Below are 126,087 nucleotides of genomic sequence, written 5' to 3'. Positions count from 1 at the left end.
CAACACGCCAAACGTTGAAGTGGATGGATTACAGCGGCAGGAAACCATGAACGTAGACTCAGTGGCCATTTTATTAGGTACAGTACCTCCTGCACCTAATAAAGCAGCCACTGGCTGTGCATTTCCTGTATTAGAAAGTTGCTGTGGAGTGTTAGTCGGAGTGCCACATGCAACAAAAACCAACATTCAACAATTATGAAAAATTATATAAAATAAAGTTAAAAGTATGAAAATGGAATAAATATGCATAAATACATCTATACCAACGTGTATTTACAAGGTTAACAGCATTGTAAACAGTGGTTTAAAGTGTTTATGGTGAAGTGGTGGGGGTAATAGATGGAGAGGGTGGGTGGGGGCTAACTAGTTTGATCAGATTAATTGCCTAGGGGAACAAACTTTTAAAATGATATGAAATTTTTGTTATAATATCCCCATAGCACTTTGCAGAAGGGAGCTTTTGGAAAAGGCAGTTTGTAGGGTGGGAAGTATCCGCAATAATTTTTTCCTGCCCACTTCTTTGTCCCAGACACGTAGAGTGATGGTAGTCCGCAGCCATTGATCTTTTCTGCTGCCCTGACAGATCACTGTAGTTTGTGTACATTGTGAGAGGATGCTGCGTCAAACCAGACAGTAATGGCTGATGTGAGGATGCTCTCCATGGTGACAGTGTAGAATTACACTGGGATGTTCCAGGGAAGATGGAATTTGACCAACTGCAGCAAGCAGGACATCCTTGGCCCAGCCTTTTGTTAATGAAGGAGATACAGTTCTCCCACATGAGGTCCTGTGAAATAATGATACCCAGGAACCTGTTAGTGTTCATATTAATATGAACTAAAGTCATGTGGCATACTAGAGTACCCTAACAACAATGATCAGGGATGCCAGGCAGGATAGTGGAAAGCTGCTCTTGCGGGATGTGGGAAGGCCGGGAGACCTCCCGTGTCCCTGACGACTACAACTGTGAGAAATGCATCCAGCTGCAGCTTCTAATAAACTGCGTTAAAGAGTTGGAGCTGGAACTGGATGAACTCTAGATAATTCAGGAGGCTGAAGGGGTAATAGTTAGGACATATAGAGAGGTAGTTACACCCAAGGTGCAGAACACAGGAAACTGGGTGACAGGAAGGAGAAAGGAGTTAAGGAGCCAGGGCAAGCTGTGGTGATAGGGGATTCATTAGTTAGGGGAATGAACAGGAGGATCTGTAGCTGAGAACAAGATTCCAGGATGGTATGTTGCCTCCTGGGTGCCAGAGTCTAGAGCAGCGGTCCCCAATCACCGGGCCGCAAAGCATGTGCTACCAGGCCGCGAGGAAACAATATGAGTCAACTGCACCTTTCCTCATTCCCTATCACGCCCACTGTTGAACTTGAACGCACACGAGGTAATTACCCATGTGAGGACATCAGTCGGTCGTTAACCTACAGCTACTCGATGAGCAGAAACAAACGTCACTTGAGAGTTTCTTTGTAAGAGGTGGTAGGGGACATAAAAAGCCTAACGATGATGATAATGCAGCGACAGCTGAGATCGAGACTGCAAAAAAAAAGGAAAGCTTCCTTCAACAGAAAATACGACGAGTCGTACATAAAATATGGCTTTATTGCGACCGGTGACTCACACGCTTCAAGGCCCCTGTGTGTGCTATGTGGAGACAAGCTGTCTAATGAGGCAATGAAGCCCTCAAAACAGTTTCGGCACCTTGAGTCCAAGCACCCTGCACTTAAAGACAAACCCGGCGAGTTGTTTGAGCGGAAAAAACGTGAGCAAGCGGGACAGAAGCAAGTGCTGAGAGTCACCGCCTCCACAAACGCTGCTGCTCTGAGAGCGTCGTACTTAGTGGCTAGCCGTATTGCTAAGGCTAAGAAGCCTTTCACTGTTGGTAAAGAATTGACTCTGCCTGCTGCCAAGGACATGTGCCGTGAACTGTTGGGAGAAGCTGCAGCTAACAAGATGGCACAGGTTTCTCTTTCAGCTACCACAGTTTCACGGAGAATCGATGACATAGCGGAGGACATGGAAGCACCGCTGTTGGAACGGCTGAACGAGTCTGGTTTCGCTACCCCAGTCAAAGAGGTTGCTCCCGAGTGCCAGTCTACACACTGTCACACACAGGGAAATGCTGGCTAGCCGAGTGACGTTGTTGAAGTTATCAATCACATCAAAGCAAAAGCCCTTAACTCACGTCTGTTTGAGCAGCTTTGCGAGGAAACGGATGCAGAGCACAAACGCCTTCTCTTACACACTGAAGTCAGGTGGCTATCAAGGGGGAGAGCCCTGGCCAGGGTTTTTGAGTTAAGAGAGCAGCTACAGAGATTTCTTTCAGGAAAAAGGTCACCACTGGCAGCAAACTTCAGTGACGAGGAGTGGACAGCAAAACTCACTTATCTGTGTGACATCTTCAACCTGCTCAATGAACTCAATTTGTCACTTCAGGGGAGAATGACAACTGTCTTCAAGTTGGCAGATGAAGTGTCTGCTTTCACAGCCAAACTGGAACTGTGGGGACGGCGAGTGGACAGGGGCATATCTGACATGTTCCCAACATTAGCTGGGAATTTGGGAGAGACTGAGGCTCACAGCTGGTGCACGAAAACCCATCTTTGCTGTCGACAGAATTCGAGCGTTACTTCCCAACCGCAAATGACCCAAGACGTGCAAAGGAATGGGTCCGTGACCCATTTGTGAATGTCCCCGGTGAATTCTCCATGTCAGCGCGGGAGGAAGATCAGCTCCTCGAGCTTGCACATGACGGTGGGCTGAAAAGTATGTTTGGATCAAAGTCAAGGCTGAATATCCTGAGATAGCCACGAAAGCACAGAAAACGTTGCTTCCATTTCCAACATCATATCTCTGCAAAGCGGAGTTTTCTGCAATGAATGCAACGAAAGCTAAACTGCGGAATAGACTGGACATAAGGAACCCCCTTATGACTTATAATTGACTTATCACTATATTCATGTGAGGAAAATATGCGCTGTGTGCTTAATATTAAATTTGTTAGATAAACCCTTAGGAGCAAAATTGAGTGTATTAGCCACTGATAAGTGACTTATAGTTGACTTATCACCTATATTCCGGTCGTGATTAACACACCACCCTGGTCGGCCAGTCCGCAAGAATATTGTCAATATTAAACCGGTCCACGTTGCAAAAAAGGTTGGGGACCCCTGCTCTAGAACTTCAGGAAGGGTAAGACGAAGGAACACACACCAATCCTCATAGAGGGATCAGAAGTGGAGAGAATGAGCAGTTTCAAGTTCCTGGGTGTCCAGATCACTGAAGATCTAATCTGGTCCCAACATATCGATGCAGCTATAAAGAAGGCAAGACAGCAACTGTACTTCATTAGGAGTTTGAAGAGACTTGGAATGTCAACAAATACACTCAAAAAAACTGGGCTGAGAAGTGGCAGATGGAGTTCAACCCCGATAAGTGTGAGGTGGTTCATTTTGGTAGGTCAAATATGATGGCAGAATACATATTAATAGTAAGACTCTTGGCAGTGTGGAGGATCAGAGGGATCTTGGGGTCCGAGTCCATAGGACACTCAAAGCTGCTACGCAGGTTGACTCTGTGGTTAAGAAGGCATACAGTGCATTGGATTTCATCAATCGTGCGATTGAGTTTAGGAGCCAAGAGGTAATGTTGCAGCTATATGGGACCCTGGTCAGACCTCACTTGGAGTACTGTGCTCAGTTCTGGTTGCCTCACTACAGGAAGGATGTGGAAACCATAGAAAGGGTGCAGAGGAGATTTACAAGGATGTTGCCTGGATTGGGGAGCATGCCTTATGAGAAAAGGTTGAGTGAACTCGGCCTTTTCTCTTCGGAGCGACAGAGGATGAGAGGTGACCTGATAGAGGTGTATAAGATGATGAGAGGCATTGATTGTGTGGATAGTCAGAGGCTTTTTCCCAGGGCTGAAATGGCTAGTACGAGAGGGCACAGTTTTAAGATGCTTGGAAGTAGGTACAGAGGAGATGTCAGGGGTAAGTTTTTTACGCAGAGAGTGGTGAATGTGTGGAATGGGCTGCTGGCGATGGTGGTGGAGGCGGATACGATAGGGTCTTTTAGGAGACTGCTGGATGGGTACGTGGAGATTAAAAAATAGAGGGCTATGGGTAACTCTAGGTAATTTCTAAAGTAGGTACATGTTCAGCACAACATTGTGGGCCGAAGGGCCTGTATTGTGCTGTAGGTTTTCTATGTTTCCATGTTTCTAAAAACTTCTATAGCTGTACCGTGGAGAGCATTCTGAGAGGCTGCATCACTGTCTGGTATGGAGGGGCTACTGCACAGGACCGAAAGAAGCTGCAGAGGGTTGTGAATTTAGTCGGCTCCATCTTGGGTACTGGCCTACAAAGTACCCAGGACATCTTCAAGGAGCAGTGTCTCAGAAAGGCAGCGTCCATTATTAAGGGCCTCCAGCACCCAGGACATGCCCTTTTCTCACTGTTACCATCAGGTAGGAGGTACAGAAGCCTGAAGGCACACACTTAGTGATTCAGGAACAGCTTCTTCCCCTCTGCCATCCGATTCCTAAATGGACATTGAACCCTTGGACACTACCTCACTTTTTTAATATTTACAATTATTTCTGTTTTTTGCATGATTTTAAAATCTATTCAATATACATATACTGTAAATTGATTTACTTATTCATTTATTTTTTCTTCTTCTATATTACATATTGCATTGAACTGCTGCTGCTAAATTAACAAATTTCACAACAGATGCCGGTGATAATAAACCTGATTCTGATTCTGATATCTCGAATTGAGTCCTCAGCATTCTTTATTACCGGAAGGGTAAACAGCCAGAAGTAACGGTCCATTGTAGGTACCAATTATGGGGTAGGATGAGTGACGAGGTTCTGCATAGGGAGTTCAAGGAGTTTGGTGCTAAGTTAAAGGGCAAGACCTCCAGGGTTGTGATCTGAGGATTGCTCACCATGCCATGTGCTACTGAGACTAGAACTAGGAAGATTAAACAGTTTAATATGTGGCTAAGGAGTTGGTGTAGGAGGGAGGACATTAGATTTTTGGATCATTGGGCTCTCTTCCAGGGAAGTTGAGACCCGTATAGAAGGGACGGTTTGTACCTGAACTGGAGGGGGACTAATATCTTAGTGGGAAGGTTTGTTAATGCTGCACAGTGGGGTTTAAACTGGAGCTGCAGGGGGAATGGGAACCAGAGTGCCGGAAGACGAGATAGCTGGTTTACGAACAGAGGCAATGTGTAGTGAAGAGAGGCTGTTGACAGGGCAAAATTGCAGTCAACAGGATGAGTTTCAATGTAAAATGTGGATAAAATCAAAAAGGGTGAATACAGGACTGAAGGTGTTACATTTGAATATGTGCAGTATATGAAATAAGGTAGATGAACTTGCTGCACAGTTACAGATTGGCAGGTATGAAAACGCATGCCAAAAGGGCAATGTTACAACAGACATGGGGGATTTCAATATGCAAGTTGACTGGGAAAATCAGGTAGGTGCTGGATTCCAGGAGGGGGAGTTTCTAGATTGCCTGCGAGATGTTTTTTTTAGAGCAGCTCATGGTTGAGCCCACTAGAGGATCAGCAATTCCAGACTGGGTGTCGTGCAATGAACCAGAATTGATTAGAGAGCTTAAGGTAAAGGAACCGTTAGGGGAAGTGATCATAATATGATCGAATTCACCCCAAAATTTGAGAAGATGCATCAGTATTACAGTGGAGTAAAGGAGATTACAGAGCCTTGATAGAGGAGTTGGCCAGAATTGATTGGAAAAGAACACTGGCAGGGATGACGGCAGAGCAGCAATGGCTGGAATTTCTGGTAGAATTCAGAAGGCACAGGATATATATATCCCTAAGAGGAAGAAGTATTCTAAAGAAAACATTACACAACTATGTCTAACCAGAGAAGTCAAAGCCAACAAAAAAGCTCAAAGAGAAGACATATAATAGAGCAAAAATTAGTGGGAAGTTAGATGATTGGGAAGCTTTTAAAAACCAACAAAGGGCAAATAAAAAGACCATTATAACGGTAAGAGTGGAAGACAAAAGTAAGCTAGCCAATAATATTAAGAAATATATCAAAAGTTTTTCAGATACATAAAGTGTAAAAGAGAGATGTGAGTGGATATCGGACTACTGGAAAATGATGCTGGAGAGGTAGTAATAGGGGACCATGAAATTGCAATGAACTGAAGAAGTATTTTGCATCAGTCTTCACAGTGGAAGATTTAGCAGGATGGAGGAAGTTCCAGGTGTCAGGGGACATGAAGTGTGTGAAGTTACCATTACTAAGAAGGTAGTTCTTGGGAAACTGAAAGGTCTGAAGGTAGATACCTCACCTGGATCAGATGGTGTACACCCCAGAGTTCTGAAAGAGATGGCTGAGGATATTGTAGAGGCATTAGTAATGATCTTTCAAGAATCACTAGATTCTGGAATGGTTCTAGAGGACTGGAATATTGCAAATGTCACTCCACTCTTCAAGAAGGGAGAGAGACAAAAGAAAGGAAACTATAGGCTGGTTAATCAATCTCAGTGGTTGGGAAGATGTTGCAGTCAATTATTAATGATGTAGTCTCAGGGTACTTGGAGACACAAAAACTTGTGGTTTTTGCATTGCTATATTTATGCTCTATTCTTGGTTGGTGCGGCTGTAATGAAACCCAATTTCCCTCGAGATCAATGAAGTATATCTATCTATCTATCTATCTATCTATCTATCTGACACATGATGAAATAGGCCATGGTCAGCATGGTTTCCTCAAGGGAAAATCTTGCCTGACAAGTCTGTTGGAATTCATTGAAGAAGTAACAAGCAGGATAGACAAAGAAGAATCGATTGATGTTGTGTACTTGGGTTTTCAAAAGGCTTTTGACAAGGTGCCACACATGAGGCTGCTTAACAAGCTAACAGCCCATGGTATTACAGGAAAGATTCTGGCATGGATAAAGCAGTGGCTGATTGGCAGGAGGCAAAGAGTGGGAATAAAGGGAGCCTTTTCTGGCTGTCTGCCAGTGACTAGTGGTGTTCCACAGGGGTCTGTGTTGGGACCAATTCTTTTTATGTTATATGTCAATGATTTGGATGATGGAATTGATGGTTTTGTTGCAGAGTTTGTAGATGATGTGAAGATAGGTGGAGGGGCAGGTAGATTTGAGGAAGTAGAAGGACTCAGACATATTAGGAAATTGGGCAAAGAAACAGCTGATGGAATACAGTGTCCAGAAGTGTATGGTCATGCACTTTGGTAGAAGAAATGAAAAAGTTGACTATTTTCTAAATGGTGAGAAAATACAAAAAACTGAGGTGTAAGGGGTCTTGGGAGTCCATGTTCAAGATTCCCTGAGTGTTAATTTGCAGGTGAGGAAGGCAAATGCAATGCTAGCGTTCATTTCAAGAGGATTGGAAAAGAAAAGCAAGAATGTAATTTTGAAACTTTATGAAGCACCGGTGAGGCCTCACTTGAAGAATTGAGAGCAGGTTTGGGCCCTTATCTTAGAAAGGATGTGCTGAAACTGGAGGGGGTTTAAAGGAGGTTCATGAAAATGATTCCAGGATTGAATGGTTTGTCATATGAAGAGTGTTTGATGGCTCTGGGCCTGTATTCACTAGAATTCAGAAGAATGAGGGGTGACCTCATTGAAACCTATCGAATAGTGAAAGGCTTTGACAGAGTGGATGTGGAGAGGATGTTTCCTCTGGTGAGCGAGTCTAAGACCAGAGAACACAGCCTCAGAATAGAGGGGTGTCTTTTTAGAACAGAGATGAGGAGGAATTTCTTTAGCCAGAGGGTGGTGAATCTGTGGAATTCAGACAACTGTGGAGGCTCGGTCTTTATGTACATTTGAGGCAGAGGTTGATAGATTCTTGATTGGTCAGAGCATGAGGAGATATGGGGAGAAGGCAGGAGATTGGGGCTGAGAGGAAAGTTGGATCAGCCATGATGAAATGGCAGAGCAGACTTGATGGGCCAAATGGCCTAATTCTGCTCCTATATCTTATGGTCTTTTGATCAGGTTCAGTTCCCACTGCCGTCTATCGGAAGTTTGTACAATTTCCCTGTGATGGTGTGGGTTTCCTCTGGGTGATCCAGTTTCCTCCCACATTCCAAAGACATATGGGTTAGAGTTAGTAAGTTGTGGGCATGTTAGTGCCAGAAGCCTGGTGACACTGAAAGACATGCTGTCTATTCAGACAGCGTCCTGGTAAATCTCCTCTGCACCCTCTCTACAAGTTCCACATCCTTACAAAAATGAGGCGATGAGAACTGAGCACGATATTCTAAGCACAAATAATAGAAAATCTGCAGAAGCTGGAAATCCGAGCAACACACACACAAAATGCTGGAGGAACTCAGCAGGTCAGGCAGCATCGATGGAAAAGAGTGAAAAACGGTTGATGTTTCTGGCTGAGACCCTTTAGCGGGACTGGAGAAAAAGCAGATGAGGAGTAGAGTTAAAAGGTGGCGGGGAGGAGGGGACAGAGAAACACAAGGTGATAGATGAAACTGGGAGGGGGAAGAATGAAGTAAATAGCTGGGAAGTTGGTGAAAGAGATACAGGGCTGGAGAAGGGGAATCTAATAGGTGAGGATAGAAGGCCTGGAAGAAAGAAAATGGGAGAGGTGCACCAGAGGGAGGCGAGGCGATGGGCAGAGAGTGGAAAGGGGGTGGGGAATGGTGGCGGGGGGGGGGCATTACTGAGAGCCTGAGAAATCAATATTCATGCCATCAGGCTGGAGGCTACCCAGACAGAATATAAGGTGTTGTTCCTCCAACCCGAGTGTGGCCTCATCACGACAGTGGAGGGAGTCATGGATTGACATGTCGAATGGAAATGGGAAGTGGAATTAAAATGGGTGGCCACTGGGAGATCCTGCTTTTTCGTAGGTGTTAGGCGAAGCGATCTACGTGGTGTCTCACTGATACACAGGAGGCCAGGCCGGGAGCACCGAACACAGTTTCTGACCCCAGTAGACCCACATTTGAAGTGTCGCCTCACCTAGAAGGACTGTTTGGGGCTCTGAGTGGTAGTGAGGGTGGAGGTGGGTGGAGGTGTAGCTCTTGTTCCGCTTGCAAGGATGAGCCCCAGGAGGGAGATCAATATTCTAAGTGTGGTCCAAACTGAGTTTTATAGAGCCGCAACATTACTTTGTAGATCTTGAACTGAGTTCATCAGAGGTTTTGAATACGTCCTTTCATCTTTACCTGTATCTGCCTGGTATGCTCTCTCCGCTGGCAGCGGATAGAACCGAATACGATCTAATCTCGAGTCCATTTCACCGAAATAAACCCAGAAGTTTTAAAAGAGGCTCTACTGCGACGCCCAGTGGCCACTGAGTGAAACTTCAAGACAATTATTTAATTGTCTCGTATCAAACTAAACTAGGCAAGAGTGTTAAAAAAATACACGTGGACTAAGATGTTAACTGTCCTGTGCTATCACCAGTGGGATCATCAGTTGATCTGCCATCTGCCTTCAGGAGTTTCGGCCCGCTTATGATCAAGACTCCCTCGAGGTGGTGGGCCAGCAGTGCTAAAGGACCACCTCCCACTGGTGAGCTTAAAAACTTGGCATCTGCCTCTATCAGAGTTGTTGGTCACTTCCAACCAACAGATAGTCTACTCTTCAGGTGTCTATGCAACTACTGAAGGGTTTGCAAAAGATGTATACACTGTCCGACTATCTGCCCCTCTGGACGTACTTGGTCCACACCCATGCTGATCCTTTCTCTGCTGTCTCAGCTACAGCCCTGCTGGTTGACTTGATCTCTCTTCTAGTGAAGCCAAGGTCACACAGCCACTTCTGGAAAGTGAACGCAATAAACCGACGGCAGCCTACTTCGAATGGATAGCATGAGACCTTCCACCATTCTAATTATGATAGAACAAAATCCGACAGTAACAAAAAAAATAAAAAATAATAATCGCACCAGTTTGCATGATGTTATTAAAGCTTGGGGTGGCAGAGTTCAGAGTTCAATTCCAACATCATCTGTAAGGAGGTTGAACACCCTCCCCATGCAAGGTCTGGGTTTTCCTCTTGCCTGATATCCTCCCACAGTCCAAAGATGTATCAGTAGGATCATTGGTCATTATAAATTGTCCCGTGATCAGGTTAGGGTTAAATTGACGGCCAGGAGGTGTTGCTGGGTAGCATGGCTCAAAGGGTCTTTAGAAGGGCCTATTCTGCACTGTATCTCTAAATAAATAGAATCTAGCCCAAATCCCTGAGGGTCACGTCCTGCAGATCGATGATGCATGGAATATTGTCCTGGAGCCTCGTTTCTGCAAGAACAAGCCCACAGCACACCAGACTGATTTTGTCACTAGCACGTTAAACATGATCACATGCATATTTAGTCAATCTGTAGTAGAGATATTTGTGTACTTGGAGTCAGCCCTCACAATGGTAACTTTGGGTGTCTGTGCTCTCTGTCCCCAGAAGCTCTTAGACCATCTGCGTAAATTACTTAGTCGCAGCAAATGTTTTTCAACATGCAGAGCTGTCTCCCATTGTAACTCAAAGGAAGCATTGTCAGGCTCGGTGTATTACATAGAAGAGTACAGGCCCTTCGGCCCACAACGTTATGCTGACCACTCAACCTACTCACTTGAGTTAAACTATTTTATTGAAGCTATTGAATCACCTTTGACTCTAAGAAGAAGTTCTTTAGCCAGAAGGTGATGAATCTGTGAGGTTCATCACCACAGCTGGCCGTGGGGGCCGAGTCACTGAGCATCTTTAAAGCTGAGGTAGATAAGTTCAGGGCAGCAAATGTAACGGGGGAGAAGGCAGGAGAATGGGGCTGAGAGAGATAATAAGTCAGCCATGAAGAAACGTTGGAGCAGAGTCAGTAGGGTGAATGGCCTAATTCTGCTCCTATGTCTGATGGGCTGAAGAGAATAAAAATCGGTTGTACTTTGAGGTTGGGAGACTCTCCCAACAGGATTTCCAGGAGAATGTCTGCTTGTGGTGAATAAGGACTTCTAGATCACCAGCTTCAGCGTTTCTCTGTCTCAGATCATAGTCGTAATATTAAGAAGTATTTGCTAAAATTCAGGTGAGGCAAAGTGCCATGGGCATATCATCTGATCTCATCCACTGCATTCAGTGCCACCCCTACATCAGTGAGACCAGGCGCACACTGGGCGACCATGGGCGACATTTGCTCCCCTGACTCATCAAGAGCACCCACGCTCTGTCTGCCCTAATCATCCGAAGCTCCCGGTGGCTGTCCATTTCATCTCCCCTCCCCATTCCCACACTGACACTGATCATTGAATCTATTGTATTTCTCCATTCTGCTGTGGATGCCTTCAGGTTGCTAGAGCCTGGGGAGGTGGTGGGGATAAAGACCCACTAACTATTAAATGCTCCCAATGGCGTACATCTCAGACAGCCTCTCACAACAAGTCCAGCTCCTGGCCTTCACGTGTGGTTTAGCTACTAATCCTGGCAGAATTGTTTCTACTAACAGCAGAAGGGGCAAAGGCAGGTTACTGACACCCTAAGACCAGTCACTTTGGGCAGATGAGGTTCATCAGCCGTGGCTGGCAGCTCATCTAGGAGAAGGAAAACTCTGATCTCAAACCTCCGCTGCCTTGTGACTATACCCACTCATGGGGGAGCCTTTGGGAGAGAACCGTGAAGAAAAATCCAGAACACTGTCTGGCAGATCCTGTGGTGCTGCTGGTGCCAAACTGTGTCAGTCTCTGCTGTTCCTTCAGTTGCATGGAGAGAGGGAGCCTGCTGCATGGGCAACAGTTTGCTCTCCACATTGTACTGCCCAGGCTTACATATCACCCACATAACCACTACACAACATCTACGATCAACCCCTGCCAACAGAGCGCTTCACTATGAACGCCTGCAAGAAAATGAATCTCAAGGCAATGTATGGTGACATATACATATCAAGATAATAAATTTAATTAGAACTTTGACTTTCCCATCCTTGCCCTTCGCTCCTTCCAGAATGAAAGATGGGAGTGGTGAGTGGGCTGGGGTTGGGAACAGGCGAATGATAGATGCAGACAGCCAGCGGCTGTTATCTGCAATCCCAAATCTCTTGACTAATGACTGGGGCACATGTCAGAACCCCACATTAGTAGCAAAGGGAATTTAAAGTCAATTAATTAAACACACCAAGAACTAAAATGTATTTTTGCAAGACTGACCATAAAGCAGCTGAATTGCTAAATAAAACACCAAGATGTTTTGTAAAGGAAACCCTCCATTCATATACAAGGTACATGTTAACTCTTAACTGCCCTCCAAAGATACCATTTAACAGGTGTGGGCTGAACTTTGACAATCTCAGCTCCTCCTCTGTGTCAGTTCTCCACAACCCCCAATTCCCTGATTGGTCAAAATCTATTTACTTCTACCTTAAATACTTCTAATGACCTAACTTCTTTATCTCTCTGGGGGAAATCACAAATGACCATAGCTTCTGAATTAAAAACAATGAATCCTTATTGAGTTGAAACTCTGCCGTGGATGGTCCCAAGCCCGGCTGTGAAAGGAGAAGGGTTTGGCACAGGGCTAGTAACCCCATCCCGTAAAAACCCAGAGCTACAGAAGCACCAAGAGAAGCTCCACAGATCTCATGGCTGGGAGAGGAAGGATCTTTTATGGGCTACACCTTGAAAGACTGGCCCAGGACCAAAGTCTCTGGCAAGCTGTTGTCAGTGGCTTGATGCCCCAGTAGGGTTGATGTGCTTAAGAAAGTGAGGTATTGAGTCAAAATTATAGTCTGCATACTGCAGTCAGTGTTCCTGAATGTTATCCTTTCCTATTGGAATCTAGTTTTCTGATTACATTAACGTCGTGTGGTATCTTCACCAGCTGAACGAACTGTGCGGTGGGCAACACAATAACGTAGCGCTCAGTGTAACGCTTTATGGTGCCAGCGATCACCATGCTGGGTTCAATTCCCATCCCTGTCTGGAAGGAATTTGTACGTTCGCCCTGTGACCACGTGGGTTTCCTCCAGGTGCTCTGGTTTCCTCCCACAGTCCAAAAACGTATGGATTAGGTTAGTAGGTTGTAGGCAGGCACGCTATATCGGCGCCAGAAGTGTGGCGACACTTTGGGGGGGGCCCCCAGCACAATCATCACACTGTGTTGATCATTGATACAAACGTTGAATTTCACTGTGTGTTTCGATGTACGTGTGACAAATAAAGCTGATCTTTAAATCACCCGTGTTTCAGAGTGCCACTGATCTGAGCAGTGACAGACTTGGCATCCCTGAGTACCTGGAAATTCTCAGAACCTAAACCACCAAGTGGTTCAACGCTCACTTTCACAAATTAATGAGTTACATCACCGCCCACTATATCTACAGTAGGCACTGACTCAACAAGGCACCATCCATCATCAAAGGTCCTCACCATCCTGGCCACGCCATCGTCTCATAGCTAGCATCGGGCAGGAGGTACAGAAGACTGAATTCCTACATCACTAGGTCCAAGAGCCATTACTTCCCTTCAACAATTTGGTTCTTGAGCCGAGCGGCGAAACCCCAATCACCACAGTATAACAACGCAGTACCGTGTACTGCGGAGAGCATTCTAACTGGTGCATCACTGTCTGGTGTGGAGGGGCCACTGCACAGGATCGGAGAAAGCTGCAGAAAGTTGTAAATTCAGCCAGATCCATCATGGGCACCGGCCTCCCCAGCATCGAGGACATCTTCAAAAGGTGCTGCCTCCAAAAGGTGGCATCCAGCATCGAGGACCCCCATCAACCAGGACGTGCTCTTTTCTCAATGCTACCACCAAGAGGAGGTACAGGAGCCTGAAGATAGACACTCAATGTTTTCAGAACAGCTTCTTTCCCTCCACCATCAGATTTCTGAATGGACAGTGAACTCAGGAACACAACTCACTATCTTTTTTATTTTTTTACTTCCATTTTAGACTGCTCAGTTAATTTCTTTATATATATTTCTTACTGGAATTTATAGTTTTTTAAATTATGCATTGCACTATACTGCTACCACAAAACAACATATTTCATAGCATATGCCAGTGATATTAAACCTGATTCTGCCACTTTGTACTAACATGCACATTTTGTTCAAATTGTGTAAAAGTCATGTCTGTTTTTCTTGGGAATGTTGTTAAAATGATGCTGTGTGCCTATGAATGTTGTATTTTTTTTCATTGCATCTGCACATACATGTACTTGTGCATATGACAACAAACTCTACTCGGAAAGGAGACCCGCAGCAGGGCATGGGAATCAGGGACTGAACATTCACTGATCCTCGATAACAGCTATGAGGTTATTTTCCTTTATGGGAAGATCTTCTAGAACTATACACAAAACCAGTCAGAACACAACTAGGGCACTGCTAGATGTGATGTAATGGGGTGATTGCAGAGATACACAACGGTGTTAAAACCAGAAAGTGGTAGCTACGGAGGGAAGATTGGGTAGGGCGGGATATTCTTTTAAGGTGGAAGCAGAGAGAAGAACAATTTAGTTGTATGAAATATCGAGAGTCCTAGTTTTAAAAAAATATCCATTTCCCTTTAGCAGAGTGCTCAAGTGGGTAATTCCCTGAGCAGAGGGCTCACAGGCTAGAGAGTGGGTAAATAAAGAAATTGGAAGGATTAAAGTGGAGATCGGGAAAAAACAGATTTCACCCAGAAGGTGAAAGGGTTGGGAACTCATTTTTTGAATGGGCTGGTAGACCGTAAACCTCAGTATGAAAAGCATTTGATGGTTTTGAACCTGTACTCACTGGAGTTTAGAAGAATGAAGTATGGGGAGGGAGAATCTCATTGAAACAACTGAAAGGAGCAGATAGAGTGGATGTGGAGAAGATGTTTCCTATAGTGGGGGAGTCTAGGAGAGAGGGTACAGCCTCAGAATACAAGGATGTCCCTTTATAACAGAGATGAAGAAGTTCTTTAGTCAGAGGGCCCTGTGGAATTCATTGTCACAGACAGCTATGGAGGGCATCCACTTCCACCGCACCACCGCCCCCCACATCTTGACTGCATTTTACAGGAGCACCATTGACAGCATCCTGCCAAGATGCATCTCCATCTGGTATGGGAGCAATCCACCTGAAGTCCCCACAAAGGACACTGAGAACAGCTGAGAGGATCATGGGGGTCTCCCTACCATCCGTCGGGGGGCATTTATCAGGAGCGCTGCATACGCAGGGCCCCTAGTATTATCAAGGATCCCCCTATCCATCCAGCATCCTCTTTGACTTTCTACCATCAGGCAGGAAACGATACATTAAAAACAAGGATGGTCAGGATGAGAAACAGTTTCTTCCCCCAGGCCATTAGGCTTCTGAACTCTCAGCCGCATCATATTCCGAGTGTCACTGCTTAATCTGTTCAGTACCTCACAATATTTAATAGTAATGCACTTTAGTTTGTTATTTATTTATGATTCATCTGTAGATTTTATCCTTACCTTCATAAGTTATCTGGTGTTGTGTATTATGTGTTTTACATGCTGGTTCAAAGAAACATTGCCTCATTTCTATCTACATTATATACACTATGTACATATATGTAGTTAAATGGCAATAAAACTCACTTGTCACTTGTTGTCACAGTCACTGGGTATATTTAAAGCAGAGATTGATAGGTTCTTGATTAGTAAGAGTGTCAAAGATTAAAAGAAGACAGGAGAATGGGGTTGAAAGAGAAAACCAATCAGCCATGACAGAATGGTGGAACAGACTCGATGGGCCGAGTGGCCTAATTCTCCTAGGTAGAGGAGATGTACCCAAGAGGTACAAGATCAAGTGCTGATATGTGGCATTAGGCTGGGCAGCTCCATTTTTGACCACCACAGGCACAGCAGCTGAATGCCCTCCCTCCTCTACCATAAATGTTCCACAATTGCAACTCCAACCTCGGTTTAATTCATCAAACCACTAATCCTATCAAAACTAAAACATTCCTCAGTACTTGACCAGCTGTTATTTTGATAATGTCATCAAAACATGAAGTGCAAATTTATTCTAAGAACTTTAATAGAATTAAGTAATCTTTCTTAGTACAGGCTTGAAACAACCACAGATCTGCATTGGTCGGGTGATTAATAAGCCCTTGCTTCTAAAGGAAGAGAAATACTTATTTTGTTTTAGAGATACGGAACAGCTCAGCCGCACCACCCAGCTACTTAACCCTAACCTAATCACAGGACAATTTACAATGACCAGTTAACCTTCTAACCAATTCATCTTTGGACTGTGGGACAAAACTGAAGGAAACACACACAGTCACAGGGTGAACGTACAAGCTCCTTACAGATGCAGTCGGAACTGATCTCTGGTGCCCTGAGCTATAACACCACCACACTCACTCTGCAGTACCGTGGCACCCTAATTCCTGTTCTCAAAGGCTCATGGCGCATGCATCCAGACAGGGGATATGGGATCCTGAAGACACAGACTCAGCATTTTAGGAACAGCTTCTTCCCTTCACCACCAGAGTTCTGAATGGACAATGAACATTACTTTGCTATATTTGCTCTCTTGTTGCACTGCTTAGTTTTTTTATTGTATACACTTAGAGGCCACTTTTGTCAGGTACACCTGCTCCTTGATCCAAATACCTAATCAGCCACTCATGTGGCAGAAACTCAATGCATAAGAGCATGCAGGCATGGTCAAAGCGTTCGGTTCAAACATCAGAATGGGAAAGAAATGTGATCCAAGTGACTATGACCATGGAATGATTGTCGGTGCCATATGGGGTGGCTTGAGCACCTCAGAAACTGGTGATCTCCTGGAATTTTCACACACAACGGTCTCTACAGTTTACAGAGAATGGTACAAAAAGCATAAAACTTCCAGTGAGCGGCAGTTCTGTGGGTGAAACCGCCTTGTTGATGAGAGAGATCAGAAGAAAAAAGCCAGACTAATTCAAGCTGACAGGAAAGAAGTAGCAACTCAGATAACCACACATTACAAAACTGGTGTGCAGAAGACCATCTCTGAATGCACAACACACTGAACCTTGAAGCAGCAGAAGACCACACTGGGTTCCATTCTTGTACCAAAATTGGTCACTGAGTATAAATTTCTTACTGTAATCTATAGTATATTTTATGCATTGCACTGTAATGCTACCACAAAACAAATTTCAAGACACATATCAGTGATAATAAACCTGATTCTTACCCACTTTACAGTAAGAAAACCCAGGGCAATACAAGCCAAATCAAATGAACACCAAAACACTTAAACAGTATTAAAGTAAAATTAGATTAAAACAATGTCATAGGACCAGAATTAGGCCATTCGGCCCATTGAGTCTGCTCCATCATTCCCTCATGGCTGATTTACTATCGCTCTCAAACCCATTCTCCTGCCTTCTCCCCGTAACCTTTGACACCCTGACAATCAAGAACTTATCAACGTCTGCTTTAAATACACCCACTGACTCGGCCTCCACAGCCGTCTGTGGCAACGAATTCCACGATTCACCATACTCTGGCTGAAGAAATTCCTCCTCATCTCTGTTCTAAATGAATGTCCAATTACTCTGAGGCTGTTCCCTCTGATCCTGGATTTACCAATGTCTTCTCCACATCTACCCTAGCCAGACCTTTCAGTATTTCATAGGTTTCAATGCGATCCCTTTCATCCTTCTAAACTCCAGCGAGTACAGGCCAAGATCCGTCAAACATGCCTCATATGTTAACCCTTTCATTCTCAGAATAATTTTCATGATCCTCCCGTGACTGTCCAATGCCAGCACATCCTTTCTTAGATAAGGAGCCAAAAACTGCTCACATTACTCCAAGTGCAGCCTGACCCATGCCTTATAAAGCCTCAACATTATATCCTTGCTTTTATACTCTAGTCCTCTCGAAATGAATGCTAACATTGCATTTGTTTTCCTTACCACTGACTCAACCTGCACATTAAACTTTAGGGATAATGTATAAATCAGCATAATTCAGTTGAAACAAAAAAATTCACAACATATGTCAGTGATATTAAACCTGATTTTTAAAAAAACATTCCCGTTCTGGGGGAGGCTAATTATTTTTATTGAGTTTTATATAGAACCAGACGTGTCTACATTCTGATAAATATATCTGCAGTGGTAGTTTGATAAAGGCTTCTCCCTCACTTTGTCTATAGCTAACTTCATTTAAGATGAACAGGAGGGGCACAATGCAAAACTGGAGCAGAGTAGAAAGGGCTTTGATTGCATCCACACACACCCTCTCCCTCCAGTACACATAAAAGGATTCAGAGTTTCCTTTCCCTTTAATCGACTACACAAATCATTTATTTTGCTCTATATCCATAACACATTTACAAGTAGACACTTTTCAAATGCATCTATTGCAAAAAAACACACTATTGCATCTGAATATAACATTACTCTCTTCTTAATGAATGACTAAACTTGTTATTTAAAAAAAAACTGTTATACAGATCAATCCTCCAAAGGCCATCAGATGTAGTTATAATTTTGATACTAATCTCATTTTTAACTTATATCCTATTTCAAATTGGATCCCAACAAAGCTTCACAGAAAGGAAAATACCTCGCAAACTCATCCTGTTAGATTTAATAGAAACGTCAAATCTGTTTAATCAGCTGACCTAATAATTCAAAAAGATATGCTGCCATAATGTGAGAAAAATAAGCAATCCTTCAAACAATAAACTATGTTGGATGGAGATTCAAAAATACTACAGCACTTGTCACACTGGGAAAAGTCCAAGTTGGCAGCATGAGTCCTGTTGCACTGCCACTAGCTGAAAGCATTCAGAGCTGATGGTATACAGTCCCTCACAGACGTTGGCAAGTAGTTAACAGTTTGCTGAAGGTGCTTTCAGGTCTTTATGTAAAGTAATGAGGTTTCTTCACATTTATCCCGTATTCAGAGAGAGCAGGAATTAAATCCTCCATGGTGAGGGTGTATTTTTTATCCTGAAAAACACAAAAAAAACTTAAGCATCTTACAAGATACAATTTCCTTCAAATCACCAATTTAGGTTTTTTTTCCTACATCTCTTCCATGAAGGCAAAACAAAATGGAACAGGAAATAACAGCAAATGATTTAGGACGCTACGGTAGTGTGGTGATTACCCCAATGCTATTGCATCTCGGAGCATCAGAGCTCAGAGTTCAATTCCAACACCGTCTGTAAGGAAATTGTGCGTTCTCCCCATAAACCTCGTGGGTTTTCTCCCACAGTCCAAAGACATATTGATTGGTAGGTTAATTGGTCATTGTAAATTCTCCTGTGATTAGGCTAGCACTGCAAGTAGAGTGCTGATTTCCAAAGAGCTTATTTAAAGCAGACTAGGAGAGGTTTTAAGTATTAAGGGTTGTACTCCTGAGCTGTAGTTATTATGATACACAAAATTTATGAGAAGGCAGGAGAATGGGATTGAGAGGGATAATAAATCAGACATGATGGAATGATGGAGCAGACTCGATGAGCCAAGTGGCCAAATTCTGTTCCTATGTTTTGTGGTCATAGTAAGAGTTCTTATAATTACATGAGAAAAGATTAAGGGATTATCTGATAGATGTTAGGATTACAAAAATGAAGCAATGTGTATGCATTGACGAATGGATCTAATACCATTGAGATAAACATTTATTTTTTATTTATTTAGTGATACAGTAACAGTACAGCCCAGGGTGTGGCAGAGTTCAATTCCAGCACCGTCCAAAGGGAATCTCTTGTATGTCCTCACTGTGGAATGCATGGGGTGTCCCCAGGTGCTCTGGTTTCCTCCCAAATCCAAAGACATACTGGGCAGGTTAATTGGTCATTGTAAATTGTCCCGTGATTAGGTTAGGGCAGGGGTTCCCAACCTTTTTTATGCCATGGACCAATACCATTAAGCAAGGGATTCATGCATCCCAGGTTGGGAACCCCTGGCTTTGGGTAAAATCAAGGTTGTGGGGTCGCTGGGCGACATGATTTAAAGGTCTGGAAGGGTCTATTCTGCACTGTATCGCTAAATAAATAAATAAAACCTGTGTTCTAAGACAATGAAGCAGCAATTAACTGAGTGGAGTGCTGACTTCCTGATAGAACCTCTCATATGCCAGGTGCTGAGGGTTGTACTCCTGAGCTGCATTCAAGCTATGACAATGAAAATGTAACACAGCTGGATACTGAGCCTACATTTCCATCACAAACCTGCTGGAGTTCACTTTAAAAGTGTCTTTTGTCTCTGCAAGTTGTTGTAGCAAATAACATCAGGTGCGTGAGCAAGGGAAAAGCTGACGATCAGAAATATGAGGTTGTTCTGTTTAAAAGCATTTTGAGACAGTGGAATGAATAGCAGAGTTCACCACTGAACCAAAGACCATGTGTAACAATTAAGTTAGAAAGGTTAAAGCAGCTTTATCTGAGAAAAGATGTGCTGGCATTGGAAAGGGTCCAGAAGAGGTTCATGGGAATGAAAGGGTTAACTTATGAGGGGTGTTCGATGGCACTGGGCCTGAACTTACTGGAGTGCTCCTCTCCACTGAGAGGGGAAATCTCATGAAACCTATCGAATATTGGAAGTCCCCGATAGAGTGGAAATGGAGAGGATATTTCCTATAGTACGAGAGCCTATGACCAGAATAGAGGGACATCCCTTTAGAACAGAGATGAGAAGGAATTTCTTTAGCCAGAGGGTGGTGAATTTGTGGAATTCATTGACACAGATGGCAGTGAAGGCCAAGTTATTGGATATATTTAAACTATTGGTTGATAAGTTCTTGATTAGTAAAAGCGTTGAGGGGGGAAATAAATCAGCCATTATGGAATGGCAGAGCAGACACACTGATCCAAATGGCCTAATTTTACTCCTATAGCTCACGGTTTTATTGAGGAATTAAGGGATTGAAGAACATGGCAGGGCTATTGCTCGTGAGGAAGGTACCAAAATAATCATGTAAAATAGTGGAAATCTTCATCTGGTTGAGTACAAACAGAAAGTATTCCAATTGGATTCTGCATGGAGACTTGATGTGAAGGGCAGTCACTTAAGTCTTAACCAATAAATGTCTGAGGTACTTTGTTTTTTGTTTCAGATTTATCAAATCTGCAGGGTTTTGATCTTCTACCAAAATGCTGTGGATGAGCCAGAAGGTCTGTCTTCATCTTGCAGCCATGCGATGCTGAGGTACTGGCGAGGCCCCCCTTGTGCACTGTGAACAGTTTTGGGTTCATCATCCAAGAAAAGGTGTGCTGGCATTGGAGAGGGTCCAGGGGAGGTTCACAAGGATGATTCCAAGAAGGTAAGGGTTATCATATGAGGAACGTTTGACAGCTCTGGGTCTGTACTCACTGGATTTGGGGGAGGGCGGAGGGTCTCATTGAAACCTTTCAAATGGTGAAAGGCCTAGACAGAGTAGATGTGAAACAGATGTTTCCCCATGGTGGGAGAGTCCAAGAGACCACAGCCTAGGATAGGACATCCATTTAAAACAGAGATGCAGAGAAATTTCTTTAGCCAGACGATGGTGAATTTGTGGAATTTATTACCACAGGCAGTTGTTGGGTGTTTTTAAAGCAGAGCTTGATCGGTTCTTGATTGGACACAGCGTCAAAGGTTATGGGGAGAAAGCTGGGGAGTGGGGCTGAGGAGGAGAAAAGAAAAAGAATCAGCTATGACTGAATGGTGGAGCAGACTCAGTGGCCCAAATGGCCCCATTCTGCTCCCATGTCTCATGGTCCTTATGTTTAATCTTCTGTAAGACAAGGCCACGCAATCCAATTCCAGCACGATTCAACCAAAATCATTTTAATTTGGAGGTTAATATCAGAATCAAGTTTAATATCACTGATGAAATTTGTTTTACAGCAGCAGTACATTATAATGCATAATAAAAACTATAAATTACAATAAAATTCTGTACTGTGTCAAAGTCTTAAGCACATAGATATATAGCTAGGGGGCCCAAGACGTTTGCACAGTACTGTAATTGTCAACGTGGCGCAGACAGCAAGTTTGTAAATCTGGCTGGAGCAAAGGATGTTGGGAATGGTGAGGGTGCAGAGCCACAGGAGGGGTGTGGGACAGGTGGCAGAGAAGGGGTGCCAGGGAGGGGGAGATGGATGCAGACACACCCAGCCCCGAGACACCAGGCAAGGTAATTTGATTCCAAACAATTGGTTTATTGATCATTACAGAATGATTCTCTGGTGCTTCCCACTCTCTCCCTTCTCCCAACCATGATTCCCCTCTCCCTGACCCCTTCCCACTCATAGTCCACAACAGAGACCCATATCAGAATCAGGTTTATCATTACTTACATGTCATGAATTTGTTTTTTGCAGCAGTACAGTGCAATACATAAAATTACATATTTATAATTAAATTAGAAAAAATCTAAAAAGAAAAAATAAGGAAATACCTTTTTGAGAATGCTTTTTCCAATGGAAAAGTTGTCTGGCATGAATTCAGTTAACATGATGAAAATTTAACATTTGGCAATTCCCCTGGCCTCTATCTATGAAGACATGTTATGGCTAAGTGTGGTAACTAATAAAGAACAACAGATTAGAGACTGAATAACTCCAAATTACAGGACTAATACACAACACGCTGGAAGAACTCAACACGTTAAGCAGTATCTATGGAGGTGAATAAACAGTTGATGTTTCGGGCTGAAATTCTTCAAGTGACCTGACCTAATGAAGGGCCTCAGCCTGAAGCATCGATGCTGCCTGACGTGCTGAGTTCCTCAGGATGTCTGTGTTGCCTTGAACTTCAGGATCTGCAGGATCTCCTGTATTATAAATTACAAGACTCCAGCCGTATAAAGTATATGTTTTCAAAAGCTGAAACCTGTATATCCTATTCCTAGAATATTCAGATGGACAGAGACATCCTACAGATGTTCACGATTGTTTGAAACATCACCCCAAGTATGAACAAACCTTGCTTTTGTTTCTGGAGCTTCCCGATGCAGTTCCTTTCATTTTGCAATGCTGCAAGGCATCATTTGCAATGTCTGAGATGAACTTTTGTGCAGCCAGTGATATTAAACGAATTCTGTTAAGAAAATAATGTGATCAAAAGCCTGTGCAGACAACCAATTTCATAGTAAATCAATGTAAAGTGTTCATGAATATGTGGTTGTGTGCAAAAATCTTGGGCACTCATATATAGCGAGGGTGTCCAAGACCTTTGCACAGTATTGTATTTGGGGTGTATGGGATATCCAGGGAAGGCTGTTGAAGATGCTTGTCGTGTCCATTCCAGGACAGCTCACTAACATTTGTTCCCTTCTGGACATTCAACTCTCACCTGTTTGCATGTGACAGCAACCACCCCCTGTACACCACTTCCATAGCCAAGCTATGCCAGGTAAGGGCAGCTGGCAGCCTCACACCCCAGTGAGCCAGGCTATGCCAGGTAAGGGCAGCTGGCAGCCTCACACCCCAGTGAGCCAGGCTATGCCAGGTAAGGGCAGCTGGCAGCCTCACACCCCAGTGAGCCAGGCTATGCCAGTTAAGGGCAGCTGGCAGCCTCACAGGCTATGCCAGCAAGGGCAGCTGGCAGCCTCACACCCCGGTGAGCCAGGCTATGCCAGGTAAGGGCAACTGGCAGCCTCACACCCCAGTGAGCCAGGCTATGCCAGTTAAGGGCAGCTGGCAGCCTCACAGGCTATGCCAGCAAGGGCAGCTGGCAACCTCACACCCCAGTGAGCCAGGCTATGCCAGCTAAGGGCAGCTGGCAGCTTCGCAGCCTGGTGAGATAGGGTCATGTCTGTCCTAGCATGTGAAGTCAGCTCCGGCAGACTGGGTGGATGAGATCTACAGTGAGATCCAACCGCCAAGAAGGTGGTATTGCAATACTCCGTGGAGAGCGAAGGGCATGACAAGCATAGAAGATGTCATGGTCATCGTCTACAATAAAGATCCCGGTTTGTGACACTTGTTCGTACCACTGGACCCGAACTCCTGAGGTTGGAAGAATGGAAACTGCCCCAGTGTAATGGCTTTCCTACTTTAAAAACTCTCCCACACAGATTTCCTGTCACTGTCGGACACAATTAACAACCACCACTGTATTTGTCAACATAGAGCAAAGAGCAAGTTTGTAAATGGATTTTGGGAATGGGGAGGGTGTGGGAAAGGTGGCAGAGGAGTCCGGGGGGCGGGGGGCGGGGGTTGGCACAGGTGCAGACAGACACCAGGCAAGGTCATTTGATTCCAAACAATTGGTTTATTGAGTATTACAGAATGTCTCTTTGGTGGTTCCCGTTCCGTCACCTCTCCCTTCCCCCTTTTCCCCAATCATGATTCCCCTCTCCCTGCCCCCTTCCCACTCTCAGTCCACAATAGAGACCCATATCAGAATCAGGTTCATCATCACTCACTTATGTCATGAAGTTTGTTTTTTTTTGTGGCAGCAGCACAGTGTAATACATAAAATTACTACAGTCCTGTGCAAATGTCTCAGGCCCCCTGGCTAAACGTGTGCCTGAGACTTTGCAGTCCTCTATTTAAAATTAATTCAACAGCTTTCTGAATCAATATTCTTTCATATTACTAAGCAAAAGGTGTAGCTTAAACCCCCTAGTAATGTTCCATGAGGGAACATTTCTATTACAGCTCGGGGCCTTGAAGTTCAGAGTTCAATTCTGGTGTCACCTATAAGGAGATTGTATGTTTCCCCATGACCACATGGGTTTCCTGCCACAGTTCAAAGACACACTAGTTAGTAGGTTAACTGGTCTTTGTAAATCGTGCTGTGATTACGCTAGTGTTAAATAGGTGGTTTGCTGGGCAGTGCTGGGCCTGTTCCACACTGCATCTCTCAGACATCCCACTCAGCAAAAACTCATTTCAGGGAGGTAGAATCATCAATTTGCGGGAGACTCCCGGGAGAGGTGGGATGTCTGCAATAGAGTAGCTCCTTAGCAGCTGGCCAGCTAGTTTAAATAACGTTAGCTATGCTAATGAACGAATGACACCTGTTAAACTCACCTCAACATGTCTTTTACAGTCTTAACCCACCATGGGCAATAGAAAAGTCACTGTTGTAAACAGTGCAGCCAGCAACACTGTCATTATTTTGACCCCTATTAGGCAGGGATACACTTTAGTGTAGTCTGGGGTGATGTACGTTTTATATTTTATTTTGAACACTCTGCCATGGCGCGCTCTCGCTCGCTCTCAAAAAAATTGATTTCCGTGATATTGTATATAATTTGCGGGCAGCAGGGAGCCACTATTAATATGCAGGAGACTCCCAGAAGTTCCGGGAGAGGTGGGATGTCTGATCTCTAAACCAGGCGCTCCCAGCCTGGAGCCCACAGACCCCTCTTAATATTATATCAAAAAAAAATGGGAACTCCTGCTCTAAATAAATAACATCAATTAAATGCCAACAATTATGACCAACAACCTTTGGATATCTATTCATAAAGAGACATTGGGGGGGGGGAAGGGGGCAGAGATTTCTTGAATTTCTTTATCCATTGAGGAAAATTTTGTTGCAAAGATAGGCACAACATGGTGGGATGAAGGGCCACTGTATTGTTCTGTGTGGGCCTAAAATTAAAATAACTGTGAAACTGAAGCTTACAACAACTTTGAAGCATTTTAAAGCAAGGGCTCTCACTGTAGAAACATTACCAATATTACTACTAGAATGTGAAAAGGCAAACTTACATGCGAGGATCAGAAGCCTCAAACCCTGCTCGATTCAAATAGTATCCTGTCACAGCATCTGGTATCTAGAGTGTTCGAGAAATAAACAGCGTGTTCAAGTTCATTGTCACCTATCTGTACAAATATACATCCAAACAAAACAACATTCCTCCGATCACAGTGCACCCACAAAACACACAGCACATAACAGAACATATTACCACAAGTTAATAACCTATAATTTTATAGGTATGTAAAAAGTGAATTAACTATATGGTAGAAAATGTTTGCCATTTGAGAAATGTTTTACTGCCAACTGTCAATTTCCTAGGCAATGACAACTCAATAGAGAGATTTAACAAAGTCAACACAATACCAAGTGATCTATACATTCTGAAACTGCTACAACGTCACTTCCCCAGTTAGTACTGTGTAGGCTCAGACATAAAGCATGCTTTCCAAAATGTCTGTATTTATACTAACAAGAACTCCAACACCAAATTTTAAAAAGATTTATTTCCAAAATAAAGAGTGTGGAACAAGTTGGCAGTGGAACTGGTGGAGAATTTGAGATAAGAACATGGATGGGACGTCTACAATCCAAGTATAGGTTGATGGGTCAAGGCAGGGTAACAGTTTAACACAGACTAGATGGGTCAAAGGGCCTGTTTCTGTGCTGTAGTGTTCTATGACTTTATAATACCATGTTTAACCTGTGTGTGGTAGAACAAGGGATGCTATGGCCACACCCAAGGTGCTGTATTGGGTGTTTAATTTAGCATTGGCAGAGGATACAGTCATAGCAGTAGTAAGGTTTAACCCAAAAATCACTGAAATTGACAGGAGTCAGCTTTGTCAAAGGTTCTGCTGATTTGAGAATGAGCAGACGCAACTTTTTTTCATGTAAACGTTCTACACTTTACTAGTTCACCTGGTGTTTGTTTACTGCACAGGAAGATTATGCCTTAAACCAAGCAAAAAGATCCACACTTCCCTCAATCTTCTGCATTTTCAATCCTTCACGTGCATGCACCTGTAGCCCAGTGTTTTAATTTCACTGACTGGCACCTGGTTTTTGACTTATTGTCGAACAAGAATTAGAAGCTTGGCCTGACACTCACAGTAGAGTGGAAAAACTTGCCAAACCTTTCAGTAAGTGGTTTATTTACTTAAGTGACATCATGAGGAGAAAATGGAGTGCAAGCCACAATCTGCATGACTGAAATGAAGATAAACTTACTGTTGGTGTATAATCTTCTAATTGCATTAGGAAATCTGCCAGTGGTGTTGTTGATATAACAGGTTTGACATCCCCGTTTGCAATCCCTTGAGGAACGTAGACACCATTTGAAACCGATGTATCTGTGGCAGAGGCAGCAGCATTTGGAACTGAAGAGACAGGGAGGAAAGAAGCACTGATCAGCACATAGCAAGAGAAATCTAAACAGAAACAAATGCACTTTCCTTATACTCTCTGAAGCTAAATGTTAACTGTCTTATGTCATTAGGATCAACTTTATTTGCCAAATCCATTTACACGCATTAGAAATTTGAGAGTGTGTTGGTCAGGGCGCTACATGCAAAATTATATTTTTAGAATTTTAGAGGTGGGTAGCGGGGTGGAGATACATCTCTACCAAAGGAGGTGTAAGGCGCTCCTTCCCTCCGCTAGCCTGCTGGTCACCCTTGGCCAAGGTGTAGCACCTGTTTTGCACCCCCCCACCCAATAAGGATCACATGAAGCTATGGAAGTAGGTGATGGTGGATGGTCATAAGAGCAGCGGGTGCACATCACCAGTCCTGGTTCTGCAACCACTGATACCAGGCAGACAATCTCTGAAGAGTATTGATAATGTCTGGGGGTCACCCATCTTGTAACGACACTGCCCAGAAGGCAGCAATGGCAAACCACTTCTGTAGAAAAAAATTTTGCGACAACAGTCATGGTCACAGAAGGACCATGATCCCCCTTGTCATACAACATATAACAAATAAACAAATGAAAATTAGAGGTTAAAGTACAGACATGGAGTAAAATATGTACACATACATAAATACCAGCATGTATTTACAATGTAAACAGCATTATAAAAAGTAGTTTAAAGTGTTTACAGAGCAGTGATGGGGTAATCGATAGAGAGGGGCAGGTGGGGCTAGCTAGAATGGTTGATTGGATTAATGGCCAGGGGAAGAAACTTTTGAGATAATGTGAAGTTTATGTTTTGCTAGCCCCATTTCCAGAAGGGAACTTTTGGAAAAAGACTTTTATTGGATGGGTAGTGTCCACATGACTTAGCCTGCCTGCTTCTTTGTCCTGCACGTGTGCAAGTCCACCCCCTCCCTGCACCCCATGAGGACTGGCTTGGGGACCTCTGGTTTCCTCCTCCTGAAGTCAATAATCAGCTCTTGTTCTGCTGCCATTGTAAGGGGTTGTGGCACCAGTCAGCCAGATTTTCAATCTCCCTACTATATGCCAATTTGTCACCTTTCATTCAGCCTTCAACAGCGGCGTCAGCAGCAAACCAGAATATGGCATTAGAGCTGTGCTTAGCCACACAGAATCAGAATCAGCTTTATTATCACCGGCATATGTTGTGAAATTTGTTAACTTAGCAGCAACAGCTCAATGCAATAAATACTGTAGAAGAAAAATAAATTAGTTATAGTATATGTATATTGAATAGATGTTAAAAAATCATGCAAAAACAGAAATAATATATTTTAAAAAGTGAGGTAGTGTTCACAGGTTCAATGTCCATTTAGAAATCGGATGGCAGAGGAGAAGGAGCTGTATCTGAATCGCTGAGGTGTACCTTCAGGCTTCTGTACCTCCTACCTGATGGTAGCAGTGAGGAAAGGGCATGCCCTGTGTGCTGGGGGTCCTTAATAAAGGATGCTGCCTTTCTGCGATACCACTGCTTGAAGATGTCCTGGGTACTTTGTAGGGTAGCACCCAAGATGGAGCCGACTAAATTTACAACCCTCTGCAGCCTCTTTCAGTCATAATTGTAAGACAAGTAGAACGGGGGGCTGGGCACACAGTCTTGTGGTACACCTGTGCTGATGGAGTTTGTAGAGGAGATGTTGCCAATCCAAACTGGGTCTGTGTGAGGAAATCGAGGATCCAATTACACACGGAGGTATTGAGACCAAGGACTTGAAGCTTATTAAATAGTTTTGACAGGGTCATAGTATTGAATGCCAAGCTGTATTTGATAAAAGGGATCCTGATGTATGCATCTTTGCTGTCCAGATGTCCCAGGATTCCACGCACAGACTAGATGGGCTGAAGAGCCTGATTCTGTGCTGTACTTTTCTGTGACTCTGGCACTTCACTCAATCAGTGAGCTGGCATCTGCTGTGGTCCTGTTGCTCCAGTCAGCAATTTGGAGCAGATCCAAGTCATTTCTCAGGCAGGAATTGATAGGCTTCATTACCAACCTCGCAAAGCACTTCATCACAGTGGATGTAAGTGCTGCTGGACAACACTGTATTTATTGAGGCAGGTTACCACGTTCTTAGGCACCAGTATAATTAAAGTCTGCTCGAAGTGGCTGGGTACCTCAGCCTGCCAAAGCAAGAGGTTAAAAATCTCAGTGACCACTCCATCAGTTGATGACCAACAGTCAGGTACACTATCTGTGACACAGTGCTGCTCTTTGACAAGGACCACAGTGGCTGGATAAACGTACGGCTGGGTAGTGCAGCAAATAATTCAGATAGACTATAGACAAGAGTATAGCCTGGAAGAGGAACTCGAGCTATATAGCAAATCAAAATAACAGGACCGCGGAAAACTTCTAAAGGAAGGAAAACAGCACAATCCCCTTAAAGGTTGTCCCCGACCTCCGACCCCTGCCCCCTACACGCCCCTTAAACACCAGCCATCCGCCATCCACTCTGCCGCTCCGGGCTGAGCTCTGAGCCAGTGACCCAGGCCCGACCCACACACCGACTCCTCTTCCCTTACTTCCCTCGGGATATAGGCCGCAAGCGCGCCGCCCATCCATCTATAGCCCCGTCCCTCCGTGCACACTCACCGTTGCCAGCCGCGGTACTAACAGCCGCGCCGCCAGGCGGCCCTCCCTCCGCGTTCATGGCGCTCCCGCTCACTAAGGTGCCACCATCCTCAGGCCGCCCCACATCCGGTCCGTCCCGCAAACCCCACCGGCTCCTCCCGACCACTTTAGGTGCGAGAACAACAATGGCGTCCCGGCTCTTCCTTTAAACCCCTCCGGGCGCTCACGCAGACCGAGGTGCCAACACTTCGTTCCACCTGTGAGGTTACTGTCGGTGGGAAGTTGTTATGTATTAAGTAATTACACCATATAATATAAATTTAAAATACCGTCCACATTCTGACGGTAATTAGAGACTAAATTATTAAACAAACCAGTTGAAAGAGTGAACCCCATCAGGAGAGACTCTGCATTGAAGTGGTGGATGTGGGTTCAGTTGTAACTTTTAAGAGAAGTTTGAGAAGGTACTGTACATAGATGGGAGAGGTGTGGAGGCCTATGGTCCCAGTGCAGGTAGACTAGTTGGGACTACGTAGAAAACCAGGCCAGCATGGAGTAGATGGACCAAAGTGCCTGACTCAATGTTGTAGTGCTTTTTGATTCCAAAACATTCAGCAATGTCACAAATTAATGGTTAACAACAGAAATGGCCAAATCTGATACAGATAGGAAAATGGAGATTTTAATTCTCCTTCTTCCCTCCCTCACGTGCCTATTATTCACCTGTCATTCACTTATCACCCACTAGACATTGTTCCACTCATTTCAAAACCCCAAACCACACTTGCATACCTTGTTAAGCTAGCTCTCTCCCCTTTTCCAGTTCAGATGAAGGGTCTCGACCTGAAATATCTACTGCCTATTTCCTGCAGAAGAGGCTTTAAAATGTAGAGAACATGGGTCATGGTGGCTAGGACAAATATTTATATATTTATTTTATCGAGATACAGCGCAGAACAGGCCCTTCCCGTCCCAGCAAGCTGCATCACCCAGCAAACCACCTATTTAACCGCAGCCTCATCACAGGACAGTTTGCAACGACCGATTAAACTACCAAGTGGTATGTCTTTGGAATGTGGGGAGGGGGGGAACTGGACAAACACCAGGCCCTCGTGGGAAGGACTTTCTTACAAAAAGCATTGGATTTGAACTCCAAAGTCCAATGCCCTGAGGTGTTACAGCATCACACTAACAGTATTGCAGCTGGACAAGGTATTGATGAGGCCGTGCCTGGAGTTTCATGTACACTTTTGTCACCCAGTTATAGGAAAAAACTGGAAAGAGTGCGGAGATTTTCAAGGATGTTGCCAGGGCAAGAGGGCCTGAGTTTTAGGGAGAAGTTGACCAAGCTTGGTCTTTATTCCTTCGAATGAATAAGAATAAGAAACAACTTTACAGAAGTGGTTAAAATGATGAGAGGCAAGGTGGACAGTAACAGTCTTTTCCCCAGGGTAGGGTTCTCCAAAGCTATCAAGCGTAGGTTTACAGTGAGAGTGGATAGAGTTAAAAGGACCTGACGGGCAAATTATTTATGCAAAAGGTGGTGAATATATGGAACGAACTGCCAGAGGAAGTGATTGAGGCCGATGCAGTTGGGAACAATTAAGAAGCATTTGGGTAGCTACATGGAGTTCAAAGTACATTTATTATAAAAGTATGCATACACTATACAACCTTGAGATTCATCTCCTTACAGGCAGCCGCAAAACAATTACCTCAAAAGAATCCATAAAAACTGAAAAACGCCCACTGTGCAGAGAGAAAGAGAGAGAAATAAAACAAATCAAACAATAAATAAGTCAAGTCAAGTCACTTTTTATTATCATTTCAACCATAACTGCTGGTACAGTACACAGTAAAAACGAGACAAAGTTTTTCAGGACCATGGCGCTACATGAAACAATACAAATATAAAGTGAATAGTATTTAGAACAAAAGTGAGTCTTCAGACATGAAGCCAGGGGAAGGCCTATCACCTCAGCCCATAGCAGAGTAAACATTGCGGAGCCCATTGACTCAGAGTCTGGAGCAGGCTCGTGGCTCCAGCTTCAGTGCGGAGTTAATGTCATGGAGGGGAGCAGCTTGAGGGAACACGGGAATTTTTTTTTGTTTTTCACACCATTCTCTGTAAACTCCAGAAACAGTTTAACATGAAAATTTCAGTAGGTCAGCAGTTTCTAAAGTACTGAAGTCACCCCGTCTGGCACCAACAATCATTCCATGATCAAAGTCACTTAGATCACATTTATTCCCAGCTCAGATGTTTGGTCTGAACAACAACTGAACCTCTTGACCATGTCGGCATGCTTTTATGCATCGAGTTGCTGCCACATGATTGACTGATTAGATATTTACATTAATGAGCAGGTGTATCTAATAATATGGCCACTGACTGAATGACTCTTTTCCCTTGCCTCTTGAGAAAGACACACAGCTCTCTGACAAACTTATAAAACATTGTTTTCCATTATTGCTTTTCTATTTGACTACCTCAATATGGGTGGACGGGTGGCGGGGTGGAGATGTGTCTCTATCAAAGGAGGTGTAAGACACTCCTTCCCACCGCTAGCGCAGGTCACCTTAGGGCAAGGTGTAGCCCCTGCATAACACCGCCCCCCCCCGATCAGGGTCGCATGAAGCCATGGGGGCAGGCAGTGGATGGTCGTATGAGCAGCTGGTGCATATCACAAGTCCTGGCTATGTGACCACCGACACCAGGTAGACAATCTCTGAAGAGTATTGATATTGACTGGGGTCACCTGTCTTGTAAAGACACTGCCCAGAAGGCAATGGCAAACCACTTCTGTAGAAATGTTTGCCAAAAGTAATCATGGTCATGGAAACACCACAATCGTCCATATTGGATGACACGGCATGTCAATCGAAGGAACCCCAGTGTAATCCTGTTTGGAATGATCTGTTTGGAGAGTATGGAAAACCAAGCAATTCACTGAAGCTCAGTATGTCACAATAAAAAACTAACGGGCCAATTCCTTCCAATGGGAGCAGGAAGTCTCTCAAAGCTATTCTATTATTTAGTAAGGTCATGCCTGATATGCCAGGAACTTATAATTTGCGTTATTGCCAGCTCATAATAATCACTCACACAGTGTTTGTGAATTGCTTCTATATTCTGGTTTTGTAAATGATCTAGACGATGGCCCATGGTTCAGAGTGAGACCCTCCACCTCATGATGCTGGAGACCTGCTTTCGACCTCAATGTTGATAGGGATGGTGATGGCATGTTTGGGAGGAGCAACGGAGTTGGAATGAGGAAGCATTTAGATCAGCCTGTGAGAGAGTTCCAGGACCAGCACAGTGGGTGTGGCATGAGGGAGCTCCAGGACCAGCACAGTGGGTGTTGGCATGAGAGAGTTCCAGGACCAGCACAGTGGGTGTTGGCATGAGGGAGCTCCAGGACCAGCACAGTGGGTGTTGGCATGAGGGAGCTCCAGGACCAGCACAGTGGGTGTGGCATGAGGGAGCTCCAGGACCAGCACAGTGGGTGTGGCATGAGGGAGCTCCAGGACCAGCACAGTGGGTGTTGGCATGAGGGAGCTCCAGGACCAGCACAGTGGGTGTTGGCATGAGGGAGCTCCAGGACCAGCACAGTGGGTGTTGGCATGAGGGAGCTCCAGGACCAGCACAGTGGGTGTTGGTGTGAGAGAGCGTCCAGATCAGCCCCTGGGTAGGAATGAGGGATTTTCGGGACCGGCACAGTGAGGGAGCGTCTAGATTAGCCTGTGGTGGGTGGGAGTGAGAGAGTACCATCAGCTCAGTGGGGACCGGCGTGAGGGAGCGCCGGGATCAGGTTGGGCGGGGTAAGTGAGGTATTACTGATCCTGGAGGGGTGTAGGAAGTGAGGGAGTCGGGATCAGCCCGGTATGGCGTCGGGGTGAGGGAGAGCCCGGCCCGATATAGGGTCAGACTGAGGGAGCGCCCGAACCAGCCCGCGGGGGCGGGGTCTTCCGCTGTCAATCAGGTGAATGGAGCGGAAGCCGAGTGAGGTCACCGGCCGCCCAGTCCCGCCCCTTTTCCTCGTGTGGCGGCGATGGCGGCGCCTCCGAGCAACCCTAGCAACCCGGTGGTTTTCTTTGATATCACCATCGGCGGCCAGGTGAGGGGGCCTGGGGCCGAGGAGCGGGGCGACGGGGCACTAAGGGACCCGGTGCGGCATTAAAATCAGGAGCAGTCTGGTCCCGGGGCTGGGGTAAGGGGATGAGGGCGGAACAGGCCGGGGCTGGGGTCAGGCATATTGGGGTTTTGGGAATGAAACCTGGAGCCGGGGATGGGACCATGTCCGTGGCTCCTGGGAGTGGGTTAAGATTAGATATTTTGCTGCCGCAAAACGACAGATTTCTTGACAGTGTTCAGTCGGTGGAAGATCAAGCTGGACCAGGCCAACTTGCCATCAATCTACAGTTATGCCACCCAGGGACTTGGGATATATATTATATTTTTCATGACTTTTTTTTCTGTAATCAAAACTATTTGTGCAGTGTGCTGTTGGTTATGTGTTTTCACCTTGGTCCTGGAGGAACGCTGTTACGTTCCTCTATTTTCTTGTATTGTTGGATGATATTTCAACTTGAACTTGACAGTGATATTAAATCTGACTCTGATTCATCACTAAGCCCTAAGCTGTTGGCAACGTTAGGTGGGTCTCACAATATTTGGTAATATTTTGCTTTATGTGGTCTGCGTCATATACGTTTTGTGGGTGCACCGTGGTCCCAAGGAACATTGTTTCATTTGGTTGTATATAAATATGATCAAATGATAAACTTGTATAGTCAAGGACTAGGTATTATAACCTTTATCCATTTTATAAAAGTCATAAATTGGGAGTATGATGTTGTGGGGTGGATGAAATCACTGGAGAGACAGAGTCACTGGTAGATACAAAGCAGCTTCTTTATTCCACACAACAAGGTACAGCAGGCATCATACGGACGGAGACGCTTTCCGCAGAAAGGTTTGCTAGCCCAATGTGGGCTTAATATTTTTATGCTAAACACAAAGGGCAATTCCTATTTACAAAGTTATAGACAATGCTTTCTTTTGAAGCTACATACAAAACATCACACCTTCTGACTTCATCCTCTCCTCCAGACGCCCGCATGTCTGGGTTGGTACTCACAGCCTTTCGGAGTGCAAGTTAAATCCACAATGCACTTACTTAGTATTTTACATGCTGACACAGAGGACAATTCATATTTATAAAGTATAGATAATACTGTCTTCAAAACTACCTGTAAACTTCACACTTCCATCCGCAGCATCTGGCTAGTATTCCGATTTTCACAGCTTTTAGGAAGTGCATTGTTATGAACTCGATCCACAGTACTTTGTCAAACAGAAGACTGGTGGCCAAGTGTAAATGAATCATAACATCATTCCTATACTAACCTTCCACTGCTGGTGAACTGTGGCTGTTGGATAAACCACCTGCAAAGTGCACTGTGGTTACTCACTGAGGCTTATACTATATGACATTAGGCCATTCGGCCCATTATGCCATTCCATCCACAGTCTCCTGCCTTCTCCTGTGACAGTTGATGCTCTGACTAATCAAGAATCTATCAACCTCTGCTTTAAATATATCCAAAGACTTGGTCTCAGCAGCCATCCGTGGCAATGAATTTCACAGATTCGCCGGCCTCTGGCTAAAGAAATTTCTCCTTAGCTCTGTTCTAAATGGACATCCCTCTATTCTGAGGCTGTGCCCTCTGGTCCTAGATTCCAACACTATAGAAAATATTCTCTCCACATCCACTCTATTGAGGCCTTTCAATATTCAATAGGTTTCAATGCGATCCACCCCCCCCCCCCCCCATCCTTCTAAACTCCAGCGAATACTGGCCGCCCAGGGCCATCTAAAGCTCCTCATGTTAACTACTAATAAAAGACATGAATTTGGGAGTATGATGCAAGTTCTTTACAGTTCTGTATGAGGGCATCTTCACATCATTGGCAGTCAATGCTGAAAATGAATCTTGCACCACTGACACGGTGGCTGCTGTTGAACTAGCTGTAAACTGCAGTGTGGTCACTCAACAAGCTGTAAACTAGCTGTAAACTGCAGTGTGGTCACTCAACAAGCTGTAAACTAGCTGTAAGCTGCAGTGTGGTCACTCAACAAGCTGTAAACTAGCTGTAAACTGCAGTGTGGTCACTCAACAAGCTGTAAACTGCAGTGTGGTCGTTCAGCAAGTCGCCTTTGCTTCCACCCCAGCCTGGCAATCGTATCACAACAAAAGACATGGAGAACAGTCAACTCAAAATCAGAATCAAGTACTTGGCGGAATTTGTTGTTTTGCAGCAGCAGTACAGTGCAATACTATAAATTATAAGAAATATATAAACATTAAGTAAGTAGTGCAAAAGAGAGCAAAAATAATGAGGTAGCGTTCATGGGTTCATGAACCATTCAGAAATCTGATGGTGGAGGGGAAAAAACTGTTCCTAAGACATTGAGTGTGTGTCTTCAGGCTCCTGTTCCTCCTCTCTACTGGTAGTAATAAGAAGAGGACAAGTCCTGGTTGGTGTAGTTCCTTAATGATGGATGCTACCTTTTTGAGGCTTCGCCTTTTAAAGATGTCCTTGGTGGGTAGTCTAGTGCTATGACGGAAAACTATCCGACATGTCACACAGCACTGTGAGCTGTAAATATATTTCTATTTCTTCAATCAAAACCCTGGAATCCTCAACCTAATAGAACTGTGGATTACTGTCACCTAGTTCAAGAGTGCCCGGACCACAGTATTCTCAAGGGTTGCTAGTGATGCACTAGTTTAAAATACAAGTTTAATTATCATTCAACCATACATGAACACACATGAATACAGCCAAACCAAACAGTGTCCCTCTGGGGCCAAGGTGCAAAACACAATACCAACAGTCATACACAGCACAGGCAAATATAGCACATATAAGATAGAAGTAAACATACAATCACGCAAAAAATATAGTATAGGCCAAGTCCCTAAGTGACCTCTCCTGTAAGTTGCTGGTGCATGGGTGTTATCGGCAAGAACAAGCAGTTCTCAGTAGTCTGTAGATGAACCATACTTGCAATCCGCTTGTCATGCCACTGATCAAACACTGGAGGGTGGCACCAATGGGAGGGGCCAACACACATCCTCTCACCCCCTCCAACCCCCAAACCCAACATGGACACTACACTACACTGTCTCTGGCATTTCCTCTCCTGGACTGCTGCAACAGGCAAGCCCACAGCTTGAGGCCTACTCCTCGCTACAGCAAGACCACACAGCTACCCTGCTGTCTGTCTCACCAATAAGCAAGAGAAACATCCAAAACAATCACTGGCTGTTAGACTGCTTTCCTATTGCAGGCAGCAACACAGTCTGCACCAAGTCCAGCTCTTCGGCCAATGAGCAGATCATTAATGGGGTAGACCTGCAGTACCTGAAGTTCTTTGTGGCTAGCATTGTCCAGCCATTATAAAAAAGACATTTCAAATCACCTTTGATTGGCTCCCCAAAAGTTCACTGTGCCTGAACGCACCATCTTCTTACCAGAAGTCCCTCAATATTCCTAATTTCCTCAAAATTCAGAAATGCTCCAGGATAAACATGTATTTTCATCTTCATTTGATTTGGTAGCTAGTCATACGTCAGTATTCTCTGCTTTTGCTCATTCCTGTAAATAAAAATGGTTCTATTCAATTCATCAAGGCTTTCAAAATTTAACAAGCATCATCAAATACAGTCATAGGATTGGTACATTTCCAAAAGGAGATTCAGCCCATTGTGTTCAGACCTCGTCTTCACTGCTTGTTCTTCCCCGCCACCCTCTCCCTTCCCTGGCTTCTCCCCTGTAGCCAAACAGGTTATCTTTTTAGCTGTGTTTTTATTCAATTACTACTTGCAGGTGCAATGCAACCTATTCTCTACCATATGGGGCAGCATAGCAGTGATCTTAATGTTTTACAACGCCAGAAATTGGACGTCATTTACTAAGGACCCCCATCACCCAGGACATGCCCCCTCTCACTGCTACCATCAAGGAGGAGGTACAGGTGCCTGAAGACACACACTCAATGTTTCAGGAACAGCTTCTTCCCCCTCCACCACTGAATTTCTGAATGGACAATGAACCAGTATACAGTACATTATTTTTTTTCTTTTTGCACTGCTTATTTAATTGATATTTAAAAATAAATTTCTTGTTGTAGTTTATAGTTTTTAAATTATGTATTTCAGTGCACTGCTGCTGCAAAACTACAAATTTCACATGTGCCAGTGATATTAATTCTGATTCTGATTGGTAGCTTAGGGTTCAATTCCTGTCCCTGTCTGTAACAAGTTTGTACATTCTCCCCATGAGCACGTGTGTTTTATACCTGATTATGATAACAGGCCCTTCCTGCCCAACGAGTTCCCACCACCCAATTAAACTCATTTGGCCAGGTAACCTACTAACCCATACATCTTTAACCAATTTCCCCGGGGATCAATAAAGTATGACTATGACTACTATGACTATCTTTGAGATATAGGAGGAAACCAGAGCACGCAGAAGAAAGCCAGGGGAGAACGTACAAACTGCTTGTATTCAGCTGTGAGAACTGAACCCTAATTAAAGTGTTGTACTAACCACATAATGATGGTGTACATGTCTGGTGCTATCGATGGGAGAAGCTGTAGTAGGTAACACTTAATCCTGATAAGTACTGACGGTTGTACTTGTTATTGTTGTTAAGTCCGTCACACCTACAGGCCACCGACAGCAGCTTGCCAGAGTCCTCTGTTGTGGTTCTGTCTTTGAGTGGTCCTGGCTTATGGAAGGTTGATTCACCCATTCGCTTCCAGACGAGCAGCTCTCACCACATGACTTCATCTGTCTTTTTGGCAAAATTCGTTCCTCTACCAGGGATGAAGTCTTTGGAGCTTCTGTTGGAGTTACTGTAGCTGTGCATTTTTTACACGATGCGGTTTCTAGCCTCATGCCCTTTTGCAGTTGGGTTTAGGACCGTCCGTGCCAGAGTTATGAAAGGGTGCAGTTGGGGAGGACTATAAAGATGGGGCATACACTAGTCCAAGTCTTTCAACTCAGCTGTCGTGGCTTTTCATGCCTTTTGGGAACTTACTCATCATACTACATTGATGTCCAAATTGTCATTGATGTGGTCTGTATACACAGTATGCAAGGCAATCTTTTCAAAATATCTTGGTACCTAAGACATAGAAACAGAATTAGGGCACTCAGCCCAACGAGTCTGCTCCAACATTGCATCATAGCTCATTTATTATCCCTCATTCTCTTACTTTCTCCCTGACTAACCAAGAACCTATCAACCACCGCTTTAAATATTCTCAATGACTTGGCCTCCACAGCGACCGTGACAATGAATTCCACAGATTCACTATCCTTTGGCTAAAGAAATTCCTTTTCTGCTGTTAACTCCCCCACCATAGAAAGCATCCTTTCCACATCCACTCTATCTATGCCTTTCAATATTCGATAAGTTTCAATGAGATCCCCCCTCATTTTTCTAAACCCTTAGCAAACATAAAAGCAATACCAATACAAGGGATGGTAGTAACACACACAAAATGCTGGAGGAACTCAGCAGGTCAGTTAGCATCTTTGGATAGGAATAAACAGCTGATATTTCAAGCTGAGACCCTTCACCTGGACTGGAAAGGAAGGGGGAAGGAGTTAGAATAGATGATGGGGGGGGGGGACACAAGCTAGAAGGTGATAGGTGAAGCCAGATATGGGAGAAGGTAGAGGAATAGTGAGAATTGGGAAATGGGGGACTGGAGACGCTGTAGAAGATGTTCATCAGAATATTGCCTGGGATAGAGAGCTTCAGCAATGGCAAGAAATGAAATGTATGGTTTCAATAGTACGGCCTTATGCTGGAGAGGAAATACAATAATGAGGGGTATAGATAAGGTACAGTAGATAGTTAAAATCCTCTTAGCAACGGGCCTCATTTACATTTAGAGCTAGGGAGTTCAGATTAAATCTAAGGAATAGTTTTCACTCGGAGTGTGGTTGTAATATTGAACACACTACCGAGTGGATGATGGCAAAGTATCTAAATGAACACTTGAATTCCTAAGGCATAGAAAGCTACAGACCAGGTGCTGTAAATGGAATTAGTGTAGATTTAGACATTATGGCGGCAAGTATATGGGTTGATACTGTTTCTGTGCAGTATCACTCTTATTCCAAGGACAATCAGATTAATGTTGATACAAGTATATTGCTTTTGTAAGAATTTCTATAAACTTACTTATATTTTCTAATTGGTTCGTCCTGCCTTTCTAATTCTAATCTGCTTCTTATCCAATTATGCTAACAGCATATTTTGAAATTCTTCACTTTTCGATGTCTGAATACTAATAAAGTAGAAAACAAGTCAGTGAATATTAGGCAGCAGTCAATAGACAGCAAACTGTTAAAAATATGCTTTTGAAAATTCAACATTATAGGTGAGAGAATTAATGAGCAAGATCATTAGATGCTTAATGAACATTGAGAGTTTCTAGAACAAATCAAAATCTATGATAGTGTAATAGATTTTCTATTGTACTCTTATGTCTATAAAACTATAATAGATTTTGAAATTGGATTGTTTTCATTTTATGTCCTTGGCTTAAAGTGGATTTTCTACACAATGGGAAGTGTTACTCAGACAGTTTATAGAATAGCTGCCTTGCCTGAAATTGAATATAGTCAAATATTTTAAAGGGAATGATTTACTTCGAGATGGGTACAGATGGGTACTGATCTGGCTTATATTTCCACTTCTAAGTACAATATTAATCAGCTTCACATACATTTGTGTTCAGATATTTCACTGTATTCATTAAGATAGTTCATGCAGTAACTAGTGTCTGTTAGTTCTGTTTGGAATGTCTGTTTTCACACAAATGGAGGTTCTAACAGTTTTCATCCACAGAAGAATTATACGATAACTTTATAGTTGAGTAGAATTAGCATTTAATTACCCAAGTAAATGTGTTAAGTTCTTAATCATTTGAATGTACACTGAATAATTTCAGCTCCACTATTTGTTGTTATTTTGAATCCTATAATTTTAATTAGAAGTAATTTACTTAAAAGGCCACTGTTATGAAAGTGTGCAATTAAGTTGAATTGAAAAAAAAATAGCATGTTTCTTGATTTTATTGATTAGTCATTATTTCTCGCAAAGTAAATAATCCAATCGTGTTAGAAGAACTTCTTAGTGATTAGGATAATTGCTTCAGTAGAGATTGTCCCAATCCATTTACCAGAAGGTGGACCAACTCAGAACTAACCCAAAATGGAGAGGGGTCGCAGAGGTTATTAATCTCATCCACCATTAATACAAGCTACTGTGCTATTCTAATTACTGGATTCTTGTAAACACTGCCTTGCAGCAATTCATAATCTCTAAACTTGTAGGAATGTTCCTAGATGAGCCCCTTTCAGATTGATGGTACAAGTGGATCGAGAGAGGTACAAGATTAGGCACTTCTTTTGCTGGGTACTTACTATAGTCAGAGCAGAACTGCACTGAATATCTAGATGGGTGATAGCTTAACATTTTCTAATGCTGTGATCTTGTTCCAGACACTAAACATGAAAATTTATGAATTATGTTGGTATTTTATAAAACTTAAACTTTCAGGGAATCCTTCATACAAATATTTGAACAGTAATGATTTTAAGAATAGACCCTCATACATATTTCACTTTTGACATTTGAAAATATTTCTAATTGTATTTTAATCCTTGGCTGCCAATGTGGGGAAGACTAGCATAACATCCCTAGTAGCCTAACCTGATCCAACAACAAAGGTGCCACAGCCAAGAAAGCTCACCAGCACCCCTACTTCCTCAGGAGGCTAAAGAAATTTGACCTACCCACTTTGACCTTCACCAATTTTGATCAATATTCCATTAGAAAATATCCCATCTGAATGTATCCCAGCTTAATATGGGAGTGCAAGACCTGTGTTGCACTTGCTCACTTTCTTCTACATAAGATCAGAAATTTCCCACAGCATTCCAAGTGTATTTTCACCAAAGCCCTGCAATAAGATATCTTTACTGTTTTTCTCAAAACATGCTGGTGCTTATATATTTATGCACTTTTTGTTCCATATCCATAGATTAACTATACATTTCTTTATATAATTATTTATTCTTGTTATTTTTGTGTTGGTGTGACATGCAACAACACAGCAAATTCCTAATACATGTTAATATATGTGGTGAATAAAGTTGGATCCTTGATCATTTCGTAGAGCTGGGGTTCCCAACCTTTTTTATGTTATGGATCCCTACCATTAACTGAAGGGTTGGGAAGCCCTGACAGGGTGAAGTTCAACATACGGCTTACCTTCCTAACCAATTGCACACCTGCATGTTTGCTTTCAGTAACTAATATGCAAAAGCATCCAGATCCTTTTGAGCATTCACGTTTTCCAATCTAACGTTAGAGTAATACTCTGCCTCAATCTTCATGTTAGTGTTTGTTCAGCTGGCTGGCCATCCCAACATCATATCCTGGATTCTTTGGCATTTCAACTCTCTGCAGTTTGGTTTGTTATCCCACTGAAACCTCCTTGGTAATGATTGTAATGGTGTTATAAAATCGGGATACAGTCATAGAATGCACCAACACAGAAACTAGTCCATGCCTAGTCACATTGATCTGCATCTGGACCTCCATTCCCCTTCTGTCCATGTACTTATCCAAATTTACCTTAAAAGTTGCAATTGAACCTGCATCCATCACTTCCACAAGCAGTTTGTTCCACTCTCTCACCATCCTCTGAGTGCAGATGTTCCCTTTAAACATTTGCGCTGTCACATTTAACCTATGACTTCGAGTTCTTAGTCAAATGATCTCTTTGTTCTGTAACAGGAGGTAGGTCGGATGAAGATAGAACTGTTTGCAGATGTTGTTCCCAGGGCAGCAGAGAACTTCAGGTAAGATGCTGTTAAATTAGCCACTTTATTTCCCTTCCAAACTCTATAAACTACTGTAATTCATTGTTATACTGTTACTCATTCAATGCTTTTTTTTTCCATTTTAGACAGTTCTGTACTGGAGAATTCAGGTCAGTCCAAGCTTTGTTTACATGTGGAGTATCTGGCCTTGATTTGGTGTTCTTAAGAGTTTTGAAAACTAGATGCAGTACAATGCAATTCTACGCTCAGGTGAAGCTTACAGAGTAAAAACACACAAGTAAGAAATTTCATTGCAACCTGCAGTATATGAGAAAAAATCTAATCTGAGTCTAGTTCACAAACCAGTTATTCAGTTTACCCAGTTCTTTTGGTTCTAAGGAATGTAATAGAACACCACTTAATGTGTTGACTATGAAAGTAATTGAGAAGGCATTGTACAGTTTATTTTTGTAATTTTTTTTATCAAGAATAAAGTTTTATTTGAGATGTAGAAAAAATTCAGTTTACCCAATATTCACAGTAATGAAAAGATTTTCATTACCTGATGAAGGCCTCAGCCCAAAATGTCGACTGTTTGTTCCCCTCCATTGATGCTGCCTGCCTTGTTGAGTTCCTCCAGTATCCTCCAGTATGTCTGTGTTGCTCTGGAGTTCCAGCACCTGTGGAATCTCTTGTGTTTTTGATCAGTAGATGAGCTAGCTCTTTTGCCTTGAAATCAATGATGCAAAATTGCCAGATCATATTTCCTCGAATGGATTAATAACTTAACCCAATGGCTACATATGTACGTATTATTTTGCTTTCTTCCCTGAAATTACGCATTGTCTATCCTTGGGTAAACCAAGTTGTTGAGCTTTATTCCGTTCCACAAAGAATGTAAAGGTTTTTGCTGGGAGGAGTTGTTCAGTGGTCAAAGACCTGCTGGTTGATGTTGATATTCTACTGTCACCGTCTCCTAATCCCCAACCAAGGCTGCAGGGCTAAAATCAGATGACGGATCACCAAACTTCACACAGTGCAGAGCACTACATACAGTATAAGAAGAGTTGTGTCTCAGTAGTGCAATCACTCCGTCAAGTATGATCTCCTAAGGGGTTATCTTGGTGGGTCCTCAGCTGATGGTAGAGGCCTATCTGGGATCCACATATTCTGGTGCAGTGTGAGTAAGAGTAAGTGGTGGCTGTGGTTAGTGGTCGGGTTGTTTGGTTGTTCAGTCTCTCCTTTTGCAGTTGCCGCTTGCACTCTGGCGTAGTGGAGGTTGCTGTCATGTAACACAGGCTGCTCTTGAGCAGATTTCCTCCAGGTGAATCTATTGAGTGCAATGTCTTCCCAGTTTTTCTCCTTCCATTGTTGAAATTCTTCAGGCCGATATTGATGTTATCTTTGAAGAGTTTCCTTTGTCCACCAGGGGCTCGCTGACCGTCCTTCAGCTTGGAGCACAGGATCTGTTTGGGGAGACGTAAGTTAGGCATCCGAACAACGTGACCTATCCATCGGAGTTGGAGCGATTTATCATGATGGAGATGTAGTTCATTGACCTCCCCCAGTATGCTGGTGTGTCTGTTCTTTCAGCTGATCGTCAAAATCTTTCATAAGACTCTTTGGTGTTATTGTTTCAGGGCTTTTAGGTATCGACTGTAGGTGATCCATGAATCAGCTCCATATAGACCAGAGGATCTATCTGTCACAATAGCAATGAAGTCACCACTTCAGTCTTATTCTACCTACCTTCTTAACTATTGACCTTGTGTCACAAAATAATTAAGACATGCCATTGCAATTGATTAAATAATGGGATCTTTTATATACCGCACGTCTGCGAATCAGCTGGGGTAGTCGAAGGCCCAGTGTCTGCTTCCGAATGAGAGTCCGCTGGAGGCCAAAGAATACTGACTATCTTGGGGTTGCATATGTGGGTGGGAGGAAAGGAGCTTGCTTTACTGTTACTTGTTACTTTTGGGTTCTGTGTTGTTTTGCTGAACGTGGTGGGCATGTTATGTTGGCACCAGAATGTGTGGTGACACTTGACATTTCTTTAACTTCCTGTTACAGAACAAGGATCATTTAACTAAGAACTCAAAGTCATATGTTAAGTGCGAAAGATGTATTTCTCTGTATGTTTTGATGCCATCAGCATCATCATTCTGTGCCGTGTGGTATGACATAGACAATCATGGTCTTGCATCCTTGACCATAATTGTTCTTGTCAAATTTTTCTACAGAAGTGGTTTGCCATTTCCTTCTGGGCAGTGTCTTTACAAGACAGGTGACCCCAGCCATTATCAGAGATTGTCTGCCTGGCGTCAGTGGTCACTTAACCAGGACTTGTGATATGCACCAGCTGCTCATATGACCATCCACCACCTGCTCCCTTGGCGTCATGTGACCCTGATTAGGGAGGTGGGGGTCTAAGCAGGTGCTACACCTTGCCCGAGGGTGACCTGCAGGCTAGTTTAGGGAAAGAACACTTCATACTTCCATTGGTAGACACGTATCTCCACCCCAACACCCCTATGTTTTGATGTACGTGTGATAAATAAACCTGAATCTTGAACCTGTTGCTGAAAGGAACGTGACTAAACACCGGCAACTTTTCTTAAAAATGGTTTGGCTGCCTGTGTCTTATCTATTCAGTGCAATTATTTCATACCCTTTTGCCAGCCTCTAATGATTTTGGAATGGAGTTACTTTAAGTTGGAAGTGCAGACTTAAAAGATTAACACCATGTTAGTTTCAAGAACTTGGGACTTACTGACACCATAGATTAAAAGTGATTTTTGTTTTGTTCCATCAGGAAGGACGGGGTTCCTGTAGGTTACAAAGGAAGTACATTTCACAGGTATGATAGTGCATTTTAATTTACAGCACTGGATTTTGTATTTTGGCATTGTTTCATGACTAGAGATCAGAATCAATCACCATTCCATTAGAACCTGCATCGCTGCCAAGGAAAATTGGGTAAATATTGCAAGACACAACCCACCCAGCAAACTGCGTTTTCCAACACCTCCCTTTTGAAAAGCCCTAAAGCGCTATCAACGAACCGCATCACCCATCAACCCACCTACTTAACCCTGCCCTAATTATAGGGCATTTTCCAATCAACAATTAACCTCCTTACCAGTATGTTCTCGGAATGTGAGAGGAAGCTCACATGTCAGGAAAGAGAGCATACAAACTCCTTACAGGTGGCCTGGGAATTGAACTCCAAACTTTTGACGCCCTAGGCTCCAATAATGTCACACAAACTACTACCTGACGGTACTGTTTCTTCCCTCAGACATGTAATCTAATCAGCCATTCTAGTTAACCACTCCCAACCCGTCTATCTGTTACCTCCAGACACTGGACTGTAAACACTTTAAACCACTTTTGATAAAGCTGTTAACATTGTAAACACATGCTGGTATTTATGTATTTATGCATATTTTGTTCCATATCTATACTTAATCTCTAAGTTTATTTTTTATATAATTCTGTATTCTACATCATTTTTGAATATTGTTTAATGTTGCATGTCACAGCAACTAGATGTATTAGTAGGTCAATTGGTCAGTTATTTATTTCAATTTTTAGTTATTGTGTATTAACATGCCACAAAACAACGAATTTCACGACATCTACCGGTGATATTAAACCTGATTCTGATTCGGCATTTGTCCATCAATCTGAACCTGTGGCAACAGTCTACTAGATAAGTCAACCTGCACAACCAGCTGTGGCGATGAATTTCACATTGAGCCACATGAAACTCTTAATCAGGGCTTTTGACCGGAAACATCAGCAAAACTTCTCTTTTCCCCACCCCACCTCCCACCTCCCCCAGTGCTGAATACCTCCAGCAAATTCTTGCCCCAGACTCCAGCATCTACAATCTGCTGTGTCTGCTTTGTGCTCTCTGCTCCTCTAGCCTTTCACTAATGGCATCACTCTTTACCTTTTTAATCCCCACAAGATGTCCAACACCTCTAATAAATCTCTGCATTTTACTTGTTCCAAGCAGAACACCACCAGCTTCTCCAGTCTAACCTTGCAGCTGAAATTCCTTCAATCTGAAGCGTTTTTCCATAGGCTCACCGTGATTTTTTTCTATGTTAAATAATTCATGAGGAATAAAGGCACAGCTGTATATACTGTATCATTTTACCTTTACTGTGATTCTGATCTGCAAAAAAAAGTAAGTGTTTGTTCAGTATTATCCAGCTTGTCGGACATTCTTGCTTGGGTGCCTGGTCTGTAAGCATCACCATGTTAATCCTGCAGCTAAACTCAGTGTATTTAACCAGTTTATTGAGCTGCATGTATGGCTGGCAACGAGAGGTGGTAGAAGTGTATAGCATCAGTTTGATTTCTTGGTTGTCAGGCCTCTTGTTCATCCATTTTATATCTTTCTAACAAAATACTGGTAGCATAGTGGTTAGCATTACATGATTACAGCGCCATCCATGAAGTCAGTTTTCAACTCCTGCTGCTGTCTGTAAGGAGCTTGACTGCATGGGTTTCCTCTGGGTGACTGTCAGGAGAAGGAATGGGACGGTGAATGGGCAGTTAGTGCAGAGCACCCCTGTGGCCATTCTGCTCAATAATAAATATACAGTTTTAGGTACTGTTATGGGGGAATGACCTCCCAGGGGAATGCCATGGAGACAAGGTTACTGGCACTGAGCATGATTCCATGGTACAAAAAGGAAAGAGGGAGAAGAGGGGAGTGGTAGTGATGGGGGACCCAGTAGTCAGAGGAACAGACTGGAGATTCTTTGGGCATGAATTGGACACCTGAATGATATGTTGCCTCCCAAATGCCAGGGTCAGGGACATCTCAGATCACATTTTGGAGAGATGGAGGGAGCAACCAAATGTCTTCGTACATCTTGGTACTAATGACATTGGAAGGAAATGCAAAGAGGTCCTGAAGAGAGAATTTAGAGAGCTAGGCAGACAACTGAGAACCAGGACCTCCAGCATAGTAATTCCTGGATTGCTACCTGTGCTGTGTGCCAGTGAGGGTAGAAACAAGATGATTTAGCTTATAAATGTGGGGACAGGACTTCAGGTACTTGGATCATTGGGATCTCTTGGTGGCTGAGGGATAGTTGTAGTTGGGAGCTAAATGTTCAAGGTTATTGGTGGGATAGGAAGGTGGGTGGGGGCATGGCTCTGGTGGTAAAGAATGGCATCAAGCCATTAGAAGGATGTGACATAGGATTGGAAAATGTTGAAACCTTGCAGGTTGAGTTAAGAAACTGCAAGGGTAAAAGGACCCTGATGGCAGTTATATACAGGCCTCCAAACAGTAGCTGGGATGTGGACTGCAGAATACAACAGGAAATAGGAAAAGCATGTCAAAGGGGGAAGGGGATTGTCGACTCAGACCATGAGAGGCCTGCGTCGGGCATTTTCATGCCTTACAAGGCGCAGATTGGAAGTCTGTGTGGGACACAGACTAGAGTAATGTGTGATTAAGAGCCTTGCTCGAGGGCACAAACACACTGCCACAGCTGAGGCTCGAACTAGCAACCTTGAGGTAACTAGACGAACGCCTTAACCACTTGGCCACGTGCCCAACACAAAGGGACAATGTTATGATAGTCATAGGAGATTTTAACTTGCAAGTAGATTGGGAAAATTAGGGTGGTAATGGATCTCAAGAGAGTGAAGTTGTTGAATGCCTACGAGATAGCTTTTTAGAGCAGCTTGTAGTTGAGCCTGCTAGGGGATCAGCTACACTGGATAGAGTGTTATGTAATGAACTAGAGGCGTTTCGGGAGCTTAAGGAAAGAAACCCTTAGGAGGCATAGATCATTATATGATTGAGTTCAACTTAAAATTTGATGGGGAGAAAGTAAAGTCTGACATAGCAGGAAGGAAATCACAGTGGTACGAAAGAGAAGTTGGCTAAAGTAAATTGGAAGGAGATGCTGGCAGGGATGACAGCAGATTAGCAATAGCTTGAGTTTCTGGGAAAAACGACAAAGGTTCAAGATAAATCTATTCCAAAAACAACAAAATACTCAAATAGCAAAATAGTACAACATGGCTGACAAGGGAAGTCAAAGCTAATGTAAAAGCAAACGAGAGGGCATACCACAAAGCAAAAATTAGTGGGAAGATAGAAGATTGGGAAGCTTTTAAAAAAACTACAGAAAACAACTAAAAGAATCATTAAGAGAGAAAAGATGAAATTATGAAAGCAAGCTAGCAAGCAACATCAAGGTTGATATAAAAAGTGTTTTCAAGTATATAAAAATGAATGAGAGATGAGAGTGGATATAGGACTGCTAGAAAATGAGGCCGGAGAAAAAATAATGGGGTCAAGAAGATGGCAGATGAACTAAATGAGTATTTTGCATCAGTTTTCACTAAGGAAGACTCTATCAATATGCCAGGTGTTGAAGGGTGTCAGGGAAGAGAAGTGAGTGCAGTTACTATTACAAGGGAGAAGGTGCTGAAAAAGCTGAAAGACCTAAAGGCACATATGTCACCCGGACCAGATGAACTGCACCCAAGGGTTCTGAAAGAGGTAGCAGTGGAGATTGTGGAGGCATTAGTAGTGTTCCTTTAAGAATCATTTTGGTCTCTGGCATGGTTCCAGAGTACTGGAAAATTGTAGATGTCACTCTTTAAGAAGAAAGGAGGGAGGCAGCAGAAAGGAAATTACAGACCAGTTAGTCTGACCTCAGTGGTTGGGAAAATTTGGAGTCAATTGTTAAGGATGAGGTTATGGAAGTACTTGGTAACACAGGACAAGATAGGACAAAGTCAGCATGGTTTCCTTAAGGTAAAATCTTGCCTGAAGAAACTGTTGGAGTTCTTTGAGGAGATCACAAGTAGGGTAGATAAACGGGTTGCAGTGGATGTTGTATATTTGGATTTTCAGAAGGCCTTTGACAAGGTGCCACACATGAGGTTACTTACCAAGTTAAGAGCCTATGGTATTACAGGAAAGTTACTGGCATGGTTAGAGCTTTGGCTGATTGGTAGGAGGTAGTGAGTGGGAATAAAAGGATCCTTTTCTTGGCTGCCAGTGACTAGTGGTCTGCAGAGCTCGGTGTTGGGATCACTTCTTTTTATGCATTATATCTATGATTTAGATGATGGAATTGATGGCCTTGTTGCCAAGTTTGCAGATGATATGAAGATTGGTAGAGGGCCAGGTAGTGTTGAGGAAACAGGAGGGCTGCAGAAGGACTTAGACAGATTGGGAGAATGGGCAAGGAAGTGGCAAATGAAATACAATGTTGGAAAATGCATGGAAGCCAGCTGGTGGCATAGTGGCATCAGCGCTGGACTTCAGGGTGAGGGGTCCCGAATTCGAATCCGGCTGGCTCCCTTCCATGCTCTCCATCCGTGCCTGGGTTGAGTGTCGAGCTAACAACTCAACCTCGTAAAAAAAACCTGGAGAGGGATGGGCTTTGCCAGGTTTCAAGTGCCCAAGACACGCCGTACGATGAGCATGCCAAAAAGCTTGCCATGACGGTGCCCCAACGACTCCACCAGGAATTAAGGGCGCACATGCACACACACACAGAAGAAATAAATGTGCAGACTATTTTCTAAATGGGATGAAAGTCTAAAATCTGTGATGCAAAGGGACTTAGGAGTCCTTGTGCAGAACACCTTAAAGGTTAACTTGCAGGTTGAGTCAGTGGTGAGGTCCAGAATACAAGAGCAGGGATGTGATGCTGAGGCTTTATAAGGCACTGGTGAGGCCTCACCTTCAGTATTTGGGTTCATTATATAAGAAAAGATGTGCTGGCATTGGAGAAGATTCAGAGGATGTTCACAAGTTTGGCTCTGGGCCTATACTTGCTGAAATTTAGAAGGATGAGGGGATCTCATTGAAACCTTTCGAATGTCCAAAGGGCTAGACAGCACATTCTTTGGTTGTGTTGGTTGTTAAATGCAAACCTATGTTATGATGTACGTGTGATAAATAAATTTAAATCTGAATTTACGCTACCTTTGTTCTGTTCAGTTTTAAATCCTGTTCTCCAATAATTCCACATGAAACCTTCTGAGGACAGATACCAACTCACTGGCTGAGTAATTCTAGTAGTTTTACAATCTTTTAATTTTGCGTCATGCTCATTAGAATTTTGACTACATTTATGAGTGTTTCTAATAGGACATGTAACAGAACAGGAGTGTTTCTAACAACACACATAAAAGTTGCTGGTGAACGCAGCAGGCCAGGCAGCATCTCTAGGAAGAGGTGCAGTCGACGTTTCAGGCCAAGACCCTTCGTCAGGACTAACTGAAGGAAGAGTGAGTAAGGGATTTGAAAGGGGGAGGGGGAGATCCAAAATGATAGGAGAAGACAGGAGGGGGAGGGATGGGGCCAAGAGCTGGACAGGTGATAGGCAAAAGGGATACGAGAGGATCATGGGACAGGAGGTCCGGGAAGAAAGACAAGGGGGGGGGGGACCCAGAGGATGGGCAAGGGGTATATTCAGAGGGACAGAGGGACAGACGGAGAAAAAATAGAGTGAGAGAAAGAATGTGTGTATAAAAATAAGTAATAGATGGGGTAGCAGGTTGGAGGCTACCCAGATGGAATATAAGGTGTTGTTGAACATGAACATCGACTTCTCTAACTTCCGCTAATGCTCCACCTCCCCCTTGTACCCCATCTGTTACTTATTTTTATACACACATTCTTTCTCTCACTCTCCTTTTTCTCCCTCTGAATATACCCCTTGCCCATCCTCTGGGTCCCGCCCCCCCTTATCTTTCTTCCCGGACCTCCTGTCCCATGATCTTCTCGTATCCCTTTTGCCTATCACCTGTCCAGCTCCTGGCTCCATCCCTCCCCCTCCTGTCTTCTCCTATCATTTTGGATCTCCCCCTCCCCCTCCAACTTTCAAATCCCTTACTCACTCTTCCTTCAGTTAGTCCTGACGAAGGGTCTTGGCCTGAAACGTCGACTGCACCTCTTCCTATAGATGCTGCTTGGCCTGCTGCGTTCACCAGCAACTTTTATGTGTGTTGCTTGAATTTCCAGCATCTGCAGAATTCCTGTTGTTTGTGTTTCTAACAAGTCATGTTTCTGCAGTGCCATTAAACTGTGCTCCGTTCAATTCTTTCAGAGTCATCAAGGATTTTATGATACAAGGAGGAGACTTTGTAAACGTGAGTAACTCGCTTCAGCAATAACATAATATTGTGCTTCAGATTTTACACTTAATTGCCTGGTCACGTCGAGGGTCCAACTGGGCTTTGCTTGTCATTGTATCTCTTGAAATTTTCTCCTTGTTGCACCAAAATGCAGATAGTAAATCAGTTGAAATGAGGTCTTGGTTCTGGTCTGTAAAATTCAGGTCTGAACCAGCAGTTATCAGTATAAGGCAAGGAAACGTGTTTTCTGTTAGGAACCCCACCATCTCAGTCATGCTCTCTTTTTGTTGCTGCCATTGGGTAGCAGGAACTTTAGGTCCCAAACAACCAGATTGAGGAACAGTTATTACCCCTCAATCATCAGCTCTTGAGTCAGCATGAATAACCTCACTCCTCTGAACTCCGAACTGCTTCTACGATCCACAGACTCATTTTCAAGGACTTTACAACTCATGTTCTCAGTATTACAGTGCCTTGAAAAAGTATTCAGCTCACACAACTATTTTCACATTTTATTGTCCCATTTTCTAAATTTAAAATATATTGAAGTAGGATTTTTTGAGCTAATCTACAAAACATTGTGCATTGTGTCAAATTTTTAAAAATCCAAAACTTGTCAACGTTTTACTAAAAGTTAAAATCAAAAATTGTGAGGCTGAAAAAGTATTCATCTCCTTTGTAATTACTGTGCTAACTTTCCTCAGCAGCAATATTTACCTTATCTACTCACCCAATTTGTTCATGTCGAAAAGTGGTGGATCACCTGTTTTCAATGATAAATACCCCCTCTCTGTAAGGTCCAACAGTATGGTGGATTTTCAACAGACTAAACCAAAATGAAGACAAAAGAGCATTCAAGACAAGTCAAGGAAATGATAATAGAGATGCACAAATCTAGGGAAAGGTATAGAGCATCTCAAAAGCACTGAACATCCCTTAGAGCTCAGTGCAGTCCATCGTTAAAAACCTTACTGCCTAGGTCAGGCTGCCCTTCTAAGCTTAGTCGCCACTGAAGAATGGCGCTTGTAAGAGAGGCTACAGTGATGCCAACAGTCACTGAGTGAACTGCAGAAGTCGTTGGCTGCAATTGGAGATGAAGTTCATGGTCCAAAGTCTCTAAGGCCTTGCACAAAAAGAGTATTTATGGAAAAGTAACAAGGAAGAAGCCCTGGCTATAAAAAAGCATATCACTGCTTGTAAAAATTTTGTAAAGTGTCACATAGAAGATACTGTAAAGATGTGGAAGAAGGTCTTGTGGTCAGTTGAGACTAAAGTGGAACATTTTAGCCTCAACACTAAGCAGTACATGTGGTGTAAATCTAATATTGTGTGTCAGCCAGGTAACATCATCCCTACTGTAAAGTATGGTGGAGGTAGCATCATGCTATGGGGATGTTTTTCAGCAGCAGGGACTGGAAATCTAGTCAGGATTGATGGGAAGATGAATGCTAGCCTCTGCCAGAAAAACTTAAACTGTGGAAGAAGTTCATCTTTCAACAGGACAATGAACCAAAGCATATTGCCAGAGAAACCATGGAATGGCTTCAAATGATCTCCTTGAGTAGCCCACTCAGAGTCCTGACCTTAACCCGATCAAACTTCTCTGGCAAGTCCTCAAAATCACTGTCCACCGCTGCTCCCCAACTAACCTGGCACAGCTTGAGCAACCTTGAAAAGAGGAGTGGGCAAATCTTGCTCTGTCGTATAAGAGGTGGTTCAACGAAGTACTGAGCAAAGGGGGATGAATACTTTTGAACTGCTGGCATGTCAGTTTTTGAATTTTTAGTGCTTCATGCTTTACAATTTTCCCTGTTTTTGTTTGAGCTGTACTGTGAAAAAAGAGCATGTGATTCACAGATAAAAATTCTCAGTTAATCTCTGGTTCTAATACTCATCAGAATCAGGTTTAGTATCACCAGCATATGTTGTGAAGTTTGTTATTATGTGGCAACAGTCCATTGCGATGCATAATAAAAACTAAATTACAATAAGAAGTGTGTGTGTGTGTATAAATAAAATTAGTGTAACAAATGGTTCAGGGCTGAAAACTTTTCCAAGGTACTGTCTTTATTATTGCTGTTATCATTTTTTTAGTATTTGCATATTGGTTGTCAGTCTTTACTTATACGTGGTTTCTCATTGTTTCTATTGTATTTCTTTGTTCTGTGTAAATGCCTGCAAGAAAGTGAGTCTCGGGGTAATACATTGTGAAATGTACAGTACGTACTTTGATAACAAATTTACTTTGAACTTCATTCAAAATCCTTGCCATGTGGTAATGAAGGGAAGCACATATGAAAGGCTGTTCTCCTCAAAAGATTTGAGGTGAACGGTGGCTTGAAGCTAGCCTGATTACAAATCTGTAGCAGCAGTGCCCTAACAAAGTGCATTAAGGACATGTCTTTGCTGTGGACTTCCCTAGGATGTCAGTCGCAATCTCCTTTTAGCGCATTAAGGTTCAAGCAAGGGTTACGTTTCAGATACAATGCTTTCACAAAAATGTTTGCAGGCTGTATCAAGTCCCATCTTCTCTTCATCTATGTTTTTGCTAACCAACATTCTGTCCCATCTAAGCAATATTGTCATTTCAATTTCTCATCCTCTTCAACTCTCTCTCTGGCTTCCCCTTCACGACTGTAAACTGCAGCTTTCTAAGGCAGTATTAGGTCTCTAAACTCAACCCAGTTTCTGATTAGCCTACCAGAGGTTGCTGACGTTCAAAGTAAATGTATTATTAAAGTTACCTTATTTTGAAGGCATTTACAGGAAAAAATAAAAAATACTGTATAATAGAATTTATGAAAAAAACTATACATAAACAGACAAAGGCTGACAAATAATCAAGGTGCAAAAGAAGACAAACCGTGCAAATGAAGAAATAACAACTAAGAACATGAGTTGAATGTGAGTCAGAATTTTCTAACTGTATGTGCAATCATACTGGGCTGAAGTGAGACAGGTCATAGAATCACTTCAGAGTTGTGGTCAGTGAGTGTCTGAATCCTGAACCATCTGCCTGTGCTGCCAACTTCAGGCACCTTAGGACTTTTATACCAGTATCTCTTTGAACAATATTCCCTAAGGACCAATCATTCACAGTATATATCCTGCCTATATTTTCATCCAAAATGTATCACCTCACACTTAACACGATTAAATTACATCTTCCATTCATCTGCCCTGCTTTCCAGCTGATCAATATAATTCTGTGACTTAAGTTTGCCCTTCTCTATAACAAACCCACTACCAATTTTGTGTCGTCTGCACATTTGCTCATCATGCTTCCTGCATAGACATCCAAGTTGTTAATGTATACAACTAACAGTGCAGGTCCCAGCACCCATCTCTGGTAGATGACTGGTTACAGAACACTTCGGAGATGGGAAGCCTGAGGTACCTGTTTGGAGTAGGAATAGGTAAACGCGGCAGCAGAGGCAGGGATAGCGCAGGCTCATACCTGCATCAGATCACAAGTAACTGTTCTGTTACAGAATTGGTAAGTTTGTTTTTTCTCTGATTACACAGTAATTGCAAAGATAATTACTAATCACTTTGCACTAAATTGGCCTTTGTTTGTGTTGGCCCGAAACATCGACTGTACCTCTTCCTAGAGATGCTGCCTGGCCTGCTGCGTTCACCAGCAACTTTGATGTGTGTTGCTTGAATTTCCAGCATCTGCAGAATTCCTCATGTCTGTGCTTTGTTTTTCTTGTTCTAATTCAGTTCTCGTAAAAATTTAATTAGTTTTCTCTTTTGAATGCTGCTTATCTGAAGCTGTGTGCCTGTGTTGTAATTTTTCATTGCACCTGTGCATACCTGTACATATGCTTGTGCATGTGACAATAAACTTGACTTTGAATGTCTAAAATGTATAAGCATATAATCTTGTGCCTAGTTTAGGGTATTCTTTATCATAGAGTATGGAACACTGCATGCACAAAAACAGGCCATTTGGCCCATCTACTCCCTGCCAAACTATTATTTTACCTTGTCCCATCAACTTGCACCTGGACCATAGCCCTCCATACCCCTCCAATCCATGTACTTACGCAAATTTCTCTTGTATGTTGAAATCGCGCCCACATCCACCACTTACAGTAGAAGTTTGTTTTACACTTTTACTGCCCTCTGAGTGAAGAAGTTTCCTCTCATGTCCCCTTTAAACATGTCATCTTTCACCCTTAGCCTATGATCTCTAGTACTAGTCTCAGGCAGCTTCATTGGGGGGAAAAAAGCCTGCTTGCACTTACCCCATCTATTCCATACCTAATTTGGTATACCTTTACCAAATCTCCCCTCATTCTTCTATGCCCTCATGCCAGAGTTTCCCAATCTGAGATCCACAGATCTCAGTTAATGGTAGGGGTCCATGGCATAAAAGAGATGGAAGCTCCTATTCTGTGCTCTGGGGAATAAAGTAATAGCCTATTCAACCTTTCCGTATAATTCCAGTCCTCAAGTCCCAGCAACATCCTTGTAAATTTTCTCTGTGCTCTTTCAATCTCATTATCGTTAGTAAATGGTCTATTAGCCAGATGTGGCTCTATTTGTTGTGTCCAAATTTACCATAATTATTTCTGTTCTTAGACATCATGCAGAAATCTGTTATATGGACAAATAATAAATACCTGAAAGCCCAGTGTGATTACATGCACACAGTTAGAAAAATGCAACTCATTTGTTAAGGCACTTCTGAAACATGGCCTTCTATTCCACTAAAATCCCTAGGATTTAACTTTTGATTACAGGACAAAGTAGTTTTATTATCAATGGCTGCAGGGCTATTGTAGGAGTTCGGCACTCCTCTCCCTGCTGATTGGTCTATGGCAACTGTCACCTAGGTAGAGTGCCGCCTGCCAGCAGGTGAGCACCTGTCAATCGCTCCCCAGGCACACGTCCACAACTTCCAAACAAAAGCTACTCTCTGTTAGAAAACTCCAAAGGTGGCAAACTGAAGGACTGAAAACAGTTGGAAAAGCCCAAAAGTAAATTTATTATCAAAGTACCCATATGTCACCATATACAACCCTGAGATTCGTTTTCTTGTGGGCATACTCAGTAAATCCAAGAAACACAATAGAATCAATGAAAGACCTCACCCAGCATTACAGACAAACAACCAATGTGCAGAAAAACAACAAACTCTAAATGCAAAAATAATTAAATGATAATGAATAAGCAATAAATATCGTGAACATGCGATGAAGCATCCTTGAAAGTGAGTTGTTTGGTCGGTGGAACAAGTAAAGTTGAAAGAACAAATATAATTTTTACTGAAACATACGTTTCCTGCTTTGTGTTTGCTGATCCTTTATTTTTCTGTCTACACATCATAGTAATGCTGGCATCGTCTTGCCCACAGGGAGATGGGACTGGTGTATGTAGCATATACAGAGGACCGTTTGCTGATGAAAACTTCAAGATAAAACACACTAGTCCCGGTCTGTTGTCAATGGTAAGAGACACACATGTTGTTTATGTAACATTTCAAGCATTCAGTCCATCAGAGCATTTTTATTTTTAGGATTAAAACTTCAAAGCTGCGTTCTATTTAATGTCTATGGTAACTACATTTCTGTTCTAACAGGCAAACAGTGGCCCTAATACAAATGGGTGCCAGTTCTTTATTACCTGTGCTAAATGTGACTGGCTCGATGGGAAACACGTCGTTTTTGGTAAGGAAACTGCATCTCTCCACTTGGCAATATGATGGCAGCTGTTGTCCACAGGGTTAGCAAATCATAAACACCAAAGATGCCGGAAATCTTGGAAAGGAAGGGGACAGTAGCCAAAATAATAATGTGGTGAGAGGGGAAAGAGGACAAGCTGGCAGGTGAGGGGAAGCGGGGGAGGAGATGAAGTAAAAAGATGGGAGGTAAAACGTTGAAGCAGATGGAATCTGATCGGAGAGGAGAGTGGACGACGGGAGAAAGGGAAGGAGGTGTGGAAGCAGAGGAGGGTGATGTGCAGGTACGGAGAAGGGAACTAGAGTGGGGAATGGAAAAAGAGAAGGAGGGAGGGTGCAGAGATTACAAGAAGTTAAAGAAATCAAGGAGCTGGATGTTTTCAGGACTGTCCGGGAGGCTGAAAGTTCCATAGAGGTGGTCACACCCAGTGTTCAGGCTTCACATGGTAGATGGGTGACCAGCCAGAGGAGTACGGGGAGTAAGCCATCAGTACAGGGATCCCCTGTGGTTGTTCCCGTCAGCAACAAGTGCGGCTCTTTGGATACTGCTGGTGGGGATGATCTCTCGGGGCTCAGCAGGGAAGGGTAAAGTCAGGCAGAATGGTAGTGATTGGAGACTCAGTAGTTCGGGGGACAAACAGCAGATTCTGTAGCTGCAAAAGGGAAGCCAGAATGACATGTTGCCTCTCAGATGCTAGTCCAGGATGTCTCGGAGCGGCTGCAGAAGGTTCTCAAGAGGGAGAGCGAGCAGCCAGAGGTCGTGGTGTACATTGACACCAGTGTCATGGGTAGAAAGGGGGAAGAGGTCCTGGGCAGTGAGTATAGAAAGTTTGGAAAGATCTCCAAGGTAGTAATCTCAGGATTACTCACAGTGCCTTGTGCTAGTCAGGACAGGAATAGAATGATATTACAAAGAAGATCATAGTTACGAGCTTAATATCCAAGGATATACCTCGTATCAAGAGAATAAGCGGGTAGGCAGAGGTGATGGTGTGGTTCTGTAGGTTTAAAAAAAAGTGAAACTAAATCCTTAGAAGAGGTGTCATAGGTTCAGAAGATGTAGAATCTTTGTAGGCAGAGTTAAGAAACTACAAGGGTAAAAAGACCTTGATGTGGGTTAAATACAGGCTCTGAAACAGTGGCCAGGATGTGGGATGTAAATTTCAATGGGAAATAGAAAAAGAATGTAATAAGGGCAGTGTTATGACAGTAACTAGGGATTTCAATATGCAGGTAGATTGGGAAAATTAGGTTGGCGCAGGATCCCAAGGGAAGGAATTTGTAGAATGCCTTTGAAATGGCTTTTGAGAGCAGCTTATTGTTGACTCCACTAGGGGAATGACAATTCTGGATTGGGTGTTATGTATTGACCCAGATTTGATTAGGGAGCTATGGTAAGGGAACCCTTGGGAAGCAGTGATCATAATCAACCTGCAAATCGAGAAGGAGAAGATAAAGTCAGATGTATCAACATTAAAGTGGAGTAAAAACAGTTACAGAGGCATGAGAGAGGAGCTGGCCAAAGTTGATTGGGAAGGCACACTAGCAGGGATGACGGCAGAGTAGCAATGGCTGGAGTTTCTGGTCAATTCAGAAGGCACAGGATAGATGCACCCTAGAGATGGAGGAATATTCAAAAGAGGGGATGAGACAACCGTGGCTGACAAGGGAAATCAAGTACAGCATGAAAAGCAAAAGAGAGGATATATAGTAAAAAAAATTAGTAGGAAGTTAAAGGATTGAGAAGCTTCTAAAAACACAACAGAAGGCAAGTGAAAAATACAAAGAGAGACGATGAAATATGAAGGTGAGCTAGCTGATAAAATCAAAGAGGATACCAAGTTTTTTCAAATATATAAAGAGTAAGAGAGATGTGAGTGGATATTGGACCAATGGGAAATGATGCTGGAGAAGTAGTAATGGGGGGGGGGGTAAAGAAATGACAGAGGAACTGAATAAGTATTTTGTGTCAGTCTTCACTGTAGAAGATACTAGCAGTATGCCAGAAATTCAAGAGTTTGAGGGGGCAGAAGTGAATGTAGTTGCTATTACTCAGGGGAAGATGCTTGGGAAGCTCAAAGGTCTGAAGGTAAGTCACCTGGATCAGATGGTGTGCATCCCAGGGTGGTGAAAGAGGTGGCTGAAGAGATCGGGGAGGCATTAGTAATGATCTTTCAAGAATCACTAGATTCTCGAATAATTCTGGAGAATTGAACATTTGCAAATGTCACTCCACTCTTTAAGAAGGGAAGGAGGCAGAAGGCAGGAAATTATAGGCCAGTTAACCTGACTTCAATGGTTGGGAAGATGTTGGAGTCAATTGTCAAGAATGAGGTTTTGGGGTGCTTGGAGATGTGATAAAGTAGGCCAAAGTCAGCATGGTTTCCTTAAGGGAAAACCTTACCTGACGAATCTATTGGAAATCTTTGAGGAAATAATAGGCAGGAAAGACAAAGGAAAATCGGTAGATGGTATGTACTTGGATTTTTCAGAAGGCCTTTAACAAAGTGCCACACATGAGTCTGCTTAACAAGTTAAGAGCCTATGGTATTACAGGAAAGATGCTAACACGGAAAAAAGATATGCTGACTGGCAGGAGGCAAAGAGTTGGAATAAGGGGGCCTATTCTGGTTGGCTAGCAATGACTAGTGGTGTTCCACAGGGGTCAGAGTAGGGACTGCTTCTTTTCACGTTATATGTCGATGATTTGGATAACAATTGATGGTTGAGTTGAATTGTTCTCTGATCTTGGCAATTTAATTGCAAAAGTTTCATCGCCATACAAGGAGACATTATTAGTCCACTGTTGATTGTGGTGTGTCCTCCGAATGTTTGACCTTTATATACTTTTCAATCAGCCGATTGGTGATAAACTCATTGGAGTTTAGAAGAATGAGAGGGTGGTCTCATTGAAACCTATTAAATATTAAAAGATCTGGATCTAGTTGGGGAGTCTAGGACCAGAGGATACAGCCTCTGAATAGAGGATCATCCATTTAGAACGGAGATGAAGAGGAATTTCTTTTGCCAGAGGGTGATGAAGCCGTAGAATTCATTGCAACAAGCGGCTGTGGAGGCCAAGTCACTGGGTATATTTAAAGCAGAGGTCGTTAGGTTCTTGATTAGTAAGGGCATCAAAGGTTATGGGGAGAAGGCAGGAGAATGAAGGATAATAAATCAGCTATGACAGGCTCAGTGGGCCGAGTGGTCTAATTTTACTCCTTTGTCATATGGTTTTCTGGTCCAAGTCGATGTTCCAATTGAATGTGGTCTCATCGTGGCAGTAGAGGAGACCACGGACTGATAGACAGGAATGGAAAGCTGAATTGAAATGGGTAGCCACCAGGAGATCCTGCCTTTTATGGTGGGTCAATCTAACCCTTCCTTCCTACATATCCCTCGATTTTTCTATCATTTATGTGCCTATTGAAAAATCTCTTAAAAGTCTCTAATGTATTTGCCTCTACCACGCCCTACTAACATACCACTTACCTCTGACATACCCCCCCCCCCACCCACCCACCCATACTATCCTCCAACCACCTTAAACCTATGCCCCTTTGCCTTAGCAATTTTCACCCTGGGAAAAAGCCTCTGACTGTCCACTCGATCTTTGCTTCTTGTCATCTTCTACACCTCTATCAAATCACCTCTCATCCTCCTTCACTCTAACGAGGAAAGACCTAGCTTGCTCAGCCTATCCTCACAAGACTGGATAGAGCAGTATCAGCAAGGTGTTCATGGAAGGGTAAGAGTGGTAAAGCTGTCTCTGGGTCTTTCACAGAAACACTGCCGTGGCCTGTACCATTCCACCTCGCCCCTGAGGTTATCAGTAAAGCCTTGACATTTCATTTAGTCTTTTAGCAAACAATTTTGAAAATCATTCCCCCTCCCCCACCCATCTGGCTTTACCTATCACCTTCTATCTTGTACTCCTTCCCCTCACCCCCACCATCTTCTTATTCTGTCTACATCTCCCTTCTTTTCTGGCCCAAAACGTCGACTTGTTTGTTTATTCCATGGATGCTGCCTGGCCTGCTCAGTTCCTCCAGCATCTGTGTGTGTTGCACTGAAAATCTTGTTTTCTTTTTTTAATCCAGGTAAAATCGTTGATGGATTGCTCGTAATGAGAAAAATAGAGGTTAGTAATGATTCATTTGAATATTTTCATAGCTGAGAAGCAAATAACGTCAAGAAGTTAAATGTTGGCTCTGCAAATTGTTTACATTCTATCTACTGCAAATATTTTTACTTCATATCTAATGTGCACTTAAGCTTAAAATAAACTGCGGGGTTTTTTGTAAGGAATGTGCAGCCTCGAAGCAAGGTGCTTTATAGTGCCTGTTCTTCTCCACTTCATTAAACGTAGACAGGGTAGACAAGATGTGTGCTCTCTAACAAACTGGGAGTGGCCACAAAGGGAATTTTTCAGCGTCTGTTGTCAGGCGGACATAATAGTACAAAAAGATGGACCTTGTCAAACTTCAACACATTCCCTGTACAAATCTTTGAGCAATAAACCATAATACATAGGGGTAAAACTGAGCCAGTCAGCCCATCGAATCTGTTCTTCCATTACATCATAGCCGATTTATTATCCCTCTTAACCCCATTCTCCTGCCTTCTCCCTGTAACCTTTGATCCCCTGACTAATCGAGAACCTATCAACCTCCACTGTAAATGTACCCAGTGAGCTGGCCTCCACAGCCGTCTGTAACTATAAATTCCACAGATTCACCGTGCTTGGGCTCAGGGTTCCCAGCCTTTTTTTATGCCATGGACCAACACCATTAAGTAATACTTTCTAGCTAAAGAAATTAAGCCTCATCTCTGTTCTAAATGGGCGTCCTTCTATTTAGAGGCTGTGCCCTCTGGTCCTAGATTCCTTCACCCCCACCCACACACTATAGGAAACATCCTATCCACATCTACTCTGTCTCAACCTTTTAGTATTCGATAGGTTTCAGTGAGAAATAATGACTTGAGCGCTTGCCGTTTGTATTTGCAATGACTGAAGAAAGAAGTATTTACTGTTGCTACAAAATGAAAGTGACAATGACATCGGAAACATAGAAAAGCTGCAGCATAACACAGGCCCATCGGTCCACAAAGCTGTGCCGAACATGTCCTTACCTTAGAGCTACCTAGGCCTACCCCATAGCCCTCTATTTTTCCAAGCTTCATGTACCTATCCAGGAGTCTCTTAAAAGACCCTATCGTTTCCACCTCCACCACTGCTGCCGGCAGCCCATTCCACACACTCACCACTCTCTGCATAAAATACTTACCCCTGACATCTCCTCTGTACCTACTTCCAAGCACCTATGCCCTCTTGTGCTAGCCGTTTCAGTCCTGGGAAGAATCCTCTGACTATCCACACGATGAATGCCTCTCATTATCTTGTACACCTCTATGAGGTCACCTCTCATCCTCCATCGCTCCAAGGAGAAAAGGCTGAGTTCACTCAACCTATTCTCATAAGGCATGCTCCCCAATCCAGGCCACATCCTTATAAATCTCCTCTGCACCCTTTCTATGGTTTCCACGTCCTTCCTGTAGTGAGGCAACCAGAATTGAGCACAGTACTCCAAGTGAGGTCTGACCAGGGTCCTATACAGCTGCAACATTACCTCTCGGCTCGTAATACCATCCTTTTCCTGTCTCATTGGAACATGCCTATGTAGAACCCCATGCAAATATCCCCTGAACATTTGCCACATTTCTTCCATGCGTTTCCCTGAGAACATATGGGTCCAATTTATGCTTCCAAGTTCCTGCCTGATGGCCTCATATTTCCCCTTACTCTGATTAAACGTTTCCCTAACTTGTCTGTTCCTATCCCTCTCCAATGCTATGATAAAGGAGATAGAATTATGATCACTATCTCCAAAATGCTCTCCCACTGAGAGACCTGACACCGGACCAGGTTCATTTCCCAATACCAGATCAAGTACAGCCTCTCCTCTTGTAGGCTTATCTACATATTGTGTCAAGAAATCTTCCTGAACACATGTAACAAACTCCACCCCATCTAAACCCCTCACTCTAAAATCTCCCACTACAACAACCCTGTTATTATTACACCTTTGCAGAATCTGTCTCCCTGTCTGCTCCTTGATGTCCCTGGTCTATAAAAAACACCCAGTAGAGTTATTGACCCCTTCCTATTCCTAACTTCCACCCACAGAAGTTCCACTGCAAAGTTAAACAGGCATTGTTGCCCTTGATTACCCACTCACCTGTAGCTTATATTCCCTTAACCATTCTCGTACTTCCAGTCATTAGTCACATCGTTCTCGGTCTGTTAATCGCTTACTTGTCCTGCATCTGCGTCTAATCGACACATTTAGCTTTGATATACCTTGTCCACCAGTGTGAAAGATTGACCAGCAAATTGTCAGGTTACAGGATGATCGGGTGTTTTGATAGCAAATCCTGTAAATGTGTGGACAGTTTTGTTTTATCTACTCATTTCTCTACCTTCTACCTGCAGAATGTTCCCACAGGCCCCAGCAATAAACCCAAGCTTCCTGTGGTGATTGCCCAGTGTGGAGAGATGTAAAGCGAGCTGACAAGAGAAGAGCACCCTCACAGCGCCGCGCCACACTGCACTGAGAGAGACTTACTGAATAACCTGCATACTCCTCAGCTGGGAAAATAGCAAGTGGCTGATCAGGCTGATGTGGATGCTTTCCACTTCAGAAAGAAAATTTTATGTACTACGTACATCAGCTAGCTCAAACCATATTTTTATTGGTGTAACTACTTGATGCCTAGTCTTAAACCTCATCAGTCACAGTATATCAACGCAGCCTGCTTTTGATTCGATACAGACATGCACTACCCTTCCTTTTTCCAAGTAAAATATTGGTTTACTCGCCTTTGTGACAAGTTTAAAAGTCTTAGATTTTGATTTTGAAGTAGTCTGCTCGCTGTGACAAATATCATAAATTATAATAGAAAGTGGCTTATTGGAGTTCTTATTAACTGTGATTTTTGTACACATTCAGTTACTTTTACTGTTTTAATCAGACCAGTTTTTTGAAGAACCCTTTATGTATTTTGTATGAAAATAAATATAAAAGGCTTTTAACTGTGGTGTTTATTGGCAGTGATTGGTGCTAATTCGCAGGCTGCTTCATCACATGGAGTCCTTTCTGTGAAGTTTTAATGTGCCAATCCCATGTGTGTGGACAGTCTAGGGTGTGTGTGTGTGCATGTGCGTGGACAATCCCATATGAGTGTGTGTGTATCTGTGGACAGTCCAGTGTGTGTGCACGTGCTTGGATAATTCCGTATGAGTGTGTGTTCGTGTGGACAGTCCAGTGTGCTTGGATAATTCTGTATGAGTGTGTGTGTGTGTGTGCGCACGCGCACAAGCAGTCCAGTGTGTGTGGACAAGCACCGAAACACTGAATTTTATCTGTGATATTTATTGCAAAAACATCATAGTGGCTGGATTCTGATTGAAGTTCAGACAATGGCAGCAAGAAGGGATTTGCTCCAAAATTAGAGGGCTGCAGTGTGTTCAAATGTGCTGGTAAGCACATCGAGTCCAAACTCAGGTTGTAGGAGCAACATCTCGTGTTCATACCCTCCAACCTGATGGCATGAAGATCAATTTCACTAACTTTCTGTATTCACTTGTCCCTCCCCCCCCCCCCCCCAGCTGTTTCCATTTGCCTTTCTGGTTACCATTTGGTAATAGCATGGTAGCATAGCAGTTCCCGTTCAATTCCTGCCATTCCATAAGGAGTTTGTAATCTCTCTCTGTGACCATGGCTTTCCGCCAGGTGTTCCAGTTTCCTCCCACATTCCAAAGACATACGGTTTGGAGCATTATTGTTGGCTATCCACTCGATCTATGTATCTTATACATCTCCAACAAGTCCCCTCTCATCCATCTCTCCAAAGAGAAAACCCCTAACTGGATCAACCTATCCTCATAAAGACAAGTTCTCCAATCCAAGCAGCATCTGAGTAAAACATAAACATGAGATACTGCATATGCTGGAAAACCAGAGAAACAGATGCACACAATGCTGGGGGAATTCAGCAGGACAGCATCTATAGATGGGGAATAAACAGTTGACATTTTGGCTAGTAAATCTCTGAACCCTCTCGAAAGTTTCCACATCCTCCTCAAAACCAGGCAACCAGAACTGAACACAATATTCCAATTTTTATAGAGCTGCAACATTGCTTCATGCTTTGTTAGTTAAAGAGAAAAACAGATTTCGGAATGTTCTAGTTTGCATGAGTCCTTATTGTTCATGACGGAAGGGGAGGAACCTTCTGCAGTTGAGGATACCATTCCGGCTAACAGTGACAGAGGGTAATGGAGAAAGTCATTGTTTTCTTCGGAAGGTGGGATCATTGTGTGGGTACAGACACCAAATGGAAGAGAATTTCATGGAAATGTTCTAGTGTAAGGGGTTTCGAAGGGTATAAAAACGGGACAATTCCTCGGTGCAAGAGGAGGGTGAGAGAAAGAGAAGGGGAGAATCTTCTCTTAGTGGTAGAGTTGAGAAGATAAGGGCAAGTATGTCGTGGGGGGGGTTGTGAGTACATTGGGAGAGAGAAGGCTGCAATGAAGTTTGTCGGCGTGCTGCACCTCGGCTCCTTTGGTAAGTTCAGTATGTTTTCTGTACTTACTTCAATAACCATTTGTTTCCCTTTTCTAAGTTTAAATTAAATTTATTATCAAAGTACATATATGTGCATAAAGTATGAATCTCGGGGTTGTATATGATGAGTACTTTGATAATAAATTTACTTTGAATTTTGATGAAATTATCTGAATGGATGCTGAGCAAGTTTTTCACTTCTGCAATACATGTGATCATATACTACCCTGCACGTTTTATATAACTAGCAAAGTGATTTCTTGTGATTTAACCTGTGTACAGTGCCTCCTTTGAGACTGAATAAGCGAATGCTTATTGCTGAATCAGGAAAGAGCACAGAATGAATTTTAAAATAATTTTTGTTACACCTAGTTCAGTAAGATGGACGTTGGACCTCACAATCTATGTCATTATAACCTTGCACTTTATCGTCTGCCCGCACTGCTCTTTCTCTGTAGCTGTTACACTTTATCCTTCCTGCATTCTGTTATTTTGTTACCTCAGATCACCAAGGTGATGAAATTATCTGTGTAGATAGTATGCAGAGATAGTACATTTAATAATAGGCCAACTTTTTCATTTAAGGTAATATTGAAAAATATTGTTGAGACCCCACCTGGTAAATTTGTTTTATTTCAAGCACTAAATATCCATCCTGGTTCAAGGTTCAGGCACAGTTATTACCCCTCAACCATCAGGCTCTTGAACCAGAGGAGATAACTTCTGCACACCGCAGCACTGAACTGATTCCACAACCTATGGACTCACTTTCAAAGACTCTTCATCACATGTTCTGGATACTTATTTATTTATATATTTACGCAGTTGGTTTTTTTACACATTGGTTGTCTGCCTGTCCTGTTGGGTGAGATCGTTTATTGATTCTACTGTGTTCCTTGTATTTACTGTGTATGCCGCAGAAAAATGAATCTCAGGGTTGTATATGGTGACATGCTATGTACTCTGATAATAAATTTACTTCGAACTTTGATGAAGTTATCGATGCAAGTTTTTCACTTCTTCAGTACACATGACAATAATAAACCAACTTATTTTGCTAAATGTTTCACTTGTTTTAATATTGAAAATTGCCATTGAGACCCTAGGAAAAATTGTTTTCTTTTCAGTGCACATGCTCCATGCTAGCATAATGTCCAATATATATTACATTTCTACGTCATTCGTTTTACTTGGAGACTGTTGTTTGTCATGTTTGGAAACAGACTGTTAGATAGTGCAGTTTGTGTGATCCAGTGGTAGCCACACAGGAGTTGTAATTCTCAATGTGCGCACTGTACCATCAATTGAAGATACAAGATTGTTTAATGTAATTTCCAGTACACAAGTGTAAAGGAGAACAAAGTAATTTTCTGCCCTCACCGTAAGACATTGCTCCCTGAAGATGTCCTGGGTACTTTGTAAGCTAGTACCCAAGATGGAGCTGACTAGATTTACAACCCTCCGCAGCTTTTTTTGGTCCTGTGCAGTAGCCCCACCCCCCACATACCAGACACTGATGCAGCCTGTCAGAATGCTCTCCACGGTACATCTATAGAAGTTTTTGAGTGTACTTGTTGATATGCCAGATCTCTTCAAACTTCTAATGAAGTATAGCTGCTGTCTTGCTTTTGTTATAACTACATCAATATGTTGGGATGAGCTCTATCTTGGGCACTAGCCTTCAAAGTACCCAGGACAAAGTTAGGGAGCGGTGTCTCAGAAAGGCAGCGTCCATTATTAAGGACCTCCAGCACCCAGGGCATGTCCTTTTCTCACTGTTACCATCAGGTAGGAGGTACAGAAGCCTGAAGGCACACACTCAGCGATTCAGGAACAGCTTCTTCCCCTCTGCCATTCGATTCCTAAATGGACATTGAACCCATGAACAGTACCTCACTTTTTTTTAATATACAGTATTTCTGCTTTTGCACATTTTAAAAAATCTATTCAATATACATAATGGATTTCCTTGTTTATTTATTATGTTTTATTTATATTTTCTCTCTCTCTCTCTCTCTCTCTCCCCTAGATTATGTATTGTATTGAACTGCTGCTGCTAAGTTAACAAATTTCACGTCACATGCCGGTGATAATAAACCTGATTCTGATTCTGATAAGGGGTCCAAAACTTCTCAAAAAACTTCAAGTGAGGCCTTACATCCCATTTGCCTTCCTCACCACAGACTCAACCTGCAAATTAACCTTTAGGGAATCCTGCACGAGGACTCCCAAGTCCCTTTGCACCTTAGTTTTTTTTTGTATTTTCTTTCCATTTAGAAAATAGTCAATGCTTCCATTTCTTCTACCAAAGTGCATGACCATACACTTCCCAACACTGTAGTCCATTCTCCTAATCTCTCTAAGTCCTTCTGCAGCTTATCTACTTCCTCAAAGCTAACTGCTCCTCAGCCTATCTTCATACTCAGCTGCAAACTTTGCAACAAAGCCGTCTGTTCTGTCATCCAAATCATTGACATACAATGTAAAAATAATCGGTCCCAACACAAACCCCAGTCAAACGCCTCTAGTCACCGGCAGCCAACCAGGAAAAGGTTCCTTTTATTCCCACTCTTTGCCTAATGCCAATCAGCCACTGCTTATTCCATGCTAGAATCTTTCCTGTAATACCATGGGCTCATAGCTTGTTAAGCAGCCTCATGAATGGCAACTTGTCAAAGGTCTGAAAATCCAACTACACAACATCAACTGATTCTCCTTTGTCCATCCTGCTTATTATTTCTTCAAAGAATTCCAGTAGATTTGTCAGGCAAGATTTTCCCTTAAGGAAACCATGCTGACTACAACTTATTTTATCATGTGCCTCCAAGTACCCTGAGACCTCATCCTTAATAATCGTTTCCAACATCTTCCCAACCACTGAAGTCAGACTAACTGGCCTATGATTTCCTTTCTTCTGCTTCTCTCCCTTCTTGAAGAGTGACATTTGCAATTTTCCAGTCTTCCGGAACTATTCCGGAATCTAGTGATTCTTGAAAGATCATTGCTAATGTTTCCACAATCTCTTCAGCCACCTCTTTCAGAAACCTGGGGTGTACAGTAATCTTTTGGTATCCTCTTTATCATTACTGGCTAGCTTACTTTCATATTCCACTTTTACCGTTCTAATGACTGTTTTTAGTTACCCTCTGTTGGTTTTTAAAAGCTTCCCAATCCTCTAACTTCCCACTAGTTTTTGCTCTATTATATTCCCTCCCTTTGGCTTTTATGTTGGTTTTAACTTCTCTTGTTAGCCACAGTTGTGTCATCTGACCCTCAGAATGCTGCTTCTTCTTTGGGATGTATATATCCCGTGCCTTCCGAATTGCTTCCAGAAATTCCATCCATTGTTGCTCTGCCGTCTTCCCTGCCAGTGTCCTTTTCCAATCAATTCTGGCCAACTCCTCTCTCATGCCTCTGTAATTCCCTTTACTCCACTCTAACATTGATACATATGACTTTAGCTTCTCCTTCTCAAATTTCAGGGTGATTTTTTTTCATATGATCACCTGCCCTGAAGGATTATTTTACCTTAAGCTCTCTAATCAATTCCGGTTCATTGTATAACACCCAATCCAGAATAGCTGATCCCCTAATGGGGTTTTCTAAAAAGCCATCTCGTAGGTACTCTAGAAATTTCCCTCCTGGAAATCCAGCACCAACCTGATCTTCCCAATCTACCTGAATATTGAAGTTTCCCATGGCTATTGTAACATTGCCCTTTTGGCATGCATTTTCTATCTTCCATTGTAAATTGTAGATCACATCCGTACTACTGTTTGGGGATCTGCTTACAACTCCCGTCAGGGTCTTTTTACCCTTGCAGTTCCTTAGCTCTATCCACAATGATCCTACACATTTGATTTCTCCTCATTTACTTTCTAAATGGATGCCCCTCTATTCTAAAGTTGTGACCTCTGGTCCTAGACTCACCCACTGTAGGAAACATCCTCACTATATCTAGGCCTTTCGATATTTGATAGGTTTCAATGAGATTCCCCCCTCATTCTTCTAAATTTCACTGAGTACAGACCCAGAGCCATCAAGTGCTCCTTATATGATAAGGCTTTCTTTCCTGGAGTAATTTTTCTGAAATCCCTTTGAACTCTCTCCAATGAATAGTCTAACTTCCCACTAACTTTTGCTCTATTATATGTACTCTCTTTTGCTTTTATGTTGGCTTTGACTTCCCTTGTCAACCACGGTTGTGTCATCCTGCCTTTCGAATACTTCTTCTTCTTTGAGATATATCTATCCAATGCCTTTGAAATTGTTCCCAGAAATTCCAGCCATTGCTGTACTGCTGTCATCCTTGCTAGTGACCCCTTCCAATCAACTTTGTTCAGCTCCTCTCCTGTGCTCTGTAATTCCCTTTACTCCACCATAATACTGCTACACTTGACTTTAGCTTCTCCCACTCAAATTACAGGGTGAATTCTGTCATATTATGATCACTGTCCCCTAGGGTTCCTTTACCTTGAGCTCCCTAAGCAAATCTGGTTTGTTACACAACACCCAGTCATGTATACTTGATCCTCTAGTGGGCTCAATCAGAAGTTGCTCCGAAAAACAATCTCGTGGGCATTCTACAAATTCTCTCTATTGGGATCCAAAATCAGCATCAACCTGATTTTCCCAATCTACTAGGATATTGAAATCCTCCATAACTATTGTAAAGTTGCCCTTTTAACATGCATTTTCTACCCCTTGTTGTGATTTGTAGCTGACATCCTGGCGACTGTTTAGAGGTCTGTATATAACTCCCATCAGGCTCTTTTTACCCTTGCAGTTAGTTCATCTTGGCCTCTCTGACCACATCTCCATATGTTATTCCTAGTATTCTGACTGCTGCTGAACATAGAGAAACCATTCCAGAGCACCATCACTGTATGGCCAAATGAGGCAATCTCTATACTTCAGAACTGTTTACAATACGTTTTGTAACTTGATTCTGGTTTATAGAGGCCAACCTTTGGTATATCTCTGGACTGCAGCCTTTTAAATAATTGAAAAATACATTTTGCCAAATAGTAATATCTGTGAAATGGCATATTAGGCCAATTAGATCAAAGACAATTAAAGATGGACAATTCTTGTATCAACGATAAAAGAAACATTTGAAGCTACATGTGTAATTGAATTTCTCAGTATAAGTACTTGATGGTTCAATTGAAACATTCAGTGTCTTTCCTCTTAAAGATATTCTCACCAGCTGAAACTTGTAACGGACAAAATAGTTTTGGAAACAATAGTGGTTATTACAAAGTATCTATATTACAGAGTAACAAGATTTCCTTCATCTTTTCAATTGCTGTCTGTATCTTTCATCTCATGAAAATTTCAACAGCATTTTTCAGTTAATTTAGAATTGTATATAAATGCAGGTCAGCTGATTTAGAATCAAGACACAAGATTGTTTAATGTCATTTCCAGAACATAAGTGTGAAGGAGAAGAAAATAATTTTCTGTCCTCACCATAAGACCATAAGATCATAAGACTGTCACAAAAACACAATAAATATAAATCCATAAGATAGTTTATATACCTAAATTGATAGTATGTCCACAAAGTGGTGCTGGGCACAGGAGACTCTGACAGGAAATGATAAAGTAGTGGTGGTTGGGGGCGTGGAGGGGTGGGTTAGTGGGTGGAGGTGTTGATTAGAAACAACAGATTTCCACTTGCTGATTGGGAATATGATTTTTCCTAAAGATTTTTGAAAGAATTGGAAAATAAATTCCTGAAACTTAGTTTGAACAAGTGCTTTTTATTGGTGTTTTTTTTCAAATATATTTTCATGAACTGAATTTGTGAACTAAAGCTACACTAGTTTCTTCTTCAGAGTTAGAGAACAGGGTTTATAGAGAATTTATTACTGTGGCAGATTCAGTTTAAGAATATTGCTTTTCTGAATTAATGACTTTTTAAAGCATTTATAAGATTTTGTCCCAATAATTTATATTTGTTAGAGACTGCAATTCAGCAGACTGAGTCATAATACCCTCAATATTCCTTCTAGTTAGAGGCTATAAACATGAAGGTACACAGGTACACTCAGTGACCAGGAGTGGAACCCAGTGTGTCTTCTGTTGCTGCGGCCCATCAGCTTCAAGGTTCAACGTGTTCTCCATTCAGAGATGGTGTTCTGCACACCACTGTCGTAATGTGTGGTTATTTGAGTTACTGGCGCCTTCCTGTCAGCTTGAACCAGTCTGGCCATTCTCCTCTGACCTCTCTCATTTATCAGGCGTTTTAACCCACAGAGCTGCTGCTCTCTGGATGTTTTTTGCTTTTTGCATCATTCTCCATAAACTCTAGAGAGTGTTGTATACAAAAATCCCAGGAGATCAGCAGTTTTTGAGATACTCAAATAGGAGTAGGGGTTAGTGCGACAATATTACAGCTCAGGGGCATTCCAGAATTCAGAGTTTAGTTCTAAAATCATGTGTTAGGAGTTTGTACATCCTCCATGTGAATGTATGACTTTCCTCCAGGTGTTTCAGTTTCCTCCCACACTCCAAAGACATGCTAGTTAGTAGGTTGACCGGTCATTGTAAATTGTCCTGTGATTAGACAAGGGTTAAATTGGTGGGTCACTGGTGGTGTGGCTCATTGGGCCGGAATGACCTGTTCTGGGCTGTACTGTATCTCTAAATAAAACAAAATAAAATTTCTTTAGCCAAGGGGTGGTGAATCTGTGGAATTTATTGTCACAGGTGGCTAAAATGTTTAATGTCATGTTCAGTACACAAGTGTAAAGAACAATGAAATAATTTTTACTCATGATCTGATGCAGCCAAAAAGAACCACAATAAGATAATAATAATACTTTTTTAAAAAGCACACAGTAAATATAATTATATCAGATAGTTTATATACATAGATTAATTGTATGTCCATAATGTGACATTAGGCTGTACATAAGGTGACTAATGGGAAATAATAAAGTAGTGGTGGGTTAGTGGGTAGAGGTGTTGATCAGCCTTACTGCTTGGGGAAAGTAACTGTTTTTGAGTCTGATGGTCCTGGTGTGGATGCCTCGTAGCCTCCTCCCTGATGGGAGTGGGACAAACAGTCCTTGAGCAGGGTGGGTGGGAATTCATGATGTTACTGGCCCTTTTCCAGCATCTTTCTGTATATACAGTATGTCCTTGATGGCAAATAGACTGTTGCCAACAATGCACCTGGAAAGTTTTGACTACCGTTCCTGTCCACCGCAGTGCAGATCCTGTACCATGCAGTGACGCAGCTTGTTAGGATGCTCTCCACTGCACACCTGTAGAATGACGTGAGTATAGATGTGCAAAGTCTGGCTCTCTTCAGCCTTCTCAGAAAGTAGAGGCACTGGTGAGCTTTCTTGACTATGTAGGATGTGTTCTCGGAGCATGGGAGGTAGTGTACGATGTACACTCCCAGGAGTTTGAAGCTGCTCACAATTTCCGCTGCTGTGCTGTGTAAGTTGTAGTTGACAGAATACTTTGCTGAAAGCTGACTAAAGTTTGTATTTCAATATCTGATAATTCTTACATTGAGGAAACATACCTCAGGGGCAGTAAGGAGTTTTGAATTTATATGAAGAAAGTGGTCGTGCCATACACTAATGAGCAATATATTAGATACCTCCTGTACCAAATGAAGCTGATACTGAGTGTTTGTTCATCTCCTCTGCTGTTGTAGCCCATCCACTGAAAGGTTCAACGTGTTGTGCATCCAGAGATGCTCTTCTGCACGGTTGTAATTAGTTACTGTCACCTTCCTGTCTGTGAACCAGTCTGACCATTCTCCTCTGACCTCTCTCATTAACAAGGCATTTTCACCCACAGACCTGCTGCTCACTGGATTTTTTTTTGTTATTTTTTGCACCATTCTCTGTAAGCTCTCTAGAAACTGTGTGAATGAAAATCCCAGGAGTTCATCAGTTTCTGAGATACTCAAACCACCCTGTCTGGCACCAACAATCATTCCACAGTCAAAATCAGTGAGATCACATTTCTTCCCCATTCTGATGTCTGGTTTGAACAACAACTGACCCTCTTGACCATGTCTGCCACATGGTTGGCAGATCAGATATCTGCGTTAACAAGCAGCTGTATAGATGTACCTAATAAAGTGGCCACTGAGATTATATCAAGGTTGGTGTGAATGTAGAATAATCAGGAACCCATCTTGGCATGAGTTCAGAAGTGAAGTTGAATGCTGTAATAACAGTTGATTTGTTTCGCTTTCCCAACTTCCTTTGTAGTGAATAAAATTACTTCCAATGTTTCTTCACCTGAGGCTGAGTGGTGTTCAGATTACCAGTTCCTTTGGGCTGGAGGAGCACTTGATGGCTCTGGGCCTGTACTTGCTGGAGTTTCGAACAATGAGGAGGGATCTAACTAAAACCCATGACTGTAAATACTGAAAGGCCTAGCTAGAGAGTTCAAAGTGAGTTCATTAACAAAGAACGTTTATGTCACCAAATACTACCCTGAGATTCATTTTCTTGCAGGCATTCACAGTAGAACAAAGGAAGACACTAGAATCAATGAGAAACTACACACAGAGACTGACATATTGCACAAATACAAAAAGAATCAAGTAATAATAAATAAATTAATACATAAGTAGATAGTTGGATAAATAATACTGTAGTCAATAGGTTGTGAAATCATTTTTGAGTGTGAAGCTTTCCACACTGGTTCGGAGCCTGATGGCTGAGGGGTAATAACTGCTCCTGAACCTGCTGAGGTGGGACCTGAGGCTCCTGTACCTTCTTCCCGATGTTAGCAGCAGGAAGAGAGGACATAGAGAGGATGTTTCCAATAGTGGGTGAGTCTAGGATCAGAGGGCACAGTCTCAGAATAGAAGGACATCCCTTTAGAACAGTGATGAGTGATGGTGATCACTCTCGAGACTCCGTACAGCAGACACAGGAATCAGAAACAAAAAAAAAACAAACTGCTGGAGAGGCTGAGTGAGTCAAACAGTGTCTGATAAGGTAACAGGGGTTCCCGGTGTCTGATAAGGTAACAGGGATTCCCGGTGTCTGATAAGGTAACAGGGGTTCCCGGTGTCTGATAAGGTAACAGGGATTCCCGGTGTCTGATAAGGTAACAGGGATTCCCGGTGTCTGATAAGGTAACAGGGTTCCCGGTGTCTGATAAGGTAACAGGGGTTCCCGGTGTCTGATAAGGTAACAGGGGTTCCCGATGTCTGATAAGGTAACAGGGATTCCCGGTGTCTGATAAGGTAACAGGGTTCCCGGTGTCTGATAAGGTACCAGGTGTTCCCGGTGTCTGATAAGGTAACAGGGGTTCCCGGTGTCTGATAAGGTTACAGGGGTTCCCGGTGTCTGATAAGGTAACAGGGGTTCCCGGTGTCTGATAAGGTAACAGGGTTCCCGGTGTCTGATAAGGTTACAGGGGTTCCCAGTGTCTGATAAGGTACCAGCGGTTCCCGGTGTCTGATAAGGTTACAGGGATTCCCGGTGTCTGATAAGGTAACAGGGATTCCCGGTGTCTGATAAGGTTACAGGGGTTCCCGGTGTCTGATAAGGTAACAGGGGTTCCCGGTGTCTGATAAGGTACCTGGGGTTCTCAGCCCGTGGTCTACATACCCCTTGGTTAGTGGTAAGGCTCTAGAGCATACAAAAGGTTGGGAACCCCTGAGGTAGAGGATGGTTGACGTTGTGATTCTGAGGATGTCAGCATCCAGTTTATTACCACTAGATTATATTATATGACATAAATTGTGTCTTTTTGTGGCAACTGTGCACTGCAATGATATAAAGTTACTATCTATTGTAAAAGATAAATAAAGAGTACAAAAAGCAATAAGAAGCAGGTGTTTATGGGCTGATTCATTGTCCATCCAGAAATTCGATAGCAGGGGGGAAGAAGCTGTTTCAGAAACATTGAGTGTACCTTTAGGCTCCTGTCTCCTGTAACTCCTCCTGGGAGAAGAGGACATGTGATATTGAGGGAGCTTCATGACGGATGCTGCCTTCTTGAGACGCTGCTTCTTGAAAAAGTCCTCGATGGTGGAGAGGCCAGTGCCCATAAGGGGCTGGATGAGCATTCAACCCTCTGCGGTCTTTTCGATCCTGTGCCTTGGCCCCTGCACACCAGACGGGGATGCAACCAGCCAGGACGCTCTCCACCCTACATCTGTAGATTATTTAGAGATAAAACGTGGCAACACATGACCCAATGACATCCATGTGATCAGTTGATCTACTGACACACGTGTGCGGAATGTGGGAGGAAACTCACGTGGTCATGGGGAGAAAGTACAGACTCCTTATAGGCAGTGCCGGTAATTGAACTGTTACGCTCCGGGCTGCCCTGAAACTATAGTAATTATGCAAAATGTAGAGGAGAAATAACCGGTATAAAGAGGTATGAGAGAGGGATGAGTCAGGAGGGTGACTGATCATAGGCGGGACCAGGTGATGGGCCTGACCTGTCGAGATCCTCCGGCATTTTGTGTGTGTTGCTCTGGATTTCCAGCGTCTGCAGAGTCTCTTGTGTGTAAGAATGCGGAATGAAGCGTTCAGTTCAGAGAAAGTGCAGCACAGGCAGACAGTGAAATGCAAGATCATAATGAGGTAGATTGTGAGGTCAAGAGCCCAACTGGTTATCCATAGTCTGATAACAGTGGCACAGAAGGAGAGGAAGAAGTGAGCAGGGGATGTACTTGAACCTGCTTCCTTCTTTGAGAAAAGTCGAGTGAGTGTGGTGGATGATATTAGGTACAGATCTCCTGCTGAATACAAAGTCAATTGTAGTTTTAGATGAGTAACTTTCCGATTTTTATCCCAAGTTCTCCATCTTCCCATGCCAGCAACCTTGGGGGACTCATCCAAGATATACTTTGGGGAAATAGGTTTATGGGGCTCAGGCTGAAATGTGGAATTGAGAATCAAATCAGCTTTATTATCACTAACATATGTATGTCTTAATCTTACTTCCTAAATGTGACCCCGTCCCATTTCCAAACTGAGTGGTTCTGAACCGTACATTGGCTGTGTGTCACATGCTAATTATCAACCCTTAGGGAATCTTCTCTTCCAGGAAGGAAAGTTGGATCCTGGCCCCATAGCTGAGTCAAGTTTATGTTTTTGTTAGCATTGCTCTTGGCTTTGCTGAGAGCCAGAGTCATACAGCAGTGAAATAGGCCCTTCAGCCCATCTCATCCAGGTTGATTGTGTTGCCCAGTGACCCAGTCCCATTTGTCCACGTTTGGCCCATAGCCCTCTAAAACTCTCCGATCTATGTACTTATCAAAATGGCTTTTTTATATGTTGCTCATGTGCCCACCTCCATCACTATTTTTACTAAAGCGTTGGAGTAGGCCCAGTCCATCATGGGTAAAGCCCTCCCCACCATTGAAGACATCTACATAAAGCATTGTCACAGGAGCACAGCATCCATCATCAAGGATCTCCATCACCCAGGTCATGCTCTCTTCTCACTGCTGCCATCGTCAGGCAGGAGGTACGGGTGCCTCAGGGCCCACACCACCAGGTTCAGGAACAGTTATCACCCCTCAAACATCAGGCAGGAGGTACGGGAGCCTCAGGACCAACACCACCAGGTTCAGGAACAGTTATTACCCCTCAAGCATCAGGCAGGAAGTACGAGAGCCTCAGGACCCACACCACCAGGTTCAGGAACAGTTATTACCCCTCAAGCATCAGGCTCTTGAACTGGAGTGGATAACTTCACTTGCCTCAACACTGAACTGTTCCCACAACCTATGGGCTCACTTTCATGTATTCTTCATCTCACATTCTCAATATGTGTTGCTTATCTATTATTATTATTACTATTATTATGTTTGTTTTTGCACAATTTATTGTCTTTTGTCTTTGGTTGGTTCGTCCATCCTGTTGGGTGTGGTCTTTCACTGATTCTGTTGTGTTCCTTGGATATACTGTGTCTGATTCCCAGCATTGTATATGGTGACAAATCATATGTACTTTGATCATAAATTTATTTTGACGTTTGGACTTTGGTTTCTGCAGCTCGTTCCAAATGTATACTGTCCTGATTTGCTGAGTTCCTCTAGGAATTTGTGTGTGTAACAGAAGGAGTTCAGTTCCAACAGCCCCTGTGTGTTCTTCCTCCCATGTGCACGTGGGTTTCCTCTGGGTGCTCTGGCTTCCCCCCACAATCCAAAGGCAGATGGGTTCACAGGTTAATTGGTCACTGTAAGTTGTCCTGTGATTAGGCTCGGGTTTAACGTGGGGGCTACGGGGTGGGGCGGCAGATTGGGGTGCAAGAGCCTGTTCCATACCGCCATGGAGAGCCCCAAGCCCGGCTGTGAAAGGAGGAGGGTTGACCCGTGGGGCTAGCAGCTTCATCCTGTAGAGACCCAGAGCTACAGAAACGTCAGGTGAAGCTCTAAAGACCTCACCCCTGAGAAACGAAGGATCTTCGCCTAGAAGACGTGTGAAGTTGTGTGGTGAGAGCAGAAGCCACAGGACCGATCAGCCTTCAGCCCAGGACAGAGGTCTCTAGTGAGCTGTTGTTGGTGGCTTACACCCCAGCAGGGGCGATGGGCTTAATAAGATGAAGACCAGACAATGGAGGAACTCAAACAGTCAGGCAACTTCCGTGGATGGAAAGGGACAGTTGATGCTTTGGGTCCAGATGAAGAATGTCTACCTGAAACGTCAACTGTCAAGTTCAAGTTTAATTGTCGTTCAACCATACACGTGTATACAGCCAAACGAAATATCATCTCTCTGGGGCCAAGGTACAAAACACAGTACCAACAGTCACACACAGCTGATGCAGAATAGTTACAAAAGCACATATAGTGCAGTCAGAAAGATAAGATTAGCACAAGTTCCTGAGAGGCATGGCCTGAAGCTTGATGACGTGTGGGTTAATTTCCCTCCACAGATGCTGCCTGATCTCCAGCATCTCATATGGATGTGACTGTAATTGGAAGATGGCAGTGTTCTTGAAGGGCTAGCATGTAGGTTGCTGTCTATCCAGAAGTCTCGTGAAATCATCCAGAGAGATGTGACCCACCAGAACAGATGGGGAGGTTAAATTCAATGAATTAACAAGCCAGAATTTAGAGCCATAATCGGTAAAAACAGGGCTAGAACTACCATTCTACTGTAAACACCTCTCTGGTTCACTGGAACATCCTCACCCAGTCTGGTCTGTGTCTGTCTCTGCACCTGGAGTAGTGTGGCCGACTCTTTAACCTTCCCTTTTATCTGAACTGCAGCTGCTGAGCTTTTAATTTTATTTTTATTTAGAGATTCAGCACCATAACAGGTCCTTCCAGCCCAAAGAGCCTGCATTGCTCAATTACACGCATGTGACCAATTAACCTGCGAACCCGTACATCTTTGGAATGTGGGAGGAAACCGAGCACCTAATTTATAGTCAACAAGACAACGTTATGGAGATTTAAGCTTCCCGGAGCTAATAAAAAAGAACTATCAAACACAGGAGTCGTACTGCGCAGTTTTCTATTAATTACAGGATGGGTTTGTGACTACCCTGCTGAGGAAGGGAAGGAGGCATGTCAAGATTTAAAGATTAGCTTTATCTGTCGCATGTACATCGGAACACAGGGTGAAATACGCTGCATCAACGACCAACACAGGCTGAGGTTGTGCTGGCAGCAGCCCAAAAGTGTCACCACGGTTCCGGCACCAATATAGCATGTCCCCAACTTACTAATCGTAACCCACATGACTTTCTGGAATGTGGGAGGAAACCCATGCGGTCACAGAGAGAACGTACAAACTCCTCACAGACAACAGCGGGAATTGAATCCAGCTCACTGCTGCTGTGATAATGTTACGCTAACCGCTGTGCTACCACGCTGCTCGAGTAGAATCAAACCGCTTCCTGTGAATCCAGAAAGAATGTTCCTCATCACCTTCTCCGGAGTGACCAGGCATGGAAACAGCATCCCGGAAAGGAAAACAAAATTCCCAAATTCCCATTATAATTTCAGGGACTGATGTTATTTCAATGGACGATGATTCTAGTCAAAGTCAAAGTGCGATTTATTATCAAAGTACCTATGTTACCATAAACTACCTTGAGATTCATATTCTTGCGGGCATCTACAGGAAAATAAAGAAATACAATAGAATTTATGAGAAACTGTATACAAGGCCAAGCGTTGCGGGTAGGCTATGTGGTGCCAGAGTATATGGTGACACGTGCAGGCTGCCCTTAGCATAGTCTCGGATGTGTTGATTGTTAACGTAAATGATGCACTTCACTGTATGTTTCGTTGTACAAGTGACAGGTGAACATGAATCTCAAATCTTAACAAAGACTGACAAACAACCAATGAGCAAAAGAAGATAAATTGTGCAAATTCAGTCTTGGCATCCTTGGTAAGGCATTTATATGTCCTCGCCAGCTGTCCTGGTCTCCTCCCCCAGTCCAAAGGCGTGTCAGTTAGTACGTTAATTGGTCATTGTAAATTGTCCCGTGATTAGGCTCGGGTTAAATCGGTGGGTTGCTGGCTGCATGCTGGAAGTGCTGGAAGGACCTATTCTGTGTTGTATTTCTAAATAAAAATAAATAAATACAGCAAAGATCACCAATGTCACCCTTTCCTGATCTAGCCTGTCATTGCACTAATTGATTCTTGACTGCTTCCTCATCGAGGTCAATTAGGAACAGACAATAACTGTTGGAAATGCCAGTGAAGAACTTGCTTAATCACAAAATATTCTGCAGATTCTGGGGTCAAACCAACACTCACAACAAGCTGGAGGAACTCAGCAGGTCGGGCAGCATCCGTGGAAGCGATCAGTCAACGTTTCGGGCCGGAACTTGCTTAGAAGTTTGCAGAGGTTCAGTGTGACAGATAAAACTTTGACAAACTTCTATAGGTGTGTGTTGGAGAGCATATTGACTGGTTGTATCACAGCCTGGTATGGAAACATCAGTGCCCTTGAATGGAAAATCCTACAGAAAGTAGTGGATTCAGCCCAGTACATCACGGGTAAAGCCCTCCCACCATTGAGCACATCTATATGAAATGTTGTTGTAGGAAAGCAGCATCCATCATCAAAGATCCTCACCACCCAGGCCATGCTCTCTTCTCACTGCTGCCATCAGGAAGAAGGTATAAGAGCCTCAGGGCTCATATCACCAGGTTCTAAAACAGTATTACCCCTCAAACGTCAGGCTTTTGAACAAAAGGGGATAAGTACAATCAACTTCACTTGCCCCTTTACTGAAATGTTCCCACAACCAATGATCACACTTTCAAGTTCTCTTTATCTCGTGTTCTTGTTATTTATTGCTCTTTACTGGCATTCATAGCAAGAGGATTTGAGTACAGGAGCAGGGAGGTACTACTGCAGTTGTACAAGGCCTTGGTGAGACCACACCTGGAGTATTGTGTGCAGTTTTGGTCCCCTAATCTGAGGAAAGACATTCTTGCCATAGAGGGAGTACAAAGAAGGTTTACCAGATTGATTCCTGGGATGGCAGGACTTTCATATGATGGAAGACTGGATCAACTAGGCTTATACTCTCTGGAATTTAGAAGATTGAGGGGGGATCTGATTGAAACGTATAAAATTCTAAAGGGATTGGACAGGCTAGATGTAGGAAGATTGTTCCCGATGTTGGGGAAGTCCAGAACGAGGGGTCACAGTTTGAGGATAAAGAGGAAGCCTTTTAGGACTGAGATTAGGAAAAACTTCTTCACACAGAGAGTGGTGAATCTGTGGAATTCTCTGCCACAGGAAACAGTTGAGGCCAGTTCATTGGCTATATTTAAGAGTTAGGTATGGCCCTTGTGGCTAAAGGGATCAGGGAGTATGGAGGGAAGGCTGGTGCAGGGTTCTGAGCTGGATGATCAGCCATGATCATACTGAATGGCGGTGCAGGCTCGAAGGGCTGAATGGCCTACTCCTGCATCTATTTTCTATGTTTCTATGTTTATTTATATTTGCATTTGCACAGTTTGTTGTCTTCTGCACTCTGGTTGATCTTTCATTGACCCTGTTATAGTTACCATTCTATAGATTTATTGAGTATGCCCACAGGAAAATGAATCTCAGGGTTGTATGGCATGGTATGTCATGGACTTTGATAATAACATTTGCTTTGAATTTTGAACTTTGACTTTGACGTTCATGTTCCATTAATGAATACACATGAAAAAGTATTGAACTTTTTAATCAGACATCAGAAAATTGTCTGATATGAACAGAAGAGATTCTGCTGATCCTGAGCAACACACTCCAGATGCTGGAGGAACTCAGCAGGTCAGGCAGCGTCCGTGGAAACGGATGAGCAGTCAGTGTTCCTGGCTGAGACCCTTCATCAGGACTGGAAGATGCCAGAATAAGGAGGTGGGGGGAGGGGCAGGAAGACAAGCTAGAAGATGATAGGTGGAACCAGGTGGGTGGGGAGTGGGGACGAAGTAAGAAGCTGGGAGGTGATAGGTGGAAATATGATAATGTGAGATTCATTTCAGTGTCAGTGAAGCTGTGTCATACAGCTATGACTGTGCTGTCATAGAGGGTCTCTGGGTGAGCCTCTGTCGAGCACTGAGTATGCTTCAGCTTTCAGGAGGGCACATCCACGGCACTGCTGATTTGTGGGACCAGTTCAGAATTCATAGGAGAGGCTGATCTATTCAGTGAAGACCTAATGAAAGGTACTGTGACATTCCAACAGATTGTTTGTGTGACTACTCTCTTGGAATTTGTCATGGGCCATCTGGGTGGTCTCCAACCTGAAGGCATGAATGTTGATTTCTCCAGCTTACAGTAGTTTATCCCTCCCCCTTCCCTCTTTCTCCCCTTCCTTCTCATAAATTGCTCATCATCTCTGGTTCCCCTCCTCCTTCCCTTTCTCCCATAATCCACCCTCCTCTCCTCTCAGATTCCTTCTTTTTCTTGTTCTTCCTGTTGTTGTTCAGACTAAACATGAGAATGGGGAAGAAATGTGATCTAAGTGACTTTGACTGTGGGATGATTGTTGGTGCCAGGTGGGGTGCCTTGGAGTATCTCAGTAACTGCTGATCTTGGATTTTCACACGCAACAGTCTCTAAAGTTTACAGAGAATGGTGCAAAAAACAGAAAAAAAACATCCAGTGAGTGGCAGTTATGTGTACGAAAATGCCTTCTTAATGAGAGAGGTCAGAGGAGAATGGCCAGACTGGTTCAAGCTGACAGTAACTCAACCACACGTTACAACAGTGGTGTGCAGAAGAGCATCTCTGAATGCACAGCACGTCAAACATCGAAGTGGACGGGCAGCAGAATTCCCTCCACTGCCTGTAAGGAGATTGTACATTCACCCCGATACCACGTGCGTTTTCTCTGGGAGCTCCAGTTGTCTCCCACAGTGCAAAGACATACCAGTAGATAGGTGAATTGGTCATTGTAAGCCGGCCTGTGATTAGGATTGGTGGGCAGCTTGACTCGAGGGGCTGGAAGGGCCTGTTTCACGCAGTACGTCAATAAAATTTTAAAAGGATCGTGAATATCCGTTCAGTGCATGTTTTATATGTGTAGTAGAGAGCATCCTACACGCTGCATCACTGACCGGATGGTACGAAAACTGCACTGTGGCAGACAGGAAGGCTCTACAATGGGCAGACAAAACTGCCCAATGCATCGCCAGCACCAGCCTGCCCACCATCAGGGGCATATTCGAGATTCAAGGACATTATCAAAGAATGTATAAATGATACAACCTTAGTACACATGTTTGCTCACAGGTAGTCACAGAGCCAGAAATCCATGAGATCCCAATTAAAGGGGAAAAAAAGAATAAAAATAAAAATAAAAGACCAACACTCGATGCGCAAGAGAAAGAAAAAAATATAAATCATGCCAACAATTGAAGTGAGCAACGACATTCCGGACTGAAGTGGAATCCTCGGATCCGACCCCCGGAGCAGACCGGAGCCGGCCCAAAGCCTTGCTGATCAGTTCTTCATAACCGCGAGCGCGGAGCACAGCAGCCTCAGTGCCATGGAGATGACCACCGCGGAGAACGAGCAACATTGGCTCTCATCCAGGGTCCCAATACCCTGACCTTTCAGTCTACCTGGGCTGACCAAAGAATGGACGGTGAAAGGCTCCACATCCCGGAGAGAGGAGTGACTATCACCTCCAATCTAGCCCCCAGCTTTTCAATTGTCTGAAGCGGTGAATCGCACCGCACGCTTGGACACAGCGGCAGCAGAAGGCTCCGGGCCTAGACCTCGCCACTCAGCGACTCACTCCAGGCCCAGATTTCAACCAGCCCAAAGCCGAATCCAAAATATAAACAGAAAGGTGTTGGAAAAGGGCCAGTAACATCATGAAGAATCCCATCCAGCCTGCTCATGGACTGCTTGTCCCACTCCCATCAGGGAGGAGGCTACGTAGCATCCACACCAGGACCACCGGACTCAAAAACAGTTACTTTCCCCAAGCAGTAAGGTTGATCAATACCTCCACCCACTAACCCACCCCTCCACACCCCCAACCATCACTACTTTATCAATTCCTGTCAGAGTCACCTTATGTACAGACACTCCTGTGCCTAGCGTCACTTTATGGACATACAATCTACCTGTGTATATAAGCTATCTTAGGTGTTTACATTTATTGTGTTCTTTATCTTGTAATTTTCTGTGTTGCGTTGGATCCGGAGTAACAATAATTTTGTTCTCCTTTACACTTGTGTACGGGAAATGACATTAAACAATCTTAAGCTTATGCTTAAGCTTTTGTTGGACTTCACTGGAACAGTGTAAGAGGTCATGAGTAGGTTAGAGAGGAATTTGGAAGGCTAAATCCTCCAAGAAGACTACAGCCTTTTCGTAGGGTTTCAAGGCTTGCATGTCTCCATGACCCGGAGAGCTATGTTGGCTGGGGTCAGGGTTTTATGCTTTGACTTTTGGTGGGGTCAGCCATGCCAAACAGGTCAATGGGTAGAGGCCAAACTAAGAGTGGTCCACCAATCCTCCAGGTTCGGGGTTCAGCTCAGAGCTAACAACCCTGACCAGTCAAACAAAACTGTAACACAAACGGCAATGAAGAATCCTTCTAAGATGATATTCCTGAGTCTCCACCTGGAACTTGCATGGCTGACAGTAGTGAAAACCGAGAGGAGGCTACTGACACAGTGGAGGAAGCCCTGAACACTGCCAGGAATGGAGGACCTCCGTTGTTGCCCTAAACGCCAGCAGCGAACGGGCAGAAAGTAAGTTGCTGCCTAAATGGGGGAGTTTCTTCAAAGTGATGTTTGATTGATGCAATGTAGAGGAATTGTAATGGAAGATTTTCTCTGAATTTAGATTAAGTTTGAGCTAAAAGACTCACAGACATTGTGCCTCCAAAGCTTAAAGAGATTAAAGATTCTTGTCACACGTACGTGGAAATGTACCGTGAAATGTGTTTTGCACACAGTGTGAGGAAGTGCTAGGCCAGTCTGTAAATGCTTCTGGCCCACAGCTTACTACCCTCACATCATCTTTGGCTGTGGGAGGAAACCAGAGCACCCAGAGGAAACCTGGACTGACAAGGTGGGAAGGTACGAACTCCTCAACGAGAACGGCAGAACTGAATGGTGATCATCGGCGCTGACTGCTACACGACAGTGCCACCTTTAGCTGGATTGTGTTGGAATGTGCTGGCTGAGGAGGAATGCTATTGCACCTGCTGCTTGCACCGATATAGTGGGCCAAGAGTCTGTTTCTGCACTGTGTCGACAAATGAATACTGGGGGTGGGGGAGACCAGTACGCTGGAGAGCGAACATCTCTTTGGCACATTGAAAGCGGAGTTGAGGATGGAGTTGTGACATGGTTTTACATTGAAGGTGGAGTTACTTACAGAGTGTGATCCTGTCCAAGTGGAGCTTTGGTGGTATAGACATTGGGAGTCCTGTTGGTGGGAGGACTTGGACTGAGAGCCAAAGAATGGGAAATGGATTAGACAAGGTTGTAAGCTCTGTCAACAATGGATCAGGGGCAATGATCTCTCTCATTTTTTACAGGCTGCACAGATCAACCATTGCTCTGAGCAGGAAATTTTTACGTGGCCTGAGAACTGCAGTTCTTTAAATATTTTTTAAAAATGTATGTCGCCAGTTTGTTAACAATGAGCTACCGACTTCTATTCTGTGTTTATTGTTACAGTTTGTAACACTGACAATGTAAATACATTGAAGCTCTAAAATGTTTCAAAGTAAAGGTTGTGGTACGTTTATTTTAAAAATTTATAGATTACATTTGTTAACATTATTACAAAGTATTTCACAATTATATAAATATAGAGATCAAAGTTATCATAGCATAATTTCAGAAATATATTAACATCATATAAAAGCAACTTCCAGCTGTGCGGCAACAGAGGGGATGTGTGTGGGAGGATTTTAGTTAATGCACAGGTGTGCACCCACTTAGCTTGGAGGGAAGAAGTCAGGAAGCTGCCTCAAGGAGAAAGAAAGGTGTGTTGAAAGAACTGGTGTGGAAAGTGATTTCTATTCATCTGGTAGCTGATTCCTGGTGAACAAGGTCATGGTGTTCTGAGCAATGTCTTTCCATATCATACTTCAATAATTCCACAACCATTTGATCAAGTTTGTCTTCCTTCAGAAAGATATTTTTTTATTGAACACAGAATCAGAATCAGAACCAGGTTTAATATCACTGGCATATATTGTGAAATTTGTTGCTTTGTGGCAGCAGTACATTGCAATACAAAATAATAAAAGAATGATAAATTACAATAAGAAGAGAGGAAAATAGTGAGGTAGAGTTAATTGATTAATTATGGAAACATCAATGCCCTTGAATGGAAAATCCCACCAAGAAGGAATGGATATGGCCCAGTCCATCACAGGTAAAGCCCTCCCCACCATTGAGCACATGTGCATGAATTGTTATTGCAGGAAAGCAGCATCCATCATCAGGGATTCCACCACCCAGGACACGCTCTCTTCTCGCGGCTGCCATCAGTAAGAAGGTACAGGAGCCTCAGGACTCACACCGCTAAACTCATAAACAGTTATTACTCCTCAGCCATCAGGTTCTTGAATCGAAGGGGTTAACTTCACTCGCTCCGTCATTGAAATGTTCCCACAACCTATGGGCTCACTTTCAATGACTCTTCAACATCATGTTCTCGATGTTTTTGTTGCTTATTTATTTATTTACTTTTGTATTTGTTCAGGTTGTTAAACACTAAGTTGTACGGTCTTTCATTGATTATGTTCATATTCGATAGACTTATTGAATATGCCCGCAAGAAAATGAATCTCAGTGTTGTATATGGTGACATACAGTATCTGTACTTTGATAATAAATTTCATTTGAACTTTAGAATCTGTTCCTGAGTGTGCGTTTGAAGATTGGAGAGGGTGTATCTTGGTTAATAGGAGTTCTTTAATGATGCACATCTGTATAATCGAACTTTTATTTTACTGGCTGAAGATTCGAGGTTTTCCAACAATTTGCAATCCTTAGACTTTTCTAATAGAGAATAGTTTTTGTTAAGTTGTGGACGTGTGCCCGGGCAGTGATTGACGGGTGCTCACCTGCTAGCCGCCGGCACTCTACCTAGGTGACAGTCGCAACGGACCAATAAGCAGTGGGGAGGAGTGCCGGACTCCGACAGCCGGAGATAATTGACGTTGGCCCTCTCCAATGGGCGACGGAATGTGGAGTGGATCCCCCCAATCATGTCCGTTACGGGTGGAATGTTGGGCGCGAAGCAGATTGACAGATAGCAGTGTTAACCAACCAGCGTGTCGCCGGGTGCGAAGCAAGCCAATGGGCGTTGGGTTTGGGGGCGGGTGCCGGCGCGGTATTTAATTGAAATTCTCGCGAGAGGCCAGCCATGTTCTTTCAGCGGAGGGAAAGAGAGAAGAAAGAAGCGGAGAGAGCGCAGGAGCCCCCACCTCAGACCGGCCCGAGCCGCAACCACCTCACGCAGCCTGTCAACACCATGAGCGAGGCCGAGACGGAGCAGCAACCCGAACAGCAGCAGCAGCAACAGCCAGACAAACCCAAATCCCCCGGGGAGAAGAAAGTCATCGGTGAGGAGTTGGTTGGGGGGGGGGGAAGAGAAGGAACGGCCGTTGCGGTTCAAACGGGCGCTCGCGGAGACGAGGCGCGTTCCCGCCGGAGGGGGGTCTTTGCGCGGCCCCGATTAGAAGGGTGGGTGGTCGAGGAGCGCGATCCCGATGTGCCCAGTTAAACGGCCACGCGCGCGAGCGCCTCATTCAAATGTCAACGGGCGGCGGCGCGCGGTGAGGGGGGGCAAGCGACCCCGACCCCCCCTCCGACGGGGAAGATTCCCCCACCCCTCCCGAGGTTGGGGTCAGAATTGATCGGGGGGGAGGAGAGCAGTGGAGGCCTCGGCAGCCTCGCCCCTCGCTTCAGCTGACGGCGGCCGCCACGTGCTGCGGCCTCGGGCCCCGGCGCCGCTTCTACCGTGTGGGCGGCAGGAGGAGGGAGGGGGCGGTTGGAGCCGGCCCTTGATTGGTGGAGCCGGTGGGGACGCGCGCTTCCTCCGCGTGGCCGCCGCTCGCCCGTTTCCCCCCTCCGTCCGTCCTCAACCGCCGCCCGATTGTCCTCCCGCGGCACCCGGAACCCGGAACCCCTGTCCGGGCCCGAGAGTAGGCCTCGTCTCCTCTCCCCTCCCCAGGGTGAGTGAAAATTCAGAGCCGAGCCCAGGGTCTCGTCTTTTCCTTGCCTCAGGGTGGGGGTTGTGGAAGAGGGAATGTCCCCGGTGTCGTGAATCTATGCTTGTCAGTGAGGCTTCAGAGTGAAAGGTGGGGGTGGGGGGTTAGGAAGGTCCTGTTCTTATCCCGCCGAGGCTGTAGGAAGTGTCCCTGGTCTGGGACTGCGGCTCTCTGCTCTCAGTTTTCCCCAACAAAGTTGTTGGTGGCGGAAAGTAGAACCCGTTTATTGCGCAGAGGGTGTTGTTATGTGAGAGTGCTCTCCAGGAAACGTGCTGGAGAGCAGCGTCTTAATGTTTCCTTCAATCCTACTATAGTATTAGTTTTGGGTTTTGACTCTTGAGTCCATCAGTATCATCTCAGCCCAGCCCTGCCCTCTGGCCACTCTGTTCTTATGCTCAGTGATTCAAGTTATTGTAATCTCATTTTAACATAGTTGTAAAGTGCCGTGAGCAGTTCTACAAGGAGCTAGTATCAGTAATGATATTGGGTGACATCATAATTAAGGTTGATGTCGTGGAACGTTTCTATTGTTTGCGTATAAGGAAGTTGTAATTGCTCATTAAAGTGATCAGAAGGAATTCATCTAAAGATCTTGGAAGAAACTTTTCATTTAGGCTAACTTGCCACATTCAACAGCCATTCCATTCGCTTTTTTTTCTGTTGATACCATCTTTCATCATGACATCCTTAATGTTATTTTTAAGTCTAGTTTGCTTTGCTGTTGGATCTTCGCATTTGTGGGATGTGGAGACGGGGGAGTTGAGAGAGGTTCCTTGACTATCAATACTGCATGCTATTTCGTCATTCTGCATTGTGAGGATAAGCTTAGGTGATTGTCCCTGCCACAATTTTCATTTTCTTTTATTTCAGGTATAATAACTTCTGAATTCATTGTCACAGGAAATCATCTCTCTTCCCCTCTACTCCCCTTCCATTTTTAAACCTAACTTGTCATGCTGAAACTTGATGTTTTATCTGCTTTCAACTCTGGTCTCAAATTTTTTCCCATCTTACCTCATGTATGCATTTGAGTTGAGTACCATTTTCCTGCTACTGTGACTCAAATCCTATCAAAGCAGTGGCCACCTAGCTATTTTTGCCTTCTTTCATTCTTCAACTGTCTGAAACTTCACTAGGCTGTTTGAAAATGCATTTCATCCTTGCCTTTTCTGTCTCTAAACCAATTTGTCTGTACTTGTCATGTGTGAGTTTGCCACAGCTTGGCTAATATGTCCCTTTGTGTTAACCTCTTGATAATCCCAATGTTTGTCAGCCATCCATATGTGCCATAAACTTGACCTTGTCCAATACACTGTTCAGTGTCCATTTTATACATCAGCTTCCCACATTGTTTGCTAATCCTCAAAACCGCTGGTTGATTAAGCAACACCTTGATTTTAAATGGCCCTGAAGGTCATCCATTTATGCTATTCCCTTTGGATATGGTTTTCCAGATACTAGGGATAATTTACAGTGGCCCGTTAACCTCCTTGTTTTGGCATTTTGCAAGAAACAGCACGGAAGGTCAGGATTGTGCTGAGCTCATGGGAGCTATGTGGCGACAGTTCTATCTTTGCTGCCCAGATTTATACCTTAAATCCCTCTAGGTTTCTCCCTTAATCTTCAGCTCCTTTGTAATCATCTGCACTGTCAGCCTTGGTAATATGTTATCCTCCAATTCTGCCCTCTGCTGCATCCCCTAATTTAATTATTTCTCCACCTTTGCCTTATTTTAACTTTTTGTTTCATTGTCTCTCCTTAAAGAAGTTAGCCATTATATAAACTTTTGATCCACTGGTGTCCTTTAAAACTTAGTATCCAATGAGCCAGAGCTTATACATTGGCTGGCTTAAGGACTTGTAAAAATGACTTGAAAGAAAGGTGGGTGAAAATGCTGCTACTGGTGATGATGGGCTGGTTAATTGGGTTTGTTTCTGGGATGGATTATTCAAGGTACTTCATTGCTATATTGTGAAATGATTTTCCTCAACTCTCATTACTTCAGTTTGGTTAAATGCCATTTCCTCCCGCTTTGGGTTATTGTTAAGTGTCTAGATTATTTTCATGGCTGATCTGGATCCTGTTAATTGGCTAAAGTGAAAAGAAAAACATGAAGTGGCAACTCATCTTGGCTGTTGCACCTCTGAGATCTGAAGGTCCAGATACCATCTACTGTCTAAACACTGCACCTAAAATAACTTTACTATGCCTATATTGTTTGATCAATTAGTTTTATTAGCAATATATTGAGGTTCAGGTTAGCCACCGACCAGTTATTCCGTAAAGTACTTTTTAGATGTATTAGAGCAGAGATCTCCCCATTTTGCACTAAATTTAGGACTCTATGAAACTGCTTTGTTTTTTTCCCCTCCACCATTGTTTCCTGAAAGTGATCAGAAGTCTGCCTATTAGAAATGAAGTTTGCATAGTAATATTGAGAATCATTGGGGCCTGTGCTTTTCTTTCAGCAACAAAGGTTCTTGGAACAGTAAAGTGGTTCAACGTACGAAATGGATATGGATTCATCAACAGGTGAGTATGTGGTATTTGTAATCTTGTACTATTTTCATTCCTGGGGACTGCTACATAAAATCCTGTTTAAACTAAAATTATATTGTATGTTTCTCTCCAAAGGTGTTTTCCTATGAGTTAAATTGTGGATGGTAAATCTTTTTCTGTGGGATGGGGAGAAATTACTTTAGAATATCCATGATCACAAATGTGAAGTATAATTCTTTTTCCCTTGTAGGAATGATACAAAGGAAGATGTGTTTGTACATCAGGTGAGTGTACATTCTAAGAAATGCATGCATGCTACAAGTCCTGTGACTGCTTTTGGAAACTTGGCAAATCTTGGGCACCAAGAAATCTCGCTGGTGGATATGGAGTATATTCAGAGGCATCAAGTTTAAATGAAAATTTTGCACAATTGAAATGTTTGTGTTATGTTCTTCAACTTACCTGTATCTAATCTCAGGATGTATTTAAGACAGCGGCTGGTTTCGCTTGCCATCTTCTTATAACATTCAATTCATCTATCATTGTTTACCTTGCAAAGTAGCATTTTTTAAATATTCTAGTGTTTTTGATTTTTGTAATTCCTCCAGTCTGCAGGACTGCACAATTCTAATTGTTCCACTGATGGTCTTGTCTATTGCTCCTAAGGCTCTAAGTTTCCTTGCTGCTTTCCTCTTTTGAATTGTTTAGAACTTGCAATGAAGAAACTGGATTGTAGGTTTAAACCTCATTGCTTACTGCTGATTTTAAATAGTCCTGGGAGAGCTGGGAAGCAATGCTTTACCACACAGATGGTGCTACAAAATATAAGTTTTTAGCACAACATTAATGTAGTAGCTATTTGCTTTACTTTTTCCTTATAAAAATGTTTAAACAGCTCCATTTCAATGTATTCAGTTTTTGTATTTTTACCCACCATATGCATAAGGCAGAATTCATTAGAAATGTTAAATTTTGGAATCAATGCCTTAAGTAAATCCATTGAGTGTGGGATGTAAAAAAATGTAGACAATGCCTTTCTAAGATCTTGAATCCCAAAATTCTTTCTGTTGTTCTTTTTGAAGTATAGTTGGAATTAAATTCAAGGATATGGTGCACAGGCTCTCCCCATCTCTTGGGGCTAGTTCTATCAATCTTGACTGACTGTGTAAAATTGTTGCTGATCTTTACATTTGTGCGGAGGTTTAACTTTGAAATCTCAGTGCTTAACTGGTTATCTGTTAGTTGAATTTCTGTACATGTTGTAGACAGTGTGTAGCAGTTAGCATGATGCTGTTACAACTCAATTCCAGTGTCCACTGTAAGGAGCTGGTGCGTTCTCACAGTAAAATGTGTGGGTTTCCTCCCATGGTCCGAATACATAACCAGTTAGTAGCTTAGTTGGTCATTATAAATTGACCTGTGATTAGGTTAGGATTAATAATGTTAGTGGTCTCAATTGAAGGGCTGGGGACCTGTTCTGTATTGAAATGTATTTGTTGCTCATAATTGAAATTGGTGATGAACAGCTACCTTAAGTTCCTGCAATCCTATTAAAGGCATGTACTTTGGATAGTGTTTCAGCACTGATAGTAGCATAGTGGTATATTTGGGAATGAGAATTGGGAATTTTGAGGTGTTGTCATGCATCTATTGACCCCTTGGGTTTGGTAGGTGCTATTGAGTTAGCTATGTTAGGCTAGATGCTATTCACTGGTCATGGTGAACTGGATGGTAGTAGTTGGAATACCATACAAGCTGGATGCTATGTTTTTTGCTTGTGGATAGTGGAAAGGCTTCAGTAAATCAGCAAGTGAGTTACTTGTCATGTCTTTCCCAGCATCTGACAGCAATTGCATATTGAGGCTGGTTACATTTGTGTTCCATTCTTGTGCTCCACTATAGAAGTGGGGTGTTGTCAGTGTTACTGAATGGCAGGAGTAGGTGGTTGTCTTCTGAAGCTGGTGCTCACTTGCCTTTCATTTATTCATGTCTCAATACAAGTGGTTATGGGCTTCAGTTCCCAAGGTTTTCTTTGTACATCTCTGTGTGGCCTTTATGGAAGTACTGTCACTGGTGAAGCAGCTGTGGATAATTGGATCTAGCTCTAAAGAGCATGGTGATTATTTTAGAACTGAGAATTCCTGTCCCAGCAACTACAATCTTCTGCAAAGCTGTCCTTGGGCAGTGAAGTATCCTGCTAAGTTTGTTTACCAGGCTTTCTTGTATAAGGTTAGTGTTACTTCGTTCAGTTCCTTGATCCATTTTTAAACCAAGTCAGTTTGGGGTTTCAGCAACACTTCAATGATCATTTGTCCACAAATTCTGTCAGCACCTTCCTTTACTTTGAAGCTGAAATTAGTTTGTTTTATGGGCAGTTGTTGGGTAGATGCTCATGCCATAACTGAACAGCTTGTGAAATTCTGGATCTTGTCTTAGTCCTAAACTAATGTTTTCTCCATTACTCTGTTTGCTGTCCACTGAACTTAGTTCTTTGATACTATATTGAACTGGTTCAAGGCCACCTTCTGCAGTGGTGCCTCGTGAGCAAGTTCCTATTGAGATTTGGGGGGGGAGAAAACTGCATTTATGGTATGATGCTCCAATTATTATACTCGTTGGATACTTATTGGGTTGGACTCCACTCAGAAATGCTCCCTATTCCCTCTTCAGTTTCCCACTCTGACCTCTTACCTCTTCTAACCTGCCTATCATCCTCCCCTGTTGCCTCTCCCTTTCTTCTATGCCACATTCTACTCTAGTATCAGATTCCTCCTTCAGCTCTTTGCTTTTTCTACTTCACCTCCGGCTTCTTGCTTCACCCCCCCTCCCCCACCCACCTGGCTTTACCTATCACCAAGCTTGTCATCCTCACCTTTCATCTTCCCCTTTTCAATCTGAAGTGTCTTGGCCTGATACATTGATAATGTACTCATCTATAGATGTTTCCTGACCTCAGTTCCTCCAGCATTTTGTTGCTCTGCGTTTCCAATATCTGCAAAATCTTGTTTTCAGAAATACTGTTGGAAGCTTAATTTCTTCACACATCCCTGTTGAAAACTTGGTATAATTTGCATCGTTATTTCTCCTTGACGGTTCCCCTTCCAGAAGTATGTTAGGTGTTGCCTGAAGTGCTTAGCACAATATTGTGAGTAATTCACTAAAAGTTGGTACCAATGCTTTCAGGTGTAATGAATGTTGTGACTCAGTCAGGAATAGTATAATCCTCTTCCTTCAATTCCTGCCAATTAAAAACAGAAACTTGGTTGTGTAGGAGGGCCATAGCAATAGACTTGCCCCTCAAGGTCAGGGTTTCCCAACCTGGGGCCCACAGGTAAGGGTCCATGGCATAAAAAGTTTCGGAAAGCTCTAGCGGGAATGGTCCAAGTATGTTTGCAGATGTAATTACCATGTTTGCCTTGTTACTCCTGATACTGTTACACACTTGCATCAGTTTTGCTTTTTTTCAATTGATTTAAACAGCTTTTGCTGTGGGGGGGGGGGGCATGAGGTTTATACCGCCCTTGTCAAACTCTTCATGCTGTTAATGCATCTGTTGACTGGAGAGGCTACTGGATGTCGTACGGAGATTGGAGCATTTAAGTTGCACAAGAAATGGGTTTGTTTTCCTTGGAGTAGGAGGCTGAAGGTGTGCTTTTTAAAAGAAAGCATAGGTAGTTTTAAAGGTTTTCTTTGTAGTGGGTTTATCTAAGCTGAGCCCATATGTTTAAGGTGAGAGATGAGATTTTAGAGGAATCTGAAAGAATTTTTTCAGTGGGGAATTGTCTTCTGAAGTCGTGGGGACGGCAGATGCTCACTTTAAAAGGCATGAAGACAAGCACTTTATCAAACCATAGTAGGATGTGGTCCTAAGTGGGATTGGTAGTTAGGTGTGTCAGTTCTGTGTAATTCTGCTGTAAATTTTTTTCTGTGCCTGAAAGAGACCTTGTTTGATTTGAGACATGGACCAAGGAGTTGCAAGAAAATCTTTATTACCAGTGTTGTCCCATTTGGCTATTAACAGTTTCAGTGGAAGTCTCATGAGGTCAGATATGGCTGTTACTGATTTTTATTCAGTTGAAGCGTGGTCCATTATAAATAAGGCTGTTTGTAGGAGTGAAACTGGGAGGTGCAGTTGGTGTATTTTTGCATCTTAAATGGATGAGTGAAAATGCAAATATTTGGAGAAGTAAATATTGAAAGTTATACAGTTCAATTTTATCTGTATGTCTATTTGTTTCCTGTGTTTGAATTGTATATTGGAACACTATTTGCATTTTAACTCATTTTAAAATATTCCTCATTGTTCTGGATTTTGAGGGAGGGGTGTGCTGTTGAAGAATGTTGAATGCTTGTTCATGATAAAGACATAAGAAATTGAGCAGACGACCCGTTGTCTTGTCTGTCTAATGCAGTTGGCAGTGGCGATCTTGTTGGTTATAACTTGGGAGATGGTGCAATTCCAGTCTGAGCACTTCTTGGCATTAGGCACATGCATCACAGAGTTCCCAGTTTCTCTGAAAATGAGCAATAGTCTATTTTTTGCCATGCTCAGGCAGGGCAATCTGGATTTTTGTCCTTAGTTTTGCATGGGTGACATCTCAGAAGCTGGATATATGTACAAACCTTGTAATACAGTAAGATTGAAAAATTATTCTTGGCTGAAGAGAATGAAGGAAATGAGTTCATTTTAAGATTCACAAGTTTTTTCCAGCAGTTAGTGTAGGGATACAAGATCTTTTAGGAATATTTGATGCTTGACAGTACATGATCAGTGGAGAAGTTGAACTAAAATGAACCTACACTAAATTGCTGGAAAAGCAAGTGCAATGTTTTTCATAAGTTGTCATTGTCCTTTGATTCGTCTGGTATCATTGTAGGGATGGTTTTGTTGATGGAGTTAGGGGTCAGGTTACTGTTGAGGGATAGGATGTGGGTGAGTTAAAGGTTACCTCTACCTCTGGGCTTGAAGGACATTTGTGGTTGGATGTCAGTCCTATAGACCGGTGAGAAGAGCTGGCAGCACTGTCGAGAATTGGTGGTTTCTGGGATAGTTCTCTGCTGGCATGAGGGCCAGTGACACCACGATATGAAAGTTGGCAAGACTGGACTTAGAAGCCTGGTGTTCAGGGTCCCGTTATTAGAGAGTCTAAACTTCAGGATCCTTATTTGTCCTGTCCTGGATCAGTACCAAAGATTGAAGCCTGAGGTCAAGGCCCAGTGCGAGTCTGCTGGAGGCTGTAGGTAATCTATCCTGGGGCTGGAGGATCAGGGCTCGCTTCGCTGCTGCTTCATTACTATTATGTTGTTGCGGTGCTGTGTAGAAATTGAGCATGCTATGTTGGCACCAGATTGTGTGGTGACACTTGTAGGCTGCCCCAGAACATCCTTGTTACAATGAATCTGGTTCTGAATCAACGTGTCTTGGAATAGTTTGTTAATGTTGGCAAAGGAGGTATTTATTTCCAGCAGGATTTAATTACCCTACTATTGACTTGTTAAATAGCCTATTTGTTGCTTTAATTGACAGTAAAATAAATTTTAATTGCAGTTAATCCAAAATACATTTTATAATGTGATAAATTGCCTGGATTTTCAGCTGGCTTGGAACAGCAAGGAGGATTTAATAATGAAATAGTACTGTTTACATCTGTAGTACCTGTTGTCAGTCTTCCTTTGATCTCTTCAATACTAAGATGTTCTAAACTAATCTGTCCTCTAGAAAGTCAGAGTAGAACTATTAACTGTCTATGACCTGAGACATTTACAGTTTATTTCCATAAATGCTGCTTGACCTCATTGTCTAGATATGGGAATACTCAGCTCCTGCCTTCATATCCTTTCATCCAAACTTTTGCTCTTTCACTACTTCACCCATTATATCTCTGCTTGATGACCAACACTAGCTCCCATTTAAGCAAAGGTTAATTTTAAGAGACTTTTCAATTCTTTCAATGACTTCCCCTCTGAGATAATGGCTGCTTCACGTCTGCACTCTTATTAAAGGCTACTGATAGAATGTCTCCAGTTATTGGAATGAGGCAATTGATAAAAAGTAACCACGAAGAAATCTTAGAAAGTTCTTTCAGTGTGGTGAGAACTGGAACTTAATACCAGTGGTTGTTGTATATGCTTAGATACACTATATGAGAAGCTCAGACAGGGAACAATGGAGGGTTATACTTGGATGAGTGAGAGCACTTTGAATTATATTTGTAATTTATGGGAATATTTATTCTGATATGTTTTGTGGGTGCAACCTGGCCCAGAGGAAAGTTGCTTAATTTGGTTCTATATTTTTTAAGTCAGATAGCAATAAACTTGAACCTGAAAACTGGTTTGCACATGAATGCTGGTAGTGAATGTATTTGTGCTGTACACTAATTACTAACAATGACTAAAATTTAAAATTTGACCTCTTTGCAGACTGCTATAAAAAAGAATAACCCACGGAAATACCTCCGCAGTGTTGGAGACGGTGAAACTGTGGAGTTCGACGTAGTGGAAGGCGAAAAGGTATTGACATGCTGCAATAGTGTTCCAGCAGCCATGGTCTTCCCCTTTTCAAAACCACATTTTGTTGCAATGAGATGCTGAAATGTCCAGAAAGAGATTTAAATCTATCTGACATCATGTGATGTTAATTTTGTAGCAATCAAGTCTGACACTGTTCTCTGGGTTTCAAACTTGGTCTTAAAATTTACGTTGTAATACTTAAACTCATTATGTACTGAGTGGTTTCCCTGTGTTAGGTTTTAATGTTGGTCTTTTCTAGGGTGCAGAAGCAGCAAACGTAACTGGTCCCGGAGGAGTTCCAGTCCAAGGAAGCCGATATGCCGCGGACAGAAATCGTTATCGTCGCTACAACCCTCGCCGCCGAGGTCCACCACGTAATGTTAGTAGAGGATGCTTTGCAGGCATATTACTCATCAGAATGTGTGCCCTGTTGTCTGTGCCAGCTCTTTATTTTCAGTAGTCCCCTTCATGTTTAATTTCCTATGCCTCTGCATCCTGTGCTCCTTTCCTTCATTCTCCCTGTATATTTTCCCCTCGCACACTAGAGCAGTGGTTGGTTACTTGACATTCTGTAGGTAGGTGGCAGAGTAGGGTGGCAGAGTAGGGTGCCAATGTAGTGTAGCGCAGTTACGGCTTGGGACACTCTGGAGTTCAATTCCAGTGTCCTCTAAGCAAGTTATGTTCTTTCAGTGTATGCATGGGTTCCTCTTGGTGCTGCAGTTTTCTCCCGTAGTCCATAGATGTACTGGTTAGTAGGTTAATTGGTCATTGTCCTGAGATTAGGCTTGTGTCAAACAGGTGGGTTGTTGGGTGGTGCAGCCTATTGGACTAGAAAGGTCTGTTATGTGTTGTATCTCTAAATATATTAAAAAAAAAATTTGGGGAGTAGGTCAGAAAATATTACTCAACAATCAAGCTCTTGAACAAAAAAGGGATAACTACATTGACTTGCCCATCCAGTTGAGATGTTCCCACAACCAGTGGACACTCAAGGACTCTTCATCTCATGTTCTTATTTGCTATTTATATTTGCATTTGCACAGTTTGTTTTCTGCACTGTTTGATCTTTCATTGTTCCTGTTACTATTCTGTAGATTGGCAGAGTACGCCTGTAGGAAAATAAATCTCAGGGTTGTGTGTGGTGACATATGTACTTGTAATGTGTAATTTCCTTTGAATTTTGAGGAAAGTACTATTGGTGTAGGTGGGTATTTTCTATATAACTGACCAATTTCCTCTTTTTGCACCTGCACTAAAGGGTTTCACTAGAAATTGCTACTTGGAAAGCCATGTGATCATGGAGCTAACATGCCAATTGTACAGTTGGCATGCAAGGTTGGGATTTAATCAAAGTTCCTGCAGCTTTGAGGAAATATTTTTGGTCTCATAGGAAATTCACACTTATGAGGGCAGCTAGTTGCCGATATTGCTGTCTTGCATCTTGAGACGTTAAATGGATGTACTGATGGAGGCAGCTGAGCAGTTTGACTTGGATAATGTATATTGGATTTTTATTACTACTGTCTGTTGCATCAAGCCAGAGGAATGCTTAAGGGCCATTAGGTGATGCCCGAACCTGGAAAAATTGTTGCCATAAGTCAGTAGGGTCTCACACATTGTTTGCACTTTGATATTGGTCTTGTGTATGCTTCACCCTTGTGAAGATGGAATCTGACCATGGGTTAATGCAGATGCTTGCGATCTATGTAAATACCACTAAACATTCTTTAGCATTTACTGATGCACAAATTGCATTTAAGATGTATTTTCCTTCATAATACTGACTACCAAAGCTAGTTTCAAAGATGGTTTTACATAGAAAACATAGAAAATAGGTGCAGGAGTAGGCCATTCGGCCCTTCGAGCCTGCACCACCATTCAGTATGATCATGGCTGATCATCCAACTTAGAACCCTGCACCAGCCTCCATACCCCCTGATCCCTTTAGCCACAAGGGCCATATCTAACTCCCTCTTAAATATAGCCAATGAATTGGCCTCAACTGTTTCCTGTGGCAGAGAATTCCAGATTCACCACTCTGTGTGTGAAGAAGTTTTTCCTAATCTTGGTCCTAAAAGGTTTCCCCTTTATCCTCAAACTGTGACCCCTCGTTCTGGACTTCCCCAACATCGGGAACAACCTTCCTGCATCTAGCCTGTCCAATCCCTTTAGGAATTTATACGTTTCAATCAGATCCCCCCTCAATCTTCTAAATTCCAACAAGTATAAGCCTAGTTCATCCAGTCTTTCATCATATGAAAGTCCTGCCATCCCAGGAATCAAAACTGGGGACCAAAACTGCACACAATACTCCAGGTGTGGTCTCACCAAGGCCTTGTACAACTGCAGTAGTACCTCCCTGCTCCTGTACTTGAATCCTCTTGCTATAAATGCCAGCATACCATTCGCCTTTTTCACCACCTGCTGTACCTGCATGCCCACTTTCAATGACTGGTGTATAATGACACCCAGGTCTTGTTGCACCTCCCCTTTTCCTAATCGGCTACCATTCACATAATAAATCTGTTTTCCTGTTTTTGCCACCAAAGTGGATAACTTCACATTTATCCACATTAAATTGCATCTGCCATGAATTTGCCCACTCACCTAACCTATCCAAGTCACCCTGCATCCTCTTAGTATCCTCCTCACAGCTAACACTGCCGCCCAGCTTCGTGTCATCCACAAACTTGGAGATGCTGCATTTAATTCCCTCATCCAAGTCATTAATATATTTTATAAACAACTGGGTTCCCAGCACTGAGCCTTGCGGTACCCCACTAGTCACTGCCTGCCATTCTGAAAAGGTCCTGTTTATTCCCACTCTTTGCTTCCTGTCTGCCAACTAACTCTATCCACATCAATACCTTACCCCCAATACTGTGTGCTTTAAGTTTGCACACTAATCTCCTGTGTGGGACCTTGTCAAAAGCCTTTTGAAAATCCAAATATACCACATCACTGCTTCTCCCCTATCCACTCTACTAGTTACATCCTCAAAAAATTCTATGAGATTCGTCAGACATGATTTTCCTTTCACAAATCCATGCTGACTTTGTCTGATGATATCACCGCTTTCCAAATGTGCTGTTATCACTTCTTTGATGACTGACTCTAGCAGTTTCCACACCACCGATGTTAGGCTAACTGGACTATAATTCCCTGGTTTCTCTCTCCCTCTTTTTTTTTTTAAAAAAAGTGGGGTTATGTTAGCCACCCTCCAATCCTCAGGAACTAGTCCAGAATCTAATGAGTTTTGAAAAATTATCACTAATGCATCCACTATTTCTTGGGCTACTTCCTTAAGCACTCTGGGACGCAGACCATCTGGCCCTGGGGATTTATCCGCCTTTAATCCCTTCAATTTACCTAACACCACTTCCCTACTAACATGTATTTCCCTCAGTTCCTCCGTCTCACTGGACCTCTGTCCCCTACGGTTTCTGGAAGAATATTTATGTCCTCCTTAGTGAAGACGGAACCAAAGTAATTATTCAGTTGGTCTGCTATGTCCTTGCTCCCCATAATCAATTCACCTGTTTCTTTCTGTAGGGGACCTATATTTGTCTTAACCAAGTTTTCTGAATTATTAAACTCCAACATTGGCTTAGTTCAATTTTATATAGGTTTCACTCTGGTCATAGTTCCAAAGACGTGCTTTAGTTTCCTCAGAAAATTGGCTTACTGGTTTGTGCATTCTGGATATTCATTACTGTGAAGTAAGGTAAGTGGGAGTATGTTAAGGAACAATTGCTCAGTTTTCATTAAACACAATGTTAGAGGAACTTCAGGCAGAGACCCATCATCAGGACTGAAGTGCCTGAAATCTTTTCATAGATGCTGCTGTCTGACCTATTGAGTTTACTTAGTGGTACAGTATGGTCACAGGCCCTGCCATTCCAATGAGCCTGCCCTGTTCAGACACACCCAAGTGACCAGTTAACCTCCTAACTGGTACGTCTTTGGGAAGTGTGAGGAAACTGGAGCTCCTGGAGGAAACCCATGCAATCTTGGGAAGAGTGTACAAACTTCTTATAATAAGTAGTGTGAATTGGCCCTGGGTCACTGGTGGTGTGAAGTGTTGCACTAGCTGCTATGCTACCATACTGTTCCAAAATAGAAATTTTTTCCAGCATCTGCAAGATCTCTTGTTTCAGTTTCCAATACTATTGCTCTGGATTTCAAATTCCATGTAGTGATATGCAATTGGATGTGATTGTGCCTTCAAAGACTAAATGGCTTTCATGTATTTTTGGTCAGTACCAACAGAACATTGAAGGTGGAGAGAAAGGAGATGGAGCAGAGACAGCAACAGATGGAGAAAACCAAGATTATCAAAATCAGCAACATCGCCCTCCCTACAGAAGACAGCGTTACCCACCTTACTTTGTTCGTCGTCGCTATGGTCGCCGCCCACAATATAGCAACCAGCCTCAGGGAGAAATTACTGAGGTAGCAAACTGAGATCTGGTTTACTGTTTCTGTGGTGGAATGTTGTCTGCATTATTATCAGGGCATGTCGAGTTCTGAGTTGAAGAAGAATGTTTTTTCAGTTTTCATAAAAGCCAATTTTTCTATATTCCAGGGTATTTGATGCTCTTTGGATTCCATGAGGGTGGATTGCTGTAACGTGGGGGTGGGGGGTTACCTGCATTTGCTATTTACTTGCTTGCCATCCCTGGTAAAATGGTAGTCACTTAGTACATCACCTATGTGGGGCAGGATGAAAGAAAGAACCTTTATCAGAATTAAGCAAAGCTATTTGAATAAGTACACAAACCTGTTCCTGTATGAGTCACTTGATGTGCAAGAAGCATTCTTTGCTTCTAATGTTTTTTGTTGAATGATTGCCTATTTCTGATTATTCATATTCTTTGAAATAGATTTTTAAAATTTGGTGATACTAGGTGGATTCGACCCCACCAGGCTCTTTGTGCCACACTGTCCCTGCAGTCCCAGACAAACTTGATTAACCTAACCTAATGGGCAATTTACAATGATCAATTAACCCACCCAGTACATCTTTCTCCTGTGGGAGGAAACCAGAACACTCATGGAAAACACATTCCATGGGGGGGGGGGTGGGAATGTACAGAGAATGCTTATAGAATGGTGCTAGAATTGAATTCTAAACTCTGGAATGGCCCAAGCTGTAATATGGAGGTATGATACTAACCGCTACATTACTGTGATGTGATTAAAACAGTCATAGATGCCAATTGATTTGGTTAATGTAATATTTGTACATTGCGTTACTTGGAAGGCCGAATTTCTGCTGCCTTGAAAGCTAAACATAAAATTGGTTTTCCTCTTCCTAGAGTATTTGCATGTCTCATCTGGGCTGCTACTGTGTATTACTAAATATCCTTGCTTGATTTTCCCTTCATACTAATCCTTATCAATTATACACACTGGGGTTTGCTCAGAATTTTTCACTCTAGTTGCCTGCTTTGAATGCATCATTAGCATCTTTGAGTTTGTATGTTTACTTTTTTAAAGAGAGGACTGGGTACCAACATCTTCGCAGATGAAGTTTTAAGATTTCTAACTGGAAGTCGGTTTCTTGTGGCAAAGCGCAAAGCTGAAATTTGAGTTTAAGAATAGGAGTGGTGTGCAAGAATTATAATGCTTGGAGTGGGGGGGCTGAGGGAAGAAAAGTTTAAATTGTATATGAGACATGGGAAAGGGATGTCAGCTAAATAGTTCAAAGAAATTCCAGAAATCACTACATGTCAGGATATGAATGTGATGGTTTAGGGAAAGGACTTGAATTGAAAGGTGTGTTGAATGGATGTCAGTGAATTGAAATGATTCGTTGACCTAGGTGGGCACATTGCTGGTAAAGAGAAATTGGAGCCTAGCTCATACTTGACATGAACTCCTCATTCCTCAGTTTTTTTAACCTTTTGTTTATTTAGTACAGGAGGTTCTACTATAATGTGACAGTCACCTTTTGAAGGAATTTCATTATAGAAAAGTGTTATCAAAGTAATTGTGTGAATTACTTTGAAAGGGGCACGATTGCGCAAGCGCGTGGAGGTCGGCCAGTGAGAACAGCGGGAAGAGTTTAAAAAGCTTTACAGAGCGAGTGTTGGAGCAGTGGGAGACAGCGTAGGAAGGCTTTGGCTCAACGGGCTTAGGCGATAACAAGTAGAGGCGAGGTACGATACTTGTGTAGATTACAGGCAGGAAGTAGGTGTGTGAGACCGGTTTTCTGTGCTCAGTGTCAGATGTGGGAGGTCCTGGAGACTCGCAGCCTCCCAGATGGCCACATCTGCACCAGGTGCATGGAGATACAAATCGATGACCTTTGGTCAGGGAGTGAGGGGAGGAGCTACAGGCAGGTAGTCGCTCTGGGACTTCGGGAGACAGCTAAATGGGTGTCAGGAGAGGGAAGGGCAAGAAGCAGGTGCTCGGGTACCCCAGTGGCTGTCCCCCTTAACAATAAGTACTCCTGTTTGAGTACTGTTGGGGGAGACGGCCTACCTGGGGGAGGCAGCAGTGATCATGCCTCTGGCACAGTCTGACCCTATGGCTCAGATGGGTAGGAAAAGGAAGTGCATGGCAGCAGTGATAGGGGACTCTATAGTTAAGGGGGTCAGACAGGTGATTCTGTGAACGCAGGAAAGAAATGTGGATGATAGTTTGCCTCCCAGGTGCCAGGGTCCGCGATATCTTAAAATGGGAAGGAGAACAGTCAGAGATCTGGTACATATCGGTACCAGTGACGTAGGTGGGAAAAGGGAGGAGGTCCTGAAAACAGACTGCAGGGAGTTAGGAAGGAAGTTGAGAAGCAGGACCTCAAAGGTAGTAATCTCGGGATTACTGCCTGTGCCATGTGACAGTGAGTTCAGGAATAGAATGAGGTGGAGGATAAATGTGTGGCTGAGGGATTGGAGCAGAGGGCAGGTGTGACCTGTACAAAAAGGACAGGTTACACTTGAATCTGAGGGGGACCAATAACCTGGCATGGAGGTTTGCAAAGGTTATTGGGCAGAGTTTAAACTGGAATTGTTTGAGGGGGGGTGAGAACTGAAGTAATGGAGGAAAGAGGTTGGCTAACAAATCGAGAAAGCTTGGAGACAGTGCGAAAGGAAGGATAGGCAGGTGATGGAGAAAGGATGCACTCAGACCGATGGTTTGGGATGTGTATTATAATGCGAGGAGTATTATGAATAAAGTGGATGAGATTAGAGTGTGAATCAGTACTTGGAACTATGATGTGCTGGCCATTGCAGAGACTTGGATGGTGCAGGGGCAGGAAGGCTACTTCAAGTGCCAGGCTTTAGATGTTTCAGAAAGGACAGGGAGGGAGGCAAGAGGAGGGGGTGTGGCACTTGATCAGAGAAAAGGAGGAAGACGGAGGAATTGTCTATGGAGTCTCTGTGGGTGGAAGTTAGGAACAGGAAGGGGTCAATAACTCTACTGGGTGTATTTTATAGGCCACCCAGTAGTAACAGGGACATCAAGGAGCAGATAGGGAGACGGATTCTGGAAAGGTGTAATAATAACAGATTTGTCATGGTGGGAGATTTTAATTTCCCAAATATCGATTGGTAAAACCCTAGAGTTTTAGATGGGGTGGAGTTTGTTAGGTGTGTTCAGGAAGGTTTCTTGACACAGTATGTAGATAAGCCTACAAGAGGAGAGGCTGTACTTGATCTGATATTGGGAAATGAACCTGTTCAGGTGTCAGATCTCTGGGAGAGCATTTTGGAGATGGTGATCACAATTCTATCTCCTTTACCATAGCATTGGAGAGGGATAGGAACAGACAAGTTAGGAAAGCGTTCAATTGGAGTAGGGGGAAATATGAGGCTATCTGGCAGGAACTTGGAAGCATAAATTGGGAACAGATGTTCTCGGGGAAATATATGGAAGAAATGTGGGAAATGTTCAGGGGATATTTGCGTGGAGTTCTGCATAGATACCCTCCAATGAGACGTGGAAAGGATGGTAGGGTGCAGGAACGGTGGTGCAAAGACTGATGTAAATCCAGTCAAGAAGAAAAGAAGAAATTACGAAAGGTTCAAAAAAAAACTGGATAATGATAGAGATCTTGGATATTATAAGGGTAGCAGGAAGGAGCTTAAGAATGAAATTAGAGCCAGAAAGGGCCATGAGAAGGCCTTGGTGGACAGGATTAAGGAAAACCCCAAGGCATTCTACAAGTATGTGAAGAACAAGAGGATAAGACCTGAGAGAATAGGACCAATCAAGTGTGACAGTGGAAAAGTGTGTATTGAACTGGAGGAGATGGCAGAGGTACTTAATGAATACTTTGCTTCAGTATTCACTACGGAAAAGGACCTTGGTGATTGTAGGGATGACTTGCAGCGGACTGAAAAGCTTGAGCATTTTCGATAATTAAGGAAGAGGATGTGCTGGAGCTTTTGGAAAGTATCAAGTTGGATGAGTCACTGGCACCAGATGGGATGTGCCCCAGGCTACTGTGGGAAGCAAGCGAGGAGATTGCTGAGCCTCTGGCAATGATCTTTACATCATCAATGAGGACGGGAGAGGTTCCGGAGGATTAGAGGGTTGTGGATGATGTTCCCTTATTCAGGAAAAGGAGTAGGGATAGCCCAGGAAACTAGACCAGTGAGTCTTTCTTCAGTGGTTGGTAAGTTGATGGAGAAGATCCTGAGAGGCAGGATTTATGAACGTTTGGAGAGGCATAATATGATTAGGAATAGTCAGCATGGCTTTGTCAAAGGCAGGTTGTGCCTTCTGAGCCTGATTAAATTTTTTTTGAGGATGTGACTAAACACGTTAAAGGTAGAGCTGTAGATGTAGTGTATATGGATTTCAGCAAGGCATTTGATAAGGTACCCTATGCAAGGCTTATTGAGAAAGTAAGGAGGCATGGGATCCAAGGGGACATTGCTTTGTGGATCCAGAACTGGCTTGCCCACAGAAGGCAAAGAGTGGTTGTAGATGGGTCATATTCTGCATGGAGGCCAGTGCCCAGTGGTGTGCCTCAGGGATCTGTTCTGGGACCCCTATTCGTGATTTTATAAATGACTTTGAGGAAGTGGAGGGATGGGTTAGTAAATTTACTGATGAGACAAAGGCGGGGGGGGGTGTTGTGGATCATGTGGAGGGCTGTCAGAGGTTACAGCGGGACATTGATAGGATGCAAAACTGCTGAGAAGTGGCAGATGGAGTTCAACCCAGATAAGTGTGAGATGGTTTATTTTATGTCAGATATGATGGCAGACTATAGTATTAATGGTAAGACTCTTGGCAGTGTGGAAGATCAGAGCAATCTTGGCGTCCGTAGGACATAAAGCTGCTACGCATGTTGACTCTGTGGTTAAGATGGTATACGGTGCTTTGGCCTTCATCATTCGTGGGATTGAGTTTAAGAGCCAAGAGGTAATGTTGCAGCTAATTAGGACCCTGGTCAGACCCCACTTGGAATACTGTGCTCAATTGTGGTTGCCTCACTACAGGAAGGGCGTGGAAAACATAGAAAGGGTGCAGAGGAGATTAACAAGGGTGTTGTCTGGATTGGGGAGCATGCCTTATGAGAATAGGTTGAGTAAATTCAGCCTTTTCTCTTTGGAGCAAGCGACAGAGGATGAGAGGTGACCTGATAGAGGTGTACAAGATGATGAGAGGCATTGATCGTGTGGATAGTCAAGAGGCTTTTTTCCAGGGCTGAAACGGCTAGCACGAGAGGGCATAGTTTTAAGGTAGGTACAGAGTAGATGTCAGGGGTAAGTTTTTATGCAGAGAGCGGCGAGTGCGTGGAATGGGGTGATGGTGGTGGAGGCAGAAACGATAGGGTCTTTTAAGAGACTCCTGGATGGATACATGGAGCTTAGAAAAATGGAGGGCTATGGGTAAGCCTAGGTAAGGACATGTTCGGCACAGCTTTGTGTGCTGTAGGTTTCTAATTGGAAATGGGGATTTGGGGCTAGATTTTCAGGCTCAGTGACAATTTTTCTATCATAATTTTGAAAAATTTTAATAGCTATGTCAGTTACTGCAAGATAAAAACACAAAAGCCTATGAAATTAGCAACCAATGTTTTTGAAAGTGTCTGACTAGGCAAGGAGGTTGCCTTTGATTTTTGTTCCTTTGTCTTTCCCCGCCAACTTTTATTGTTGATTTCCAAAGTAACTCAACTGGCTTGCTGTTTCCCATTTATAAAATTGTTATGAACAGTCCAGCTGGCATAGAGTTAATGAATTAGGGTATCCAATTCGATCATAGGGCACATCGCAATTTTGAGCAAGTCATTTTAGCTCTGATTTTTGTTGCATGTGAAATATGCTACATTGATCCTTGATTTTGTGCACTTTTGATGCAGAAAATAATATTTAAACACTTGGAATAAAGAACACCTGACCTATTTTCTTTTTATAAAGGGTGGTGAAATAAATGAAAACCAGGTTGCTGGGGAAGAAGGTAAACCTAACAGAGGACAAAATCGTTTTAGGGGCTACCGTCCACGCTACCGCAGGTATGCTACATTTAACATAAGGCCAAATACCAGCCTTGCTGTGAATGTATTGTATGTGACTATTGACCTATGATTTTTACTGGTGGTTGTTAGTAAAGAAATGCTGCTTAAGTAGATATGTAGATTAAGGAGAATGGGTAATCACTAACAAAGAATATTGGCATCCAACTCAAGTCAGTATAGGCTTGAAATGGAGGGATCTGATCTTAATCTTTTAACAATTTGGTGATTGACTAGTAAAAATTAATTTCAATTCTCTCATTATAGAGGGCCTCCTCGCCCACGTCAACCAAGGGAGGGGAGTAGTGAAGAAGACAAAGAAAATCAAGGGGATGGCCAACAAGATCAACAGTCTCATCCCAGACGATTTCGCCGCAACTACAACTACAGACGTCGTCGACCACAAAACCCTAAACCAAAAGATGGCGAGGAGGTAGGGTTGCTAGATTGGGTACTCTTAACAGCTTGTGTCTTCCAATCTTTTATTTTGTTTAGAATTGGTAGAAGATTTGTTTAGTGTATTCTATTTGTGCCATCACCTGTACCACATCTTTATCCTAGCCCTGTATCTCCTCTATCATATGCTCCCTCTGGACCTTTCTAGACTTGATGCTAGCTGTTGCTCAATTGTCCTAGACTTATGTATGTCTGTTTTTCTGACGCATGGAAACTCCTGCTATGCTTTGTCTTGTTGAGGCCCTCAATTGGTTGGGTTCAACCATTGATGTTGCGCCCTAGCTGTCTACATTCAGATGATAAGATATGGAGAGCGAACTGTTGGCCATGCAGCAGGCTCCCCTCTTCACAAAGATGAAATCAAGGGAATGGCAGAGGCAGATACAGAGGCATTGCATTAGTTGCCAGTGTAGAACTCAATATAGGACCACCTTAGGGACTCGAGCTCTGGATTTTTCCTTGAATGCTTCTGGAGTAAACCCCATGAGTGGGCAGAGTGGCAAGGCAGTGGACGTTTGAGATCAATTTTCCTTCTGATGGCTGAGGAGCCTCAGCTACCCAAAGCAAATGTCTTAACTACTTAGTTTGAGGTGGGATTTCCTGACTAGTTGTGTGCATTCTCAGTGTGTTTGCTCTGCTTACCTATCCTTTAACTGCTGAACTATCCTTTTGTGCTGCCTATCAAAGATTCAGTAAAGGAGTTTTCTGTAGTTACTTGGAAGATTCAAGTTGCTGTTTCTGATCCTCTGACCCAAGTTGTCATTAATTCTGTGATGAACCTGGCTACACCATCTCTATTTTATGACACCAGTTAGTCATGGTTTACTGTACATCAGTCAGTCACCTGCTTTTCTGAAATTCATAACTCTGGTGCCTGTAATCCTTATTACCTTACTCTTACCTTATCAGATCCAGGGTTGGATCTGGTTTCCAATCCCATTTTAAATTTTCTCCATTTTGCTTCTGATTTTGAACCTTCTCAATGATGAAGTTACTTTTGGCTTGCTGTTACTTTCAGTAAACATCCTCTTACCTGCTCGTTTGTCTTTCAGGCCAAGGCACCCGAAACACCAGCTGAGAACATCTCTGCTCCTGAGACCGAGCAGGGCAATGCTGAGTAACACCAGCTCAGCATCTTTACCATCAACTAAGTGAGTACTTGTAAGTCAGTGTTTTAATTTTTTTGGCCAGTTCATTGCAAATGCAACAAATGGACAGCTGGCAACATGGAATCCAGCATTGACTGTCACAATGCAATTGGATGACCATGCTGTTGCGTTATTTCAAATTGATTTTGGTATCTTAATTTGGGACTGTCTCCTTGAAGCATCAGTTTTCAGCTTTTGGGATAGATTTCAAGTGGGTATTCAGATGCACTGGGTTTGGCCCGTGTCATTAAAGTAGAAAGATATTTGGTGTCGGTGAAATTGCTTAGGCTCAATTCTGTGCCTTCTATCAGTTGCTGAATATTGAATCCCATAAGAGTATAATTTTAATCTGGCTCAGCTATGCTCTTTATGTGGTGGTGATGTGTGTAGTCCTGGTGTGCAGGAATTGTACAATGCTAGAAGATGTGGAGCAGAATTTGGCGGTTCAGACCACTGAGTCTGGTCTGCCATTCCATCATGCTGGGTCCCACTCACCCCCACAGTCTTGTCCTCCACAGCTGTGACAGAGCATTGCCAGGATTCACTACATCCACTGTCTCTGTCCACCCCTGCTGGTTACTTCCTCGAAGAAGGTTTGTCAGGTTTCCCTTTAGAGATACCGTGTTGACTCACTGATTTTTTTTTTCATTAGTCTCCAAGTACCAGAAACTTCATCCTTAATAGACTGCAACACTTTCTCAACCACCAAGATTAGGCTAACTGGGGTATAAATTTCCTTTCTTTTGCCTTCCTCCCTCCTTGGAGTGGACTGACATTTGCAGTTTTCCAGTCCTCTGGAACTATGCCATAATTAAGTGATTTTTGAAAGATCATAACCAATGCATTTGCTATCTTTTTAACAACCTCTTTCAGAACTCTGGAATGTACACCATCTGGCCCAGGTAACTTATCCACCTTAAGACCTTCCAGTTTGCCTAGCACTTTTTCCTTTGTAGTAGCAATGGCACTTACGCTCCCTGACACTTGCAGACCTTTGGTGCTGCTAGTGTCTTCCATAGTGAAGACATCCAAAGTACCCATCAAGTTCATCTGCCATTTCTTTCTCCCCCATTGCTACCTCACCTGCATCATTTTTTAGTGGTCCAATATCAACTCTTGCCTCTTTTTAAATCTTTATACAACTGAAGCTTAGTAACAGCCATCTTGCCCTCATATTTATCTTTTCCCTTGTGGCTTTTTTAGTTGCCTTTTGTTGGATTTTTAAAACTTCCCAGTCTAGCTATGTTATATGCCCTTTCCGTGGCCCCACTGAACTCATTATTTCCTAGCTTTACTTACTGGCCAATTAAATCTGGTATATACAAACCCCATTTCCAGAAAAGTTGGGATATTTTCCAAAATGCAATAAAAACAAAAATCTGTGATATGTTAATTCATGTGAACCTTTATTTAACTGACAAAAGTACAAAAAAAAGATTTTCAATAGTTTTACCTGACCAACTTAATTGTATTTTGTAAACATATACAAATTTAGAATTTGATGGCTGCAACACACTCAACAAAAGTTGGGACAGAGGCATGTTTACCATTGTGTTCCATCGCCTTTCCTTTTAATAACACTTTTTAATCGTTTTGGAACTGAGGATACTAATTGTAGTAGATTTGCAATTGGAAATTTTGTCCATTCTTGCTTGATATAAGACTTCAGCTGCTCAACAGTCTGTGATCTCTGTTGTCTGATTCTCCTCTTCATGATGCACCATACATTTTCAATAGGAGATAGATCTGGACTGGCAGCAGGCCAGTCAAGCACACGCGCTCTGTCTACAAAGCCATGCTGTTGTAGCCCCTGCAGAATGTGATCTGGCATTGTCCGCTGAAATAAGCATGGATGTCTTGGGAAGAGACGTCGCCTCGATGGCAACATATGTCTCTCTAAAATCCTAATATACTCCTCAGTCAGTGGTACCTTCATATACATGCAGTTCACCCATGCCATGGGCACTGATGCATCCCCATACCATCACAGATGTTGGCTTTTGCACCTTTTGCTGATAACAATCTGGATGGTCGTTTTCATCTTTGGCACGGAGAACTCAACGCCCGTTTTTTCCGAAAACTAGCTGAAATGTGGACTCATCTGACCACAGCACACGGTTCCACAGTCTTTCGGTCCATCTGAGATGAGCTCGGGCCCAGAGAACTCGCCGGCGTTTCTGCGTAGTTAATGTATGGCTTCCTCCTTGTGTAATACAGTTTCAAGTTGCATTTCTGGATGCAGCGACGGACTGTGTTGAGTGACAATGGTTTTCCGAAGTACTCCGGAGCCCAGGTGGCTATAATTGTCACAGTAGCATGACGGTTTCTTAGGCAGTGCCGCCTGAGGGCTCGAAGATCACGCGCATTCAACAGTGGTTTCTGACCTTGCCATTTTACGCACTGAGATGTCTCTGAATTCTCTGAATCTTTTCACAGTATTATGTACTGTAGATGTTGAAAGACCTAAATTCTCTGCAATCTTGCGTTGAGCAATGTTCCTTTTGAACTGACTAACAATTCTCTTACGAATTTTGGCAAAGTGGTGAGCCATGATCCATCCTTGCTTGCAAAGACTGAGCCTTTGAACCTCACCTGCTACCAATTAGTCTGCTTAATGTGGAGTCTTCCAAACTGGTGTTACTTGAATATTCTGTGCACTTTTCAATCTTAACTCTGTCCCAACTTTTGTTGCGCAAACAACAGGAATTCTGCAGATGCTCTGTCCGCCAGAGAAAGCAGGATCTCCCAGTGGCCACACATTTTAATTCCACGTCCCATTCCCATTCTGACATGTCTATCCACGGCCTCTTCTACTGTAAAGATGAAGCCACACTCAGGTTGGAGGAACAACACCTTATATTCCGCCTGGGTAGCCTCCAACCTGATGGCATGAACATTGACTTCTCTAACTTCTGCTAGTGCCCCACCTCCCCCTCGTACCCCATCTGTTATTTATTTATATACACACATTCTTTCTTTCTCTCTCTCTCTCTCTCTCTCTGTCTCTCTCTCTGTCTCTCTCTCTCTGTCTCTCTCTCTCTGTCTCTCTCTCTCTGTCTCTCTCTCTCTGTCTCTCTCTCTCTCTGTCTCTCTCTCTCTCTGTCTCTCTCTCTCTCTGTCTCTCTCTCTCTGACTCTCTGACTCTCTGACTCTCTGTCTCTCTGTCTCTCTGTCTCTCTGTCTCTCTGTCTCTCTGTCTCTCTGTCTCTCTGTCTCTCTGTCTCTCTGTCTCTCTGTCTCTCTGTCTCTCTGTCTCTCTGTCTCTCTGTCTCTCTGTCTCTCTGTCTCTCTGTCTCTCTGTCTCTCTGTCTCTCTGTCTCTCTGTCTCTCTGTCTCTCTGTCTCTCTGTCTCTCTGTCTCTCTGTCTCTCTGTCTCTCTGTCTCTCTGTCCCTCTGACTATACCCCTTGCCCATCCTCTGGGTCTCTTTCTTCCCCCCCCCCCCGCCCTGTCTTTCTCCCCGGACCTCCTGTCCCACGATCCTCTCATATCCCCTTTGCCAATCACCTGTCCAGCTCTTGGCTCCATCCCTCCCCCTCCTGTCTTCTCCTATCATTTTGGATCTCCCCCTCCTCCTCCCACTTTCAAATCTCTTACTACTCTTCCTTCAGTTAGTCCTGACGAAGGGTCTCGGCCTGAAACGTCGACTGTACCTCTTCCTAGAGATGCTGCCCGGCCTGCTGCGTTCACCAACTTTAGTTGAGTGTGTTGCAGCCGTCAAATTCTAAATTTGTGTATATTTACGAAGTACAATTAAGTTGGTCAGTAAAACTATTGAAAATCTTTTCTTTGTACTTTTGTCAGTTAAATAAAGGTTCACGTGAATTAACATATCACAGATTTTTGTTTTTATTGCATTTTGGAAAATATCCCAACTTTTCTGGAAATGGGGTTTGTAAATGGCAGGTAAATGCATGACTGAAGAATTGAAGCAGGGAGCAGGTATTCAGTTTATTGGATCATTGGGACCTATTCTGGGGCGGGTGGGACCTGTACAAAGGGACAGGTTGCACTTGAATCAGAGGGAGATCAGTATCCTTGCGGGCAGGTTTAAGGCTGTTAGAAGTGGTTTAAACTAATATGGCAGGGAAGTGGGAACCAGTATGATAGAACTAAGGATGAGCAAGCAGGTTTACAAGTAGATGATGGGTGCAAAATGAATGAAAGAATATACAAGCCAGTGAAAGCATTATCTTCATTTCTACCCAAAGAGTCAAATTGTACCACAGAGGCAAAATTCAAAAGGGTGAAGAATGCAGTACTAAAGGTACTATACTTAAAAATGCATGCAGTATTCAGAATAAGGTGGATGAACTTGAGGCACAATTAGAGATTGGTCAATATGACATTGTGGGCATCACTGAGTTGTGGCTGAAAGGAGGTCACAGCTGGAGCTTAATATCAAAGGATGTGCTTTGTATCAAAAAGGACAGACAGGAAGGCTAGGTGGTGGTGTGGCTCTTTGCAAGAGATGAATTGCATCCTCAGAAAGATGAGATAGGGTCCGAATGTCAAATTCTTGTGAGTGGAGTTAAAGTGCAAGGGTAAAAAAAAAAAGGGAATCATATATAGACCTCCAAATAGTGGCCAACATGTGGGGTTGAAATTGCAAAAGGCATGTAATAAGAGTAATGTCACAATTGTGATGGCCTTCAGTATTCAAGGTGATTGGGAAAATTAGATCCAGTGATCTGAATGCTTGCCCCCTGCTCCAATTCTTCAGCCATGCATCTATCTGCCATTTATGTACCAGATGTAATTGGGCAGTAAGTAAAGCTCGGAAATAATGAATCCAGTGGGCCTCGTGTATAGAGGACGGGGATTGTCCAGATCTCCCTCAAGGTAGCAGCACAGGTTGGTAGGTTAGTAAACAAGGCATATTAGATGTTTACCTTTAGCCAGAATATAGAGCTGGCCATTGGCAGCTTTAAAGAATTTTGACTGTGCCAAAGCTTGGAGTATTGGGTGCACTGGAACGTGCTTAGAAAATTCACCAGATATTACCAGGCCTGGGGAGTTTCACTCGGAGAGATTGCATTGGCTGAGTTTATTGCCCTTGCATCTGAGGGCCGAGACTACTAATAGTACACAACTGAGCATAGAAAGAACGGGTAGTAGGATGTTTTCCCCATAAAGGAGACTATTAAAAACCAGTGGGTGAGGAGTTGGAGGGGCCCAAGAATTGTTTTAATCAGTGGCGGGAGCAATCTGGAACACTATCTGAGTTGAAGATGGGTGCTGTACTTTAATAAATCTGATCAAGCAATTGAATCTACAAAGCATAGAAAGCCATGGGTTCAATTGTACTATGGATGCTTGCTTGATGTAAGCATGGAGAAGACGGCCTGAAGGGCTTCTTTCCATACCATAGACTTTATTAACGGCTGCCTTGTCCCAAAAAAACATGCCCAACTGCATTGCTTTCTCAGTTTAAAATCCTCCAGCATCACAACCATTCTGTATGTATCTATGACACTGTATTGACCTATTTGCAGCATTAGCAGCCTTGAGGTTAAAATGCACTGAGCTTGTAAAAATCACTTTGCTGTGATTTGTCCTGTCGCAAGATTCCTGCTTATTATTTATTCTTGTCATTCATTAATATGACTGCTTGTATTCTGCATTTGTTTTGCAGTTTTGTCATCAAATGGAAGACCATCAAAGTCAAATTCCAGCAATAATAAGAAAAGTGAGCTTTCGACTGTAATGAAGATCTGCAGTGCTTGCATACAGTTGACCAGATACCAGAATGTTTCACACAGTAAACCTATGCACCATGGTTTCTTAACCTTTCCTGAAACAGCTTTTTGGAACTGGCTTAAAACAGATTTTTGTAGATGGTCTATTTTCCTTTTTACTTCAAATGGTTTTTAAGCTTATTTGATATCTGGTCAATTTGAATTTTTGAAATACCAGTTTTTAATTTGTAAGCATTGTACACCTGAACTTTAAGTACAACCGGGCATCTAATAAAAGTCCGAAAGAACACCACTCATTGTCCTTTTGTTTTAATTATAGTGTAGAAGTGGGTAAAGTTAATTTGCAATTTATCAATTTAGTGTGTTCAGTTACAGTATAAAATGGGTGTTCATCTACTTGGAAGTAGATCCATGAAGTTTTACCACTGGGATTTTAAGGCAAAGTAACATGTACAAAATGCTAGAGGAACTCAACAGGTCAGGTAGGATCTGTAGAGAGGAATAAATAGCTGACATTTTGGGAGAGGCCCTTCATCAGGACTTGAGTTTGAATTGTAACATCTGCAGAATCAGTGGTATAATTTTAGGCAAAACTGTCTTTAGCAACCTTTTGGGCAGGTGGTTGCTGTTTAAGGGAGTAGATGGTTAGCAATACTTTGCTAGGAGGTAAAGTTGTACTGGAAATTTTTTAAACTCTCACCTTGGCTATATGCTCCAGGAATAAATGGCTGATAACTAAATTGTATGTTTTCTGGCCAAGCCAGTGTTAAAATTGTGAAGAACACCCACACACAAGAATAAAAGTTGTATAATGAAAAGTAACATTGGCTTAAGGTGTTACCAACATTGTTCGGTAACCTGGTAGTAATAGTGGCAATAAGTGGTCAGTACTTCCTCTTACCACAATCTTTTAAAATGGTGAACTGGAAACACACCTCAACAATACCTGATTTTAAAAAGTTATCAATATAATGAGTAGAACATGGTTACATTGAAAATTGTTTAAAGCACTGCAGAAAGGTGGTCTCTGTGCATGAAGGGGCAATTTCACTTGAAATTGAGGATTGAGTTTTTAAACTGGTTTGTTCTTGAGTACATTTGATTAGAAAATTCCATGACACACCTGAGTGAAGAAATTGCTCCTTGTTCCTACATTACTAACATTATTGTGCTTGCTGTGTACTCTGAAGTGAGGAAACGCCCACTTTGCTCCAACTTGGGGCACACCTATGAGATTGTATAAACAGGTTAAACAAGTCTGGGTTGACAGGGAAGGTCTGCATGGAAAACAATTCCAAGACTATCGAACCGGCTTTTGCTAAAGGTCATATGTAAAAACCAATTTACAATGAGCCAAAACGCAAACAACAGGAATTCTGCAGATGCTGGAAATTCAAGCAACACACACAAAAGTTGCTGGTGAACGCAGCAGGTCAGTCAGCATCTCTAGGAAGAGGTGCAGTCGACGTTTCAGGCCGAGACCCTTCGTCAGGACTAACTGAAGGAAGAGTGAGTAAGGGATTTTAGAGGGGGAGGGGGAGATCCAAAATGGTAGAAGAAGACAGGAGGAGGAGGGATAGAGCCAAGAGCTGGACAGGTGATAGGCAAAAGGGATATGAGAGGATCATGGGACAGGAGGTCTGGGAAGAAAGACAAGGCGGGGGGGACCCAGAGGATGGGCAAAGGGTATATTCAGAGGGACAGAGGGAGAAAAAGAGTGAGAGAAAGAATGTGTATAAAAATAATTACAGATGGGGTATGAGGGGGAGGTGGGGCATTGGCGCAAGTTAGGGAAGTCGATGTTAAGACTGGGAGACCGCTTAGCTGAACACCTATGCTCTGTCCGCCAGAGAAAGCAGGATCTCCCAGTGGCCACACATTTTAATTCCACATCCCATTCCCATTCCCATTCTGACATGTCTATCCACTGCCTCCTCTACTGTAAAGATGAAGCCACACTTGGGTTGGAGGAACAATACCTTATATTCCGTCTGGGTAGCCTCCAACCTGATGGCATGAACATCGACTTCTCTAACTTCCGCTAATGCTTCACCCCCCCCTCGTACCCCATCTGTTACTTATTTTTATACACACATTCTTTTTCTCACTCCTTTTTCTCCCTCTGTCCCTCTGAATATACCCCTTGCCCATCCTCTGGGTCCCCCCCCCCTTGTCTTTCTCCCTGGGCCTCCTGTCCCATGATCCTCTCGTATCCCCTTTTGCCTATCACCTGTCCAGCTCTTGGCTCCATCCCTCCCCCTCCTGTCTTCTCCTATCATTTTGGATCTCCCCCTCCCCCTCCAACTTTCAAATCCCTTACTCACTCTTCCTTCAGTTGGTCCTGATGAAGGCCTGAAACGTCGACTGCACCTCGTCCTACAGATGCTGCCTGGCCTGCTGCGTTCACCAGCAACTTTGATGTGTGTTGACAATGAGCCAATAATGGCATTTGGGGATGATAATGGAGACTGGCTGTTTAGCCTTGGGGAAACAAGCTTAGACTTGAAGTATAACTGATTAGGATTTCTGTACAGGCAGTTGTGATTAACCAGCCTCCAATAAATCCATTGGCATTGAGTTCCCATTACCAGGGCTGTTTAAGTGCTATTTCTATACATTATAAGATATTGGAATGGTGCAAGTTTGTAGGTGACAGTTTTACAAGTACGGGAGGAGTTACAGAATGAATTTTAGTGAATTGATAGAGTCTAGACTACTTGTTTGTGGTGGCTTCTTAAATGCTACAGTTGGGAGAGAAAGGGAGTTTGGTTATGGTTTGTAACTCTGTTTGACATCCCAACAGGTGAACAAAGCAAATAGAAAATTGGAATTGTGTATTAAATATAAAATTACTTTGTAAAGATTGGTTTGCTTTGAATTTGGTAGGTACTTGGAAGGGTGGGGGGCAGTGTACCTTAACGGGTATCTTCAGGCACTTTAACTTGAAGAAGATGATTACCTAGGTTGCAGCACTATCAACTTATTGCTGGTTCAAAAAAAGTGTCGAGCAGAACCTGGACCTGTACATCTTTGTAGATCTAACTAAAGTGTTTTAATATGGTAAACAGGCATTTTGGACAACTCTGTCAAAACTGGGATGCCCATGCAAATTGATCAACCTCACCTGCCTTTTTGTGACGATCTGATTTGCCAAGTTCTCATGATGACATCTCAGAAGTACTCATACTTTAAAAAAAAATAGTGAAGCTAGTGTGTGTGCTGTTCAACCTGTTCTTCAAGAATGTGCTGAACCACACAATCAAAGGCCTCAAATGTGGTGTCTACCTGAAAAGCAGACTTGATGGATCATCCTGACCTGTGTTGTCGTAGAGTGCCGGAACACAGTCAAGAAACTCATCCTTGAAGTCTACACTGGTGACTGCTCCGGCTTAGTCACCCTTCAGCTAATTGTCAACAAATCTGCTGACGCCTTGCATCCCTTTAGTCTTGCATTCAGCGTAAGCAAGGCGCAAGTTCTATTTCAACCTGCTATGGGGTCAGCTGCTACCACCTCTTCTAAAACTATGGAGGAAAGATTTAGAATAGTATCAGTAGTGTAATTTGTAGAGATTGCCCACTAGACAGATCAACACCAGGATTTGCAAGTCCAGCCAGAGCCTTGGTTGACTGTTCGCGTATTGAGCCAGCTCATTTGGCTGCTTTCAAAACTAAAGGTATATGAAGCTGTTCTCAGCTGATTTTTGTATGGATGTGAAACCTAGTCGGTATACAGAAGAATCTCAATGCTGGAGGGATTCCTGTTTCCAGGAAATTTTAATTGCTTACTAAGATCAACTTTCAACTGTCATTCAGATGCAGCGGTGAGCAAGCCTGCTGGTTTCCACAAAAATGATCCAATGCCCTTTGACCCCAAAGCAATATTGGCCTTCAGATATAATGCCAGAATCAGGGTTATTATCACCAGCATGTGTCGTGAAATTTGTTAATTTAGCAGCAGTGCAATGCAATACATAACGTAGAAGAAAAAAATCAAATACATATCAAATAGATTAAAATATTCTGGGTTTTTTTTTGCACAAATTTTAAAAATTGAGGTAGTGTTCAAGGGTTCAATGTGTATTTAGGAATTGGATGGCAGAAGGGAAGAAGCTGTTCCTGAATTGCTGAGTATGTGTCTGTACCTCCTCCCTGACAGTAAGAAAAGGGCAGGCCCTGGGTGCTGGAAGTCCTTAATGAACGTTGCCTTTCTGAGGCACCGCTCCCTGAAGATGTTCTGGGTACTTTGTAGGCTAGTACCCAAGATGGAGCCGCTGCCTTTTGGTCCTGTGTGGTAGCCCCTGCCCCCTCCCATACCAGACAGTGATGCAGCCTGTCAGAATGATCTCCATGGTACATCTATAGAAATTTTTGAGTGTATTTGTTGACATACCAAATCCCTTCAAAATCCTAATGAAGTATAGCTGCTGTCCTTTTATATATTGGCGAGACCCAACACAGACTGGGAGACCGCTTTGCTGAACATCTACGCTCTGTCCGCCAGAGAAAGCAGGATCTCCCAGTGGCCACACATTTTAATTCCACATCCCATTCCCATTCTGACATGTCTATCCACGGCCTCCTCTACTGTAAAGATGAAGCCACACTCAGGTTGGAGGAACAACACCTTGTATTCCGTCTGGGTAGCCTCCAACCTGATGGCATGAACATCGACTTCTCTAACTTCTGCTAAGGCTCCACCTCCCCCTCGTACCCCATCTGTTAGTTATTTTTATGCACACATTCTTTCTCTCACTCTCCTTTTTCTCCCTCTGTCCCTCCGAATATACCTCTTGCCCATCCTCTGGGTCCCCCCCCCCCTGTCTTTCTCCCTGGGCCTCCTGTCCCATGATCCTCTCGTTATCCCCTTTTGCCTATCACCTGTCCAGCTCTTGGCTCTATCCCTCCCCCTCCTGTCTTCTCCTATCATTTTGGATCTCCCCCTCCCCCTCCAACTTTCAAATCCCTTACTCACTCTTCCTTCAGTTAGTCCTGACGAAGGGTCTCGGCCTGAAACGTCGACTGCACCTCTTCCTAGAGATGCTGCCTGGCCTGCTGCGTTCACCAGCAACTTTGATGTGTGTTGCTTGAATTTCCAGCATCTGCAGAATTCCTGTTGTTAGCTGCTGTCTTGCCTTCTTTATAAATGCACTGGTATATTGGGACCAGGTTAGGTCCTCAGAGATCTTGACACCCAGGAACTTGAAACTGCTCACTCTCTCCACTTCTGATCCCTCTATGAGGATTGGTATGTGTTCCTTAGTCTTAGCCTTCCCGAAGTCCACAATCAGCTCATTTGTCTTACTGATGTTCAGTGCCAGGTTGTTGCTGTGACACCACTCCACTAGCTGGCATATCTTGCTCCTGTATGTCCTCTCGTCTCCATCTGCGATTCTACCAACAATGTTTGTATCATCAGCAAATTTATTGATAGTATTTGAGCTATGCCCCACAGTCATTGGTATAGAGTAGAGCAGAGCAGTGGGCTAAGCACACATGCTAAGGTGCACCAGTGTTGATCGTCAGCTAGGAGGAGATTAGCACAGATTGTGGTCTTCCAGTTAGAAACTCAAGGATTCAATTACAGATGGAGGTACAGAGGCCCAGGTTCTGTAACTTGTCAATCAGGATTGTGGAAATGATGGTGTTGAATGCTGAGCTATAGTTGATGAACATGGGTGTTTGTATTGTCCAGGTGGACTAAGACCATGTGAAGAGCCATTGAAATTGTGTTTGCTGTTGACCTATTTTGGTAATAGGCAAATTGCAATGGGTTCAGGTCCTTGCTGAGACAGTAGTTCAGTCTAGTCATGACTAACCTCTCAAAGCATTTCATCACTGTCGATGTGAGTGCTACTGGGCGATAGTCATTAAGGCAGCCCACATTATTCTTGTGAGGCACTGGTATAATTGTTGCCTTTTTGAAGCAAGTTGGAAATTCTGCCTGTAGCAATGAGAGGTTAAAAATATCCTTGAATAGTCCTGCCAGTTAGTTGGCACATATTTTCAGAGCCTTACCAGGTACTCCAGGGCCTTGCGCCTTACAAAGGTTCATCCTCTTTAAAGACAGCCTAACATTGATCTCTGATTCAGAGATCACAGGGTCACTGGGTGCAGCTGTAGTTGTGTTCTCCCTTTCAAAGTGGGCATAGAAGGCACTGGGTTCATCTGGTAGTGAAGCATCGCTGTCATTCATGCTATTCGGTTTCACTTTGTAGGAAGTAATATCTTGTAAATCCTGCCAGAGTTGTACATCCGATGTCACCTCCAACCTCATTCGAAATTGTCTCTTCGCCCTTGAAATAGCCTTCCGCAAGTCATACCTGGTTTTCTGGTACAGACCTGGGTCGCCAACCTTGAATGCTACAGATCTAGCCTTCAGCAGATGCCATACTTCCTGGTTCATCCACTGCTTTTGGTTTGGGAATGTACAATAAGTCTTTGTGGGCACACACTCATCCACACAGATGTTAATGAAGCCAGTAACAGCTGTAGCATACTCATCCAGGTTCGAAGATGAATCCCTGAATACAGTCCAGTCCACCAATTCAAAGCAGTCCTGTGGGTGCTCCTGTGCTTCCCTTGTCCATACCTTCTTAGTCCTCACTGCTGGTGCTGCAGTCTTCAGTCTCTGCCTATACTCAGGGAGTAGAAGTACAGCCAGGTGATCAAACTTCCTGAAGTGAGGGTGTGGAATAGCACAGTAGGCATTCTTTGTGGTGGTTCCTCTGGTATTGTAAGTGATCTCTTGATGGTAATTGTTTAGTGATTCCGCACCCCCCCCCCCCCCAAACTGGGCCTGGTTAAAATCCCCCAAAAGGAAGGCATTAGGATGTGCTGTTTCATGCATGTTGATCCCATTGCTCAGATCATCTAAAGCCTGATTGACATTGGCCTGAGGTGGGTTGTATACTGCTACCAAAATGATCAGGGAAATCTCCTGTGTTATGTAAAATGGACAGCAATTAACTGCAAGATGTTCCAGGTCTGTTGAGCAGAATTGGGACAGCACTGAGATATTTGAGCACCAAGGTCATGAAGCATACTCCTCCACCTCTGCTTTTGAACAACTCCATAGATCTGTCCTGACGGTGTATAGTAAACCTGTCGATCTGAATCGCTGCATCCGCTGTGGAAGAGGTTAACCAGAATTCCGTGAAACAAAGGACACGGACCAAGAGTCACATGAGACGGTCACTACTACAGCATTCACCTATTACCCTTGCCAACAACCTAGTGTTTTATACACAGCAAATGAGATTTTTTTATATTAATAAAAAAGTCTCCTGTGTTTGTTTCTGTGGAATGTTGAAGGCTGGAGGGAGATGTAATAGAAGCACAAAGCTGAGGTGCATGGGTAGGGTGGATGGTCTTTGCAAAAGATAGAAATGGGCCCGGAGTTTAAAGAAGATAGTGAACATATTAGCCACTTCCATCCTGGGAAAGTCTCTGGCTGTCCATTCGATCTATGCCTCTTATCTTGTACACCTCTATCAAGTCATGTCATACTGTATCCTCCTCCTCTCCAAAGAGAAAAGCCCCAGTTTGCTCAACCTATCCTCAAAGACCTGCTCTTGGCATTTTAGCAACAGCTTCTTTCCCTCTGCCATCAGATAATGAAGCCATGAACACTACCTCATTATTTTGACTCTTTTTACATATTTAATTTTTTTGAAATTATTTCTTTTTGTAGTTGATAGTATATTTTATGTATTGCTGCACAAAATGACAAACTGCATGACTTATGTCAGTGTTAATAAACCTGATGCTGATTCTCCCCAAACCAGGCAGCATCCGAGCAAATCTCCTCTTCACCCTGGATCTTTTCAGAATCAAGATTAACATCACCAGCATATGTTGTAAAATTTGTTGTCTTTGCAATACTTAGTAGAGAAAAACATGAATCCCAGTAAGAATATATATAGAATAGTTAAATAAGTTGTGCAAAAATAGAAATTTAAAAAAAAGTATTGAGGTTGTGTTCATGGGTTCAATGTCCTTTCTGAAATTGGACGGCAGGGGGGAAGCTGTTCTTGAATCATTGAGTGTGTGCCTTCTGGCTTCTGTACCTCCTTCCCGATGGTAACAACGAGAACAAGCCATGGGGGTCCTTAATGATGGACGCCACCGTTTTGAGGCATCGCTCCTCGAAGATATTCTGGATAGTATGGAAGCTCGTGCCCAAGATGGAGCTGACTAAGGTTTACAGCTCTGCGCAGTAGCCATCCCACACCTCCGTACCAGACAGTGATGCAGTCAGTTAGAATGCACTCCAAGGTACATCTGCAGAAATCTTCTCAAACTCCCAATGAAATAAAACTGCTATAGCTGCATCCATATGTTGGGTCCAGGTTAGATCCTCTGTTGACACCCAGGAACTTGAAATTGCTTGCCCTTTCCACTGATGACCCCTCAATGAGGATTGGTGTGTGTTCCCCCATCTTACCCTTACTGAAGCCCACAATCACTTTTTTTGGTCTTACGGTGATTGAGTGCAAGGTTGTTGTTACAACACCTCTCAACTAACTGATATCTCACTCCTGTATGCCCTCTCATCACCATCTGAGGTTCTGCCAACAATAGTTTTATCATCAGCATATTTATAGAATGCATTTGAGCTGTGCCTCGCTACGCAGTTATGGGTGTAGGGAGATCTGCTGATGATTGAATGACTGTGCTGTTAAGGAATGCTGCTTTAATACTGAAGTTTGAAACTGTGCTGTGCACATGTAACATTGGGTCGAGGCTGTGAAACCTAATCAATGCTCCACCCTTTAATCTTAACCTTAATGTCAGACTGTGTACAGATGGATGCTTTGCAGAACGCTGCCCCCTGCTGTAAGAAGTTGGAAGTGGCAGAATCTGGAAAACAGTTCTAGCTGCAAAGAAATCTGGTAAGATTGCAGTTTGTAATGAGATGGAATCGGGAAGATGTTTAGTCTGGTGGGAGAATCCAGCACTAGGAGTTTACTGTTGACACCATAAGTGGCGGCACAGTGGTTAGTGTAACACTAAAACAGCGCCAGCGACTTGCATTCAATTCCCACCACTGTCTGTAAGGAGTTCGTATGTTCTCTCGTGGTTGTACAGGCTCATGATCAGTTACCACGGGGTATCTCTAGCCAAAAAGTGGCCAGCCATTTATGGTGAGGGGGATTTCTCTCTCTTTCAAACTTTTTCCCAAAATGTGTTACTAGAGCAGGGGTTCCCAGCTTGGGGTTAATTGACCCCTCGGTTAATGGTAAGGCTCCATGGCACAGAAAAGGCTGGGAACCCCTGTACAAGAGGGTCTTTGAATATTTTTAATACAGAGTTCATTAATTCTTGATGAGCACAAGGCTTATTTTATTTAGAAATACAGAATGGTTACAGGCCCTTCTGGCTCCTTGTACTGCAAACTGTGCTCTTCCTTCTCAGTCCTGGGGCAGGACTTCAGCCCGACACACTGACTTACAACGTCTGCCTCCACAGATGCTGCTTGGCCTGCCAAACATTTTTTTTGGTACAGAGGAGGGAAGGATGTGTTTCCCTTGGCCAAAGATCCACAAAAAAGAGGACAAAGATTTAAAGTCATTGGTGAAGTATTAGGGGAAGAAATAATGTACGAACATGTACCATATAACTTTGACTTGGGTCGGTCTCTCTCTGTCTCGCTCTCTCTCCGTCTGTCTTTTCTCACTCACTCTCTCAGGACTCTGTTCTCTCAGAATCAGGTTTAATATCACTGGTCTATGCCATGAAATTTGTTGTTTTCTGGCAGCAGGACATTGCAATACATAATCAAACTATAAACTGCAATATACAGTATATAAAACTATGTTTGTCTGTCTCGGTACCATATCCGATGCGGACGTTGGTGACCATGGTTTTCCATATAGATCTATCCTTCGTTTTTTGGATGACTTCCATTTCCTCGATGTGTAGCCACCTGGCTATGCTTTTGATGTACATAAGCCGAGGTCTTCCTCTGGGTTTGCTCCCCTCGATCTTCCCAGAGAGTGTGAGTTTTTCTAGTTTATCTTTCCGCATGATGTGTCCTAGGAATCTGAGTTGTCTTTCTCTTATTGTTGGTATGAGTGATCGAACTGCTTGGGCTCTTCTGAGAACTTCTTCATTTGATGTGTGTGTGGTCCATGATATTTTTAACATTCTCCTGTAGAACCATAATTCAGCTGCTTCTAGTCGCTTTTCCATCGCTGGAGAAATGGTATAAAACTATATAAAAATATATAAAGCTATATATTGTGCAAATAGAGCAAAAAAGTGAGTGTTCTTGGGTTCAATGTCCATTCAGAAATCAGATAGCAGAAGGGAAGAAGCTGTTCCTGAAACGTTGAGTGTGTGTCTTCAGGTTCCTGTACTCCTCCCTGATGGTAGCAATGAGAGGAGGGCAGGCCCTGGGTGATGGGCTCATTCTTGATGGATGCTGCTTTTTTATGAGGCATTGCCTTTTGAAGATATCCTCGCGCTGGGGAGGTTATTCCCCATGATGACTGGCTGAGTTTACAGCTTTCTGCAGCTTTTTCCAATCCCGTGCAGGAATGGCAGAGAGCGAAACAGATTGGGACCAGCGGCGTCACCAGTTAGAGTTAAACTCAATGTAGGACTGCCTTAG

The 126,087-nt window shown here is 43.2% G+C and overlaps 3 protein-coding genes across 5 annotated transcripts; 2 read left to right on the top strand and 1 right to left on the bottom strand.

The window, feature by feature from the left end:
• Positions 1–17,999: 17,999 nt before the first annotated feature.
• taf10 (TAF10 RNA polymerase II, TATA box binding protein (TBP)-associated factor) lies at positions 18,000–29,803 on the bottom strand. Its single transcript, XM_063033439.1, has 5 exons — positions 29,668–29,803; positions 26,868–27,016; positions 25,649–25,713; positions 22,907–23,021; positions 18,000–18,941 (listed from the first exon to the last, which is right to left on the bottom strand). Exons 1-5 carry the CDS (start codon positions 29,723–29,725, stop codon positions 18,852–18,854), a joined length of 477 nt encoding a protein of 158 aa, XP_062889509.1. The 5' UTR covers positions 29,726–29,803; the 3' UTR covers positions 18,000–18,851.
• Positions 29,804–33,640: 3,837 nt separating this feature from the next.
• Positions 33,641–64,471, top strand: ppih (peptidylprolyl isomerase H (cyclophilin H)). Of its 2 annotated transcripts, XM_063033414.1 has the most exons (9): positions 33,641–33,764; positions 42,543–42,607; positions 42,715–42,738; positions 45,384–45,428; positions 51,676–51,718; positions 57,066–57,158; positions 57,291–57,378; positions 61,490–61,530; positions 63,883–64,471. In XM_063033414.1, exons 1-9 carry the CDS (start codon positions 33,699–33,701, stop codon positions 63,949–63,951), a joined length of 534 nt encoding a protein of 177 aa, XP_062889484.1. In that variant the 5' UTR covers positions 33,641–33,698; the 3' UTR covers positions 63,952–64,471. The 2 variants fall into 2 exon arrangements, with proteins under 2 accessions (XP_062889484.1, XP_062889485.1); XM_063033415.1 differs by lacking the exons at positions 33,641–33,764; positions 42,543–42,607; positions 42,715–42,738 and adding an exon at positions 42,796–42,866.
• A 23,354-nt stretch (positions 64,472–87,825) lies between these two features.
• ybx1 (Y box binding protein 1) lies at positions 87,826–115,764 on the top strand. 2 transcript variants are annotated; one of them, XM_063033516.1, is made up of 10 exons: positions 87,826–88,042; positions 91,159–91,222; positions 91,440–91,473; positions 97,613–97,702; positions 97,962–98,081; positions 101,963–102,154; positions 108,079–108,173; positions 108,441–108,606; positions 109,682–109,780; positions 115,412–115,764. In XM_063033516.1, exons 1-9 carry the CDS (start codon positions 87,844–87,846, stop codon positions 109,748–109,750), a joined length of 1,029 nt encoding a protein of 342 aa, XP_062889586.1. In that variant the 5' UTR covers positions 87,826–87,843; the 3' UTR covers positions 109,751–109,780; positions 115,412–115,764. The 2 variants fall into 2 exon arrangements, with proteins under 2 accessions (XP_062889586.1, XP_062889587.1); XM_063033517.1 differs by having other exon boundaries at positions 109,682–109,790.
• The last annotated feature ends 10,323 nt before the right edge of the window (positions 115,765–126,087 follow it).

Source organism: Mobula hypostoma, chromosome 25 (assembly GCF_963921235.1).
Source record: "Mobula hypostoma chromosome 25, sMobHyp1.1, whole genome shotgun sequence".
Lineage (NCBI taxonomy): Eukaryota > Metazoa > Chordata > Chondrichthyes > Myliobatiformes > Myliobatidae > Mobula > Mobula hypostoma.
The sequence above is the reverse complement of the archived record's forward strand: the minus strand, read 5'-3'. Positions and strand labels throughout refer to the sequence as shown.

Coding starts and splice junctions, on each gene's coding strand:
- taf10 (XM_063033439.1), bottom strand. CDS start 29,725: ATGAACGCGGAGGGAGGGCCGCCTGGCGGCGCGGCTGTTAGTACCGCG. Junction 27,017..29,667: donor TAGTACCGCGGCTGGCAACG/GTGAGTGTGCAC, acceptor CTGTCTCTTCAG/TTCCAAATGCTGCTGCCTCT. Junction 25,714..26,867: donor TAGAAGATTATACACCAACA/GTAAGTTTATCT, acceptor CGAACACTCTAG/ATACCAGATGCTGTGACAGG.
- ybx1 (XM_063033516.1), top strand. CDS start 87,844: ATGTTCTTTCAGCGGAGGGAAAGAGAGAAGAAAGAAGCGGAGAGAGCG. Junction 97,703..97,961: donor ACGTAGTGGAAGGCGAAAAG/GTATTGACATGC, acceptor GGTCTTTTCTAG/GGTGCAGAAGCAGCAAACGT. Junction 98,082..101,962: donor GCCGAGGTCCACCACGTAAT/GTTAGTAGAGGA, acceptor ATTTTTGGTCAG/TACCAACAGAACATTGAAGG.
- ppih (XM_063033414.1), top strand. CDS start 33,699: ATGGCGGCGCCTCCGAGCAACCCTAGCAACCCGGTGGTTTTCTTTGAT. Junction 57,159..57,290: donor GTCCCGGTCTGTTGTCAATG/GTAAGAGACACA, acceptor CTGTTCTAACAG/GCAAACAGTGGCCCTAATAC. Junction 61,531..63,882: donor TCGTAATGAGAAAAATAGAG/GTTAGTAATGAT, acceptor TTCTACCTGCAG/AATGTTCCCACAGGCCCCAG.